A 144179-nucleotide genomic window follows, 5' to 3' on the forward strand; every position below is an offset into this window, starting at 1 on the left:
GTACAGGGAACTAGGATATGTGAATGTATTGCAGAGTTCCTAAATATTAATACAACATTAGGACTCAGGCAAGACGTAGGATTATGGTGCAAAAGAACTTGATACAGGAATACAGGCTTCAAAGTCAAGGATTATGACTTAGAGAATATGATGAGAACCTGTTTAGAATTTGAGAGATCACAATATAGTACCCTTTCCTCTATTTCTATTCAGTGTAAATCGACACAATAGATACAAAGGAATAAAGAAGATTTCTTTTATTACTGATAGAGTCTAGATTGGCTGTTGGGCTTTCAAAAAGTTAGAAACTCAGACTAGAATTAGTTTCTTTTCCATTTAATCACAGGAGTAATCATAGGCTTTCTGTAGAAGGGACTGATCCACAAATGACTTATAGCATTGTGGAGTAGAGGAGAAAAGATGCTTTCGCTGGTCTTCAGGCTTCCAAACTTATTATCTCAAAAGTTACTCTAACTGCTCTTGTGGAATAGAGCATGTAGCAATGGAGCTAGAGACTAGGCGTGTTCAGAAAAATCTCACATCATGGAAACCAGACAAGAGCCTGGGAAAAAACATCCTCCCTATACCTGGCAAGCATACTTATTGGTAGTGTGTGTGTGTGTGTGTGTGTGTGTGTGTGTGTGTGTGTGTGTATTAGTAGCTCTGTTGTGTCTGACTCTTTGTGACCCCATGGACTGTAGTTTGCCAGGCTCCTCTGTACATGGGATTCTTCAGGCAAGAATACTAGAGTGGGTTGCCATTCCCTTCTCCAAGGGTATCTTCCCAACCCAGGGATCAAACCCAGGTATCTTGCATTGCAGGCAGTTTCTTTACCAGGGAGCCACCAGGGAAGCGCTTATTGGTATTGTGATAGATATCAAGTCCCTGGCTGAGAAATAAAGAAAGAAGGAAGCTAAAAGTGTTGGAGTAGAGGTCAGAGAGAATCCATGATTTGGAACATCTTGAGGTTGAATATTGTTGAGCGAAAGTTCACCACCAGTAGTGAGGGCCATGATGTAACCTGGAGATTAAGGAATATTTGATTTACAGGGGGCTTGGCATGACTCTAGGTATGAATAGAAACAATATTGGCCATGAACACAAATAGACTGTGGCCATGGTGAGCGACTGAGTGCATGCATGCATACACGCGCGCGCGCACACACACACACACACACGGATAAGAAGGCACTATGACAATCAGATAACTAACAGGAGATTTTCCTTCTAACAAGAGAAGAAAAGAGGAAAACTATATTCTCCATAGCATAAAATAAAACAGGATACTAGAGAAATGAGGAATTCTATTTCTAGGTGTAAGATAAGACATATGTGATTTTGACTTTTAGCCTATGTAGTTTTATCACAAGCTGTTTATTTAGGAAATGATTTCCAGGGAAAGGTCAAGGATGACATGATAATTTTTTTATTACAAAATAAGCAGTATATTAGAGTGTTTTAGTTGAAAATGGCAATGTCCTAACTCAGCTTAGCTGTCTAATACAAGAAAAACTTTAAAGGAAAGTAGTTACCGCATCTGGGAAATTCAGGTGTGGTGTGGGTCTCACAGCTGAAAGGGACACACCGTGTCATTTCAGATCTCTCTCTGTAATCTTTTATTGTAGTGTATTCTCACTCATACTTCCTTCACACTCTGTATAGACCTGCTACAAAACTTTATGCAGCTTCTCTATGCTCTAAGTCCCAGGAAATGGCCAGAGAGAGCTAGGGGCCAGGTCACCATGGACCAGCCTATTTGGAACTTCTGTGTGAAATTGAAAATGTATCCTTGTGGGTAAGCAAATTATCAAAATACACTTCAAAATAAGGCCAGATCTATGAGATAAAGAGTGACAGGTCACAGTAAAGCATGCCTCTATCTCTGGGGAAAGAAGTCCCATGTCACAGCACATGGCTTTGGCAAGCAGCATTTGGGTTGAATTTGATCTTCCAATCACCCATCTGTTTGGGCACAAGTGCAGTTAGCCAGAGTCCCTGGGGCCAGGCTTACATTACCCCACCAAACAACCCAAAGAAACAGAAAACTCTCTCTCATTACACACACATAAAAAAATTTTTTTAAAGACTCTAATTGCCAGAATCAATATGGTCGTGAATGAGGATGCTTTGATTAGTCAGGCACCATTGGAAACACAGGACAAAGAGGGTGGGCATTCTGCCAAAAGCCCAGGTTGTTCTTACCACAAAAAGGAAAAAGGCCTGCTGAGTAAACCAAGACACCAAATGTTCCCTGACTCCCACATCAAACCTATCACACAGATACACGGACACACACAGACACACAAAAGGCATTTCTAGAATGCATATGCCATTCTGAGAAAATCCTTTCATTATATTCTAAACAAGTTTACAATTCTCTTAACTTACACACACAGGAACTCCTCCCTTGACTGAACATTATCCTCCAGCAATTTAACCACTGCTTCTTCCTTCCCTCTTTAACATGCAGATTTCTGCAAAAAGGCTCCGAAAATTGCTGCCTCCACTTTTTCTTTCCTGTCTTCTCTAGCTCAGATCATTCTAATGAAACAATTCTTTTTAAGGCTACATGTAACTTTCTTGTTGCTAAATCAAAGAAATGCTTTATTGTTTTCATCTAATGTGACATTTCAGCAGAATTTGACATCTTGAAGAAGCTTCTTCCCTGGAAAAAAAAGACTCTACATACTACCTTGAAATTCCTAGCATCTCTAATTCATGTTCAGTGCTCCTTGCAGGTTCATCTTCCTCATCCCAGCTCTCAAATATGGAAGTACTGCAACTTTTGGCCGTTGGCCCATTTCTCTTTTCTTACTTTATATTCCGTCCATAAGTAATCCCACTCATGGTTATGTCTTAAAATATAAGTGGAACAGAGATGGGTAAAACTCTGAATGCCCAACTGAGGAACTCCTTCTGAGCTACAGATCTTATACCAAACTGCTATGTTAAAATTTCTCTTGAAGGTCTTTGGAGGACCTTTAATTAAACATGCCCTAATTAAAAACATGTTGCCTTCCTCTTTGGGCGTCCCAGATGGCACTAGGGGTAAAGGACCTGCCTGCCAATGGAGAAGACATAAGATACATGGGTTCAATCCCTGGGTTGGAAAGATCCCCTGGAGGAGGAAATGGCAACCCACTCTGGTATTCATGCCTGGGGAATTCCATGGACAGAGGAACCCAGCAGCGTACAGTCCATAGGACTGCAAAGAATAAGACATGATTGAGTGACTCAGCATGCATGCATTCCCCTTCCTCCATCAAGCATGCACACGTGCACTGACCCAGTCTTCTAGGGACACCATCTCAATGTGTGACATCTACCAACACCATGCCTGCTGTCTCCTCTCCCTTACTGCTCATATTTAGTGTATTTCTACCTTCTGCAAACTTAATCCTTAAGTGTTTCTTGAAGATCATTGCATCTTAATGATCATTTTAAAAGCTAAATCTACTGTCACTTCACCCCTGGAATCTTCATGCACCAGTTAATAGGTTTCATACCATCTTCTCCTCTGTCTTCTAATCTCTTCTTTCCCAATACAACCAATGAAATTTTGTAAAACTGAAGTAATATTATTCACCAACCAAAATCTAACACACTATCTAAAGCAGAAAGTGCACTTTCACTTAACAGCATTCAAGCAATTTCTTTACCATCATAATCCTGTCACGCGAGTATATGTTCCTCGATTCTTTGTCTCATCACAACAAAGATTTGGAGTGACGGACATTAAAGCCCCCTCGGCGTGTCACAGCTCTCAGGTCTTGGATAGACCGTGTTATAGCTCTCAGGTCTTGAATGGACTGTGTTATAGCTCTTTAGACAAATCAGTGTTACAGCTCACTGTTACAGCTCTATTTTATTTAGAAGATAGCAGGAAAATCCATCTTTGAGGCATGAGGGCACGTGGATATAAAGACATGAGGAGAAGAGCACCCCAGCACGTGGGGGAGAGAGAGAGAGAGCTGGCTTTGGCTCTTCTATTTATATGTTTATTTCTCCCTGGGCCTGTCCTATGTAAATTGGGCCAGCCAGGAGTGTTGTTTATTTTACCTGAGGTCATCACTCTGGTCCTCGGACCTTCTTTTTTTCCATTTTCGCGGGCTTTTCCCTTCCTTGTCTGGTGGCCACCGTCATTTTGGACTCCTTTTCCCTGTTCTACCTACCTAACAATCCCATGTTCAAAATAAAACATGCTTATCCCCTTGCAAAGTAGACCTCACTAGCTCTCTACCAATTACTGTATCTAATTGTAGCACTATGACTGTAGTTAGTTTAACCTCATTGCTTAGACACGGATATGGTTCCTTATAATCCAGCAACAATGGCCTGAATGCTGAACTACCTATTTTGATGGATTCAGTATCACCGGTGGCATAATAATTCCATTAAACAAAAAACCTCAGTTGCTGGTTCAGAACTTAAAACGATATAGTGCTTATTAGTATAAACCAAAACTTACTCTTCTCAGTGGAATCAATTCCTTAGTCTGATGTAGCAGATGTGACATGTGGATCTACCTGGTCCATACCCCAAGACTGAAGCACTTGTTTTCACTATGTGTAGGCAGTATTGTCTCTCAAGAGCTTTCAGATCAATCCACGCCTGGGGTTTGTTTTGGATGAATAAAGCCACTTCCATTTCATCCAAGGTCTCACATTCCCCTCCCTTAAATAGAGCACCTCATATCAAGAGACTGGTTGATGCAAAGATACAAATTATTAGCCCCAGTGTCTCAATTTGGAACAATTATTTTAAAAATATCTGTATTCACTTGCCAGAGCTGCTGTCAACAAAATACTGCAAACCGGGTGCTTAAACAGAGAAGTTCATGGCCTCATAGTTCTGTAAGCCAGAAGTCTGAGATCAAGGTGGCTTATTTTTGAGGGTTGCGGAAGAAACACTTGTTCCAGGCCTCTCTCTTACCTTCCAGTTATTGACTGGAAGTCTTTCTTCTCAGCTTTTGCTGCATCATGCTAATCTCTGCCTTTATCCTCCCACTACATTCTATCTATCCTCTCCCTGTATGTGCCTGTGTCCAAATTTCCATTTTTTATAAGGACACGAGTCATATTGGATTAGGGGCCCACCTTATTCCACTCTGACCTCATCTTAACTAAGTATATCTGAAACAAACCTACTTCCAAATAAGGTCACCTTCTGAGGTACTGTACCCTAGGGTGGCAGTATGGATTTGGGGAGGGGCACAACTCAATCCACATGACTATCCCAGCTTCAGAAGTCCCATAGGAACAGCTGAAACATCTGTTGCCATTGATTCACACGTCAACTTTTATTTTTTCTAGAATCCTTTTCCTTCAGTCTCCTAGGGATGCTAGTTTCCTAAGCTCTACTCAGTATCTTTCATGAACTCAAAGAAAAGCTAAATTTCTACTTTTGGAGAATCTGACTTGAAATATTTTGCACAACAAGTGACCCGAACAGCAGACCATAAAATAAGATGTGGAGCTAGAACAGTTGCTGACTTACTAGCTTACAGTACCACATAACAGGTGATGGGTAGTAGGTGAAGATGGGTAGCTTTGACATATGCTAGTATCACAATTGTGAAATTTTCAGCAGAGGTGAACTGGGTTGGCACACAAATGGGTGGACCTGTGATTCCCACATATTAGAAATTTATAAAATATGGGGCAATAATAAGTAAGACACAACATTCAGAAAACAATGATCATGGCATCTGGTCCCATCACTTCATGGCAAATAGATGGGGAAACAGTGGAAACAGTGACAGACTTTATTTTGGGGGGCTCCAAAATCACTGCAGAGGTGACTGCAGCCATGAAATTAAGACACTTGTTTATTGAAAGAAAATTTATGACCAACCTTGATAGCATATTAAAAAGCAGAGACGTTACTTTGCCAACAAAGGTCTGTCTAGTTAAGGCTATGGTTTTTCCAGTAGCCATGTATGGCTCTGAGAGTTGGACTATAAAGAAATCTGAGTGCAAAAGAATTGATGCTTTGGAAATGTAGTATTGAAGACTTTTGAGAGTCCCTTGAACTCTCAAAGGAGGTCCAGTCAATCGATCCTAAAGGAAATCAGTCCTGAATATTCATTGGAGGGACTGATGCTGAAGCTGAAACTCCAATATTTTGGCCACTTGATGCCAAGAAGTGACTCATTTGAAAAGACCCTGATGCTGGGAAAGACTGAAAGTGGGAGGAGAAGGGGATGACAGGATGAGATGGTTGGATGGCATCACCAATGCAATGGATATGAGTTTGAGGAAACTCTGGGAGTTGGTGATGGACAGGGAAGCCTGGTGTGCTGCAGTCCATGGGGTCACAAAGAGTTGGATATGACTGAGCAACTGAACTGAACTGAATAAATATAAAGACTGTGAAGTGTAATGGTTGACTTAGAGCATTTGATGTTTTGGAAAATGACAAAAAGCAATGAAGGAGGTTAATCACTAATAAAAAAATAAGTGTGAGAGCTAAAGGATCTCTTTGGAATCGTACAGATAGACTTGCATCAACTGAATCTGGAAGGCAAACAAATATGACAACCAGGCCCAGGACTTAATTATAAGAGTAGCAGAGCTTCAGACAAGGGTGAACTCTAGATCTCATCAGTAGTTGCCAAGGTTGGCACCCTCATTGGAAAGAAGTAACTTTGTGAGAATTGGGATAGAAATATTTGGACTATATATTAAAAAATATTGAATCCCCAGATTTACCTAAAGCCTGTAGACAGACATTCAGTTATCCCACTCTTCCCTATTATAGCCACCTATTATCTAACTATTATACAAAGGTCTTTCCTTGCAAGACAACACACAGTCACCTGATTAACATACCCCCACCTCCCTCCTGGTTACCATACCAATAACAAGCTATATGAAAAGGTAATCGCTCCAGAGAAATGCTGGGATTTTAATGGCAAAAAAGAATTATATCTCAGAGTAACATATGCTGATAGTTGCCAGAAAGATATGTATGTGGCAAGTCACACAGGGAGTAGATCAAGGCAGACAGAACATACATCTGAAAAAGAGAAAAGTAAGCAATCTGGGAATATGATCTCATATTCTTTTTAATCTAATTAAATACATCAAATTTTACTAAATAAATACAGAGACATACTATATTCCTGATTAGAAAAAATTAATATCATAAAGATACATCCATTGATCTAAGAGTTGTTTATTAAATGCCAACTAAGTGTCAGGTACTCTACTGAGGAACTGGGATATCTCAGTGAGCAAAACAGATCAAAATCTGTAATTTCAGCTTTTCCCCATCACTTGATAAACAATAAATTCTAATATTAATTGTAGCAGGAATGGTCTCCTGAGAAGCTTAATAAGCTAATATAAATTTCAGATGGAAGCATCAAAGACCAAGTATAGGCAGTAAATTGAAACAAAAAAGAGTAGAAGGAAACACTGAGGAAGAGTGGAAGAAAGAACAAGGACACATCACAAACAAAATCACTGTAGTGTTCTCAATTAAAGCACTCCAGTCCTGGAATAGAGACATTTCAACAGATATAGAAACCAGACCAGCTATCCTGTGAGATTGTATCCCATGGCCTGAGCTTCCCCTGCTAGTTTCAGGGGATATAGTTCTAGGGCCCTGATGTTTTATAGAAATTAGTCATTGAGTTCACAAAGGAATTCTCTAAACTTTACTCAGATAAAAATAATGGTATTGAAAATATTGCTTTTGTAGTGAGATCCATCTTTTAGAAAAGATGAAATCAAATATGACTATCTAAAATGCATATGTTAATGTATGGCAAAACCAATACAGTATTGTAAAGTAAAATAAAGTAAAAATAAAAATTAAAAAAATAAAAATAAATAAAATAATATACATAGCTTATTTTGATAAAAATGAAGTTTTAAAATAATTTTGGTTATTAAGTACAGAAGTTAATGCGAATTTGTACAGCTCACTTAGACTTGAAATACCATAGTCTTTTTTTTCTGAAAAATAAGATGTTTACAATAACTGATCACTAGTCTATTATAGATGACCATGATTACCACTGTTCTTCCAGTATTATTTGTATCTTCATTTTCTAGCTTTAGTTTGGCTTAGAAACAGGAATTTTTTCTACATTAATAATTATCTGTGGCTTCCATGATGGCTCAGTGGGAAAGAATCTGCCTGTCAATGTGGGAGAAGAAATTTCAGTTTCTGAGCTGGGAAGATCCCCCCAGAGAAGGAAATGGCAATCCACTCCAGTATTCTTGCCTGGGAAATCCCATGCACAGAGAAGCTTGGTGGCCTAGAGTCCATGGGGTTGCAAAAGATTTAGACACAATATAGCAACTAAATAAACAACAAGAACAACAAAAACAACAATTACATCTCCTAGGTACATACATTACTGTTATTATTTTCATCACCCCACACCCCTGAGAATTGGGTGGTAGTTTAGTTACTAAGTTTTGTCCTACTCTTGCGACCCCAGGTCCATAGGCCACCAGGTTCCTCTGTCCATGGGATTTCCCAGGCAAGAATACTGAAGTGGGTTGCCATTTCCTTCTCCAGGGATCTTCCTGATCAAGGGAGCGAAATTGTGTCCTCTGCACTGCAAGCAGCCTTTTTCACTGCAGGTGGATTTTCTACCACTGTGTCCCCAGGGAAACCTTCTGAGAATTGGGAGCTACTTTGCAAATATTTATCTTTTATAATTTGTTTTTCCATTCTTAGGCTCCACCCATCAAAGTATCTTAGTAGGAAAACAGTGTTTTATTAATCCCAGATCTTAAAGTTTAAGACAGATGGACAAATATCCACTTATTATTAGTTTTAAAAACAGGAGACTTTATATACAGAGCTAGTTGGCTTCTACTTGCATAACAAAATTATCCTTAAAAAGGATAATTTTCTTTGCATCAAATCACTAGTTGAAATTAAAAACTATTGCAGGAAAAATATTGGAGTGGGTTTATTATCTTTTATTTATTTATATTTAGTAAAAGCTACAGTCTTTTAAGTTGTCCTCTTTGACCTGAAATGGCAATGTATAGCCAAATTTCCAGTTACCATCAAAACCTAAGGCAGGATGATTATGTGATTTAGGAGCTATGATTTAGTCTCTTTGGTAATTTTATTAATAAATTTTAATTTTATTTTCCAGAGATTCTTCTGGAATCTTCCTTCTTTCTCTAGTGATAAAGAAAATGAACATGTCTGTTAAACCTGGAAAATACAATAGATACCAATAGGCCAAGAGCTGAATCAGGCATAGGAAATATATCTACAGAAAGCCTCCAACCAGTTAATTGCAGCTTCTGGCTTGCCTAACAGCTGTATTGACAGTATTTTGGTCACCTGTTTTTCTGACAAATTGAAATACCCTGAGAGAATCATGAAAATAAGATATTCCTTCCTTTCTTATTAATCAAATCACAAGTACTTCAAAGCAAACTTGGGGGGCTTGTCATGAAATTGTCTACTCTTATGAAGTGTCCTATTAATTTTAAAAGATATAATTATCTTAGAAATGTAGCTAACCTCCAAATACACTTTAATATACTTCCTTAATCTGTACATAGCCCTTCTGCTACTCTGACCTCATTAAAAATCACCAAGAATGGTAATCAGTGTTATCAGGGTCCACCACGTTGTGCTCTAAAGGTAACATGCATTGGCAGGCTTATTATGAAATACTCTTAAGCAGAACTCAATGAAACCTTCTGTGAATTAGAACTGAACTTTGTAAAATCTATCTTTGGATAATAAGGAACAAAATATGTTCAAAAACACAGTACAAATACACCTGATATTGACTGACAATATGTCTAGTTTCAGTCTTCTCTAAGCCATATAATAATAATAATAATAGGTTGAAAATAATTCTATTGAAGAAATGAATGTACTAAATGAAAATTATATTGCTAATGAAATTCAGCATCAGATTTTAGTTCTAAGTGGTTAATTCTAAGCAGCATCAGCAGTTTAGCCTAACAAGAAAAAAACAGTCTTTTAATTATGAAAGCTTGGTCTGTTGAACATATGACTCATTGTTTCTTTTAAATTACAATGGCTCTCAATCAATTATTTTTAGCATGATTTGAGGCTGAAAAATAATTATAATGGCAAAAGAAATAATATGCATCTTGCTTGATATTTAAGAATTATAAAAGAACACTAATCCTATGTGATTGAGAAGATGAAATTCAAATGCGTATCTTTCAAACTGATGCATTTCATCAATGTCCCATGACTACTTATTAGTTTCATTTTACTGAAACACTAATAACACTAGCTCTTTGGGTATTACAAAGAAAGGAAATAAAAAATATTATTTCTATTATGCAATTATTATCTTTAATATGGGAAAATATAAACAACAATTCAAATAAATATACATTGTATTATGTACATATTTATATATATTAAATATAAGACTGAATAGAGACATAAAATTCATAAACAGCAATTTAATGCTTACTCAAAAACATAGGTACTAATATTATTGAGAAAATTAATTTTGCCTTGCAATCAAAAAATTCATGATTAAATAGAAAGTCATTCATTTCTGAACTATTTCCAGGAAAAATATAATAGAAAGGCAAAACTAAAATATCTGTTTCAATATAAGCTATTTTTACACCAAACTGAGGAGATAAATAGAAGTTACTTGTCCTAGTTCGTTTGCACAGTATAGCATACGTTTGATTAGCTTACTTATGTTATATGTATTATAGATTAAGGCAAAAATCTCTATTTCCGATGTATGTAGCCATTAGTATAAAGCAGGTGACAAATACAGTCAAATAAACTTTCTGCTAATTCTGCCATAGTCTAGGACAAAATTTTTGCACCAAGGAAAACAAGAAATAATCACTTGCTCAAAAACTAATTAAACCCCTAATGCATTTAATTTGTAATTGCTGTTCAGTTCAGTTCAATCACTCAGTTATGTCTCTTTGCAACCCTATGGACTGCAGAACACCAGGCTTCCTTGTCCATCACCAACTCCCAGAGCTTGCTGAAACTCATGTCCATCAAGTCAGTGATGCCATCCAACCATCTTATCCTCTGTCGTCTTCTTCTTCTCCTGCCTTCAATCTTTCCCAGCATCAGGGTCTTCTCCAATGAGTCAGTTATCGCATCAGGTGGCCATAAGTACTGCATTTTCAGCTTCAGCATCAGTCTTTTCAATGAATATTCAGGACTGATTTCCTTAGGATTGAATAGTTTGATCTCCTTGCAGTCCAAGGGACTCTTAAGAGTCTTCTCCAACACCACAGTTCAAAAGCATCAATTCTTCAGCACTCGGGTTTCTTTCTGATACAATTCTCACATCCATACATGACCACTGGAAAAAAACAGAACCTTGACTAGATGGACCTTTGTTGGCAAAGTAATGCCTCTGCTTTTTAATATGTTGTCTAGGTTGGTCATAACTTTCCTTCCAAGGAGTAAGCATCTTTTAATTTCATGGCTGCAATCACCATCTGCAGTGATTTTGGAGGCCCCCCCTGCAAAATAGTCTGCCTCTGTTTCTGTTTCCATTGTTTCCCCATCTATTTCCCATGAAGTGATGAGAACAGATGCCATGATCTTTGTTTTTTGAATGTTGAGTCTTAAGCCAACTTTCACTCTCCTCTTTCACTTTAATCAAGAGGCTCTTTAGTTCTTCTTCACTTTCTGCCATAAGGGTGGTATCATCTGCATATCTGAGGTTATTGAGATTTCTCTTGGCAAACTTAATTCCAGCTTGTGCTTCATCCAGCCTAGCATTTCTCATGATGTACTCTCATATGTTTAACAAGCAGGGTGACAATACACAGCCTTGTTGTACTCCTTTCCCAATTTGGAACCAGTCTGTTGTTCCATGTCCAGTTCTGACTGTTGCTTCTTGACCTGCATACAGTTTTCTCAGGAGACAGATCAGGTGGTCTGGTATTCCCATCTCTGTAGGAATTTTCCACAGTTTGTTGTGATCCACACATTCAAAGTCTTTGGCATAGTCAATAAAGCAGAAGTAGATGCTTTTCTGGAACTCTCTTGCTTTTTTGATGATCCAGCAGATGTTGGCAATTTGGTCTCTGGTTCCTCTGCCTTTTCTAAATCCAGCTTGAACATCTGGAAGCTCACAGTGGTTCGTGTCCTGTTGAAGCCTGGTGTGGAGAATATTGAGCATTACTTTGTTAGGATGTGAGATGAGTGCAATTGTGCAGTAGTTTGAACGTTTTTTGGCACTGGAATGAAAACTGATATTTTCCAGTCCTGTGGCCACTGCTGAGTTTTCCAACTTTGCCGGCATATTGATTAAAACACTTTAACAGCATCATCTTTTAGGATTTGAATTAGCTCAACTGGAATTCCATCACCTCCACTAGCTTTGTTCGTAGTGATGCTTCCTATGTCCCTAAGACATCCTGACCTCCAGGATGTCTGGCTCTAGGTGAGTGGTCACACCACTGTGGTTATCTGGGTCATGAAGATCTTTTTTGTATAGTTTTAGATATTTTTCATATAGTTCTCCTGTGTATTCTTGCCACCTCTTCTATTTTGGTGAACTACTATTCACCAATGGCTAAATATTCATAATTATTAAACTCTTTATAATGTTCATATTAGAGAAAGTGTTTGTCTCAGTCCGTTTGGGAAGCTATAACAAAGTCCCAAAGACTTGGTAGCTTAAACAATGAAAATTTATTTCTCAGAATTCTGAAGGCTGGGAAGCCCCAGACAGATTCAGTGTCTGGTGTGGACTCTCTTCCTTGCTATATCTTCACATGTCAGGAAGAAAGAAAGGAACCTCTCCTACCTCTTATGAAGGCATTAATTTCGTTCAATATACCTCCACTCTCAAGACCTAATTATCTCTCAAATGTCCCTCCATCTACTGCCATTGTATTTGGGGTTAAGATTTCAATAGATGCATTTTGAGGAGGCAAAAACATTCAAGTCCATAGCAATGTTTAATATAAAACAATAAGATATTTCAAATATTTACTTGGCTGGTTATGAACATTTTGGAGAACAAAACATAATTCATAAGCTCCCATCCACTTTAGTTTATTTCTCCCCCCCCCATTAATCCACAGGATTGCAAAATAATCACTGTTTTATGCAATAAGTGTAAGTGTTAGTCACTCACTCATGTCTGACTCTGCAACCCCACAGACTGCAACCCACCAGTCTCCTCTGTCCATGGAATTCTTCAGGCAAGAATATTGGACTGCATAGCCATTCCCTTCTCCAGGAGATCTTCCTGACCTTAAACCATGGTCTCCTACATTGCAGCAGATCTTTAGCATCTGAGCCACCAGGAAATCCTGTTACATTCAAGCGTCTGGGCAAAAACATTTGTGACTAGGTGTAGGAAAGCACTTCTAGAATATAGAACTTGGGACAAGATGGTGAATCTGTTGGCTTAGGGAGCATCACAAAAAAATCTTTTACACGTCAGATTGAGTGGGTTATAGTTTAAAATGTCCACTCCCGTAACTGTAGGATGAACCTGTGTCAATGTGTATAAGTATTTTGTACTTTGAAAAAAGTGTTGCTTGCATGTGAATTAAATTTTTGAACAAAGTAGAGTGCTCTGAAGTTCTGAAAGCTAAAGACTATTTTATTGAAATTATTTTTATATGTACCTTGAATTACATAAACAATGATGTTACTGCAGGAAGAAACAATGAACTAGTAGTATTAAATATAACTATTACTATTATATCAGTTCAGTTCAGTCGCTCAGTCGTGTCCAACTCTTTGCGACCCCATGAATCACAGCACGCCAGGCCTCCCTGTCCATCACCAACTCCCGGAGTTCACTCAGACTCACGACCATCGAGTCAGTGATGCCATCCAGCCATCTCATCCTCTGTCGTCCCCTTCTTCTCCTGCCCCCAATCCCTCCCAGCATCAAAGTCTTTTCCAATGAGTCAACTCTTCGCATGAGGTGGCCAAAGTACTGGAGTTTCAGCTTTAGCATCATTCCTTCCAAAGAAATCCCAGGGTTGATCTCCTTCAGAATGGACTGGTTGGATCTCCTTGTAGTCCAAGGGACTCTCAAGAGTCTTCTCCAACACCACACTTCAAAAGCATCAATTCTTCGGTGCTCAGCTATAGTAGTAGTAGTATATAGTATTATTAAGGGCTTCCCTGCTGGCTCAGATGGTAAAGAATCTGCCTGTAATCCAAGAGACCTGGGTTCAATCCCTGGCTTGGGAAGATCCCCTGGAGGAGGAAATGGCAACCTATTCCAGTACTCTTGGCTGGAGAATCCCCATGGGCAGAGGAGCCTGGCAGGCTATAGTCTAAGGGGTCTATGACTGAGTGACTAAGCACAGCACAGTATTATTATTATTTTTATTACATAGTATTATTATTAGTATTACACAGTATTATTAATATTGAAGTGAAGTGAAAGTTGCTCAGTCATGTCCAACTCTTTGTGACCCCTTGGACTATAGTCTTCCAGGCTCTTTGTCCATGGAATTTTCTAGGCAAGAATATTGAGTGGGTAGCCGTTTCCTTCTCCAGGCAATCATCCCAACCCAGGGATCAAACCCAGGTCCTGCATTACAGGTGGGTATCATATAGTATTAAATATAACTATTCTGTAATTTTTGCTTGGTTTATTGAAATTGATTGTTGTTCAGTTGCTCAGTTGTGTCCGACTCATTGTGACCCCATGGACTGCAGGATGCCAGGCTTCCCTGTCCAAAACCATCTCCCAGAGGTTGCTCAAACTCATGTCCATTGACTCAGTGATGTCATCCAACCATCTCATCCTCTTTTGCCTCCTTCTCTTCCTGCCTTCAATCCTTCCCAGCATCAGAGTCCTTTTCATTGAGTCAGCACTTTGCATCAAGTGGCCAAAGTATTGGAGCTTCAACTTCAGCATCAGTCCTTCCAATGAATATTCTTGGTTGATTTCCTTTATGATTGACTGGTTTGATCTCCTTGCTGTCCAGGGGACTCTCAAGAGTCTTCTCCAGTACTGCAGTTCTAAAGCATCAATTTTTCAGTGCTCAGCCTCCTCTATTGTACAACTTTCACATCTACACAGGACTACTGGGAAAACCATAGCTTTGACAATAGAGACCTTTGTCAGCAAAGTGATGTCTCTGCTTTTTAATATGCTGTCTAGGTTGGTCATAACTTTTCTTCCAAGGAGCAAGGATCTTTTAATTTCATGGCTGCCGTCACTGTCTACAGTGAATTGGTAGCCAAAGAAAATAAGTCTCTTAATGATTCCATTTTTTCCCCCATCTATTTGCCAGGAAGTGATGGGATTGGATGCCATGATCTTAGTGTTTGGAATGTTGAGTTTGAAGACAGCTTTTTCACTCTATTTCACCTTCATCAAAAAGCTCTTTAGTTCCTCTTCTCTTTCTTCCATAAGGGTGTTGTAATCTGCATATCTGAAAATATTGATATTTCACCCAGCAATCTTGATTCCAGCTTGTGCTTCATCCAGTCCAGCATTTTTCATAATATACTCTGCATATAAGTTAAATAAGCAGGGTGACAATACACAGCCTTGACATGCTCCTTCTCCAATTTTGAATCCATCCATTTTTCTATGTTCATTTCTAACTGTTGCTTCTTGACCTGAATGCAGGTTTCACAGGAGGCAGGTGAGGTGGTCTGGTAATTCCATCTCTTTAAGTATTTTCCACAGTTTGTTGTGATGCACACAGTCAAAGTCTTTAGTGTAGTCAATGAATTAATTGAATGAAGCAGAAGTAGATGTTTTAAGGAATTTGCTTATTTTTTCTACAATCCAACAGATGTTGGCAATTTGATCTCTGATTCCTCTGCCGTTTAACATCCAGCTTGTACATCTGGAAGTACTTAGTTCACATACTGTTGAAACCTAGGGTACTAGATTTTTAAAATATAATTCTTTCAGGTTGCTAAATGAATATAAACTGATACACTTGGAATATTTTACAACTACAATTAAAATAGAAAAAATCAAAACATATTGTGTCATAAAAGATTATTGGAACATTATCTCCCTCAAAAGGGCTTCTCTGGTGACTCAGCAGTAAAAAAAAAAAAAAAAAAAAAGGCCACCGTCAATGCAGGAAACACTGGTTCAGTCCTTGACTCTGGAAGATCCCCGGGAGGAGGAAATGGTCACTTATTCCGGTATTCTTGTCTGAGAAATGCTATGGAGAGAAGACCTTGGTGGGCTAAAATTCATGGGGTTGCAGAGTCAGACATTACTTGCCCTCTCTGAACTGAAACAACAACAAAATCTCCCTCAAAAGGTACAATTCCTGAAACATTGACAAATGATTATATTAATAATGATGTATTTTATGAATTCTCCTAAAAATTAATATATTTGTAATTTTTGAAGAATTTAGGGATCTTTTGACATGTAAATATTTCTGAAATACTAATGATGGATATAAACCATTACATGAATCTCTAACCTGCTGAAAATGAAATAGTAAGTAAAGATATCACATGGTATTGTTTTAAAAAGGTGGCTCAACACATCACATTATTAATTATACCAATATACTTATAATCTCTCTCTCTCTATATATATATATATATATACAACAAATAATTTATATATTTGTAAGCAACATAGGAAAGATAAATACTAAGTTTAAAAATAATACATAAAGATTGTTTAAAAAACAAGCTCAGGGTAAGTATCTAACAGGGTGGGAAGAGAGAGAGTATTGGGATTCGGATGAGATGCTTATTCTTTTTTTAAATGCAGCCTGAAATTTAATTGTCTACTTCTCATGAAATAAAATCTTGTTAGAGGTGATGATTTAGAGAAGTGACGCAAATTAATTAAAAAAAAAAAGCATTTTGCACTTCTAGTACAAATAAATGCTCATTAATACCTAGGCATTTTTTATGATCTAATGTAATTGTGTATTATTACTTATATAGGTAGAATAGATTGTAATTAGAGCATAGATAGATTTATATTCTCTCTGCAATTTATGAATGTCAAAATACTAATGATTCATTGAAGTATTGTTTTCAGAGGAGCTTTTCAGAGGGCCTAGAAGGCATGATTTGAGATTTCCTTTCATTTCTAGGAGGTGAGTAGGATCATGCCAATGATCTATTCTTGTGGATGCCTTTAGAATTTTAACATTTTACATAGATCTTCTATTTAATACCTCTGTGGATATTAAAAAGTTTGTAAAAAAAAAAAAACAGAAAGGTTAGAGACACACACTTGAATTCCTCCTTCTTGCAACAGCAATTGCAAGCACTCATAACTGAAAAATGGAGTTCAAGGGTCAAATTGTTTAAAAGGATTAGTAGAACTAACCAAGGAATAGAGGACTTAATAGGGCAGAATATACTGCTCTGACAAGTAAAGAAGGACTAAGGAAAGAAAATAATGGTCACTTTTACTAGAATGAATTAAATTATCTACCACTAAGGAATGATGCTAAAGCTGAAACTCCAGTACTTTGGCCACCTCATGCGAAGAGTTGACTCATTGGAAAAGAGTCTGATGCTGGGAGGGATTGGGGGCAGGAAGAGAAGGGGACGACAGAGGATGAGATGGCTGGGTGGCATCACCGACTCAATGGACATGAGTCTGAGTGAACTCCGGGGGATGGTCATGGACAGGGAGGCCTGGCGTGCTGCGATTTGGTCTCAGAGTCGGACAAGACTGAGTGACTGAACTGAACTGAACAGAACTGACCTTCAGAAGAGGAAATGTTTATTGCTACAGTTATGAATTTAAAAACCCAAACAAATGAACAAACCAAAAAAAGTTTAAATACACTGACTCGTATCCTAATGGACATGGCGTATCCGAAGATGACGTTATTCATTCATATCTAAGAGAAGCCCGGAAATGGCTGAGAGAAATGCTTTGCAGAGATCATGGATGGTTATCCCTTCCACATGCACCTCAAAGGTAGAGAAATAGCAAGTTTGTAACAGAGCACTCAAATCACAGGGTAAAAGATCAGGCAGGCTTCTTTGCGAAGTGCCTATTTCATTAGCAAGCTTGCTTCACACTGTCAGAGGTTTAGTTTGGGAGTAATAAGGAGACTGGACTACAAATGGGTAGATATGTGATTTCAGTGAAAGAAATTTCTCTAGTTACAACTCCAAACATACCTGTGCTTAGACAGGAAATTTTGAGGACTAAAATATAGATATATCTCATATTTATAAGAGAATTATTTTTTTAAAGAAAGAACATTTTATTCAAGACTAAAGGAAAAGCAGAGGAAATTGCAGCAGGAGCCCCAGTTTCTGTGGTTTTAAGGTTTTCTTGATAATGGAAGTTATAGTTGCCATAACTATTTTAATAGTAGAGACAAAAGATTGACTAGTCAAGTTAGTGACACTGCAAAAGGCAGAAGTCTTTCGAGTTGTTTTGTTTGGTCACATTTGCCTTTCTCTGTTCTAATAAATTATTTTTAAACCAGAAAACATTGAATGTATAATACTCATATTTCAACATAATATATCAAAATAATTTCTCATCATGAGTGAACTATATTATATTACTTTTGCTTCAAATTCCCTAACTCCTAATTAAGTTTTCCAAAGCAATAACAATGCAAGTGGCCTGATTCTAGATGAATAATATCAAGCTCAATAAGAATTATTAAACTCTGGTATCTGTAGAACAATCTGGCACCTGTTTTATATTGTACACATCAAGAGAACACTCAAAGGAAAATAAAGTCTAATATAGTTATTATTAAATGTTTATTGGTCACAGCTCAAAATCTCATTTATTGTATTGCAGCAAAGAAACACCTATTTCCCAGCACAAACATCTTTAAGTTTTGATAATTAAAACTTTGTATGTCAATATTTTTCCAGCTCAAGGTAGCAGGCATTATGGTGCTTATCTAGTAATGAAAGCTTACTTCTCAGCATTCAATTTTCCTACTTAAAACCTAAGCCACATTATTTTATATCTTTCCTTTCAAATTAACTAACTGAATGCTTTTAAAATGTTGCTTTGTCATTGACATAGCAAAATATAAAGTACATTTTAACATATACATAAAGTAGAATAAAACCCATTGATGGCTTAACATTATGAAAGAAAGCTATTTTAATATCTAAAATAGAAATTATATGTTTGGGTGTTTTCCTTCTTAGCCACGATAAATGCTCAATGAGAATGAGAGAAAAATAACTAGGGGAAACCAAAAGCATAATGAAATTCTCAAGACTATCTGTTTGTTTGATATTCCTTCATAATATTTTCTCAGCTTTACTGAAGCATAATTGAAAAAATAAAAATTTTAGATATTTAAAGTGTACATCATGATGATTTGAAACACACATACATTGTGAAAGAACTCCTTCATCTATAAAGTTATTTAAGACATCCAGTACCTCACATATTTACCTGTTTTGTTTTTTTTTTTTTTGAGAACATTTAAATTCTACCCTGTCTGCAGATTTACTTATACACTACAGTGTTGTCAACTATAGTCACCATATTATACATTAGTTCCTTAGACCTTATTTATCTTATAGCTAAAAACCTTTACACTCTTACCGATCTTATTCCCGACAACCCTCAGGTCCTGGCAATCACTTTTGTATTGTTTGTATGAATTTAACTGCTTCAGTTTTACATAGAAGTGATACCATGTGGTATTATTTGTCTTTCTCTGTCTTATTTCACTTAGTATAATATCCTTAGGGTCCAACCATGTTGTCACAGACATTGACATTTCCATTTTGTGGCTGAATAGTATTCTATGGCATTATACATACCATTTATTTATGCATGCTGCTGCTGCTACTGCTGCTAAATCACGTCAGTCGTATCTGACTCTGTGCAACCCCAAAGACAGCAGCCCACGATACTCCTCCATCCCTGGGATTCTCCAGGCAAGAACACAAGAGTGGGTTGCCATTTCCTTCTCCAATGCATGCAAGTGAAAAGTGAAAGTGAAAAGTGAAAATGAAAAGTGAAAGTGATGTCGCTCAATTGTGTCTGACTCTCAGCGACCCCAAAGACAGCAGCCCGTCAGGCTCCCCCGTCCCTGGGATTCTCCAGGCAAGAATACTGGAGTGGGTTGCCATTTCCTTCTCCAATGCATGAAAGTGAAAAGTGAAAGTGAAGTCGCTCAGTCCTGTCCAACTCTTAGCGACCCCATGGACTGTAGCCTACCAGGCTCCTCTGTTCACGGGGTTTTCCAGGCAAGAGAACTGGAGTGGGCTGCCATTGCTTTCTCCCCAGTAGAGTCTTAGGTTGTTTGCAAATCTTGGCTATTGTAAATAATGCTGCCATAAAAATGGAAGTGCAGAATAACTCATTCTTATCCTTTGAACAGGTATCATTTTAACAGGTGTGAGGTGATATCTCACTGTGGTTTCAGGTTGATGATTCGTACATAGAGCATCTTCTCAGGTACCTTTGGCCATCTATAATGATGTCTTTTTAGATCCTCTGCCCATTTTTAATTGAACTGTTTTCTTTTTTTTCTTTCTTTTCTGCTATTGAGTTCTATGAGTTTTTTATATATCAGGTATGTAATTTGCAAATCTTTTCTCTCATTTCATGAATTACCTTATCATTTGTTGATGATTTCCTTTGCCAAGCAGAAACTTTTTAGTTTGATGTAGTCTCACTCCTTTTTTTTTTTTTTGCAGGGCAGGCAGGCGGGGAGGGGTGGGCATTGTTCCTTTTAGTGTCAAATTCAAAAAACATTACCAAAACTGAGGACAAGGAGCTTACATATGCATAGTACAGGCATGCATTCTTTTACAGCTCTTTGCTTTACTGAGGTTTGCAGATATTTCAGTTTCTTACAAATTGAAGGTTTGTGGTAAGACTGGTTTGAGTAAGACCATTTTCCAAACAGCAAAATGTGTCTCTCTGTTACATTTTGGTAATTCCTGAAATATTTCAAAATTTTCTTTTTTTTTTTCTATTTTCTTTTTTTTTTAATTTATTTTTTTATTTTTTAAATTTTAAAATCTTTAATTCTTACATGCATTCCCAAACATGAACCCCCCTCCCACCTCCCTCCCCATAACATCTCTCTGGGTCATCCCCATGCACCAGCTCCAAGCATGCTGTATCCTGCATCAGACATAGACTGGCGATTCAATTCTTACATGATAGTATACATGTTAGAATGTCATTCTCCCAAATCATCCCACCCTCTCCCTCCCTCTGAGTCCAAAAGTCCATTATACACATCTGTGCCTCTTTCCCTGTCTTGCATACAGGGTCGTCATTGCCATCTTCCTAAATTCCATATATATGTGTTAGTATACTGTATTGGTGTTTTTCTTTCTGGCTTACTTCACTCTGTATAATCGGCTCCAGTTTCATCCATCTCATCAGAACTGATTCAAATGAATTCTTTTTAATGGCTGAGTAATACACCATTGTGTATATGTACCACAGCTTTCTTATCCATTCATCTGCTGATGGACATCTAGGTTGTTTCCATGTCCTGGCTATTATAAACAGTGCTGCGATGAACATTGGGGTACATGTGTCTCTTTCAATTCTGGTTTCCTCGGTGTGTATGCCCAGAAGTGGGATTGCTGGGTCATAAGGTAGTTCTATTTGCAATTTTTTAAGGAATCTCCACACTGTTCTCCATAGTGGCTGTACTAGTTTGCATTCCCACCAACAGTGTAGGAGGGTTCCCTTTTCTCCACACCCTCTCCAGCATTTATTGCTTGCAGATTTTTGGATCACAGCCATTCTGACTGGTGTGACGTGGAACCTCATTGTGGTTTTGATTTGCATTTCTCTAATAATGAGTGATGTTGAGCATCTTTTCATGTGTTTGTTAGCCATCCGTATGTCTTCTTTGGAGAAATGTCTATTTAGTTCTTTGGCCCATTTTTTGATTGGGTCATTTATTTTTCTGGAATAGAGCTGCAGAAGTTGTTTGTATATTTTTGAGATTAGTTGTTTGTCAGTTGCTTCATTTGCTATTATTTTCTCCCATTCAGAATATGTACTCTTTGATGTTAATATAGTAGCTTTTTTTTTTTTTTTTTGGTAGGGGAAGTGACACAAACCATGAATACAACATGGCAAGCATAATCAATACTTTTTGTTTATGCTGTGACTGCTTCATCAACTGGCTGTTTCCCTATCTCTCTCCTCTCCTTCTCCTCAGGTCTCCCTATTCCCTGAGACACAAGAACATTAAAATTGTGCTGATTAATACCACTGCAATAGGCTCTAAGTGTTCAATTATTTGGAAGAGTTGCAAGTCAAAAGCTAGAAATGGCTAGTCAGTAAGGAAGGCACTCCCAAAGCCTGTAGTCTAAACGTTAGGCCTTTTGCATTAATTAGACAATGTAAAATTGCAAAGGAGAAGTTCTTCAAGGAAATTAAAAGTGCTGCTCCAGTTAACACATGAATAATAAGAAAATGAAACATGCTTGTTGCTGATGTGGAAAAAGTTTCAGTGGTCTGAAGAGATCAAAACAGTTACATTACCTTAAGCCAAAGACTGATCCAGAGCAAGGGTCTAACTCTCTTTAGTTCTATGAAGACTAAGAAAGGTGAGGAAACCATAGACGAAAAGTCTGAAACTTGCTGAGGTTTTTGCATGACGTTTAAGGAAAGAAATCATCTTCACAACATGAAAGTGCAAGGTAAGCAGCCAGTGCCAATATAGAAACAGCAGCAAGTTATCCAGAAGATCTAGCTAAGACAATAAATGAAGGTGGCTACACTACATAACCGATTTTCAATGCACACGAAACAGCCGTCTATTCAAAGATGCTATCTAGGAGGTCTAGCTAGATAGAAGTTCATGTTGGCTTCAAAGCTTCAAAGAATAGGCTGAAGTTGATGACTATGTTGAAACCAATGCTTATTTGTTGTCGTTTAGTTGCTAAGTCATGTCCCACTCTTTGTGATCCCATGGAACTTCCGGGCTCCTCTGCCCTTGGGATTTCCCTGGTAAGAATACTGGAGTGGGTTACCACTTCCTTCTCCAAGTGATCTTCCCAACCCAGGGTCTGAACCCATGTCTTCTGCATTGGTAGGCAAAGTCTTTACTGCGGAGCCATAAGGGAAGCATGATGCTTATTACCATCTTGAAAATTCTAGGACCCTTTAGAACTATACCAAATCTACTCTACTAGTGCTCTATTAGTGAAACAACAAGGCCCAAATGACGGACTATCTGACAGGATACCTGAATATGACCTGGTTTACTGAATATTTTAGGTCCACTGGTCCACTGTTGTGACCTGCTTCTCAAAACAAGAAACAAAACAGGTTTCTTTCAAAATATTATTTTTTATTGACAATTATTATTGAAATTTTTAACCACACAGGTACTATAATTTTGAATATCACACCTAATTTTGAATATCATACCCAAATAATCTTTCACCTATGGTTCAAATGTTCAGGGAAGACAATTATAGTTATATTTTTCTATGTAATGTTTGTATACAGTTGGACACTTTAGTTTTAGATCACTGTTTCCATAACTAGATTTTCTTTTTTAGCTCACTCTATAACTGAGCATGAGATGCATGTGAACAGTTTAGCTTTAGTTACGTGTTTCAAGCTCTGTTCTCCCCAAAATTGTTTGTATAAACATTCCCCTCTGATTTCCCTCCATCAGTTCTTTTTATTTTTATAGTTACTATGTCTCTGTTGATGTTGTCTAAATATTGATTACTAGCAAACTTTGTTTTTATATTGAGTATGATTACAATAGTCTAACATTCTTATACACTGATGCCAATCACAAGGTTATCTCAGGATTAGTACTCATAAATTTCATTTTGGGGGCTTGAGAATCGTTCAGATTTTCTAGTTTCTAGTTACATTTGGGGCAGGTGGAAGTTATATATAGGCAATCTAGACTGTGTTATATTCCTCCAGAGAATACTGGATTTTTATTAAATCATGTATTTTATTCTATGAGGCAATTAATTTGATTGTCTTAGACTGTAGTCTCTCTATTTAGAGCAGCAAGTCAACTCTGAGTTTAATTATTTAATTCCTAGCTGTATTACTTGGAATCTAATCTATATAATTTGGTGGTCAGTAAGAGATTTGGTTAGAGCTTATTCTCAGAATATGGGATTTCCCTTCTATGACTCTTACTTCCGGGCCCCCCACACTATCGAATAACTTTGGATATTAAACACACAATTGGAGTATGGTTCTTTAGGTCACAAAGATAGCAAGTTATCAGAGATCTCCCCAGTCCCATGATGATGACCACAGCTAGCAACTATGAAAATTTACTCCAAGGTATTTCCTTTGTATAAGTACCTGCTTTGGGCTGCTTTCTAATATTTTCAGGGATTTGGATTTTATTGTTTTCAGTTGTTTTCCCTGAATTTATTGCTACCAATAAGAAAATCTATCCAATAGAAACTTACATAGCCATGCCAGAAACAAATTCTGCTGTCATTAAGCTTAATGCTAGTATTTGTATTGACTGTAATTCAGCCCTTACTTTAGGTTTAATCATTTTCGTTTTTGTTTTTGTTTGTATTTTGGCCTTGTTGGTTTTCTAGGTTTTGCAAACTCATCAATAACATAATATAGATACTTTATAATATTTCCGGTATAGAGATAAATTTGTCAGTTGATTTCACAAATGCCTTGTCTATTATTATACTAAGGAAGAGAAAGTATCTTTTAAAATCCATGTTAGCATGGCTATGCTTTTTCCCCCAATATAGCTTATTTATTTATAGCCCTTATTTTCCATCAGCATGTTTTTAATGCTCTATAGCAAAAACAAAACAAAAAAAAATCCATAGGAATACAGGAAACAAAGGTTAGTTCTCATTGTGTTTCATCAAAATTATAAGTATACTTGGTTGTTTGAGGAAAGAAAATTCAATTTTCAATTTCTTTGTTGAGAAAAATTACATTTTACAGTTACAGATATGCTCAGAGATGAAGAAACTATATTATATGGATAAAAAGGCAAAAAAGTTTGGATGAATTTCAAAAAATACTGGTTTTAATGTTTCCTTTAATACAAGGTAATATATATACATGGACTTTGAAGTTTGAATGCAATGAAAAACCTAGATTGGTTTAAAAGTTATCTGAAAGAAGCATGGATCAATGACACGTCTAATATTTTTGCTTGTCTCCATGAAGATTCATGTGTCTTTACATGGAAATATTTGCAGGCAATATAAAAGTTTTAAAACAGGAACCTCAAGGAAAGCCAAAGTTATTTGATAAAAGCACAGATCAATGATGAAGCTGAAAATTGTTCTCACTTCCCTGAGGAATTAATGAAATTTACATGAAGATATTTGAGGGCACCTTAAAAATAATAAAATAAGTCACAAGAAGAGTCACTGTCAAACTCACAACTTTGAACTTGAAGTTCAATACCCCAGTTCTTTGGGTTTTTTCCAACTTTATTTAGAAGAGTCAACATTTAAGGCAGTACTCATCATGAAAAGCATGAAATCTTCTAGGTTGAAATTATAAAAAGGGGTATCTAAATTGTTTGAATTTAGTTCATAATAAAGTTCAAATAGAAGAGTAGGCGATTGGTAGAAAAGCCTTTAATGAAGAAACAAAATGTATAGGCTCTTGGCTTACACTTATCTTACCCATTTTAAAAAACTAAATGTGCCATTTAACCTCTCTAAATCATCATTTTATTTTATAAATTAGGACCAACAATATCTGTTCTGACAAACACACAGTGTTTATGAGACTCTAATGAGGAAAGGTAATTCTAGTCAAAGCTATGGTTTTTCCGGTAGTCATGTATGGATGTAAGAAATGGACTATAAAGAAGGCTGAATGCCGAAGAATTGATGCTTTTGAACTGTGGTGTTAGAGAAGACTCTTGCAAGGAGATCTGACCAGTCCATCCTAATGAAAATTAGTCCTGAATATTCATGGGAAAGACTGATGCTGAAGCTGAAACTCCAATAGTTTGGCCACCTGATGCGAAGAAATGACTCACTGGAAAAGACTCCGATGCTGGGAATGATTGAAGGTGGGAGAAGAAGCAGATGACAGGCTGGGAATGATTGAAGGTGGGAGAAGAAGCGGATGACAGAGGATGAGATGGTTGGATGGCATCACTTACTCAATGGACATGAGTTTGAGTAAGCTCCGGGAGCTGGTGATAAACAGGGAAGCCTGGCATACTGCAGTCCATGGGGTCGCAAAGAGTCAGACACAACTGAGTGACTGAACTGAATTGAACTGAATGAGGAAATGCATGTAAATTACCTAAGTTGTAAAGAATTAAATGAATAAAGATACAAATTTGAAATATGTTTTGAGAACAGATAGCAGTTAAAATTAAGTTTCTTTGTAGTTTCAGATACTTAATGCAGTGTTTAGTATACATTACAGTTAATTATTCATTAATTGAGCAAAGAAACTTTATATTGAAGTTAACTAAATTATTCACTTAACATGAATTCTTTAAATAATTATATATATATTCATTTTAAGTTTATCTACAAATATTGTATTTGCTACTGTAAGAAAATGCTGTACTAAACTCAGTGAAAATGGAAATGAATTACTTAATTCCCTCAATGAGCTCACAGATTAGTGGAAATAAACATGTAAGACTTTGACCCATCCTATTAAATGTCATAAGTGCACACCATAAGTGCAATGGAAAAACAGATGAGAAAGTAATAATGTTTTGCAAAGTGTTGCTGCTGCTGCTGCTGCTAAGTCGCTTCAGTCGTGTCCGACTCTGTGTGACCCATAGACGGCAGCCCACCAGGCTCCCCCATCCCTGGGATTCTCCAGGCAAGAACACTGGAGTGGGTTGCCATTTCCTTCTCCAGTGCATGAAAGTGAAAAGTGAAAGTGAAGTCGCTCAGTCGTGTCCAACTCTTAGCGACTCCATGGACTGCAGCCCACCAGGCTCCTCCATCCATGGGATTTTCCAGGCAAGAGTACTGGAGTGGGGTGCCATTGCCTTCTCTGTTGCAAAGTGTTACAAAGTGATAAATAGAAAAGATACTATCTGAACTGGTACTTAAATGAAAAGCTAAGGGGAGGAAAGGTGACAAGAGCCAGATTTTCAAATTTATAGCAAACTGTAACATGGCACCATGAAATATTTTAGAAGTATTGCATTCATGGAGTAGCTTAATTCTCACAAAACAGGAAGTCAGATATAATTTTACCTAAAAAGTTAGTTTTAATTTTGGCCTTTTAACATTGGAGTAAACTAAGCCTTTCAGAGGTCAGGTGACTTTCTAACAGCATATGCCAGATAAATAGCAGAGCAGGGATTCAAGCTCAAACAGTCTCTGACTGCCACCCAAGTGCTTAACCTTTGATATATATTGTCACCTTTGAGCATGTTAACAGCTTAATAATTTGAAAAATGGGAGGAAGGATTTCACCCAACAAGAACAACATGAGCAAAGTGAAGTCACTCAGTCGTGTCCAACTCTTTGAGACCCCATCGACTGGGACCTACCAGGCTCCTCTGTCCATGAGACTCTCCGGGCAAGAATACTGGAGTGGGTTGCCATTTCCTTCTCCAGGGGATCTTCCCAACTAAGGGCTCGAACCCGGGTCTACCACATTGTAGACAGATGCTTTACTGTCTGAGCCACCAGGGAAGCAGAGCACAGGGAGGGACACCTATTTTAGTAACTATAGTGAACGGAGCACAGGGTGGAAGGGCAGGCATGTATTTAATACATTCCCACCATGTTCACACAAAGGAAGAGCTAATTAGACATATAAATGACCAAACTAGATAGCATATTCAAAAGCAGAGACATTACTTTGCCCACTAAGGTCCCTCTAGTCAAGACTATGGTTTTCCCAGTGGTCATGTATGGATGTGAGAGTTGGACTATGAAGAAGGCTTAGCGCCGAAGAATTGATGCCTTTGAACTGTGGTGTTGGAGAAGACTCTTGAGGGTCCCTTGGACTGCAAGGAGATCCAACCAGTCCATTCTGAAGGAGATCAGCCCTGGGATTTCTTTGGAAAGAATGATGCTAAAGCTGAAGCTCCAGTACTTTGGCCACCTCATGCGAAGAGTTGACTCATTGGAAAAGACTCTGATGCTGGGAGGGATTGGGGGCAGGAGGAGAAGGGGACAACAGAGGATGAGATGGCTGGATGGCATCATGGACTCGATGGATGTGAGTCTGAGTGAACTCCGGGAGATGGTGATGAACAGGGAGGCCTGGCGTGCTGCGATTCATGGGGTCGCAAAGAGTCGAACACGACTGAGCAACTGAGCTGAACTGAACCACTTCATTTTCCTGTGGTCAGTCAGAAAGTACTCATCTCAACCTCAGTTGCTTTGAGAAACATTTTCTTATTTTCAGTCTTGATGAGGACTTCTATAGATAGGTACTTTCGTAATTATTCATCAATTAAGCAGTAAAATAAAGTTTATGTTGAATTTCAAATTATTCACTTAACATGAATTCTTTAAACAATCATATACATATATTCATTTTAAGTTTATCTGCAAATATTGTATTTATTTCTGTAAGAAAACTCTGTACTAGAAATCACCTGAAAGAACTGAAACAACCTTTTCAGGAAAAGTGTTTACTTCTCTTTCCTCTCTGGTGAGAATGGGAGGAGTTAGGATTGATACTCTTATGATTAGGATAAGTTTAGGTCAATGTGAACCTCCTATGAACAAAGGAAAAGAAAATCCCTGGCACAAAGTGCAAACAATGGCATATTTCTCATAAGTGAAGAAAATTATAATAACATATAAATTATACATATACACTTTTTACAAGATGATTCTTTTAAAACAAATTGTGTCACTTAATTCTTATATTTAAATAAGAAAGCAAAAGATGATAAATCATATGTATAGTAACCAGTGTGCTTTCACGACCTATGCTTAACAGAGTTCTATATTAACAGATCAAAAAGAAGGGATTATAGAAACTCAGTAGTTTCCATGGTTTTAGAGTCAAGCTAATGATTTCAGGATCAAGTGAATAGGTATGAAATTTCACAGATTCTTGAAAAATACAATGGCAATGAGACATTGATTAAATATATGCATTGGGTTGGAAACTGAATTTCAGATTCAAGATAATAAACTATTGGTATTCCAGTAAATCTTCAAAGAATAGCTCTATCCTCTAAAGTGCAACTTCTAGGGATTATAATGATATTTTAAAAAATATGTATTACCTAATCATTGGAAACCTCCAAGGAATAACTTGAATCTTATAAAACTGAAACACACTCAAAGATAACAAACTGATGTATTCTTTCACTGTTTTCTGGGGAAATATTCAAGGTATTTGTAAATTAAATTTAATACAAAATGTTAATTAATTAATTCTATTCTTTTTAGAATATGAATGTGAAACAGTGTGAAGGTAGAGAAACAAGAGATTGTTTTTATTGTCAAATATGTCAGTATAATGAAACTCTTAGGTGCATATTTGTAATGTAAAAATGAATGCTAATACAAGATCAAAAGGATTGGGTACCTATACATAGAATTCAAGTTATTAATCCTAACAACACAAATAAGCTAAATCTTCAGAGGAAAAAAATTTAGACGTTAGGTATGATTTAAGAAGTAGAAATATTCTATTACTTGCCTGCCATAAATATAGTTCAGTTATGTGCCTTTAAAGGATTTAATAAGAATGATGTGTTACTTTACATTTATTTATTACTTCAAAATTGGTTAATGAGTTTAAAACACATAACCTTTGTAGATACTCACAATAGCTGCGTGCAGGCAGGCACAAATCCTTACTGCAATTAAACAGAAGGAGAAATCATGACTCGGAGAGTTTGAGACATGCAAGAAGTTGAGCAGAAATGCCGGATGGATTCTCCAATTCTTAGTCTAATTCCTTTTTCTCCAGACATTGTATTTTCTTTCAGGTACAGCTTGACTAATCACATCGTCTGTGGAAAATGAGAGAAGTCTATTGTTTTTCATGCGTCCCTATCAAACATGTAGAATCATATAAAAACCAGAATAGGATGTTATGGAAGTTTAGCAAAGTTATCTTAAATAACTGTTACTCCTGCCTGGGCTATTTGTTGCATAAAGGCTTCAGACATCCTTCCGTGGTGTTTCACTGTTCATGGTAAAGTCCTCAAGGTTAAAGTCAAAGGGAAACTATAAAGCTTCATTAATATTGGAAAGATTATGCCACATAGTTTCTAATGAGGCTCAGCAAAACCCCCAGTGTCCTCAGTGAATGAAAGAAACAACTATTTTCCTCAAGGACCAAACTATATGCATATAACACCTCCCAGTTATGTCTGTTCTTATTCCTGTTAGAAATCACTGTGTCTTTTTTCAACTCATGGTAAATGCAATCTAATACTTGTTGCCTTCTCTTCCTTTTATTCTTTTTTTTAGCACTTATCTTCTAACATACTATACATTTCATTGGTTATTATCCCTATACAAATATAAGCTCTCCAATAGTTAAGCTTTTCATCTATTACTTTTTTCCTTGTTGCATAGAACAGTGCCTGATGCATAGTATTAATAAATATTTATCTATTATGGTATTATATTATGTCTAACTACTATTTTATGGTTAATATTATAAATATTTATTCATAAACATTTGTTCTTAAATATTTATTAAATAAATGATTATTTATTTAATCAATTAACATTTTAAAGTCTCACCCAATAGCATGGATATTTATTTTTGTTTAATAACTTATTAACATCAAAACTATGTATTGATCACCTAGTATGTGCCTACTGGGTTTAATGAGCCATGACCTGTCTTCAAGGAGCTTATAATCTTAATAGGAAAATAATTAATTACTATATTTTTAACATATCAATGTCCATATAATAAAATGGCACATTTTATTTTCTCTGGGGGCTTCCAGAAGGCTTCATGGATGAAGTAAAATTTAAGCTAAGACTTCAAGGATTATAAATGTTAAAAGGATTGTTAATGGTAAAGGTTGAAGTTGTGGTTCAGGCATAGGGAACAACCTGTGTGAAGGTCTCAAAGCAGAAATAAGCTAGGTTTGATCAGGAATATAATAAGTTTTGTGTGACTCTAGCCTACTGACATGGAAACAAGTACAGAGAGCTATGTCTTGAACTGAGGACCAGTCTGTCCTATAGAACCTTAAATATCATGATAGGTATATTTGTTAAGGTGAAGGTGAAGGTGAAGTCGCTCAGTCGTATCCGACTCTTTGTGACCCCATGGACGGTATCCTACTAGGTTTCTCCGTCCATGGGATTCTCTAGGCAAGAATACTGGAGTGGATTGCCATTTCCTTCTCCAGGGGATCTTCCCAAACCAGGGATCGAACCCAGGTCTCCCGCATTGGAGGCAGACGCTTTAACCTCTGAGCCACCAGGGAAGCCCATATTTGTTAAAATGGAATTGTAATGAAATACATATTAGCTTTATATTAAGCACAATGGAAAACAATGGGGGAATATTAAGGAAGAAATGCATTAGATCAGATTTACAGTTTATAAGATTTTTCTTTGTAGTGAAATGGAAATGAAAAACGCAGTAGTACCAAAACAAGTAGATGCAAAGAAAGCTTTAGGCTATTTTAGCAGTCCCAGGATGCAGAGGGCTTGGCTATATTGTTGGTTATCAGCACAGGACTGAGCACATTAATTAATTCATTCAAAAAGTTGACTTTTGAGCACTTGCTTTTTTTCCATGCACTCTAGGCACTGAGCAGAGGTAAACAACACCCACATGGGTCTTATAGTTTATTAGGGAAAACAAACATTTTGAAACACTGGTTGTTAAGAGACTATAAACAGAAGGACCTCCTTTCACGTGGTCTGTGAGTGTTGGCTTCTCAGGGAAGGTGACATTTTATTGGCACTCAGAAAAAAATCAGGTGACTCTATCCAAGCAAATAACAGGGAACAAAAAGTACTGGGTAGTGATGTGTGCATAAAGAAAAATAAAATAACTCTGAATGTGAAATGTGAAAAAAAATGATTATTTTAATCTATAAAAATACACATATTTTTAACCAGAAAAATCCAGAAGCAAATATTTAAAAACTCAGACAATTATTTTTTATAAGTTACTGACAGTCTTTGGTTGGTCATAGTGCACATCTGAAATCTTTTATAACACATGCACATTGGTCTTATAACTTACATGTTTGTACACTATACATGCCAGATCATAAATACGTTTAGCACAGTGAGAGCATAGCCTCCACCATCTATGTGCTCACACTGTATTCTCAGCAATTGTTACACTGAAAAATATAATTGAATATATTGGCTACTAATTCTGAATGAATTTCAACAGCTGTTTGATCAGCACTTATTTAGTGTTCTGTAAGTTCTAGTCTTTCACCTTGGCAGCTCACGAAAGAAATTGCCACTCGGTTTAATTACTTTATTCCCAACATTTTCTTCAGGCATATCAACCAGAAAACACTCATAATCTTTCTGAGGAAAGGCATTGAACTGGTAGAGTTTGGGATGCTGTAACAGCATGTTCTATCCTTATCTGGAGGTTATGTTGAATTCTGTAAAGAATCCCTATACTTTGCAATTCTTTTGCCCAGTAGAGGGAACTGGATTGGGTGGGGGAAAGGAGGCAACACTGAATATATATGCATATTAATTGTTCTATGCTGATGTCAAAGAGGACAGTTCCACACTGAAAGGAATATTTGAGCAGAGTTTGATCTTAATTCTTTTTATAGATTCTCATTGATCTGGTTCTGAAGTAATTACTTGACAAGGTCATAGAAAATCATAAAGGAGAAGCTCAGCTAATGATGGTATAAAGACACTTCTGATAAGTGGTCAGAAATATGATCAAGCGAGATTTGGGCTACTTTAATCATGCTGCATGGGTCTCTGAATTACATTAATGATGGTCCTGTTTGTGAGTTATTAAGCCTCATTTTATACAGGCAAGTGGGTGCCAAGAAAGTAATGATGTATAAGTCAACATATTAAAAGTATAATTGTTAAATTTGATACTTCTATTTTATATTATTTGTAATTGACAACCAACTTTAAAACTCTCTAAAATTTATATTCTTATTGCTTTTAGAAACTGCCTTAATAATTTGCAATCTAAGAGACAAAACATATAAGCACCTCTTTTATTATAAGTTGATCAATCAAAATAGAATAAATATAATTTTATTAAACATGGAGCACTGTTATTTATGAGCATTCATAACCAGAAAAATCTCACTATATCGTTGGATATTATCTTAGTCAGGATAATAATTCCTACTTTATCTTAAAAACAGCCACAAAATCTTAGTTAATTAACATGATAAAAGTATTTCTTTTTACATCTTTGTTCAGTTTATTTAAGATGTGTCTACAGTGCTGCTTTTCTTCAAGAAGAATCCAGAGATCCAGGCTACCTGCACCAGGATGCTCCATCATCCTCTACGTCTGTCTCAGAATTTTTCACTGGATAATCTGTGTACAGTTATCCAGTGAGTAATGACAGCCTATGATACAAACTAAAGCATGTATGACGGCCAAGTATATGTGGTAAAACCCTTCTACCCACAGTTGTTTCACCAAGCCTCATCAGTTCAGTTCAGTAGCTCAGTCATGTCTGACTCCTTGTGACCTCATGAACTGCCACATTCAAGGCCTTCCTGTCCATCACTAACTCCCAGAGCCCACTCAAACCCATGTTCATTGAGTCAGTGATGGCATCCAACCATCTCATCCTCTGTCATCCCCTTCTTCTCCTGCCCTCAACCCTTCCCAGAATCAGGGTCTTTTCAAAAGAGTCAACTCTTCGCATCAGGTGGCCAAAGTATTGGAGTTTCAGCTTCAACATCAGTCCCACCAATGAACACCCAGGACTGAAAGCCTTCAGGATGGATGGGTTGGATCTCCTTGCAGTCCAAGGGACTCTCAAGAGTCTTTTCCAACACCATAGTTCAAAAGCATCAATTCTTTGGCACTCAGCTTTCTTTATAGTCCAACTCTCACATCCATACATGACTACTGGAAAAACCATAGCCTTGACTAGACGGACCTTTGTTGGCAAAGTAGTCTCTGCTTTTTAAGTGTTCTGTCTAGGTTGGTCATAACTTTCCTTCCAAGGAGTAAGCATCTTTTAATTCCATGGCTGCAGTCACCATCTGCAGTGATTTTGGAGCCCCCCAAAAATAAAGTCAGGCACTGTTTCCACTGTTTCCTCATCTAGTTGCCATGAACTAATGGGATCGGATGCCATGATTTTCGTTTTCTGAATGTTGAGCTTTAAGCCAACTTTTTCACTCTCCTCTTTCACTTTCATCAAGAGGCTCTTTAGTTCCACTTCACTTTCTGCCATAAGGGTGGTGTCATCTGCATATCTGAGGTTATTGATATTTCTCCCAGCAATCTTGATTCCAGCTTGTGCTTCCTCCAGCCCAGCATTTCTCATGATATACTCTTCATATAAATTAAATAAGCAGGGTAACAATATATGGTCTTGATGTACTCCTTTTCCTATTTGGAACCAGTCTGTTGTTCCATGTCCAGTTCTAACTGTTGCTTCCCGACCTGCATACAGATTTCACAAGAGGCAGGTCAGATGGTCTAGTATTCCCATCTCTTTCAGAATTTTCCAGTTTATTGTGATCTACACAGTCAAATGTTTTGCATAGTCAATAAAGCAGAAATAGATGTTTTTCTGGAACTCTCTTGCTTTTTTGATGATCTAGCAGATGTTGGCAATTTGATCTCTGGTTCCTCTGCCTTTTCTAAGACCAGCTTGAACATCTGGAATTTCACGGTTCACGTATTGCTGAAGCCTGGCTTGGAAAATTTTCAGCATTACTTTACTGCGTGTGAGATGAGTGCAATTGTGCAGTAGTTTGAGCATTCTTTTGCATTGCCTTTCTTTGGGATTGGAATGAAAACTGACCTTTTCCAGTCCTGTGGCCACTGCTGAGTTTTCCAAATTTGGTGACGTATTGAAGCAAGAAAGAAACCACAGAAGGACTGCAACTATGGTCAGTATTGTCTCTCACATACTCAAAATGAAGAAAGGAATTAGTGAGAAATTGCTCAAGCTCCATTACACATAACTATTTAGCTCACCTGGGTCTTCCCTTGCAGCTCAGATGGTAAAGAACCTGCTAGCAATGTAGGTGACCCAGGTTCGATTTCTGGGTTGGGAAAATGCCTTGGAGAAGGGAATGGCTACCCACTCCAGTATTCTTTCCTGGAAAATTCTATGGACAGAGACACCTGGAGGGCTACCGTCCATGGAGTCGAAAGAGTCAGACATAACTGAGCGACTAACACTTCCACTTTCTTTTAATTTCTTCACCTTTTAACCAGAAAAACTAGATTCAAGCTTATTCATTCACTCAAAGAATATCATAAATATGGCAAGAAAACACAATTCTAAGCAATCTGTGCTAGGTACTAGTGTTAGTTAGTGTTAGTCGCTCAGTCGTGCCCGACTCTTTGCGACCCCATGGATTGCAGTCCACCAGGCTCCTTTGTCCATGAGATTTTCCAGGCAATAGTCCTGTAGTGGATTGCCATTTCCTTCTCCAGGGGATCTTCCCAACCCAGGGATTGACCTGGGTCTCCTGCATTGCAGGCAGATTCTTTACTGACTGAGCTACAAGGGAAGCCCACATGCTAGGTAGGTACAATATGTGCTACGTACTAAGGGGATGCAACTGAATAATGTCAAAAAGGTCTCTTGTTGCCCTCATGACATTATATTTTAGTGGAGTGCTTGTGCTTAGTCGCTCAGTGTGTCCGACTCTTTGTGACCCCATGGATTGTAGCCCACCAGGCTCCTCTGTCCATGGGAAATCTTCTGGCAAGAATACTGAAGTGGGCTGCCATGCCCTTCTCCAGGGAATCTTCTCAACCCAGGGATCAAACCCAGATCTCCTGCACTGCAGGCGGATTCTTTATTGTCTGAGCCACCAGGGAAGCCCCCATAATTTAATGGAGAGAGACAGCAAATATGGAACAAATTAAAAGTTATGTAACTACAATCACTTTAGTGCTCTGAAGGTAATGAGTAGTGTAGGGTAATATTTTCAAGATTATTTAGGAGGTAATTTAGATGTAGGAATCTCCAACAGAATATTTTTCAACAGAAATGCAAAGTACAAACTGATGCTGTTGAAAGGAAACCATGGATAAGTATACCAAGCAGAGAGAACCATCAGCACAGAAACGTCTAAACAGGAAGATCTTGATGTGGGTAAGTTACTGAAAACAGGCCAATATGGCAGAAACATTAGGAGCAAGGATAAGGGAATTGAGAGATCTGGATGAGAAATCAGGGAAAAAAGAGATCACTTAAGAGTCTTGCAGACCATAGAGAAGTTTTTGTTTCTTTCTAAATAGAGTAGGATCTTAGAGTCCTGGATTTCAGGGACTTTGACCATACTGTATTTGAATAATGTTAGCTAATCTTTGCTTCGGATATCAAAGGAAAATAAGTGATCTTTCTACCTGAAATAGATTTTTTAAAAGTTTCTTTTGTCCTGATAATATTTTTAAAGAATATTTGTTTATCATACTATGTGTGTGTGCTCAGTCATGTCCAACTCTTTGTAACCCCATGGACTGTAGCCCTGCAGGCTCTTCTGTCCATTGAATTTTCCAGGCAAGAATACTGAAGTGGGTTGTCATTTCCTCTTCCCTGGGATCTTCCTGACCCAGGGATCGAACCCACGTCTCCTGTGTTGGCAGGCAGATTCTTTACCACTAGCAGCACCTGGGAAGCCCTTATCATAATACAGATAAATTTTAAATTGGCATTAATTTTTTGGTAATGGAATGGCCTCATTAAATGTTGGGGTTTTTTTAATAATACAATAAATAACACTATACAGCTATCAAGGAGAGGGCCATATTAAACTTTTAAACTATGCAATCCCACACTGCACATGTGAAAAGCCATTTTTTTATCTTAGTTGAGGAGGAATATCCTATCAGCCTCTTCCCAAAATTTAGGCTACATAATTACATATAAAATAAATATGTATATACTTTTATGGTGTTAAAGACCTTTCTAACTCTTATATTTTAAAATTTCACACTACATGTGGATTTTTCCCATTTTGTTAATATAACTGATCCACAACAGTGCACGAAGTTTAAGGTGTACAATGCATGGGTTTAAAACACTTTATACTTCAAAATGGTTATTAACAGTGTTAGCTAACATTTGCATCACCTCGCCTAATTACTATTTCATTTTGTTGTGACAACATTTAAGATGTACTTTCATAGGAACTTTGAAGTACAGAACACAATATTATGGACTATAAGAATGTGTTCATAATTCCAAGTTTATACCCTTTGATGAAGGAGAAGGCAATGGCAACCCACTCCAGTATTCTTGCCTGGAAAATCCCATGGACTGAGGAGCCTGGTGGGCTGCAGTCCATGGGGTCGCTAAGAGCTGGACAGGACTGAGCGACTTCACTTTCACTTTTCACTTTAATGCACTGGAGAAGGCAATGGCAACCCACTCCAGTGTTCTTGCCTGGAGAATCCCAGGGATGGGGGAGCCTGGTGGGCTGCCATCTATGGGGTCGCAGAGAGTTGGACACGACTGAAGCAACTTAGCAGCAGCAGCAGCAGCAGCAGTAGCAGCAGCAGTATACCCTTTGATAAATGTCCCTGGTGGCTCAGACAGTAAAGAATCCGCATGCAATGCGGGAGACCTGGGTTTGATCCCTGGGTGGGGAAGATCCCCTGGAGAAGGGCATGGCAACCCACTCCAGTGTTCTTGCCTGGAGAATTCCATGGAGAGAGAAGCCTGGTGGGCTACAATCCATGGGGTCACAAAGAGTCATACACGACTGAGAGACTTTCACACACACACCCTTTAATCATCACTTGCCCTTTTCCCCAATCCCCCAGCCACTGGTACCACCATTTTCCTCTCCATTTCTGTGGGTTTGGCTTTTTTAGATTCAACACATAAATGATATCATACAGCATTTATATCTCTCTGTCTGACTTCACTTAGCATAATGCCTTGAGGTCCATTCATGAGGTTGAAAAATGGCAAGATATTAGTAATACCTCTAACAGTATGAGCCCCACTCCCTGATTAGCCAGTAATCCTGTAGGAAGGTACAGTATGATCAAATGTCTAACTATATAAATAGAATGTCATTGTATCACCGAGCACTATTTTCTAGTGTATCCAGACTCTTTTATGTCACATTTACCTCACTGTGCTGTTGTTATGATGTGCTTAACAGGGAACGTGATTAGTAAAAGGAAGATAAACCTGGATGTTACAACACAACTTAGTTTGGCATATGTTTGAAGAAGTCAGATTTTACCTACCTTCCTTGGAACTGGGATATTTTCCTATGTATACATAGGGCCAGCAAGAGCCCTTTTTCTAGATGCAAACAGAGTAACTAAACAAGCCACTCAGTCCTTGAAGGTATATCCAGGTTTATGACAGTGATTGTGTTTACATTTTATGGTGCCTAGTACTGACAAATGTCATATCCCTGTATTAAACAGATGAATCCAAAAAAAAGAAAAATGGCAGGATGCCCTTCTTTATTATGGCCGTGTATGAGTTTGTGTGTTTATGTGACATTTTCTTTATCCATTCATTCATTAACAGACACTTAAGTTGTTCTGTACCTTGGCTATTGTGAGTAAAGCTGTCATGAACATAGGAGTGTAGATACCTGATTTTTTCTCATTTCCTTTGCATATTTATTCAGAAATGGAATTGTTGAATCATAAATTAGTTATATTTTTTATTTTTTTGAGGAAACTCCTATGTTCCACAGTGGCTACACCAATTTACATTTTCACCAATAGTGTATGAGGCTGCCCTTTTCTCCCTATCATCACCAAGAACTATTCTCTCTTGTATTTTTGACGATAGCCAGCCTAACAGTTGTGAGCTGATTTCTCATTATGGGTTTTATTTGTGCTTTCCTGATGATTAGTGATGATGAGCACATTCTCCTGTTCCTATTGGCTATTTGTATGTCTTCTTTGAAAAGATGTTTATTCAGTTCCACTGCCCATTTTTTAATCGAATTGTTTTCTTGGCTATTGAGTTTTATGAGTTCTCTATATACTTCAGATATTAACCCTTTATTAGATATGTGATTTGCAGCCCTACGCTAGTAGTCATGAGGAAATTAAAATATATACATCACCCAGTGTTAAACTTGAAAAATAATATGTTTCTTATTATATAAACCAATTAAATTTAAACTTCTATTTTTCTATTCATTGGAACTTAAAATTGTAACAAAAATTTACTCTTTCAGATACAAAATAATGTATTCTTTTGAATAGTTTTCAAACGTTAAATTTTAATGAGCTTTCTATATTTTGTTCTAATGTGTTATTTACCCTTGATTTAAATTTCAACTCACTTTATGTCTCTAATGAGATGCATATAAAAGGCGCCAACAATTCATACTGGAAATTCCCCAAATCCTTTACACTGCTTCCCAAAATCAGTAGCATCAACCTCCCAGAGACATAACGCTAATTTTTATTGATGGATACTATCAGGAAATTAGAAAACAATGCATTCTAATTTTCATTTTGAAAATCATAGAAAGGAAAATAATGAGCATGCTGGTATTATATTGTTATATTATGCAGAAAAATTCCAGGAATACATTACTGGAACATTTTGTACATACCAATCATTTTCAAGCTAAATGCAGAAAAAGAATAACAAATCATTTGTAGAGAAAAATGACCTTAATATTTTATCTTCCTAAGTTTCATGTTTATTTAATATATGGGTAACAATCAGAATATGTGATAGTTTCTAAATATAGAGATAATATTTAACATTTTCCATTATTATTACTACAAATGTTTTACTATCTTATTTTAAATATTTATATACATTGATAAATACTTGTATATATAGATACTTTTGATTTTTTTTTTCACTTTTGCTAGGTAATTCTATCAGATTTATTCAAAACAAATTTATCATCTTGAAATTTAATTTTAAAACATTCTTCATTGGTGATTGTATAATTTTCAATTTCCAGAAAATATTTCCACATATTTTAAAATATATTTACCTACCAATTGATTTTTTTGAATAAAAAATGAAAAGCTGTGAATGAAACAGATGACTTTAAATTTATTCTTAAAGTACCTCTGGTTTGGTTTCTTAGTGCATTTTGATGAAATGACTAAATGAAGGGCATAATCTTTCTTTCAATATTTCATAAAATATTTGAATTAATCCTGACACCTTTTTGTGCTATTTCTCTTCCAAATGTAATTTGTTGCTGGTCTTCATCAAGAAATATAATCTTTGAAAATGATTTGATTTGAATAGTAGGCATAAATGATTTAAATGCAAGTAGTCTTTCATTGAAACAACATTTAAATAAAAATTAGAGAAATATGACTTGTGGGATAATTATTGCCATATGAATGAAACTGAATAAAGAGCTAGAGAAGGAATCTCTTTGTCAGCCTGACTCATAATTTTAATACTGGGCATTAGCATTCATTGGACTTGAGTTGCTAAATAATCAGAGGTGAATTGAAAGGATTTACATTTTGGAAAACAATAACAGTAAAGTGGCAACACACAATAAAAACATGAAATGAATAACTAAATTGCAGAAAATAGTTTGGTGCCTCTTTAGGGGTTCATTCGAATGTTAGAAAATATGAGAATGCCTCTCCATGACTGCCTTCTTGTTTATTTGAATAGAACAGTGAACTGATTTCCCATAAATAAGAAATGAGGTATTTAGTACCTATTTAATTGGATAGCTGAATTAGCAACAATATAGCAGAGCACTATAGGGATTAAAAAAAAAAGTCACTAAAAATCATTTAAATGACATCAGATATTTATAAGTCAAAACAGATAAAACAGAAAATAAATCTGTTTTATAGTTTTAATTATAAGAACCTACTAATAATTACTGATCATATGAAAGTATGCAAACTGAGTTTATCACAAAAAAATTGAGAGTTTATCAGAACAATTGCATTGTATCAGTCTTGGTTATCCTATGGTAATAGCACCAGTATCTTCATAACTATAAACAGCAAGTAATTTCTCAACTAGTCTACATATCTATCACAGATTTTACAGATTGTAAGGTAATTTCTGGTTAGCATAATCACTCAGAAGTCAAGGCTGATGAAAGAGGCACTGTGGTTGTCAATTACTAAACTGGGGAAGTATGGCTGAAAGTTCTCACACTTGCAAATATTTGACTCGCATGTTAAAAAATAACTGGAACTAATTTCGTGTCCTCCTCCTATCCTTCCAAGTAGCCCGAATGTATAAATCTACCATGTCCTTGAGCTTAAAAGCTGAAATATTTTTTTTGAATCAGTATTAGCTATCATCACAACATACTCTAAACTAGGTAGTCTATAATATCAACTCACTCCTATATTATAATGTGATACAAAGGTAGAGATGCAATTCAGCATCCCGAAATTATCTACGAGGTCAAATAACCATACTGAGTGAGAATCTAGTAGTAGAATATAAAGGCAGACCAAAGAAAAAAGCTTGGATAAATGTACACATTAGTAAATATAGGTATACATATTTGAGAACTACTTAGAATATCAGTGTTTTACCAGTCTTTTTTAAACAGTTGATTTCAATACACAAGAATCTACATTTTCTTAAAAAAAAGTCATAAGCTGTTCTTCCTGGTGAGTTGAACTGGCAAAGCAGCAATTGTGGCATCTATGACTTATATGTGGAGAAGGGAATGGCAATCTACTCTGGTATTCTTGGCTGGAGAATCCCATGGACACAGGAGCCTGGTGGACTATAGCCCATGAGGTCACAAAGATTCAGACATGGCTGAGCAACTAACACAACAACAACCACATGGCATATATGTCCCATTTTAGAATGTGTTACAGAGTTAACTTCTGAGGAATGAGTCAAGGGGAAATTAACCCAACAATCCTCCTATCCTCCATTGGTCAACAGTTGCCCTGAATATGTTACCACCATACACATTCAAGTTTGCCCTCTCATGGGTGTCGAAAGAGGTTCCCAAAGACTGTCTATCAGAGAAATCCTGGTCAGAAGGTCAAACATAAAGCAATATTTTTGAAGTTATCTTCAGTCAAATTACACATGTTCCAAGCTGGTATTTTCAAAAGTGATTTGTGTAGAAGGTGATCTGAAATGGTCTGAGGCAGGATATGTGATGTTTACAGTTAAGGACCATTATTTGTGTTAGCTCCTGTATGCCAGATATTCAGCTCTTTCACTGATCCTTCAATTTCTCAAAAGTGAATTTCCTCTGTGCGTGAGTGATAAATTGCTTCAATTCTGGCCAACTCTTTGCAACCCTATGGACTGTAGTGCACCAGGCTCCTCTGTCCATGGGGACTTTCCAGGCAAAAATACTGGAGTGGGTTGTCATGCCCTCCTCCAGGGGATCTTCCCATCTCATGGATCAAACATGCATCTCTTATGTCTCCTGTATTGGCAGGCAGATTCTTTACCACTAGCACCATCTGGGAAGCCCAATCTATGTTTAAAATGTGGCGCCATATCACATTTATTTTGAATCGTCCATTTAGATGCCACTTCTCTTTTATATAGTGCTCTTTTCTAGACATTATTTTTTAAGCCTTTGCTTTAATTAATGCTCTTCTTGGAATTCCTGGACACCACCTTCCTTTTAGATGCTACTCTTTCAGTGCAATTGAAGAGGCTGAAGTAGAACAAGCTGGACTTTCCTTACCTTCTGTCTTTATTCTGCACAATACTAAGAGAAAATTGCATCAAATTTATCTGAGAGATTGAGGATAATTAAAACAAACAGACAAGGAAAAACAGTAGCTATATAGGGGTAGAAATATTACATCTATGTGCTAAGTATAGTAAAGTAAAGGAAGTGAAGTCGCTCAGTCATGTCCAACTCTTTATGACCCCATATACTGTAGCCTACCAGGCTTTTCCATCCATGGAATTTTCCAGGCAAGAGGATCTGCTCCAGAGGATTTTCCCAACCCAGGGTTCGAACCTGGGTCTCCTGAATTCCAGGCAGAAGCTTTACCATTTGAACTACCAGGGAAGCCCTGTGCTAAGTATACCACTTTCCAAATCTAGGGAAAAAAGCTCCACATACTTTTTAACAGGTCTGACTATCCAGGTGACTTCGTGGTAAAAAACCTGCCTGCCAAGCAGGGAACCTGGGCTTGATCCCTCGGTCAGGAAGAACCCCTGGAGAAGGACATGGCAACTCACTCCAGTATTCTTGCCTAGGAAATCCTATGGACAGAGGAGCCTGGTGGGCTACAGTCCATAGGGTCTCAAAAGAGTCCGACATAACTTAGTGACTAAACAACAACATTGCCAGGTTACCAAGGGTGCTAATCAGGCTTCCTTAACCTAAGACTGTTTTTCCAAAATTCTCTTTCTAATCACTGTTTCTCCAATTTCCACCTACCCCAGGAGATACTGATATTGCCCCAAGGTCCAATTTTGTGATACATACAATTTTCGTATGCTCAGTGCACAAATATACTTAGCAAATTTCCCTAAATTTTACTCATTCACCTTGAATAATATCCCAAAGACCTTCACTGGCAGACACTGGCACATAAACTATATTTAGGAGGTATGAATCTCCAAGTTTGAGGTCCTTGAAGATTCCTTAACTAGAAGAAGCGTGCAGATACACGCACACACTCACACAAGAGCATTGAGGTTTTTGTAAGAACATATAATCAAAATTCATAGAAGATAAATATTTTCCTTCTGCCTTATAATTTACAGGGTTCTTCTTTTATTGATGAGTTCTTTTTTCAATTATTAATTTTGCTTATTCTTTCCTTCATTGCCTGTTTTCAAATTATATACCTGTTGGTCTGCTCTAAAGGATCTAAAAGATTATCATTGTAGGTAAAATATAATAACCTCTTCTCAGCTCTACAAAGATAAATCTTATTTCCAGGAAACATTTTAACAAATTCTTACTGAGGTTACTTAGTCTGCTAAAATTAGTAAAGGAAATCATTTTTTTCTAGTTGTATCATATTTTTCAGTTAAATACTTTAATGACTATTAACAAATATATTATTGTTCATTGTTAATAATATATTACTACATTTAGAATGCATAAAAACTCAGCTTGAGAACTAAAATGCCCTGCATTGGAATGCTTGTTCACATTTCCAACATCATCTGGTTCTGGCTCTCCTAACTCAGTGCTCATCCAATTCAGTGAACTTTCTGAGTCTTCAGCTCTGGCTTGTGTCACCTCAGAGTATTTGAAATTGCTTGCTGTCCTGCCTTCAAAGTATTTGCTCTAGATATTTGTGTGTCTTCTCCCTCGAAGAGTTTTCATTAGCTCAAATGTTAGTCTTCAGGGAGCCCTGCCCTAGACACTAAGCTAAAACTGTTCTTCTCTATTCCCCTTCCTCAATAGCATTACTTTCTCTTATTTTCTTCATGCCACTTATTACTAATATATTGTTATTATTATCATTCAATGGTTTGACTTAAAACATGTTTTCTACCACTACAGTGTAATTTCCCTTAGCATAAGGGTTTTCTTCTTTCTGTCTGGCATTTGTAAGCACTGAATAAATATTTATTTAGTAATAAGTATTGTCATTACTATCATTATTGGTATACTACATAAAATAGTAAAGTTTGAAATTTTAGTACTCAAATCTTCTACTTAACTGAAATAGTAATATATAGAGTTAGATGAATTTGAGCACATAATTTTAAACATGTTAGTCACTCAGTTGTATCCAACTCTTTGTGATCCCGTGGACTGTAGTCCACCAGGCTTCCCTGTCCATGGGTTTTCCAGGCAAGAAACTGGAGTGGGTAGCCATTCCCTTCTCCAGGAGATCTTCCCAGGGATCAAACCCTTGTTTCCTACATTGCAGGTGGATTCTTTACCATTTGATCCACCAGGGAAACATAGTGAGATAATGAATTCTTAGGTAGGTTGATAAGAAGTCTGGGATCCCTGAGGAAGAGAAAGGGGTCTGGGCTTCTCAAGAATGAGAAAAGGACAAACTTTTTTCTTTAAGCCCAGAGCTAATGATTACACAACAAAACAACTCATCTTGCTTGAGGATATGATTTTCCTTAAACTCTATACCAATGATTATATAACAACAATGTATTCTTCTTGAGGACGTGTTTCTCCTTCTTGAGAATCTTCTGACTAATCCTGGCATCTTAAAATGTAAATGTGGGAGTGGATCTGGTAAGACCCTTACAACCTTGAAACATTCTTTTGATTTACTGTTAAGACCAACCTAGACAGCATATTAAAAAGCAGAGACATTATTTTGTCAACAAAGGTCCATCTAGTCAAGGCTCTGGTTTTTCCAGTAGTCATGTATGGATGTGAGAGTTGGACTATAGAGAAAGCTGAGTGCCAAAGAACTGATGCTTTTGAATTGTGGTGTTGGAGAAGACTGTTGAGAGTTCCTTGGACTGCAAGGAGATCCAACCAGTCCATCCTAAAGGAAATCAATCCTGAATATTCATTGGAAGGACTGATGTTGAAGCTGAAACGCCAATACTTTGGCCAACTGATGTGAAGAGTTGACTCATTTGAAAAGACCCTGATGTTGGGAAAGGTTGAGGGTAGGAGGAGAAGGGGATGAGGGGACAGAGGATGAGATGGCTGGATAGCATCACCAACTCGATGGACACAAGTCTGAGTAAACTCTGAAGTTGCCATGCTGCAATCCATGGGGTTGCAAAGAGCTGGACACAAAAGTATTTAGTTCCCTTGCTAAGACTAGTGAGTGGGGCACTCTCCATCCCCCTTCTGATGTCTATGTCAGAAGCTTTCTCTGCCCCTTTTCATACTTTAATAAAACTCTGCTACACAAAAGCTCTTGAATGATCAAGCCTGGTGCCTGGTCCTGAAGCTAAATCTTCAGAGATCACAAATTCAACATCACTCACAGTAAGCTATCAGAAGGATATATTAAAAAAAAACTAGACTTTAGTTGATCAAGATACTGTAGAATTATTGGTCAAACTTGCCCCATTAAACAAGTTACATGTAAATGTTGTGTACCACATCATTTATTCTACTGACATTAATGTTCTTGGTCCTTAGCAGGGCTCAGGGAGGGGTCTCTTGGAGGATATGCTTTATTTGTGATTCTTTTTAAATATGGTATTTTTAGGAATGCACAAATGACCCTTTATTTTATTAGAAAAAAAAAACGTGAATTAGGAACCTTATGAGAATTCTCTTGCCATAGATATAGATAATTCTAAATTCCTTAGGATTTTAACTACATGATAACATGTTTCTTTCCTCTCAAACTTATCTAAGCATAAGGATCCATAATTTATTATCCAGCATGTGACATAACTAACTGTAATGTTGCCAAATAACATATCACTCTCCCCTAGGGAAATGCACCTTTGAATCATAAAATAGAAAAAAGCAAACTAATTTGTGGGTCTCAAAAATTTTATGAAAATTGCAAAACTGATGCATTTGCTTTGCCTTTCCTATTTCTTTTTTCTGTTGCTTATGGTTTACTCTGAAATGTTCACTTTTCTCTGTTCACCTTGATGATCTATATCATTTCTTTGGCACATCACAGATTAGTTATACAACTGATTATTTTTCCTTTTTTTTTTTTTTTGCTAACTTGAAATGATTTCATTCTGTGATTTCTAAGTGGCTTAATCTCAGATACCTTGACCATTTACTAATTCTAAATATTAAAGACACGATATTTATTTTAGTTCTGGTAGAGTATTATACTTCTGGCAAAATTTTTATATGTGTGTGCATGTGTGTGGGAGGCTTAAAGTTCAAATAACTATTAAAGATGAGGGCCATTCATAACCTTTTTAAAGAAACTGCCATATGACCCAGCAATCCCACTGCTGGGCATACACACCGAGGAAACCAGAATTGAAAGAGACGCATGCACCCCAATGTTCATCGCAGCACTGTTTATAGTAGCCAGGACATGGAAACAACCTAGATGTCCATCAGCAGATGAATGGATAAGAAAGCTGTGGTACATATACACAATGGAGTATTACTCAGCTGTTAAAAAGAATACATTTGAATCAGTTCTAATGAGATGGATGAAACTGGAGCCGATTATACAGAGTGAAGTAAGCCAGAAAGAAAAACACCAATACAGTATACTAACACATATATATGGAATTTAGAAAGATGGCAATGATGACCCTGTATGCAAGACAGCAAAAAAGACACAGATGTGTATAGCAGACTTTTGGACTCAGAGGGAGAGGGAGAGGGTGGGATGATTTGGGAGAATGGCATTGAAACATGTATACTATCATTTAAGAATCGAATCACCAGTCTATGTCTGATGCAGGATACAGCATGCTCGGGACTGGTGCACGGGGATGACCCAGAGGGATGTTGTGGGGAGGGAGATGGGAGGGGGGTTCATGTTTGGGATCGCATGTACACACGTGGTGGATTCATGTCAATGTATGGCAAAACCAATACAGTATTGTAAAGTAAAATAAAGTAAAAATTAAAAATTAAAAAATAAATAAATAAATAATTTAAAAAATAAAAAAAAAAGAAACTATGAGTGCATGCTAAGTTACTTCAGTCATGTCTCTTTGCAACGCTATGGACTGTAGCCCACTAGGCTGTCCATGGGATTCTCCAGGCAAGAATACTGGAGTGGATTGCCCTGCCCTCCTCCAGGGAATCTTTCTGACTCAGAGATCCAACCCTTGTCTCCCGTGTCTCCTACATTGGCAGATGGATTCTTTACCAATAGCGCCATCTAGGAAGCCCCAAAGAAACTATACTGAGGTACAAATTACATACAATAAAATCCATCCATTTAAGTAAAATTCAGCATTTTTAGTAAATTTACAGAGTTGCAACCTTCAGCACTATCTAGTTTTAGAACTTTGTGGTCAATTTTGTCTTAGTCCATTTGGGATGCTATGATAATAATATACTGGGTGGCTTAATAACAACAAACATTTCTTTCTCAGAATTCTGGAGGCTAGGAAACCTAAGATCAATGTACAGACACAGGTGTCTTACAGGAGTTTATTTCTTAAATGGTCACCTTTTCATTCTCATCTCACAGGGTGGAAGGGGCTAGGGAGCCCTGTGGGGTTCTTTTATGAGAATAAAAATCTCATTCAGGAGGGCTCTACCCTCATGATCTAAGCATATCTTAGAGGCCCTAACTCCTAATACCACTTCCTGTAGATTAGAATTTCAATGTATGAATTTAGGGGAACACTAAAAACAGGAATTCCTATGTCTGTCACAACTCCAGGCTACTGATTTGTTTCTGCCTCTATATTACTGCCTTTTTTCCATGAATGCTTTTATTCAAATTAATCCTGGCTTCCTAGGTGTCACCTCTGCATCTGCAGAGCATAGTTGCCAGTTGAGATTGCCCTTAAACATATTGAGTCAATAATGTTTCCACCCATCACTAATGGGCCTATGTTAAGACCCATTTAATGTTAAGATTCATTTCATCCATAATCCCTCTCAGGAACTCCAAAAGGAATATCTGATACTTAAGCATTTGTATTTTGTTACTTTGGTAGAAAGCATAAACAAGTTATGCAGAATACTGTTATTTTCCACAATGCCAAAGCAAGATATTTTGAGTAAATTTCTCAGAGGAAGGCCTTGGCATGAAATGAGAAGCGCCAGAGCTGTCTATATATTGCTTCACTATCTATGAGATAAAAGAGTTTGAATTGAGAATTGATGAAAGAAACACCAGTGGTGGAGGGTGGGAACAACCAAATGGCAGCATCACAGGTCTGTTTCACCTGTCAGTAAACAGCAAATGAAAGAAATAGTGGAAGAAATATCCAGTGGAAGAAAGAGATAGTATCCAAGTTGTTTTTTACTTCTTCATTTTATGATATAAGGATAGTCCAAAGACAGGAGAGAAAAGGTAAAGAAAGACAGTGGGGCCAACATCTCTACAGAAGCAACAAATAAGCTCATTACTGTATCCAGGTTCATCTGAAGAAATAACAAATCTCAGGAAACAAATTTTATAGAGAAAATCGATCACATGCAAAAGCTATGGTACAGTGCTATTGATTAAATGTGCAATAAGGGATTGAAGTTCAGTTCAGTACAGTTCAGTCTCTCAGTCGTGTCTGACTCTTTGTGACCCCATGAATCACAGTCCGCCAGGCCTCCCTGTCCATCACCAACTCCTGGAGTTCACTCAAACTCATGTCCATCAAGTCAGTGATGCCATTCAGCCATCTCATCCTCTGTCATCCCCTTCTCTTCCTGCCCACAATCCCACCCAGCATCAAGGTCTTTTCCAATGAGTCAGCTTTTCACATGAGGTGGCCAAAGTATTGGATTTTCAGCTTCAGCATCAGTCCTTCCAATGAACACCCAGGACTGATCTCCTTTAGAATGGACTGCTTGGATCTCCTTGCAGTCCAAGAGATTCTCAAGAGTCTTCTCCCACACCACAGTTCAAAAGCATCAATTCTTCAGCACTCAGCTTTCTTACAGTCCAACTCTCACATCCACACATGACCACTGGAAGAACGATAGCCTTGGCTAGACGGACCTTTGTTGGCAATGTAGTCTCTCTGCTTTTTAATATGCTATCTAGGTTGGTCATAACTTTCCCTCCACAGAGAAAGTGTCTTTTAATTTCATGGCTGCAATCACTATCTGCAATGATTTTGGAGCCCCCCAAAATAAAGTCTGACACTGTTTCCCCATCTATTTCCCATGAAGTGATGTGACCAGATGCCATGATCTTCGTTTTCTGAATGTTGAGCTTTAAGCCAACTTGTTCACTCTCCTCTTTCACTTTCATCAAGATGCTTTTGAGTTCCTCTTCACTTTCTGCCATAAGGGTGGATTTATCTGCATATCTGAGGTTATTGATATTTCTCCCACAATCTTGATTCCAGCTTGTGCTTCTTCCAGCCCAGGGTTTCTCATGAGGTACTCTACATATAAGATAAATAAGCAGGGTGACAATATACAGCCTTGACGTACTCCTTTTCCTATTTGGAACCAGTCTGTTGTACCATGTCCATTTCTAACTGTTGCTTCCTGACCTGCATATAGGTTTCTCAAGAGGCAGGTCAGGTGGTCTGGTATTCCCATCTCTTTCCCCATGTCCAAGGAGCTGTGGCTACGTGGGCAAAAGTGGGCCATGAGGAGCTAATCCACGTTCAAGGTCAGGAGGGGCGGCCTTGAGGAGATACCCCTCATCCAAGGTAAGGAGCAGTGGCTGCACTTTGCTGGAGCAGCCGTGAAGAGAAACCCCAGGTCCAAGGTAAGAGAAACCCAAGTAAGATGGTAGTGTTGCGAGAGGGAACCAGAGGGCATCAGAGGGCATCAGAGGGCAGGCACACTGAAACCATAATCACAGAAAACTAGCCAATCTGATCACACGGATCACAGCCTTGTCTAACTCAATGAAACCAAGCCATGCCATGTGGGGCCCACATGGGGGCACCCAAGACAGATGGGTCATGGTGGAGAGGTCTGGTAGAATCTGGTCCACTGGAGAAGGGAATGGCAAACCACTTCAGTATTCTTGCCTTGAGAACCCCATGAACAGTATGAAAAGGGATTGAAGAAAAGTAGGGAAAACCTTGAGATTTCTCAAGAGGCTCTCAAAGGGAGAGGGGGAAAAATCAGGCTCCTTGACTTTCCCAATTAACCATTTTCTGAATCTACAAGCCTTGTGTTGATAAAATATTTATCCACATACAAGAACACAAATCAAGACATTTTCTTAGTTTCCTGCTACTGACCTCAATTTTCAATGCTGTGTTCAGTTTAGTTCAGTTCAGTCACTCAGTCATGTCTGACTCTTTGTGACCCTATGAACTGCAGCATGCCAGGCCTCCCCATTAATCATGACTCTTGGAGATTACCCAAACTCATGTCCATTGAGTCATGATGCCATCCAATCATCTCATCCTCTGTCATCCCTTTCTCCTTCTGCCCTCAATCTTTCCCAGCATCAGGGTCTTTTCAAATGAGTCAACTCTTTGCATCAGGTGGCCAAAGTATTGGAGTGTCAGCTTCAAAATCAGTCCTTCCAATGAACACCCAGGACTGATCTCCTTTAGGATGGACTTCTGGATCTCTTTGCAGTCCAGGGACTCTCAAGAGTCTTCTCCAACACCACAGTTCAAAAGCATCAATTTTTCTCTGCTCAGCTTTCTTGATAGTCTGACTCTCACATCCATACATGACTATTGGAAAAACCATAGTCTTGACTAGACGGACCTTTGTTGGCAAAGTAATGTCTCTGTTTTGAATATGCTGTCTAGGTTGGTCATAACTTTCCTTCCAAGGAGTAAGTGTCTTTTAATTTCATGGATGCAATCACCATCTGCAGTGATTTTGGAGCCCCCCAAAATAAAGTCTGTCACTGTTTCCACTGTTTCTCCATCTATTTCCCATGAAGTGATGGGACCAGATGCCATGATCTTCATTTTCTGAATGTTGAGCTTAAAGCCAACTTTTTCACTCTCCTTTTTCACTTTTATCAAGAGGCTTTTTAGTTCTTCACTTTCTGCCATAAGGATGGTGTCATTATGTATCATTATTTGAAAGCCAATATATTTCAGAAGAATGATTATCGGTCACATTTCCCACAATGAATTATAAGATTTTCTGTCTTTATAATAGATGGCTTGTGGGTAAAGAAAGAAAGGGAAGGAGAAGAAGAAGAGGAAGGGGAGGAAGACGATAAGGAGGAAAAGGAGGAGGGAATGACGGAGACAACCATTTCGGTTTTAAAATATATTCTTAAACCAAATGCAATGGTGATGTTGATATTCACACATCCATCCAATAGATCTATGCCAGTTAGCACTGTTTTAGATCCCAGAGAGTATGTTACAATGAAAAGCAATTATTTTTATATGTGAACAAATGTGTTTCTCCCCCATCATAAAGTGGCCTCTACATTCACTACCCATGACTGTGTTGGCCTTATGACTTGTTGAGCCAAGTAGAATAAAATCAAGGTGGTACTAGGTGGTTCCAGACTGTGGAAGCTTATGATTTGTTTTCCCTTTAAAGTCACCTGCCATTGAAACAAAAACAAAGCAGTCTTCTGTTGGAAAAAGATGCCAGACGGATACAGAGAGGCTTTGGAAAATAAGAGACAAGAGGGCAGATGAGAAGCCAAACCAGTTCCATGTCATTCTACTCTGCCCAGTCAAGGCACTGTCATGTGAGCGAAGCCAACTTGGACCCCCGAAGCCCACTCAAATTGCCTAAGTAAATACAAAGTAATTCCAGACAGGGTAGGAAAAGTTCAGAATAAACTTTCTCACTTCTTCCAAAAGTTAAGTACAATATCTAAACAAATTTGTTTACATTAAGTTAGATTAAAATGAAATAAATGGACTGAGAATTGTTCTATTGTACAAATGCAATAGGAAAACCACCAAAAGATGATAAATAGCTTGTAAAAGGCAGATGAAAAATTCAGGTTGGACAAGAACATTTTCTAAAGGAAATGCAAAGTGTGTCTTCTATAACAATTTCTTTTAAAAAAATAAAAGATTAAGGCTGAAAAAGATTAATTGAAAAGATAATTTTAAGTTACAGAAGGAATGGTAAAAGGACCGGTTTGGAGCAATGAGTCTATTTATTACAAAACTAGAGACAAAAGAATGAGAAGACTTATGGTTAAAGAACCCTATATAAAAATACTAACCTGATGAAGACAATGAAAATTCAGAGGTAGGAAAAGGAAAGTGCAAATCATCTCTTATTCCTAATTGTCTAACATGTGACTTACAAAATAACAACTACAACTATGTGACGATTTTTAATAAATTTTCTTATCATACTTAAAATGATGTTTTAGTCACTAGTATATCATGTTGAAGGCATAGTCATTGAAAATATAGGAATTTTTTTCAATTTCACAAGAATGTTTCTCCTTCTGTTAAATTAAAATAAAATAAAATTGTTTATCTTTAAATAAGTATTTTTATAAAGCTATGTGGAATATTTATGTAAAATATATGTTTGTACATATTTACTTATCAATGCATAGATGTCTGCAAGCATATTAACTAAATCTTAACACTCTTACTGAGTGGTGGGCTATGTTTTTTGTTTTTATTGCTTGAATTTCCTACTAATAGGCATAAAACAGCATAGCAAACATACCTATGATATTAATTCATAAAATGACAGCATTCACTGAATAAATATATACGTATAGTATGTAACGAATAACTCCTTCATATATTGTATATCTCTTAATCCTGAAATATGGTCAAGATTTTTTTAAATATTTGTTTTATATTAAGTATTTATACTGTGGAAAATCATTCATGATGTACCTGTGGCTGGAAGAGGTAATTTTTTTAAAAGAGGAAATGAAAGCAGAGTTTTGTGATTTTCCAAGAGTCTCAGAAAAATACAAGAAACATGTAAGAATAACTCATGCTGCTGCTGTTGTTGCTAAGTAGAATAACTCATATTTTAATCTTAAAAAATGATGTTTAATTTATCTGGAGTTGATATCAAAAAAATCTGAAAATTTCTATTGCTGAGGTTCTTGTCTGGAGCTCTGCTCATCTGGTCCTTAAACTCCGTCATTTCCTGCAATATCTTGCCAGTCCTTTCCCTTGTTTGACATAAGCTAAAAATAGTGGTTTCTATTACTTACTTAAAACAGAACTTAAATTATTGGTTGAGGCTTTCATATAACATTGCAAATAATACCAGCTTAGATGCTGCACTTGGTAGGAGGATTCTCTTCTACACCAGTTTTAATGTTAAGAAGATAGTCAAGTCATTTTATTAAATGGTATTATGCTTATTTAAAACAGATGATTGAAGAACATATAGAGAAATAGAATACACTTTTTTAGCAAATGTAATAACAGAACAGTAGTGTTACTAAAACAGTCAAATTGAAAGAAGCCATTAAACAGTCTATATTTCCCACAAAAATGAATTTTTGCCTCACATATCATCTATAATTTTTACAATATAGTCTGATCCAATTTTGTTTCCAATTTTAAGCAGGTGCTATCACTTACTTTTATATAAGGGCATAAAATTTTCTCTTACTCTTCTCTAGATTTAGTAATTCCAAAGGTAGATTTCCTCTAGTTATTCCTGGTATGTGTTAGTTGCTCAGTCATGTCCGACTCTTTGTGACTCCTTGGACTGTAGCCCAGCAGGCTCCTCTGTCCACGGAATTCTCTAGGCAACAAAACTGGAATGGGTTGCCATTCCCTTCTCCAGGAGATCTTCCCAACACAGGGTTCAAACCTGGGTTTCCTTCATTACAGGCAGATTCTTTACCATCTGAACCACCAGGGAAGCCTGGTTATTTCATATATGCTCTTAAAATAAGATACTTATGATTTTTTATATTTCTTGATCCATTTTCCATTGCAATTGCATGTCTGCTTATTTTGTTTAGGCTTTTTAAAAAGCCAGTATTACTAACTGCATTTAAAAAAAATACACACACAAAACCATGGAAATTAAAAAATATAAGAGAGAACTTGGTTTAGAATTTTGATTTATTTTGCTTTTAGATATACTGAAGGATGTACTGATTTGTTTCATCCTTACCCAAGCTAAAAAGTGTTGTAAAATACATATTTTTTTTTAAGAAAAATAGTGAGAATTCATAGATATTACTAAGAACTTTGTGCCTTATGAATAAATAAAGATTTTTTTCAAATTTATATTTCACTTGAAAATTAAGTAGCAGAAGGAACTTTGATGTAGATTTGAGAGATACTAAAAATAACTCATAAAAAATAAAAGTGATTCATAAATCTAAAAATTCTCATGCATTAAAAAATCTATTGATTTTTTTCAACACAATCATAACCCATAATAAAGATATATCATATTAAAGATCATGTCATCTCTAAATGTTTGCATATACTATTAACTCTCTCTAGAAAATCCTCCTTAAACACCACAATATAACTATATTTTTCCCTGTTTATATCATTTTTATTTTTGTTTTCAGATTAAATTATCATTTCTTTGAAACTTCGATTTTGTTTTTTAAGTTGCTCAGTCATGTCTGACTCTTTGCGACCCCATTCTCCAGCCCAGAATACTGGAGTGGGTAGCCTTTCCCTTCTCCAGAGGATCTTCCCAGCCCAGGGATCAAACCCAGGTCTCCCATATTGCAGGAAGATTTGTTTTAAATAAATTATCATATTTTTTATAGACTAGCTTTATGACTGGAGAAGGCAATGGCATCCCACTCCAGTACTCTTGCCTGGAAAAATCCCATGGACGGAGGAGCCTGGTAGGCTGCAGTCCATGGGGTCGCTGAGAGTCGGACACGTCCGAGTGACTTCACTTTGACTTTTCACTTTCCTGCATTGGAGAAGAAAATGACAACCCACTCCAGTATTCTTGCCTAGAGAATCCCAGGGATGTGGGAGCCTGGTGGGCTGCCGTCTATGGGGTCGCACAGAGTTGTACACACGACTGAAGTGATTTAGCAGCAGCAGCAGCAGCAGCAGCTTTATGATGTTTGCCTTCCCAATAGAAAATCCACTCCGAGAAGGAAGGATATGCCTATTTTGTTCACTATTACAGCACCAGTCTCTGGCCCAAGAATTGTATATTGTAAGTCATCAGAGAAGTTTCTCTAATACATTGAATTAAATCATTTTAACATAAATAAGAGCAAAAATTAAATTATTTTCAGTAATATGAAGTTGAGGATGATGTTTTTTTAACTTCTTCTTTCCTTTGAGAAAATTATTAAATTCTCACTGAATCATATGTACCACAGCCAAAATAAATATACATTTTGAAACATCATTTGTACAAGTAAAAGCTTTTACTTTTTAGTTGAAATGTCTTATTTTTAAAAATTTTGAAGGGATTGAGAATAAAAATTTAAGGTAGTAATATATTCCTGAATTTTATTATATCATGAAAACTGTGACACTGAAGTCTTGTAAGGAATAAGAGAGGACGTTTTTCTGAATTCATTTATCATTCTAACAATTATTTTCTATCTGCATCTGAAGTAAAACTAAAGAAGGCCATGCTATTTGAGAACCAATTGGTAAGAAGATACTTTAACCATAATTAGATACAATTAAAAGCAATAAATTTTGTCCTGTTTTATTTCAATTTTAATAGTTGATAATGCCAGTGGGTGAAATTTTTAAAGATTAAAGTTCGCTTTATTTTCCTTTCAACGTAGAAACAAGTATTTGTGTGTGTGTGTTAGTCATCCTGGCATTTAACTATTCTTGGCAGTAAATATTACTTGACTATACATAGAAGAATGAATGAATGAGTGAGATTAATATGGGAATAGTGGAAGCATTGCCTATCATATTTTAAAGAAAAAAAGGCAGATCCTTCTATACTTACCTGTCACCTGATGTTTCAACATAAGGAAACGTGGTAGTTGATACACAAAACCAGCCCAATCAATGAACCAGCTAAGATTCACATCCCCCTATAGTCTCTCCCTTTAAATCAAGGCTGATGTTAGGGGTTGAATTATGCCCCCCTCTCCAATTCAAAAGTTAATATTCTAACACCCAGTATCTCACAATGTGTCTTTATATGGAGATAAGATATTCACAGAGATAACTGACTTAAAATGTGGTCATTAGGGTGAGTTTTAATCCTCTAAGACTAGTGTCCTTTTAAAACAGGGACATTTGAAGGAAGACAAAAGGAGGGAGAATGTCATGTGAAGATGAAAACAGAGATATACAAGCCAAGGGACTCCAAATATTGCCAAAAACCACCAGAAGCACAAAACAGATTTCTTCCCACAGCCATCAAAGGGAGGCAACCTAGCCCAGCTTAATCAACCCACTGAGTCATGAGATCTTATTAAAAAATTGTTTTAGTTCATTAAATTTTTGAAAGGTTTAGCTATGTAGAAATAGATAAGTGGGATAATATAGTTCTTCAGTTATTTTGAGTGTTAGAGATTCTCATCAAACCAGCAGCATGGACATCACCAGGAAATTTTTTAAAATATAAGTTCTCAGTTCTGAGTCAAAAACTCCAGGGTAAGATTCTACAGTTGGTATTTAAACAGTCCAAGGTGATTCTGATGCACACACCAATTTGAAAAGCATTTTAAATGCTTTCTCATTAAATCCTCTACACTTTTAGCTTCATGGAGACAAAATACAGGCAAAAAGATAGATTTTAACAAGCCTACAAACATTTGTCTCAGCTACCATTATCTGACCTGCCTCTTGAGAAACCTATATGCAGGTCAGGAAGCAACAGTTAGAACTGGGCATGGAACAACAAAGTGGTTCCAAATAGGAAAAGGAGTACATCAAAGCTGTATATTGTCACCCTGCTTATTTAACTTCTATGCAGAGTACATCACGAGAAATGCTGCACTGGAAGAAGCACAAGCTGGAATCAAGCTTGCCGGGAGAAATATCAATAACCTCAGATATGCAGGTGACACCACCCTTATAGCAGAAAGTAAAGAGGAACTCAAAAGCCTCCTGTTGAAAGTGAAAAAGGAGAGTGAAAAAGTTGGCTTAAAGCTCAACGTTCAGAAAATGAAGATCATGGCATCTGGTCCCATCACTTCATGGGAAATAGATGGGGAAACAGTGGAAACAGTGGCTGACTTTATTTTGGGGGGCTCCAAAATCACTGCAGATGGTGATTGCAGCCATGAAATTAAAAGACGCTTACTCCTTGGAAGGAAAGTTATGACCAACCTAGACAGCATACTCAAAACAGAGACATTACTTTGCCAACAAAGGTCCACTAGTCAAGGTTATGGTTTCTCCAGTAGTCATGTATGGATGTGAGAGTTGGACTGTGAAGAAAGCTGAGCGCCGAAGAATTGATGCTTTTGAACTGTGGTGTTGGAGAAGACTCCTGAGAGTCCCTTGGACTGCAAGGAGATCCAACCAGTCCATCCTATAGGAGATCTGTCCTGGGTGTTCATTGGAAGGGATGATGCTAAAGCTGAAACTCCAGTACTTTGGCCACCTCATGTGAAGAGCTGACTCATTGGAAAAAACTCTGATGCTGGGAGGGATTGTGGGAAGGAGGAGCAGGGGATGACGGAGGATGAGATAGCTGGATGACATCACTGACTAATGGACATGAGTCTGAGTGAACTCTGGGAGTTGGTGATGGACAGGGAGGCCTGGTGTGCTGCAATTCATGGGGTCGCTGAGTCGGACATGACTGAGCCACTGAAGTGAACTGAACTGAACTGAGCCAATATCTGCCTTTCGGCTTCTTTTCCTGCAAAATCTTGCCATTAGCCAAATGCTCCAGGCTTGGGCTTCCTTCAGCCCATTTCCTACAAGTTCTGCTCTGCACAGGTCCATTCAAAATCTATGGCCTCCCCTGAATTGTTTCTCATTTTTCTTTTCCGTTGTTCCTGTTAACCTATAGAGGTTACATATAAATCTCAGCTAAATTTCACCTCCTCCCAAGCCCCTTTGGTGAGTTTCTTGACTAAACCAACCTTACTGTTAATAGGACTTCAGTGTAATATGTATCTGTTTTGTATCACATATCACAGTTAAAACTATACATATTCTTGTGCAATCATTTAGCATTATGTCTTACCCCACAAAAGAGTGTAAGTTAAATATAGTTATTAGTGTAATAGTGAGCAAAATGAAGATCAGGAAACTGATTTTTCAATAGAATAGCAATAATATTTGTGTAAACTCTTGCTAGCACTCTTTGTACAGGCATATATATTTAGCCAAGTATCTCATTTAATACAGTTTTGGAGTAATAAAATTAATCTGAAAGTTTTAAAGTAAAGTTTATTTTTGTTTTTATTTTATACTTACCACACTTTTTCTAAAAGCAATGAAAACTGTCCAAACATGGAATGTTTTCTGAACCTTAAAGGTGAAATTTTTCTGATTACCTTGTAACAATATTTTATAAGAAGAGTGCTTTAATTTTTTTTTTCCAATAAGCTTCTCCCTATGTTTTCCTCTAAGAGTCTTGTAGTAGCTAGTCTTACATTTAGGTCTTTAATCCATTTTGAGGCTATTTTTGTGTATGATGTAAGAGAATGTTCTAGACACATTCTTTACATGTGGCTGTCTAGATTTCCCAGAACCACATACTGAAGAGTCTATCTTTTTTCCATAATGTATTCTTGTTTTCTTTGTTATAGATTAATTAAACCCAGTATGTGGGGTTTTTTTTGGGGGGGAGAGGGGGTTCTTTTTTTTTTTTGTTCCATTAATCTATATTTCTGTCTTTGTGCCAATACCAAATGGTTTTGATTACTGTGGCTTTAGAGTATAGTCTGAAGTTAGGGGTCTGATTCCTCTACTCTGTTTTTCTTTCTCCAGATTTTGCTACTTGGGGCCTTTTCTGTTTCCATACAAATTTTAAGATTTCTGTTGTAGATCTGCAAAAAAATGCCATTGACAATTTGATAAGCATTGCATTCAATCTGTAGCTTGCCATAAATCATAGCAGTATCTTTCTGAATATATCTTCTGGAGTAATAAAAATAAAAACAAACAAATGAGATCAATTAAAATTAAAATCTTTTGAACAGCAAAGGAAACTGTAAACTAAGACAGTTTACAACCTTCAGAATGGAAGAAAATATTTGTGAGTGATGCAACTGACAAGGAATTAATCTCTAAAACACAAACAGTTCATACAGCTCAATATAAAAAACAAAAAAACAAATATACAATCAAAAAATGGGCAGAAGATCCAAATAGACATTTCTTCAAAGAAGATGTACAGATGCTAAACAGCACTTGAAAGTATGCTCAATATAACTAATTGTTAGAGAAATGCAAATAAAAACTACTGACAAAATGTTTTCACCTTATACCAGTCAAAATGGCTGTCATCAAAAAGTCTGCAAACAATAAATACTGGAGACAGTATGGAGAATAGGATATCTGTCTATGCTTTTGGTGGGAATGTAAGTTGATACAGTCACTATAGAGAACAGTATGGAGTTTCCTAAAGAAACTAAAAATAGAACTACCATATAATCCAGCAATCTCACTTCTGAGCATATATTCAGAGTAAACTATAAATAAAAGAGATACATGCAGTCCAAGGTTTGCTGCAACAATATTTACAATAGCCATGACATGGAAGCAACCAAATATCCACTGACAGATAAACAGAGGAAGAAATGGTACCGATACACAAAAGAATATTACATAGCCATAAAAGAGAATGGACCCCACATCCAAGAATGGACCCCATGTCCAAGGAGAGGTGGCTGTGCAGGTTAAGGAGGGCCAAGAGGAGCTACTCTACATTCAAGGTCAGGAGGGGCGGTTGTGAGGAGATACCCCTTATCCAAGGTAAGGAGCAGCAGCTGCACTTTGCTGGAGCAGCCGTAAAGAGATACCCCACATCCAAGGTAGGAGAAACCCAAGTAAGACGGTAGGTGTTGCGAGAGGCATCAGAGGTCAGACACACAAAGCATAATCACAGAAAACTAGTCAATCTAATCACACTAGAACCACAGCCTTGTCTAACTCAATGAAATTAAGCCATGCCGTATGGGGCCACCCAGACGAGAGGGTCATGGTGGAGAGGTCTGACAGAATGTGATCCATTGGAGAGGGAATGGCAAACCACTTCAGTTTTCTTGCCTTGAGAACCCCATGAACAGTATGAAAAGGCAAAATGATAGGATAATGAAAGAGGAACTCCCCAGGTTGGTAGGTGCCCAATATGCTACTGGAGATCAGAGGAGAAATAACTCCAGAGAGAATGAAGGGATGGAGCCAAAGCAAAAACAATACCCAGTTGTGGATGTGACTGGTGATAGAACCAAGGTCTGATGCTGTAAAGAACAATATTGCATAGGAACCTGGAATGTTAGATCCATGAATCAAGGCAAATTGGAAGTAGTCAAACAGGAGATGGCAAGAATGAATGTCGACATTCTAGGAATCAGCGAACTAAAATGGACTGGAATGGGTGAATTTAACTCAGATGACCATTATGTCTACTACTGTGGGCAGGAATCCCTTAGAGGAAATGGAGTAGTCATCATGGTCAACAAAAGAGTCTGAAATGCAGTACTTGGATGCAGTCTCAAAAATGACAGAATGATCTCTATTCATTTCCAACAAAACCATTCAATATCACAGTAATCCAAGTCTATGCCCCAATCAGTAATGCTGAAAAAGCTGAAGTTGAATGGTTCTATGAAGACCTACAAGACCTTTTAGAACTAACACCCAAAAAAGATGTCCTTTTCATTATAGGGGACTGGAATGCAAAAGTAGGAAGTCAAGAAACACCTGAGGTAACAGGCAAATTTGGCCTTGGAATATGGAATGAAGCAGGGCACAGGATAATAGACTTTTGCCAAGAGAACACACTGATCATAGCAAACACCCTTATGTTCCAACAACATAAGAGGAGATTGTACACAAGGACATCACCAGATGGTGAACACCAAAATCAGATTGATTATATTCTTTGCAGCCAAATATGGAGAAGCTCTATACAGTCAACAAAAACAAGACCAGGAGCTGACTGTGGCTCAGATCATGAACTCCTTATTTCCAAATTCAGACTTAAATTGAAGAAAGTAGGGAAAACCGCTAGACCATTCAGGTATGACCTAAATCAAATCCCTTATGATTATACAGTGGAAGTGAGAAATAAATTTAAGGGCCTAGATCTGATAGATAGAGTGCTGATGAACTATGGACAAGGGTTCGTGACATTGTACAGGAGACAGGGATCAAGACCTTCCCCATGGAAAAATGAAAACAAGCAAAATGACTGTCTGAGGAGGCCTTACAAATAGCTGTGAAAAGAAGAGAAGCAAAAACCAAAGGAGAAAAGGAAAGATATAAGCATCTGAATGCAGAGTTCCAAAGAATAGCAAGGAAAGAAAAGAAAGCCTTCCTCAATGATCAATGCAAAGAAATAGAGAAAAACAACAGAATGGGAAAGAGTAGGGATCTCTTCAAGAAAATTAGAGATACCAAGGTAATATTTCAGGCAAAGATGGGCTTGAAAAAGGACAGAAATGGTATGGACCTAAGAGAAGTAGAATATATTAAGAAGAGGTAGCAAGAATACTGAGAAGAACTGTACAAAAAAGATCTTCATGACTCAGATAATGACGATAGTGTGATCATTCACCTAGAGCCAGACATCCTGGAGGTGAAGTGAAGTGGGCCTTAGAAAGCATCACTATGAACAAAGCTAGTGGAGGTGAGCTATTTCAAATCCTGAAAGATGATGCTGTGAAAGTGCTGCATCAATATGCTAGTAAATTTGGAAAACTCAGCAGTGGCCACAGGACTGGAAAAGGTCAGTTTTCATTTCAGTCCCAAAGAAAGGCTATGTCAAAGAATGCTCAAACTGCTGCATGATTGCACTCATCTCACACGCTAGTAAAGTAATGCTCCAAATTCTCCAGGCCAGGCTTCAGCAATATGTGAACCGTGACCTTCCAGATGTTCAAGCTGGTTTTAGAAAAGACAGAGGAAGCACAATGAAATGGCCAACATCTATTGGATCATCGAAAAAGCAAGAGAGTTCCAGAAAAACATCTATTTCTGCTTTATTGACTATGTCAAAGCCATTGACTGTGTGGATTCCAATAAACTGTGGAAAATTCTGAAAGAGATGGGAATACCAGACCACCTGACCTGCCTCTTGAGAAACCTATATGCAGGTCAGGAAGCAACAGTTAGAACTGGACATGGAACAACAAAGTGGTTCCAAATAGGAAAAGGAGTACATCAAGGCTATATATTGTCACCCTGCTTATTTAACTTATCTGCAGAGTACATCATGAGAAACGCTGGGCTGGAGGTAGACAAGCTGGATTCAAGATTGCTGGGAAAAATACCAATAACCTCAGATATGCAGATGACACCACCCTTATGGCAGAAAGTGAAGAGCAAGTAAAAAGCCTCTTGATAAAAGTGAAAGGGGAGAGTGAACAAGTTGGCTTAAAGCTCAACATTCAGAAAACTAAGATCATGGCACCTGGTCCCATCACTTCATTGGAAATAGACGGTGAACAGTGGAATCAGTCTCAGACTTTATTTTTCTGGGCTCCCAAATCACTGCAGATGGTGATTTGAGCCATGGAATTAAAAGATGCTTATGCCTTGGAAGGAAAGTTATGACCAACCTAGATAGCATATTCAAAAGCAGACATTACATTGCCAACAAAGGTCTGTCTAGTCAAGGATATGCTTTTTCCAGTGGTCATATGTGGATGTTAGAGTTGGACTGTGAAGAAAGCTGAGCGCTGAAGAATTGGTGCTTTTGAACTGTGGTGTTGGAGAAGACTCTTGAGAGTCCCCTGGACTGCAAGGAGATCCAACTAGTCCATTCTAAAGGAGATCAGGGAACTCTGTTCAATGTTAGGTGGCAGCTTGTTTGGAGAGAAGCTTGGCAAAGAATGGGTATATGTATTTGTATGTCTGAGTCCCTTTGCTGTCCACCTGAAACTATCAAAAACATTGTTAACTGGCTATATCTCACTATAAAATAAAAAGTTTAAAATAAATAAATTTTAACTTCCTAATACAGAGAGAGTGATTTAGCTTTCTTAAAATATACACATATGCACATACATGACTTCCTATGTAGTTTTAATAGAAACTTTTCATAAATCAGACATGTTTGAATAAGTTAAATACTGAGCCACTTATTGACTACAATTTTTTATTCTTGGTGGTAAAGCTATTTTCCCTAAAGTAAATGACTATTTTTAAAATTATTATTTAGTTTGCTTAATTTTCTCTATCACTATTTATTCATCTAATTGAACAGAGTTCCCTGTGCTATACAGTCAGATATTTGTTGGCTATTCATTTTAAATATAGCAGTATGTACAAAAGAGAAAGTCAAGATGTAATGGTATTATAAGAATATTATTTATAGAATGAGTAAATATCATCAAAAAGACTAAAGAAATTAAAAATGTTTGCCTCTAGAAAGCAGGAGTCTGGAGTCTGTGTTGAGTAGAGAACTCTGTTTATTTCTGTGGTAATTCTTGTGCTACCATTTGACTTTTTAAAATGATATCCACCTACTACTTAATAAAAATTTCAGAAATTCATAAAAGGAAAAAAATAAAAAATAAAAAAATAAAGGAGATCAGTTCTGGGTGTTCTTGGAAGTAATGATGCTAAATCTGAAACTTCAATACTTTGGCCACCTCATGCAAAGAGTTGACTCATTGGAAAAGACTTTGATGCTGGGAGGGACTGACGGCAAGAGCAGAAGGGGACGACAGAGGATGAGATGGCTGGATGGCATCACCAACTTGATGGACATGAGTCTGAGTGAACTCCGGGAGTTGGTGATGGACAGGGAGGCTGGGCGTGCTGCAATTCATAGGGTCACAAAGAGTGGACACAACTGACCAACTCAACTGAACTGAACTGAAAAGAGAATAAAATAATGCCATTTGCAGTGACATGGATGGACCTAGAGATTATAATACGGTGAAATAAATCAGAGGAAGAAAAATATATGCTATCACCTATGTGTAAATAGATGGGGAAACAATGGAAACAGTGGCTGACTTTATTTATCTGGGCTCCAAAATTACTGCAGATGGTGATTGCAGGCATGGAATTAAAAGATGCTTACTCCTTGGAAGGAAAGTTTTGACCAACCTAAATAGTATATTCAAAAGCAAAGACAGTCCGTCTAGCCAAGGCTATGGTTTTTCCAGTGGTCATATGGATGTGAGATTTGGACTATAAAGAAAGCTGAGTGCCGACGAATTGATGCTTTTGAACTGTGGTGTTGGAGAAGACTCTTGAGAGTCTCTTGGACTGCAAGGAGATCCAACCAGTCCATCATAAAGGAGATCAGTCCTGGGTGTTCATTGGTAGGACTGATGTTGAAGCTTAAACTCCAGTACTTTGGCTACCTAATGCAAAGAGCTGACTCATTGGAAAAGACCCTGATGCTGGGAAAGATTGAGGGCAGGAGAAGGGAACGACAGAGGATGAGAGGGTTGGATGGCATCACCGACTCTATGGACATGAGTTTGGGTGGACTCCAGGAGTTGGTGGACAGGGTGGCCTGGCATGCTGCAATTCATGGAGTCGCAAAGAATCAGACACGACTGAAGGACTGAACTGAACTGATGTGTAATCTAAAAAGTGATACAAATGAATTATTTACAAACAGACTTACAGTTTTAGAAAACAAATATGACTATCAAAGGAAAAGGTGGGGGGTGGAAATTAAGAGGTTTGGATTAACATATACACACAACTGTATATAAATTGGATAATCAACAAGGACCTAATGTACAGCACAGAGAACTCTACTCAATAATCTACATGGGAAAAGAATCTGAGAAAGAACATATATATATATATATATATATATATATATATATATACACACACACACATACATACACACACACAACTGAATCACTTTGCTGCACACCTGAAATTAACACAATATTTTAAATCAACTGTATTTCAATATAAAATAAAAATTTAAATATATGTATATGGAAGACAAGGAAATAAAAATTGTAGAGATTTACCCATATTGACCCATATAGATATATCTCTTCTCATTCTTTTTAGTTGCTGCTTTGCACTACACCATAAATTTATTAAATCAATTTTGTATTAATGGATTAAAAATATTTGAGAAGGATTTTTATTTAATAATAACTGTTCACATGCTTCATAAATAAGGTTTTAATTATATCAAGATATAATAATACAATATTTATTTTCATACACATATTTATGTGTATGAAAGCATATATTTATTTTCAGGGTTTGCTTTCAACTTTTTAACAATCTCCTGGAGGAGGGCATGGCAACCCACTCCAGTATTCTTGCCTGGAGAATGCCATGGACAAAAGAGCCTGGCATGGTCATTTGGAGACTACAGTCCATGGGGTTGCAAAGAATCAGACATAAATGAGTGACTAAGCACACACACACACACACACACACATACACACACACACACACACACACACACACACATACTATAAACTAGGCCTCCCTGGTGGCTCAGCAGTAAAGAATCTGCCTGTCAATGTAGAAGATGTGGGTGGGGCGGTTCAATCCCTGGGTTGAGAAGATCCCCTGGAGAGGGAAATGGCAGCCCACTCCAGTATTTTTGCATCGAAAATCTCAGAGACAGAGGAGCCTGGTGGGCTATAGTCCATGGGATCACAAATAGTTGGACACTATTTAGCAACTCAATCAGTCAGTTCAGTCGCTCAGTCGTGTCTGACTCTTTGCAACCCCATGAATTGCAGCACGCCAGGCCTACCTGTCCATCACCAACTGGAGTTTACCCAAACTCATGTCCAGCAAGTCGATGATGTCATCCAGCCATCTCATCCTCTGATGGTCCCTTCTCCTCCTGCCAGCAATGCCTCCCAGCGTCAGGGTCTTTTCCAATGAGTCAACACTTTGCATGAGGTGGCCAAAGTACTAGAGTTTCAGCTTCAACATCAGTCCTTCCAATGAACACCCAGGACTGATCTCCCCTTAGGATGGACTGGTTAGATCTTCTTGCAGTCCAAGAGTATTCTCCAGAGTCTTCTCCAACACCACAGTTCAAAAGCATCAATTCTATGGCACTCAGTCTTCTTCACAGTCCAACTCTCACATCCATACTGGAAAAAACATAGCCTTGAGTAAACAACAATAAAAATACTATGGACAACAAGAAATCTGAATGGACACCTGTCATTATACCCCAGTAAGTCCAAGAGGAGTAGCATGGACTTTCTCCTTCCCCGGTTGCAGCTTCAGGATGGTCTGCAGTGATCTAGGAGGAGCCAAAGTGACCTGCTGGAATGGAGTCTTCAGAAGGATGAGCTCAGAACAGTGACAATATTTGTTCACACTTGTTACTGGTAGCCCTTTAGCCTGGTTCTGTGAACTTTAGTACACATTTCCTGCTATGAAAAAAGGTTAATTCATCAGCCACACACTCCTTAGGAGGCTGGAAGATGAAGGCTTTAGTTTTGCAGCCTCTCCTGGAAAAACTAGAGACAGTATGTGGGCATATAACAGTCATTCCTAAAATCGGTTTACAATATAGATATTCATGAAATATTTGTTTAATGAATGAATACAAAATATTCTAAGACATATATTGAAATTCCAGACATTGTGGGGAGAAATGTTTCTAGTAAGAAATGTATATCTGCTTGGAAATTAATTTTTTATATTAATAAATGCATTTTTAAGGAAAGTTTTAAAAATACTAACCTATTTTTTCTAATCACATGTTTTTTCTTACTATTCTGCACTTTAGTTTACTCAACATCATTTGGTCTCTATTGACCATATGGATAAATATAAGACAGCAGTGTCTTCCTCATAAGAAAATATGCAGACATAGAAGATGAAGGGAGGAAAGGGTATATGTTGAAAACACTATTACACAAAGCATCACTGTTTGGTACTATAGTAAAAGCACAATTTCTTCAGATGAGCCACTCTGCTCACATGTTTTGATAGTTTAAAAAGACTCAACCACATGTGTGTTCCCTTTAAAACAGGTTTAGTTTGAGCATTTGGGGAAGAATTTGGGGAAGAAGAATCTGATTTAGAAAGACACTTCACTGATTTTTTTTTTTTTGCTTCCTACAGTCATATGTGTAATATCTTTTATTTACTGGAAAAACATTGCTTTGAGACTTGTTTTAAAATAATGAAAGGTAACTTACAGTTATGTACACACTATAGCAGTGTGAAATGTAGTTAGAAGAAGAAAGCAAAAGAAAACAATTTTAAGAAAAGAAGAAAAAGTCTACAATGTTTGATATATAAGTTACATAATACACGGTGATCTGTAGTTTATAACCATGGGTCACAAAGTGAATAAAGAGCTACCTAACATCCAACGTGACAAAGAGAATTAAACTATAAGAAAAAAATTCCCATAATTTTGCTAGAAAATAGTAACCAGTCTTGATACTTAGATGAAGGTAATGTTATTTTTATCATAAGATTCTATGCTGTAAGAAGTTTTGCTGTAAGATGTTGTCCATTACTAGCTGTGAATTTTTCTTTAATGAATAAATAAATGAACTAACAATAACTGTTGAGAAAGAAATTAACTCCATTAATTTCTAATTAAATATCATGTCTAAATGGATATGTTCATCTTTGATATTTAGTAAACACATTATTTAGTGATACTTTGATTGTTAAACTGAAATAAAGTATTTACTTTCATCAAATTATAATACTCATAAAAATCTTGTATTGCTTTAAATTCATGTTTCAAAATAGGTGTGCAATAGGTTGAAGTTCTATGATAATCTACTGTATATGATGTTCCAGGAAAGGCTGTTTAATCAAATGTGCCCTTAAGTCACTGGCCTCAATAAACTAGAAACATTTCTAATTTCCCAGAATGTTATTATTAGAGTCATAAGGAATACAAAGAAGAGTCATCAGTCCTCAGTTATTTTCTGGATATGATACTTCAGGGATAAAGGCCTAATTACTAAGTTGAGTTCATTATTATACTATGGTTGAAATAGTCAAAGACATCAGCATAATCCATATCAAGTTCTTAATGTACTTCCATTCATCTACTTGATTTTATTTTTCCTCTCTGATATATTTCCCAGTTTTTTGCTGATGTTTTTTACTCATTTCCTAAAAGTGGTCTTGTTTGAATTATACTGCCCTCCATAATACATAATATTATCATTATCTTCATTAGCTTCTGCACAACAAAGGAAACTATAAGCAAGGTGAAAAAATAGCCTTCAGAATGGGAGAAAATAATAGCAAATGAAGCAACTGACAAACAACTAATCTCAAAACTATACAAGCAACTCCTGCAGCTCAATTCCAGAAAAATAAACGACCCAATCAAAAAATGGGCCAAAGAACTAAATAGACATTTCTCCAAAGAAGACATACAGATGGCTAACAAACACATGAGAAGATGCTCAACATCACTCATTATCAGAGAAATGAAAATCAAGACCACAATAAGATACCATTTCACATCAGTCAGAATGGCTGTGATCCAAAAGTCTACAAGCAATAAATGCTGGAGAGGGTGTGGTGAAAAGGGAACCCTCTTACACTGTTGGTGGGAATGCAAACTAGTACAGCCACTATGGAGAACAGTGTGGAGATTCCTTAAAAAACTGGAAATTGAACTGTCTTATGACCCAGCAATCCCACTGCTGGGCATACACACCAAGGAAACCAGAATTAAAAGAGACATGTTTACCCCAATGTTCATCACAGCACTGTTTATAATAGCCAGGACATGGAAGCAACCTAGATGTCCATCAGCAGAGGAATGGATAAGAAAGCTGTGGTACATATACACAATGGAGTATTACTCCGCCATTAAAAAGAATCCATTTGAATCAGTTCTAATGAGGTGGATGAAACTGGAGCCGATTATACAGAGTGAAGTAAGCCAGAAAAAAAACAAAAACAACAACAAAAAAAAACACCAATACAGTATACTAACACATATATATGGAATTTAGAAAGATGGTAATGATAACCCTGTATGCGAGACAGCAAAAGAGACACAGATGTATAGAACAGACTTTTGGACTCTGAGGGAGAGGGAGATGATGGGATGATTTGGGAGAATGGCATTGAAACATGTATACTATCATGTAAGAAACGAATCGCCAGTCTCGGTTTGATGCAGGATACAGCATGCTTGGGGCTGGTGCACTGGGATGACCCAGAGAGATGGTATGGTGAGGGAGGTGGGAGGAGGGTTCAGGATTGGGAACTCATGTACACCGTTGGTGGATTCATGTCAGTGTATGGCAAAACCAATACAGTATTGTAAAGTAAAATTAAAAAAAAAAAATCTCTCAGTCAACTTGCTTGTGTATATGAAGTTTGGCTATTAAAAGTCTATTCATTAAGTAAGTTAAAACTGTACCTAGGAACAACTGCTTATTTCACAGAATGTAAGTTCTTTGTCTATCCAGGATGAAGAAATTCATAAAGAACAAGAAAAACCTTGCCCATGTAGCATTTTGTCTTCTGTCATTATGTCTTTAATTTTTAGATGTTAGTCTGCAAGCTAATACATTTATATACAATTTACAAAGGCTGATATCTTAAAGTTAATTTAAATTCCTCAAGAAGTGACCTCTTCTATATTTATTTATTCACTCAAGATTTATTGACAGCAATCACCTGTCAAAACCATGTTAAGTGCTCTGATAACTAAAAATAGGTTTTGAATTTAAAATAAAAGTTACTTCAGGGAACTTTTAAACAGTGAAATCATAATTTTATATCATTGCATTCTTGAGTCTAATACTGCAAATACTTTTATGTTTCTTTCTAACTGTTCTTTATTTTAAATTTTTCAGTTTTCTTAGCTTCATAAATTCAGATGAAGGGTATTCATATTCTATCAATAATACCAACAAAATAATGAAGAAAACTGGTATACTGGGGTGACCACTGAATTTATTCTTGTGTGCGTGTGTGTGATCCAATGGACCATAGCCCTCCAGGCTCCCCTGTCCATGGGACTCTCCAGGCAAGAATACCAGAGAGGGTTACCTAGCCTTCCTCCAGGGGACCTTCCTGACCCAGGGGTCAAACCCACACCTCTTATGTCTCCTGCATTGGGAAGCAGGTCCTTTACTACTGGGGCCACCTGGGAAGCCCTTAAAGGAGTGATATTTGATAATGAAAAGAACACTATCAATAATTTTGCCAAAAGTAGGCATGAATGGAATTTGCCTCTCCTACCGTCTTGCTGGGGCTTCTCCTTTGCCCTTGGGCATGGGGTATCTCTTCACAGCTGCTCCGGTGCCATGCAGCTGCCACTCTTACAGTCTTCCTGAGGTTTCTCTCCTTCGACATGAGATATCTCCTCGTGGCTGTTCCAGTGAAGCCAGCCACTGCTCCTGACCTTGGATGTGGAGCATCTCCTCATGGCCGCTCCAGCACTGCACAGCTGCCAGAGGGCTCAAACAAACCTTGTGCACACCAGGACCCAGGGACCCCACAGAGACTCAGACACAACTGTGTTTGAGCGTCTCCTGTTGAGTACAGGTCAGCAGTGGACTGCCACGGGGACAAGGGCTCTGGGTGCAGCAGACGTGGGTATGGCATAAGCCCTCTTGGAGGAGGTAGCCATTAACCCCACCATAGAGCTGCCAGAACTTACACAGGACTGGGAAATAGACTTTTGGAGGGCACAAACAGAAGCTTGTGTGCACCCAGACCCAGGAGAAAGGAGCAATGACCCACAAACGGAATGACCCAGACCTGCCCAGGAGTGTCCAGGAGTCTCCAGTGGAGGCATGGGTCAGCAATGGCCTGCTGTAGGATTGGGGGCAGTGACTGTAGCAGTATATCCATGGGATCTTTTGAAAGAGACTTTCATTATCTTCATTACCTCCACCATAGTTTGGCCCCAGGTAAATAGCAGAGAGGGAACACAGCTCCAGCCATCAATAGAAAATTGTATTAAAGATTTACTGAGCATGGCCCTGCCCCAAAGAACAAGACCCAGTTTCCCCCTCAGTCAGTCTCTCCCATCAGGAAGCTTCCATAAGCCTCTTATCCTTCTCCATCAGAGGGCAGACAGATTGAAAACTACAATCACAGAAAACTAACCAATCTGATCACATGGACCACAGCCTTGTCTAACTCAATGAAACTATGAGCCAAGCTGTGTAGAGCCATCCAACATGGGCGGGTCATGGTGGAGAGTTCTGACAAGATGTGGTCCACTGGAGAAGGGAATGGCAAACCACTTCAGTATTCTTGCCTTGAGAACCCCATGAACAGTATGAAGGGGCAAAAAGATAGGACACTGAGTGATGAACTTCTCAGGCTGGTAGGTGCCCAATATGCTACTGGAGATCAGTGGAGAAATAACTCCAGAAAGAATGAAGGGATGGAGCCAAAGCAAAAACAACATCCAGTTGTGGATGTGACTGGGGGTGGAAAAAAGTTTTGATGCTGTAAAGAGCAATATTGCATAGCAACCAGGAATATTAGGTTGATGAATCAAGGCAAACTGGAAGTGGTCAAAAAGGAGATGCCAAGAGTGAATGTTGACATTTTAGGAATAAGCAAATTAAAATAGACTAGAATGGGTGGATTTAACTCAGTTGACCATTATATCTACTATTGTGGGCAAGAATTCCTTAGAAAAAATGGAATAGCTATCACAGTCAACAAAAGAGTCTGAAATGCAGTACTTGGATGCAGTCTCAAAAACGACAGAATGAACTCTGTTCATTTCCATGGCAAACCATTCAATATCACAGTAATCCAAGTCTATACCCTGCCCAGTAACGCTGAAGAAGCTGAAGTTGAATGGTTCTTTGAAGACCTACAAGATCTTCTAGAATTAACACTCCAGGATGTACTTTTCATTTGGTGGACTGGAATGAGAAAGTAGAAAGTCAAGAAACACCTGGAGTAACAGACAAATTTGGCCTTGGTGTACAGAACGTAGCAGGTCAAAGGCTAATAAAATTTGCCAAGAGAACACACTCTTCCAACAACACAAGAGAAGACTCAACACATGGACATCACCAGATGGTCGACACTGAAATCAGAATCGATTATAATCTTTGCAGCCAAAGATGGAGAAGCTTTATACAGTCAGCAAAAACAAGACCGGGAGCTGATTGTGGTTTGGATCATGAACTCCTTATTGCCAAATTCAGGCTGAAATTGAAGAAAGTGGAGAAAACCACTACACCATTCAGGTATGACCTAAATCAAATTCCTAATGATTATTCTGTGGAAGTGAGAAATAGGTTCAACAGATTAGATCTGATAGAGTTCCTGATTAACTCTGGATGGACATTTGTGACATTCTAAAGGAGACAGGGATCAAGACCATCCTCAAGAAAAAGAAATGCAAAATGGCAAAATGGCTGTCTGAGGAGGTCCTACCAATAGCTGAGAAAACAAGAGAAGCAAAAAGCAAAGGAGAAAAGGAAAGATATTCCCATGTGAATGCAGAGTTTCAAAGAATAGCAAGGAGAGATAAGAAAACCTTCCTCAGTGACCAGTGCAAAGAAATAGAGGGAAAAAATAGAATGGGAAAGACTAGAGATATCTTCAAGAAAATTAGAGATACCAAGGGAACATTTCATGCAAAGATGGGCTCTATAAAGGACAGAAATTGTATGGACCTAACAGAAGCAGAAGATATTATGATATGTGGCAAGAATACACAGAATTATATAAAAAAGATCTTCATGACACAGATAATCACGAAGGTATGATCACTCTCCTAGAGCCAGACATCCTGGAATGCAAAGTCAAGTGGGCCTTAGGAAGCATCACTACAAACAAAGCTAGTGGAGGTGATGGAATTCCAGTTAAGCTATTTCAAATCCTAAAACATGATGCTGTGAAAGTGCTGTAATCAATATGCAAGCAAATTTGGAAAACTCAGCAGTGGTACAGGACTGGAAAAGATCAGTTTTCATTCCCATCCCAAAGAAAATCAATGCCAAAGAATGCTCAAACTATTGCTCAATTGCATTCATCTCTCATGCTAGTAAAGTAATGCTCAAAATTCTTCAAGCCAGGCTTCAACATATGTGAACCATGAACTTCCAGATGTTCAAGCTAGATTTGGAAAAGGCAGAGGAACCAGATGTCAAATTGCCGACATCTGTTGGATGATTGAAAAAGAAAGAGAGTTTCAGAAAAACATCTATTTATGCTTTATCGACTATGCCAAAGTCTTTGATTGTGTGGATCACCACAAACTGTGGAAAATTCTTCAAGAGATGGGAATACCAGACCACCTGATTTCCCTCTTGAGAAATCTGTATGCAGGTCAGGAAGCAACAGTTAGAACTGGACATGGAACAATGGACTGGTTCCAAATAGGAAAAGAAGTACATCAAGGCTGTGTATTATCACCTGCTTATTTAACTTATATGTAGAGTACATCATGAGAAATGCTGGGCCGGAAGAAGCACAAGCTGGACTCAAGATAGCTGGGAAAAATATCAATAACCTCAGATATGCAGATGACACCACCCTTATGGCAGAAAGTGAAGAAGAACTAAAGAGCCTCTTGATCAAAGTGAAAGGGGAGAGTGAAAAAGTTGGCTTAAAGCTCTACATTCAGAAAACAAAGATCATGTCATCTGGTCCCATCACTTCATGGGAAATAGATGGGGAAACAGTGGAAACAGTGACAGACTTTATTTGGGGGTGCTCCAAAATCACTGCAGATGGTGATTGCAGCCGTGAAATTAAAAGATGCTTACTCTTTGGAAGGAAAGTTATGACCAACCTAGGCAGCAATATTAAAAAGCAGAGACATTACTTTGCCAACAAATTTCCATCTAGTCAAGGCTATGGTTTTTCCAGTGGTCACGTATGGATGTGAGAGTTGGATCAGCAAGAAAGCTGAGCGCCAAAGAATTGATGCTTTTGAACTGTGATATTGGAGAAACTCTGAGAGTCCCTTGGACTGCAAGGAGATCCAACTAGTCCATCCAGAGGAAATCAGTCCTGAATATTCCTTGGAAGGACTGATGTTGAAACTGAAACTGCAATATTTTGGCCACCTGATGCGAAGAAAGGCAGGAGGAGAAGAGGACAACAGACGATGAGATGGCTAGATGGCATCACCGACTCAATGGACATGAGTTGGAGTAAACTCTGGGAGTTGGTGATGGACAGGGAGGCCTGGTGTGCTGTCTTCCATGGCATTGCAAAGTGTCGGGCATGTCTGATCAACTGAACTGAACTGAACTGAGGCCTGAATAGGTCTGCTAAGGCAAATCTCTACTTTTATCCTGGTAAGTATTTTCAGAGTTGGAATAGAGATTTTTCAATCAGCTTTGTCTGATTCTCACCAACGTAATACATTCTGCCAACAAGAGAGACATATTATAAACAACAGCAAAGACAAAATTATGTAGCTGTTCCTTTTGAAGTAAGTCAAGTGAGGAGAGACACAGAGTAAAAGCCATTTTAGAGCACCTAGAAGGAATGCAGTCATGTCTGTTCCTGGAGGATTCCATGTGCCCCTGCCCACTTCTTATCTTTGCTGTCTATAAAATCAAAAGTGTGGATTTATCTGACTCATGGACCTCTTTCAGTCATCAACAATTCATCAGAAAATGAAGGTTGCTCCTTTTTCTTTTGCATAGATTATTTGGAAATCTCTAGCTGCTGGAATTTCTGTAAAATGTTCAAATTTCTCGGTATTAATTCAGTGAAAATATTTATATTTTTTCCCCTCACCTAGCATGAAATGGCTTCTTCCACATCCTATCCAACATCACAGTAAAATCTCCATTTTATTTTCTGAAGTTATAATATGTTTTCTCCTTGATACTAACCAGTAGATTAATTGATAATATTCATTTGATGTAATCTATGTTTATTTACTATTTTGTTTCTCTAAGATGTAAGCTATGTGAAGGCCAGCATTTTACCCATCATTACTTTGTCCCTATTAACTAGGAGAATGCCTGGAATAATAGGTGCTCAATCAGTATGTGTAGGTTTAATAAAATCTTTGTTTCTAAAATGAAACAATATGGAAATATTCATCATCTCAGCTGGTTTTTAAACTTTTTGTAAAATAAAGATTTTGATCAGAATATAGGTAGAGAGTGGGAGGTAAAAAAGCTTTTACCAAGCAAACGTGTTACAGCTAGAAAATATGGGAGCATTAAAACTGGCCAGTAATGTATTTTTTAAAGAAAAAAAGTGAAATAAAACAGACACATGGGAATTAGAGAATTTTAATAACTATTAAACAATTTTAATAAACCATGCTTGCTGTTTGTGAAAATCTGAAAATAGTACATATATGACATTGATTTTTTAATGAGAACAAAGGAAATTAAATGCAAGTCTTAATTTACATACATGACAAACATTATTACATTTAAAGTTTAATGATAGATTCTTATTCAGTCGCTAAGTCATGTCCCCCATAGAGTACAGTATGCCAGTCTCTTGTGTCCTTCACTATCTTCTAGAGTTTGCTCACATTCACGCCTATTGTGTCCATGATGCCATCCAACCATCTCATTCTGTCATTCCACTCTCCTTCTGCCCTTAACCTTTCGCAGTATCAGGGTCGTTCCCAATGAGTCAGCTCTTTGCATCAGGTGGCCAAATGATTGGAGCTTCAGCTTAAGCATCAATCCTTCCAATGAATATTCACAGTCAATCTCCTTCCTGTCCAAGGGACTCTCAAGAGTTTTCTCCAGCATCACAATTTAAAAACATCAGTTCTTTGGTGCTCAGCCTTCTTTACGGGCCAACTCTCACATCCATACATGACTACTGAAAAAAACACAGCTTTGACTATGAGGACCTTTGTTGGGAAAGCGATGTCTCTGCTTTTTAATATGTTGTCTAGGTTTGTCATAGCTTTCCTTCCAAGGAGCAAGTGTCCCTTAATTTCATGGCTATAGTTACCATCCACAGTGATTCTGGAGCCCAAGGAAATAAAATCTATCACTGTTTCTACTGTTTTCCCCATCTATTTGCCATGAAGTGATGGGACTGGATGACAAGATCTTCATTTTTTTGAATGTTGAGTTTTAAGCCAACTTTTTCACTCTCCTCTTTCACCCTCATCAAGAGGCTCTTTAGTTCCTCTTCACTTTCTGCCATTGAGGTGGTATCATCTCTATCATCTGTTGATATTTCTATATCAGGCTGTTGATATTTCTCCTAGCAATCTTGATTCCAGATTGTGATTTATCCAGTCTGGCCTTTCACATGATGTAGTCTGCATATAAGTTAAATAAGCAAGGTGACAATATACAGCCTTGACGTACTCCTGTCTTAATTTTGAACCAGTCCATTGGTTCAATTTCTGGTTCTAACTGTTGCTTCTTGACCTGCTTACAGGTTTCTCAGGAGACAGGTCAGTGGTCTGGTAGTCCCATCTCTTTAAGATTTTTCCACTGTTTTGTTGTGATCCACACAAAGATTTTAACACAGTCAATGAAGCAGAAATACATTTTCTTTGGAAATCTCTTGCTTTCTTTATTTTTCAACAGATCCCAAGTATGCTATATATGTATGTCTCAAATAATTTATTTTAGAAATATAGAGATTACTTTCACCATCACTAATTTTAAACATACAACATGTCTTCCAGTCATGCATGTCATAGATTACATATGAAATACAAGTGAATTCTAGGAAGTCAGAGCAAAAGAACATGGAGATGAATACTGCTTATTAATGTGAACACTGAATGATGGCAGGGATTCTCAACATACATTGATATTGTACATTTATGCCTCAGTATTAGAATTATGAATTTCTTTTAATAATATATAATCTTCTCTCATTTTTTCATGCCTTATTATTTGTACAGTATGATTCTCACATAATATCATGCCATTTCTTAATTTATTTTGACAGAATTAACTAAATTGATGATTCCTCACACAAGCCATCATGAGCAAAGCAATCTATGGTTCAAATAAAATATTGTCTAATATTGATATTTAATTTCTTCATGGTGAGTTTAAAGTTGATATGTATAACTTTGTCTATCTTCCAAAAATGGTTTTATTTATTGATCACAAGGGGAAAATAAAAAGAAATTATAAAAGAATACATAACACCATATACAAAAATAAACTCAAAATTGATTAAAGACCTAAATGTAATACCAGATACTATAAAACTCCTAGAGGAAAACATAAATGGAACACTCTTTGACATAAATCATAGCAATATTTTTGGATCCATCTCCTAAAAACAAAGGAAATGAAAGCAAAAATAAACAAAGGAACCTAATTAAACTTAAAAGGTTTTCCACTGCAAAGGAGACCATCGACAAAATGAAAAAACAACTTACTGAATGGGAGAAAATATTTGCAAATGATATGACTGATAAGAGGTAAATATCCAGCATATATAAACAGCTAATATAACTCAGGAGCAAACAAACAAACACACTGCTGAAAAGATGGGCAGAACTGAATAGACATTTTTCTAAATAGGAAGTGCAGATGGCCAATAGGCAATAAAAAGTTACTCAACATTGCTAATCACGAGGGAAATGCAAATAAAAACCACAATGAGATATCACCTCACACCTGCCAGAATGACTGCTATCAAAAAGAACACAAATAACAAATGCCAGTGAAATTATGGAGAAAGGGGAACCCTTGTACACTGTTGGTGGGAAGGTAAATTGGTGAAGCCACTGTGGAAAAGAGTACGGAGTTTTCTCAAAAACTAAAACAGAACTACCATATTACTTAGCAATTTCACTCCTGTGTATAAATATGAAGAAAAAACAAAAACTCTAATTCTGAAAGGCCATATGCACCCTAGGGTTCAAGTTTACAATTGCCCAGCATATGGAATCAACTAAGTGTCCATCAACAGATAGATGAAGATGTAGTATATATATGCTATTCAACCATAAAAAAGAAAGAAATTTTATATTTGCAGCCACGTGGATGGACTTAGAGGGCATTACTCTAAGTGAAATTATTCAGACAGAGAAAGACAAATACTGCATGATATCACTGATATCTGGAATCTAAACATACAAAAAACAAGTGAATGTAATAAAACAAAGCTGACTCACAAAGACATAGAGAAGATACAGAGAAAAACAAAGATATACAGAAAAAACTAGTGGTTACCTCCCAGTGGGCAGAGGGAATGGGAGATGGGCAATGTAGAGGTAAAGAAGTAAGAGATGCAAACTATTTAAGATGAGCTTAAAAGATACATTGTACAACATGGAGAAAATAGTAAATAGTTTATAATACTTATAAATGGAGTGTAATATTTAAATATGTTAATCAGTATATTATATATCTTTAATTTACATAATATTGTATATCTACTTCCGTAAAAAATAAATCATTTTTAAAAGCTGAATCTGCATTGAAAAAAGATGTAAAGGAATAGCACACGTGAAGTTTACATTTTGTTAGCAACATTACGCGTTTTTGTTATTGTTATATTGTGAATATTAAAGCTAAAGTTGAAACTCTATATAAAAGTGAATGATTTTAAATGTATCAGAGAAATATTTCTGAAGACTATTCCTGAGGAAAGATTTCCCTTCCTCATGCAAAATAACCCTCCTAATTGTTTACAAATGTAAATCCTTTATTGAATACTTTTTCATAACTAGCTTTCGCATTTGTAAAGTTGGAGTTTAGGCAGAAGGAGAAAAGGATAACAGAAGATGAGATGGTTGGATGGCATCACCGATTGATTGAATGGACATGAACTTGGGCAAACTCTGAGAGATGGTGAGACAGGGAAGTCTAGTGACTGCAGTCCATGGGGTCACAAAGAGTCAGACGTGACTTGGTAACTGAACAATCACTACAAAGTGGGACTAGCAATGTCTCTTGGCTCTGGAGATTGGTTTGGGATTGTATACGGGATAACTCAAGGATCTTTCAGTCTTTTGCTGGGAAAATTAGAATGCCAATGCTTTCTTTTCTTTTGACTTAGTGGAATATAAATGTGAAAATTGGAAATGTTCAAGTAACACAAGTATTTGAAATCATGGGGGGGAAGGGCATAGAGCTCCAGAACAGACAAGCATTAAGTAGTCTCTGCTTGTCTTCTAACCTACTCCCATTTCTGCCAGTTCAGTTCAGTCGCTCAGTCGTGTCCGACTCTTTGCGACCCCATGAATCGCAGCACGCCAGGCCTCCCTGTCCATCACCATCTCCCGGAGTTCACTCAGACTCATGTCCATCAAGTCCGTGATGCCATCCAGCCATCTCATCCTCGGTCGTCCCCTTCTCCTCCTGCCCCCAATCCCTGCTGCCAGTTAGGTTGCTAGAAACGATGTGTTTTTGTAAAGTGTCCATGATCCTGTGATGTTACCTCTGCTATCCTAATTACAATTCTGCTTTCTCTTTTTGAACTTAACCCCACTCCCTTCCCTGATACTTCTCTTCTTCACAAGCATACTGTGTAGCTGGCATTGTTATTATGTAGAATATTAGTCTTTTCTGAGACTAATCTGCCTGGCATGTAAGTTTCATGCTATGTTCTCAATAAAATCTAAAATCGTGTGTATTGGAGACCTAAATGAACATCCAACTCCCCCATGACCATTTTCACTAAATTCATAAATCTTTATTATTTTTAACTCTTAGAAAAACAACATTGACTAGCTTCTAATTATGTGATAATCTGGGGCAGAAAAGTAGTCCTCGCCTACAAGCAGGTCTTCCTTTGTTCTACCATCACTTGCTGTTTGGAATCAAAGTCTGCCCAATAGCATGGCTATGCATCCTCTTGAGAGACAAAGGAGACTATTAAGTGATTGAAAAGTGAGATTATGCTTTAGATTTGAGTTTCTTGTATATTGTAACTGTAGCTCAAGAAAAAAAAAGTCACTGCTGGAGTTCCCAGTTCAAGGTAAGCATCTTCCCTACAGAGTTAGAAGTGCTCTGGGTAATGTCAGATCCCCCTCCAATCCTCAAGCCTACTGTCTCCAACTCTGAACTAAAAACACAGATTGCAAATAACACAGAGATGACAGAAAAGTGAGAGTTCCATGGGGTTACCATGGGGCCCTGCTCTGTTTACATCTGGAATGAAATTCCCATCACTAGAGGCACTCCGAATCGAGGTGAAATAATTATTTCTAGGATATTACTATTAAAATATACAAGTGGTTCAACTCTAATTAACACATTGTCACAGTTTATCAAATTAAAAAAAAAAAAGGTGCTCTCAGGGTTCTGCAAATAAAAGAATGTCAACTTTCCTTGAGGAAATTGCAAATATCCCAAACATGGGGCTGCATGGACAGGGAAGGTCTACAAAGGAGTCCATGGTGAAGGCTGACCTCCTGAGGGTTGTGACTGAAGCTTAAGGAACCAAGATACCTGCGGTAGGCAGACAGCAGTGAATCTAAAAGCAATTCCCTGCAGTTTCACCTGGGGTTGTTTCTGATACAGTGATACTTAGAATGTGCCAGGATATGTAAAATGATTCCTTCTGTATTTTCAGAGGGTTGAGGGAGGAGATTAGATCTGCAGACTTTACTATGCTGTGAAATTGCTACATTAATTTTGAAATTTTCTGACAGCATAGATGCCTAAATATTGAAATAAGCTTTCAGAAAACATTATAAAATAGTCTTTCCCCCAAAAGTTTCCTTTTATTAAAAAAACCAGAAACAATGACTCTATTTATAGGTCTTTCTGAAGGCAAGAGATAAGATTAATGAACTTTCAAGATTTTTTCTCTTTAAAATGATTTCATTAGATTTTGTAAACTTGAAGATATACATATATATTCTATCTTTTAATATATGTACATATATAATATCAAATCAGCTATGAATATATGATGAAACAGAAAACACAATGGCAACCCACTCCAGTACTCTTGCCTAGAGAATCCCAGGGACAGAGAAGCCTAGTGGGCTGCCATTTATGGGGTCGCACAGAGTCGAACACGACTGAGGCGACTTAGCAGCAGCAGCAGTATATGATAAGATTTCTTGGCAATAACCTAAATCTGAGGTTAAAGTTGAAGCATAGTTCAGACATTTCTCAGGGGAGTCAGTAGCCTTTCCTTTCTCCAGCAGATCTTCCCAACCCAGGGATCCAACCAGATCTCCCACATTGCAGGCAGATTCTTTACCAGCTGAGTCACAGGGAAGCCCAGTAAAATCAAAACCATCATAAACATATATCCTAGTTGAAATTTTGTTTCAATATGCGATGCAGTAATATACCCAGACTATTTGAATGTGTTTAAGAGCAGTGTGGTTTCATGAGGGATGGATTTATGTTTTTCATTTTAACCTACCTGAACTAGAAAATCTCTGGTAATTAGAGTAATTACTGAGCTTGGGCCTTTGAGGTCATTCTTCACAGGTGACAGTCGAAAAAACATTACATTATATCATATTTCCCTAATTACACTGGATGTCAATTATACAACACTATTAAAGCATAATTTTCATACATGAGGTTCTTTAGTTTATCTATTTATTTCCTATCTTTGCTTTCTCTTTCTTGGTTAGAGATACAATAATGATGCTGGGGCTATGGCTCAAATCATATTTTCCTTTTTTCATTTTCTTTTGATCCTGAATCAATTACAGTATGACTAAATAACTAAATGACTAAATAAAATAAATCAACAAAGTATATATATACTAATATTATTATCACAAACCTTTAATTATGTGAGACAACATCTGAATTATTTAATGCTGGGATAAGAATGTTAACCATTGTACTGCTGCTGCTGCTGCTAAGTTGCTTCAGTCGTGTCCGACTCTGTGCGACCCCATAGACGGCAGCCCACCAGGCTCCCTTGTCCCTGGGATTCTCCAGGCAAGAACGCTGGAGTAGGTTGCCATTTCCTTCTACAACCATTGTACTAGGGAGGGAGAATATGTGTTTTGAGGAAATAAATATACTTCCTATATCTCTCAAATTTCTAAGTGTTGAACTTTTTCTTGATTCTATTTTTCCCCTGTGTGTGAACAATTATGTAAAAATATGGGTTAATTCTAGATTCAAGTATAACATATAGCATTTAGGGCTTCCCGGTCATAATCCCATAATCAAATGTTTCCATTGCAATAGCAAAGATTTAAGACACAATCCAAGTCTACATGAAGAAATTATAACTAAGTAGCCACTAGTATGGGGAGAAGGCAATGGCACCCCACTCCAGTACTCTTGCCTGGAAAATCCCATGGGCGGAGGAGCCTGGTAGGCTGCAGTCCATGGGACTGCAAAGAGTTGGACACGACTGAGTGACTTCACTTTCACTTTTCACTTTAATGCATTGGAGAAGGAAATGGCAACCCACTCCAGTGTTCTTACCTGGAGAATCCCAGGGATGGGGGAGCCTGGTGGGCTACTGTCTATGGGGTCACACAGAATCGGACACGACTGAAGCGACTTAGCAGCAGCAGCAGCCTCTAGTATGTGGTCTTAAACTCCAGTTACCCACCTGACAAGTTGCTAATTAACACTTTAAGATCTGAACAACTAATTCTTTTGGATGAAAACAAAAAATTAGCATCAACTCTACACTGAACCAAGGTCATTATTTTGAGGAAATGACAATGAGAGTTTATACAAATCATTTATAAAAGTGACAGTGTTCGCAGTGACTTAGTGAATGACAAAATAAACAAGTTTCATAAATACAGATGCCTTTTTTCTTTCTTTCTTTTTTTTTTAGTGTCAGTTAAATGGATATTACCATGTCAGCAAAAAACAGTTTTTTGTTTTTTTGTTTTTTTGTTTTTCTTATAAAGAATACAACCAAGTAAAAGTCTGGGCAAACATAGTAACTGAGTATCTCCCATTTTATTTGTGCTGAATTATCTTATTACTGTGAAAAGTATACTAATACAATAAGGATTTAAGCAGTGATTTCATAGACAACTCTGTCAGTTTTACACTTGAAGACCAGTCTCCACAGTAACTGGCACTTCAACATGTACCTGTTAAAAATAGCTACAGTGGAGTTGTCTTAGTTTATTCCATCTGCCACAATAAAAATACCATAGATTCAAACAACAAATTCTGGTATCTAGGAAGTCCAAGATCAAAATGCGGGCAGTTTGGTGGAAGCCTACTTCCTGGTTCATAGATGGCCGTCTTTTCATGAGTTCTCATTTGGCAGAAAAGGTGAGGGAGCTCTCTGAGTTCTCTTTCATAAGAGTACTAAGCCATTCACAGGGTTTTTATGACTTAATTACCCCTTCAAGTCTTTACCTCCTAACACAGTCATGTTGGGGTTTAGGTTTCAACATATGGATTTTGGGGGAACACAAAATTCCACCTATAACAAGAGTTGCTGCTTGTTACTATCTATGTATTCGTCACAGTTTACCTTACATCTTATTGTCAGACGGGCTTCCCCAGTGGCTCAGTGGTAAAGAATCTGCCTGCAATGCAGGAAACTCAGGAGACACAGGTTCAATCTCTGAGTCAGGAAGATCCTCTAGACGAGTGCATGGCAACCCACTTTGGTATTCTTGACTGGAGAATCCCATCAACAGAAAAGCCTGGGAGGGCTACAGTCCATATAATGTTGTAAAGAGTGGGACACGCCTGAAGGGACTTAGCATGCACACACTATTGACAGATAAGAACTGTGTTTTCCCTTAAGAATATTTGACATTGATTTTTAAAAAGATTTTGTTAACTTGCAAAGTATTTAACCAACATACTATACCATTACCAGGATTATCTGATATTCAGTTATTCAAAGTGAAACTGGTATATGAATCTCAGTTCCTACCTATGACAATCTGACTAAACTGTAAAATACAATGAGCTTCATTTCACAACACAAAGAAGTCATCCTAGCAGTCTAAAAATCAGTGTAGTCGTAAGATATCAGAGTTTTTATCTCTGCTCACCAGTGAGATCAAGCTCATATGTCTTGTAGATAAATTTAATTGACGAGTTTGATATGTTGTGATTAAGTGATGTGCACTCTTAAGACTAAATGAAGTTTAGTGCTAAAATTATTTAATAAGTAGAGAAGAAGATTAAGAAAAAGGTAAGAAATTAAGTCACATTATGTTCTAAAACTTTTTTCAACATCATAGGTTTGATATATAAATAGAGAAAGTTAGGGACAAGTTGGAAGGTCATTTAATTAATAGATCTCAGGAATGCTCAGATATTTCTTAATTGAAATGTTGAACAACTTGACATGATCACAGGTTTTATCTGAAATTGTCCCATATCTTTTATATGGATAAAAATGAAATAATATCACGACATCAATAAATTCTTGCAATATTTAGAGCATTGAAGAATGCTACATAATTTACAAAAGAAGAGGAAGACAGAGTATATGAACATACATAGTATAACAGTTTCATAACATATTGTAAAAAAGCTCAGATACCAAAGTTTTATTGAATTATAACCTATTTGTAGAAAAATTACATATGTGGGCCATTCATTACCTTAGAACATCTCTACTAGCCTAGTTTTCCCTCTATGTGCTCATATTTGGAAAGCAATCTATAGGAAAGTAATAATGGCTTTTTATCCAGTCCTAGATATAGTATTTTTTAATATATTTTGATTAATAGTTTTATTTCATATTCAAAACCATTTTGCTTCTCTGGTTAACATATAATAAAAGCTAATATAATTGTTAAAGATTACCAATGCAGTATTATGAAAAATAATTATGTATGACAAATCCATGCTTTCATGTTTTTGCTAAATCCTACTCTCAAAATAAATTTCACAAAATAATAAATTATACATGAAGTATCAATATATTATAAAACTCAAATTTAAAAATGCTATATCCAATTTTCTAGGTGGAGTTATCTCTTTTATAAGTGAAATAGGAAGGAGAGTCAGTAACAAGGTGAAAAGAAGGACAAATATTACATCAAAATGTCAATAAAATGAAAATAATTGAAAGCCCTAATATTATATTTGCCCATTAAGACTACTCCTGTCCATTTAAACTTAGGCTATAATTATTTTGATCACACTATATAGGAAGAGATTCTGGCAAAGGATATTGCTGACAGGTTTCAGAATACTTTAGCTAAAACTGTAACCACAATAAAAGTGATGCCACATGCATGCTAAGTCATTTCAGTCGTGTCTGACTCTTTGCGACCCCATGGACTTAGTCCACCAGGTTCTTCTGTCCATGAGATTCTCCAGACAAGAATCCTGGAGTAGGTTTCCATGCCCTTCTCAGGAGGTTTTAAATCCAAGACAAAATCAGTTTGCAATGCAGAGAGTTCCCACTGCCAGTCAGGAATTCTGGGTAAAAGTGCTTTAAATAATGGATGTAGTCAAAACAAATTTAGATACACTGATTACTTTAGCTTTCAGGGTAAGGAATTTTAATAGAAAATGTTCTTTTTAAGCACTGGAAAAAAAAAAAAAACTTTAAAGTGTAAATAAGCCTTGGGGAGTTATTTCAACTAATGACATAGCCTGAAAAGAACTGAAGCAGCAAAATTCCATGTCTGAAGTTTAGATTGATTGTCACTATAGTATAGAATTTTATGGCCTCTCTGGAACAAAGGAAATATCACCTTTTAATGTGAAGTCATAATTTAATTTTCTTAGCAAATTTTCTTTGCTGACTTTTAATGAACCCAGGAAAATGCTTAATGTTTATATATGTCTTCAAATGTATGTGGACTTCCACTTCCCTGGTGGCTCAGAGAGTAAAGCGTCTGTCTACAATGCAGGAGACCCGGGTTTGATCCCTGGGTTGGGAAGATCCCCTGGAGAAGGAAATGGCAATCCACTCCAGGACTATTGCCTGGAAAATCCCATGCACAGAGGAGCCTGGTAGGCTACAGTCCATGGGGTCGCAAAGAGTTGGACATGACTGAGAGACTTCACTTTCACTTTCAAATGTATGTATCCATAATCTGAGCTAATAAAAATGGGTTTCAGGATTAGATATAAATTAAGTGGGGTTAGTTTACCCTTTCACTTTATGTAAAGTATTTAGATAAGTAATAATTAAGGTTTGTTATGCTGCTGCTAAGTCGCTTCAGTTGTGTCTGACTCTGTGCGACCGACGGCAGCCCACCAGGCTCCCCCATCCCTGGAATTCTCCAGGCAAGAACACTGGAGTGGGTTGCCATTTTCTTCTCCAATGCATGAAAGTGAAAAGTGAAAGTGAAATCGCTCAGCTGTGTCCAACTCTTTGCAACCCCATGGACTGCAGCCTTCCAGTAAAATGTTTCTTCATGTGTTCTGTCCATTTTTGGATTGGTGGTATTTTTTATGGTATTTAATTTTTTTTTAATTGGAGGATAATTGCTTTACATTAAAGAGTTGTTTTCTGCCGTACAAAAACGTGAATCAGCCATAAACATACATATGCCCCCCTTCTTCTTAAGCTTCCCACCAGCTCCCCGCACTGCCTTATCTAAACTGTCTAGATCATCACAGAGCACCAGGCTGAGCTCCCATGTTATAAAGAAACTTGCCTTTAGCTATCTATTTTACACATGGTAATGTACATATTTCAAATATACTCTTTCAATTTTTTCCAACCTCTCCTTCCTCTGCTGTATCCACAAGTCTGCTCTCTATGTCTTTATCTCTCTTCCTGCCCTACAAATAGGTTCATCAGTTCCATTTTTCTAGATTTCATATATATAAAATTTGAGAGTTTTTATATAATCTAGATACTGGTGCTTTGTCACATACCCCCTAGATTGTAGCTTGTCTTTTCATTCTCTTAACAGAGTGCTTTGCAGAAAAAAGTTTAATATTAATGTAATCTAATTTATCAAGTTTTCCTCCTGTGGACCATGTCTAAGTGCTCTTTGCCTAAGCCCTAGTTCTGAATATTTTCCCCATGTTTATCCTATAAGTTTTAACTTTGCATTTGATGTGTAAGCCTGTGATCCTTTTTAGTTACTTTTCACACATTAGACTAGGTTGAGTTTCCTCATTTTACCTGTAGACGTCCAATTCTTTTCTAGCACCACTTGTTGAAAAGGCTATCTTATGCCCACTGAATTCCCTTTGTCAAAAATCCCTTGGGTATATTTTTTGGGCCTTTTATGGGTTCTCTGTTGTTTCATTGGCCTATGTGTTTATCTGTCCAATACTAGAAACAGTATCTATATCAATATTATAGTCTTTGCTCCCCAGTTATTTTTATTCTTTTTTAAAAATTGTTTTAGTTATTGAAGATCCTTTCAGTTCAGTTCAGTTCAGTTGTTCAGTCATGTCTGACTCTCTGTGACCCTTTCTATGTAAATATAGAGTAATCTTGTCTGGATCTACAAAAATATTTTGGTGATTTTGGTAGGAAACTTGCCAAGCCTATGTCTTTTTAATATTCATCCTACTTCTGACACCAGATATGTGATTTTCTGTACAAAGCAGTTGTCTTCTTGATGGAAATTAACTGGTGTCCTACACTTTAAATCTAATTTATCAAGTTTTCCTGTTATGGATCATGTCTAAATGCTCTTTGCCTAAGTCCTAGTTCTGAATATTTTCCCCACATTTTTCCTATAAGTTTTAACTCTGTGTTTCATATGTAAGTCTGTGGTCCATTTTTAGTTATTTTTCACACATTTGCACAGAATTAATACAGATGCCACAGGTTAAGAGTTCAGTCTCACAAGCCTGAATCCCACTTCAGATGCCAATTACAAGTTCAGGTTTCTGGTACTTCTGACTATAAATCAGATGTTTCCATGATCCTCTTCTTGGTTTTGATAAGTTGCTAGGACTCACAGAACTTAGGAAAGCACTTCATTTACTATTATTAATGGTTTATTATGAAGGATATCATTCAGGATCAGCCATATTAAAAAGATGAATAGGGCAAATATGTGGAAAGGTAAGCAGAGTGTCTATGCACTCTCTAAATGCACCACCCTCCCTGCCCACCCATAAGGTCACCAAACCAGAAGTCCTCTTAAACACCACCCCCCCTTTTTTTGTAAGATTTTAATGAAAATTCCATTACATAGGCAAGATTGAGTAAATCTTTGACCATTGGTGATTAAACTTAATCTCTAGTCCCACCACTCTTCCAAGGTCAGAAGTATAGGGATAAAATCTCCAACCCTCTAATTACATGGTTGGCTTCTGAGACAACCAGGCCCCATCCTCCAAAAGTCACTTCATTAACAGAAAGTTAGGTGTGGTTGAAAGGGGGCTTATTATGAATAACAGAAGATGCTCCTCAAACCCCTACCACTTAGGGGATTCCAGGGATTTAAAAGCTCCATACCAGGAACTAGGGACAGATATTTATTTCTTATTATATCACACTTGCAAATCAATTGAGGAGAGCTGACATTTTGTATTGGGATGTTCAGTCTGGCAATCCATGAACATGGTGTGTATGTTGATGATTTTTTTCATCAGTGTTTTATCATTTTCAGCACAAAAATCTTACAAATTTTTGTTAGACTTATACCTAACAAAAATGACAATGACAATGTTACATTTTAAGTTTTGAAATCAATGTGCTCATTGATAGTAAATAGAAATACATAAGATTTTTGAACTTCTATTTTGCAAAGTTGCTGAACTTGCTTGTAAGTTCTAGGAGTTTTTAAATAGATTTCTTGGTGTCTCCTACTTGAACAATCATGTCATCTGCAATAGGGATAGTTTTGTTCTTTCCTTTCTTATCTTTATGACTTTTAGTTTCTCTTTCTTGCATTATTTCATTGGCAAAATCTTCCAGTCTAATATATATGTGTGTATGTATTTCCTCTCTCTACCATCTTTAAAGCTCAAGGTACACCTTTTAAAAAGCATACTTAAATATACAGAAAAACCATCATTCAAAATGACACATGTACCCCAATGTTCATTGCAGCACTATTTACAATAGCTAGGATATAGAAGCAACCCAATATTCATCAACAGATGAATGGATAAAGACGTTGTGGCACATATTACTTAGTCATAAAAAAGACCAAATTAGAGTCAGTTCTAGTGAGATGGATGAACCTAGAGCCTTTAATACAGGGTGAAGTAAGTCAGAAAGAGAAAAACATATATTGTATCTTAACACATATATATGAAATCTAGAAAAATGTCACCGATAAACCTATTTGCAGGGCAGCAATGAAGACACCCCTTCAAGGGTCAATGCCTTATCATTGCGAAGGGGCTTGTGTACCTCACTGAAGCTATGAGCCATGCAGCGCAGGGCCACCTAAGATGGACGGGTCATAGCAGAGAGTTCTGACAAAACGTGACTAAAATGTGATGGGGAGGCCTGGCGTGATGTAGTTCATGGGGTCGCAAAGAGTCAGACATGACTGGGTGATTGAACAACAACCACAACAGTGGAGACACAGACATAAGAGAACAGACTTGTGGACAAATGGGGGGTGGGGACAAATTGAGAGAATAGCACTGACACAAATATGTTACCATGTGTGAAATAGGAAGCTGGTGGGAACTTGCTGTATAACACAGGGAGCTCGAACTGGTGCTCTGGGACAACCTAGAGGGTTGGGATGGGGTCAGGATAGGAGGGAGACTCAAGAGGGGGTGGATATATACACTTATGGCTGACTCCCATTGTATGGCAGAAACCAATACAACATTGTAAAGCAATTATCCTCCAATTAAAAAAAAAGTATGATGTGAATGCAAGTCACAAAAGCCATAACAGTAATCTTATATCTAATGGGATATCATATGAATATTTTATAAATTGTGTGGCTTAAAATAGAGTGAATGAAAAAGGAAAGCCTTAGAAATTCTGTCTGTTTCAAAGAAGATTTAGCCCTAACAAGACTATTTTTTATATCTTTAGGCACAAAGTGCCTAGCATGGGTTAGAGCTGATCATGTCCAGGATGTTGAGCTATGTCAGCTTTTATCAAAATCAGATGACCATTACTCAGGGGAGTCCATGACCATTTTCCATGGAATATCAGACATGGATACTTTTCAGAAATTCAGTTCCAGATGCTCAGTTTTTGTATTTATTCTTTCTAAATAGACCTTGCTAAAAGCTTACAGTATTACTTGTACTTTCTCATTTGCCCTGATGCAGTCTTTCTACCACTCTTTCTAAAAGAAAAGCAAACCCCTTACTCATCCTAAATTGAGCACTGTGCTAAGGTATGAAAATCCTCAAGATACTAAAAATCATTACAAATGCTGAAGATACTAGAATTGTAAAAATTAAAGGCAGGGTAACAAATTCTATTATAATTCAAGAAAAAATTTTGACAAAATTGGTTAAAATTTCATTAAGGTGACAAATGGTAAATTTTTGCTATGCCATTTTGACCATAAAACTGTTATAAAATTAATTGAATAATATCATTGCAATAAATTTCTAATCAATATTACTTAATTTGATATGTGAAAATAGTTAAAACGTTCATCAAAAAATAAAGATAAGACTAAAATTAATGGTAAAGCCAAATTACTCTACCAAAAGTATTATGCATCCGGAGATGATGTGTAACCTAATTAAAAGAAAAAAAAGCATTCCAACACAATGTTAATTGGTTCATGCTTAGAATTTATCTATTATGTTTCTATTTGTGCTAATGATTCAGCAGGTGGTTCAAACCAATCTTCTGTTATTTAAGAACTAGACAAATGGGACAAAATACTCTGAAGTATCCTCTTGAAGACTTAGTTTGGAGGCTTTGGAGAGCAACTAAGGCTGTGAGGATTTAAGACTCTGAGTTTCAGGGAAGAAGAAAAGTCCAGAGAGATAAGCTTAGCTTTAGGGGTGACTTTCAACCAGAAACACTTATCTGTTGCCATAGTGAAAGGAAAGCTGTATAAGAATCTCTTAGAAGCTAAGCAAAGTTTTAATATCCTCCCTGGATTGATGGAACAAAATTTAGATTCTGGAGTCTGACAAGGAAAAGGTCCATTATTAACAGTACACTCTTGAATCATCTCCTCTTGAACTCCTAGTTCTCTTTTTAATTTTTTAATACAGTGCTGTCAACACAAAAGAGAGCAGCAAAAAGGGCAAGCCAGGACACCATGTGCTAAGAGAAATGGGAAAAGTAAATACATGGGTACATCTAAATTAATATGTACTCTATAAAGAAATAACAATATGATGAATGTTAAGAGAAAGATTTAAAGTACCCGCCAACAATAGTACAAAACACTTGCCAACACTTGTGACCATATGTTGGATCACAAACCAAATCTCAACAAATGCCAAAGTTGCAAATTACAGTAAAAATGTACCTCATACATTTTTAAACTGAGTAAATTGTGTGCTTATTTTCAAATTCCTTACATTAAATGTTTCAGATACAAAGTGAGTATAAAATCATTTCATTCTATTCAGTAAACATAAATATTATAACATGGAAAACAAAAAAGGAAGGAAATTTATTTTTATTCCTAATAAAGAAATATTATGAATAAAGGTTTCTCTTATAATATTTTCCTTATGCTTCAGTCAGTTTATAAACAAGCATGTAATATCTTCTTGATGCTGGAGAAATTAATTAGGATATAATAAATCCATATCAAGGGAAAAATCTGAAAATTATCCTTAAAAATATTTATGGTAGCTATTAGTAATTTGAAGCACCAGTTCTCCTGCTTTTTATCTTATTAGAAAACAGACCACACTCCAGAAAAAAAAATAACAATTAGCAAGCAAACTTATTCTCTATGATAATTAGATATTTTATATATATTTAGAATTTGTAGTACAAATTTTGGGAGGGATATTATCCAAATCCAAAGAGTATTAGCTTGTCCAAATTAGAAGTTGGCCTTGTTTCCCATCAAAGACTTGGGGAAAACCAGTCAAGCAGAATGCCAAAATTAAATTAGGGCAGTCAAATTCCAAAAACAGGATTTATGAAATTTGAGATTAGTGTTTACAAAGAGTCTCAGGGTACTTGAGTATTAAAGTCTTAATTTCTAAAATGTAGTTAAACATATTCACATATTATATTAAGGAGGGAATGCAAGAAATTAAAATGACCACTTCATCGATGTTAATTGCTAAATAGAGATGTAACTAACATAATGGGTTAGATCTGCTTGGGGAAGAAGAATATACATCATGTAAATGTGAACCCTTCAAGCTACCTCTCTCACTTTTCTCATTTATATGACAATCATTCATGATTCTGGAAAAATGTTTATTTGGATGAATTGTGCTAATTGGTCATGCAGCAATTCAACAGTTTTGATCACCCCCCTTCATACACATACATCTCAGTTATTATTAAAATCTTTTAGTCTTTGTAATTATTCTACTAACTAGATTTTTCTGATTGCTCCTTTGCCTCTCACAGCTCCCTGTGCCTTCTGGAAGAGAATGTTTGGCCTAGAACTGAGCTGTAGGGAGTCTAAATGCACATGGATAACAACATTTAAGATGACTTCTATAATATAGAAATGTATAACAGAAGACCAGCTCTGTCATACATCTATAAATCACTTTACAGTAATTAAGAATATCCTCATGACAAAACTGAGGTAGTGGCTACAACCTTAATTTACAAAACCTGAAACTTGTAGTGAGTAGGTCAATTGCTCAACATTACATAGTTACTGTGGAAAATGACATTTAAATATTCTTATCCATTTCCACAACTCAGCCACCTAATCTTCTCATAAAACCACATAGGAAGCATATATTCTATTATGTGACCTCCTCTCTCTGGCTGTAGCAACTACTGAATGGATGGATAGATATCTACACACACACACATATGTATATGTATGTGTGTATGTGTGTGCTCAGTCTGTATATATGTATGTATAGGTTTGCAAGCAAGTGACTTCTAAGGTAAACTGCAAAAAAATACCTGCTGAATCAGGGTAGTCTTTACTATAACGACTATCAGAAATAATCAAGTCCTTTCTTTTATGCAGTTTGATTTTTTTAAAACATCCAATTCAGAGATTACAGCAGGAAAATTACACACACACACACATATACACATATATGTGTGTATGTGGTACTTCAGTCATATCTGACTCTTTGAAACTTCATCAATGGTAGTCCCCCAGGTTCCTCTGTCCATGGGATTTTCCAGGCAAGAATACTGGAGTGGGTTGCCATTTCCTTCTCCAGGGGATCTTCCCAACCCAGGGATTGAACCCATGTCTCCTGCATGTCTTGCATTGCAGGTACATTCTCTACTGTGCATATTTGGCAGACATTAAGGTAGTTTAAAATGGTGGCTTTTCATTTTCTGTGTAAATTAGGAAGTACTATAATATGGAAAGAATAAAGACAGGTGATTGGGTCAGATATTTGAAAAGAGTAAATACTGTAAAATAGTCACTTAGAGAAGCACAGAATAAGCCCATTTTGAGAAATCTTGTGGAATTTCTGAGCAGTTTAGTGGGTCCTGTTAAGTATAATGAGGATAATCTTTTAGTTCCCTGATTAAGTGATGATCTTTAATAATCCTCATCAGGCCATACACAAGTATAGGCAAAGTAGAACTAAGGAGTCCTCTAGAATTAAGGTCTTAGCCATACAGGAATGACAAATGGACTAATGAATACCAGAATGTGACAAATAGATTGACCAAATAATGAACGTATGGACAAGGGGTCCCTAACCTTTTTGGCAACAGGGACCAGTTTCATGCCAATTTTTTCCCATGGACTGAGGAGGGAGGAGATGGTTTGGGATGATTCAAGTGCATTACACTATTGTGCACTTTATTTCTATTATTATTACATCAGCTTCACCTCAGATCATCAGGCATTAGATCCTGAAATTTGGGGACCCCTTCTATGGTCAACTTAATATAAGCTTAATTCTATAGAACATTGTCACAGGACTTAAAAAGTCAGACATTGTTTCTCTCTGGAAAAATTGCATTTGACTTCTTTCTGCCTGAAATGAGTAAGTAATTAGGGCAATGAATTACACAAACAATACAAATGTCTTCAATCTTCCTTTGCTCACATGGTTGTGTAATACCAAGGTATTATTCCCACTGGTTCCAGCACTTCCTATAAAAATGAGATTCTCCATTTTCAGTGTTTCTAGGCCCCAGAATTGCTCTGAGTCCATCCACTGCTTGGTCACACAGTAGCTCTCTTCCTGTCTTTCAGCTAATTCTGTGTCAGCTATTTGCCTGAGCCAAGAGCAACCTGAGTGTTCACATCCATTTTGTAGTTTCCCTCAGGGTATAAAATGTGGCTCCATGGTGATATGCTGTCAAATGTTGTGGAGTTTTTATTTCCTTTGAACCCTAAGGTGTATTTTCCCTATATTTTATAGCAACTTGAAAAGTGAAGAAGCACAAAAATTTGTACAAGCAAGAATTTAGTCACTGAGATTTAAAGAGCTGATATTTCCCAGAGATTTTCTCAGCAAAGAAATTCATATACCTTAGTTAACTTTGTTAAAAATCATTGACAATAATCACAGTCAGTTAACTTATTTGAATGACAGACAAAAACATAACATATTTATGTCAAATGATAGTAAACTCCATGTGAGAGTTTGTTTAAGGGTATTCACCGACAGAACTAAGGACAAAAATTGTCTAATAGTTAGGAAAACACACCATGGTTAACAGAAGATGTTTGCAAGAAATCAGAAACAGGAATTGTTGAGGTTCTGGAGCAAATAGTCTACTGGGACCTGGGAACATCTGAAGTTAGAGCTGGTACATTTTAAAGTGGTTACAACTTAGAGGATGTGAATGTGCGAGTTGATAGTAGATACTGAAAAAGGAAAGTTCACTGATGATACGGAGGTCAAAAAGCTGAGAAACCAAGGTTTAAATGAGCCATCCTTGTTTTAAACTTATCTAGACTGATGGCATTTCTTAAGAAGAAAATTATCAAAGCCAAAATCCTCATTAAGTGAATGAATAACATAGACATATTCTGAAATTTAAACTCGGGCTTTCTACTTTTTTACCGAGTAACAAGAATAATTAATTATATAAACAATTCTAATAGCCTCCTAAATGGTCTGAGTGCAGACTTTTACCTCATTCCAACATATTCCCCAAGCTGGCATCAATTATGTGCTTTCTTACAAGATGACTTCCTGCTTTCAAAACATGAAACACAATAGCTTTCACTATCTAGTTCCACTTTGATTTTCCATTATTGTAGTCTCCCTGTCATATCTCTATTAAACATTCATTACTTGTTCTCTTTTCTCAGTGGACCACATAATATTTTATGTATTTTACTGCAACTATTTTTTTTTGTTCTCCCAGTATTCGTGGAACATCCCTCTACATGCATCCATCCACTCATTCAAAAATTAATATTGATTGTGACATTCAAGTTCTCAACAATAAATACAAGTATATTAACAAGATAAACACTCCCCAAGAAGTACATAAATAAATAAATTAACATAAAATCAATAACTATGATACACCTAGTTTTTCTTTTTTTTTTTTTAAAGAAACATTACACATGCTATTTCTACTTTTTTTGTTTGTTTGTTTGTTTGTTTTAGGTAGTGACCTAATATAATTTTGGTAGAAATTAGGAACAATTTCTTACACAAGGCGATTTGGCTAAAATATGAAGTTAAAGATATTTAGAGTGAAAATCCAAGTTGTGAAAAGCCAAAGAAGCTCTGAATGGGAAGGAAAATCTAAAAAGTCTCTGAAGATCTGACTGCAACAGGTAAGCTCAGAGATGGGCTGGGTTAAGATAAGGGAGCTGGATTTTATTGAAAATAAAATAGGAAGTATGTAAAGTGCTGAAACTCCGGTACTTTGGCCACTTAATGTGAAGAGTTGACTCATTGGAAAAGACTCTGATGCTGGGGGGGTTTGGGGGCAGGAGGAGAAGGGGACAACAGAGGATGAGATGGCTGGATGGCATCACCGACTTGATGGACGTGAGTCTGAGTGAATTCCAGTAGTTGGTGATGGACAGGGAGGCCTGGCGTGCTGCAATTCATGGGGTTGCAAAGAGTCGGACATTACTGAGTAACTGAACTGAACTAAACTGAAAGTGTTTTAAAAGTGACATGATCCAATTTTAACTCTTCTGCTCACTTTCCCTAGAGAGTGCAGAATGGATTGAGAGATATATAGAAGGCTTAAGGCCAGCGGTAGCAATGAAACATGGAATCTTCACTGTGGAGAGAACAGCCACACAGTATGAAGAGCTCATCAACGGTGCTTGCTGTTGTCTTAAGTGGAGTAGGTTAGGAACAAGACAGAATCAAAGATATGCAGGTTGTGACTTGAGCAGCTAAATAACTAGTAGTGCTAGTCAGTGAGAAAAATAAGATTGTTGCAGCCATAGTAAATCAAAGGCTTAGCTTTGGAGCTGCTAAATCTGAGATGTCTGTGAGATAGCCAAGAAAATGTCTCATGTGAGCAATTGAGGGTCTGGAGTTCAGAGGGAACTCTGGATATAGATATAGACATGGAATATGAATATGGATATAAATCTAAATATAGCTAAGGACATAGAACCAGATAGCAATGCACATATGTATACATGCATATTCATGCATGCTTGGTCGCTTCAGTCATGTCCGACTCTTTGCAACCCTATGGACTATAGCCTGTCAGATTCCTATGTCTGTGGGATTCTCCAAGCAAGAATACTGGAGTGGGTTGCCATGCCCTCTTCCAGGGGATCTTCCTGACCCAGGGATCAAACCTGCATCTCCCATGACTCCTGAATTGCAGGCGAATTCTTTACTGCTGTGTCACGGGGAAAGCCCAATAGTTTACCTTTTGTAGAGTTTATTGTATACATATTTGTTATCTCATGTGGTAACAGACTTCTTTGGGGAAAGTTGAATGTGTTATTCTGTGCTAAGTCTTATATGTTGCTTAAATCTTGTGTCTGTTTGCTATGCTATACATGATTGAAGAAAGTTTCCAGAACTTTTTAGTCTTCAACTCTTCTGCTATACATCTTTTATGCTATATTTGTTGAACATTGCTTTCTTTACATTAATTTATTTAGTGTAGCAACAAATGTGGACAATCTGGACACACTATTTTTTCTTCCCAATAGTAAGATTTCTGGTGAAATCTGAAAAAGAATAATTTTTAATCTTTACTGCTTTAAAACAAACAAACAAAACAACAAAAAACATTGTTCCATTCATGTTTTAGAGTTACAGAAGAGGAACAGGAGGCTTAACTAAATTGTGCAAGTCAAAAAACCCTAGGTAGAATAACGGGCCTCTGATATGAGGAGCTAAGGCCTAGGGTACAGTGAGATAAAGATATATATTTTGGAGTAAAGAGATTAGCAGTAAAACAGAAGCTGTAAATGGTTTCTTTCTGAGTTATATGCTCATGTTTCCATTTCCTACCTAAAAGGTCTATCCCAAGGCCAAGAAAAGTCTTATAACCTTTCTGGGTTTTTTGGTCAACATTCATCCTCCTTGATTTCCACCCTCATCCATCATCATTCAATTAATTTCTCTTATTTTCTCATTCCTGTTTATTCCCTTGATAGGCTGTTTTAATATAAAATAGTTTATTTTCAAGTATTCTTCAATTTGCTTTCATCAGGTTTGTAACTATGTGACATGTAGAATTTGATCATCCCTTTGTAATCAAGTAAATCTTCATCTTTAAATTACACAGAATATCATTATCTAGGCAAACGTTTATGAGGGAAAATGAATGAAAAGAACAAGAGAAGTGAAAAGAGAAAAAATTAAAAACGGTTCACGTTTTTAAGACCAAAAATTTAACACACTGTGACCATGAATCTATTTATCTAAAAATCATTAGAAATGCAATGATTTAGCATAGATGATAAGCAATTTAGAACAACCCCTCCCACTTTAAATAAGTAACATTAAAATAAAAGCATGCAAATATCTCTGTGCTCACACCGAGCACAGGAATTACTTGAATTAGTTCAGCCATGTTCATGTATCCTACTTTCCAAATTAAGGCATAGCATATTCTCTGAATTTTTCCATAAATAGAATAATAAGCACCAAAAAGCATGTGCATTAAAGTAAAGGATGTGGGTAGCTTTCTTTTCTGGTTAACATCACCTATGGATGTGTCATACACTATGCATTCAAAAGGATTTAAAAAGAAACTGGTTATTTGAAAAGGAAATGAAACTACTGTTACTAAGACATGGGCTTCTCCTGAGTGTTCATTGGAAGGAATGATGCTAAAGCTGAAACTTCAGTACTTTGGCCACCTCATGGGAAGAGTTGACTCATTGGAAAAGACTCTGATGCTGGGAGGGATTGGGGGCAGGAGGAGAAGGGGACAACAGAGGATGAGATGGCTGGATGGCATCACCAACTTGATGGACGTGAGTTTAAGTGAACTCTGGGAGTTGGTGATGGACAGGGAGGCCTGGAGTGCTGCGATTCATGGGGTCACAAAGAGTCAGACACAACTGAGCAACTGAACTGAACTGAATACCATATACAAAAATAAATTAAAACTGGGTTAAATACCTAAATACAATACTGAATATTATAAAACTACTAGAGGAAAACATAGGCAGGGCACTCTTTAACATAAATTGCAGCACCAATTTTTTTGTATCAGTCTCTTAAAGAAATAAAAGTAAATAGTGAATGGGAGAAGATATTTGCAAATAACATGACCAAGAAAGGATTAGTATCAACATATATAAATAACTCATGCAACTCAAACCAACTAAAAAATGAATAGAAGAACCGAGTAGACATTTTCCCCCCAAGAAAATGCAGGTGTCCAATAGGTACACAAAAAGATGCTCAACATTGCTAATTATGAGGCAAATGCACATTGAAACCACAATGAGGTGTCATCTTATACCTGTCAGAGTGGCTACCATCAAAAAGAAAACAAAAAACAAATGTTTGAGAGACTGTGGGATAAAGGGAGCCCTGATACACAATTGGGAGCAATGTAAACTGATACAGCCATAGCAATGTAAACTGGTGCAGTCACTGTGGAAAATGGAGGTTTCTCAAAGAACTAAACATAGAACTACCATGCTGCCGCTGCTGCTAAGTCACTTCAGTCGTGTCCGACTCTGTGTGACCCCATAGACAACAGCCCACCAGGCTCCCCCGTCCCTGGGATTCTCCAGGCAAGAACACTGGAGTGGGTTGCCATTTCCTTCTCCAACGCATGAAAGTGAAAAGTGAAAGGGAAGTTGAGCAGTCGTGTCCGACTCTTCACAATCCCATAGACTGCAGCCTACCAGGCTCCTCCATCCATGGGATTTTCCAGGCAAGAGTACTGGAGTGGGGCTGCTGTCGCATCCTCTGAGAACTACCATAAGACACACCAATTGTATTTCTGGCTATATAGTCAAAACTACACAAAATCACTAATTAAAAAGGTTACACATACCCCAATGTTCATAATAGCTTTATTTTCAATTGCCCATATATGGAAGCAACCTAAGTGTCCATCAACAGATGAATAAAGAAGTGGTAAAAATATACAATGAAATACTACTCAGTCATAAAAAAGAATGAAAATTTTCCATTTGCAGCAACATGGATGCACCTAGAGGGCATTATGCTAAGTGAAATAAGTCAGACAGAGAAAGACAAATACTGTATGATATCACTTATACGTAGAATCTGAAAAAATATAACAAACTAGTGAATGTAATAAAAAGAAGCAGACATAGATATAGAGAACAAACCAGTGGTTACGAGCAGCAGGGAGGAGCAACAAGGGGTGGGGGAGTGGAATGTACAAACTACCATAGGTAAAATAGGCTCAAAGATACATTGTAAAACACAGGGAATATAGCCAATATTTTGTGAGCCTGCTCTATCACTCAGTACTAAAATAAAAAGAAAAGAAAGGAAAAGAGAAAATATTTGCAAGAATGCCATGGTGGATGGACTAATGTCCATCAATCTCCTGGAAAGTAGAATTATTCATAGTTGTTATATTCTAGTAGAACAGACTCCAGTGACGGAAAAGTATCCATTGTAGTGCGCAAATAGGTAGGCTGAATTTTCTACATAGAGATAGCCTTTGTAGCATTTATTTTTAAAAAATTTGCATCTTCAAAAAGTGACAGCAACAATGCTTGAATATGTGTGTATGTTACCGTTTTCTCCTAATTCATAGAGATAGACATAAAATACCACCCTATTGAGTTACTAGATGTGAAAATAGCTAAGACTCATGGAAAACCACAGTAATTTTAAAATTTAATGTTACACAGGTTTTATAAAATAATATATATGTGTGATAGCCATTCCCAGTGACAGGTTTTCGACAAAGTTTAACTATCAAACAGATTTTATATCAGTGAAATGACTATGAAGATACAATTAATCAAATGAATATAAAACCTGGTATTAGTTTTACTTTTTCAGTTTTTTTTACATTAAATTTGTCTTTATTCTGCAGACTTGTTATGCTTCACATATTATAATGAGATTATTTTCAGCCGAACATTGCTGGAAATAATATCTTCCAACAATGAGGAAACATATATGTGGTTCACTATGGTGTTTCAGAATACATTAGAAAATATTCTTTGTCCTTAAATTTGCATTTACTTTGAATTATGCTGTGCGAGTTAAAAATCAAGATTTGAACTCTTATTTTTTACCTTAACGGCTTTTATCAGATGGCATACTTCAGAGGAGTATCTAAGAGGTGTCCTTCAAGAGTCTGTCACCTCTCAGATGTCACCTTATACAGTTTTGCCATTATACCCAGAGCAATGTCTCTCTTTCATTGGTAATTTGCATTTGGCCTTCTATCAGGCATTGATTTTCACTTCTGTTCCTGATACAGCACCAAGACTTGGAATGTCTAAGTTGTTTGATATTTCATTTGGGAGTTCTATTCTTTCATTGCCACTGAAATCTATTTTTCAGAGGACTAGAGTTAATTCTTCAGAGTGAGTCTAAGTTCTTTGATGCTTTCGTTTAGAAATAGAAGGTACTGTGACAGTTAATGTCGCTTATGGAATGGGAAAGGGTCACCCAATCTTCCTGATTAATGAAACATCAACATCCTATTTCACAGAAGCTTCAAAAATTATATTCACATAAAACCAGAAAGCTACAGAATAAAGGGGCAAAGCCTAAGTCCTGAAAATTCATTTTTCTTTTTAAGAATAGTTTTATTAATTTGTAAGAGTTAGTAGAAAGTCTAATATTACATTGAAAATGAGCTTGAGACAATGAGTATTTGTCCATATTTAATCTGTATATTACTACATATATTATGAAAGCAAGCTCAGTAAATTTCCATAGAGGTATCAGTGGTCTTCACACACAATGTATCACACAGGAGATTGAGAAATGCTACAGCATGTCTCCATAACTTTTGCCATAAGACATATATACTAATTTCTAAGGTAAAATCAAAGAACCACTCATTTTGTGACTCAGACTTTAAAGCAAGTCTTTTTCATTTCTATTATAGATCATTTAATTTATTCTGCTTTAAGTGTACAGATGTCCACTTAAAACGTATATTCCATAAAGGTTTAGACTAGATTTATAGGAAGAAACTTGGAAGCAAAAATAGATACTAGGAAGAACTATTATTCTTACAGGCTGCTAAGAGGAAGATTTAGAAAACAGACAGGATTAGAATGTTTTGAAATAGATGTGTTAAAATGATGTTTATATGTGTACTTCTAAAATCACAAAGCTATTCCCACCTGCTTGATAGAAATGTTTTAAAATTTTTGTAAAGCACAAATAAACTAAAACAAAAAAAACCTGAATAAAATGACATCCAATTCTGATTCCCATTAGAGTCCTTAACGATGCTCATTACAACCCTAACTGCATTTTAATGCTGAAATATAATGCCCCTATTCATCATCAGAATGGAATATGGATGCTGACAATTGACAAAACTTAATAATAGAAGAGTTCACAAAATTCAAAACTATCTGTATATTTTCAACTTGAAAGGAGATGTGCAATGGATGTTGATCAGCTCCAAGAAAAGTGAAATGACACTTCTGAAAGAGGAAATAAAAATAAAGTGCTCTAAAAACGTTGTTACATCACTTACTTCAGTAAATAGTCATAAAGACAGAGTAAAAACCTTTCCAACAAAAATTTTGAAAGGAATACGGGGAATTTTTATTAGATTACTTTTCATTGTAAGGAGGTTATTATAAAGCAAGTTTTAATAGTCCTAACTTCTTGATCATTTTCTAGTCTCTTTTAGAAGTCAGCTTTGTCTGTAGTTTTGAGTCTCTGTGTGTACAGGTGTCTGGTTCTTTTCTTTTGTGAAAAAAAAATAGCTGATTTGTATTTTTTTAATAGGATCTTGACTTTTGAGACAGGATTCAGACGTGTGGTCAGTATTAGTCTTAGGTCCAGAGAAATCAGAAGATTAGTAAAGTTCAGCTATTCCATAGGGATAATTTATTCGTATTCTCTGTTCTAACAACTGAATTGTTTTGAGATTCTACAACGAGGTTGAAAGATATCACATTATGATTCTTTCACAATTAAGAAGTGAAAGTCTTAAAATTTTGCTGCGCAGTTATAATTGATACATGTTCTTTATAGATAATTTTGTAAATACAGAAGTTATTAAAAACAAAATAAACATCATTGGTAGTCTCAAGTGCAGTGATGATCCTTGCTGGAATCAAGGGACATCTTCCCATTATTTTTTGTTTTTATAGTGTTGATCTTTCTCATCTGTCCTGCAGTATTTTTGCCTCAACCTTCCAGTGTGAGCCTGTTATTTTCCATCAATCCACAGAATTTATAAGTTATTAGATAAGATCCTACTGAAACTAATATTAACATTAAAAATATAAAAATCAACCTAAATTTGTTTTTCTCAAGACAATGTGACTGATGTCATAGAACCTATAGAAATGTCTGCTCTTTGAAGTTTTACCGATTTCCCCTATGAAAACATTTTGGCCTTATCCCTTTTTGTGGGGAAATTTCATTATTCTCTTTTCTATTTTTTTTCCCTATGCAGATTTGACTGCACAATCTTTTTATGGGATAGTTTTGATAAACTCTATTTCTGTAAGGAATTATTAATTTCATCTAGGTTTTCAACACTACTTACATAAATCTGCAAATAAGCCTCTTATCATTTTCAAAATATACTATCTATTTAAATAGTCATTTTCCCTTTACCATCTCTTTATTCTGTCTCTCAGCCTCTGTCTTTCTTTCTTTTCCTGATCAAATTAAATAGTAAATTGTTTTAAAAAAAGATGAGGATTTTATTACATAGATTTGGGTTTTTTTTCTTTCTTTAACATTAATTTCTCATTTTTGCTTAATTATTTCCTTTCTTGTGCACTCTTTCAATATACTTTGCTGTTCTATTTCTGGTTTTCTGAGCTGAGAATTTAACTCACTAATTTTAATCTTTGATTTTTAATAGCAAAAACATATAGAGGTATAAACACCCCTCTGTTCATTGTTTAGAATCCTATCAATTCTATTGTTTTCATATAATTTATTAATTTATATATCAGTTGTGTTTTTTCTTTTATCTAAGACTTTTTCATAGAATCCATTTACATTTTAACTTGATTTTTTCCAATTGTTACTTATTATAATTGATAATATAAAATAGGTAGACTCAAACCCACAAAGTGTAAAGCAAGATCTGATATAAAAATTATGCATCTGTTGAATATTTTCTTTGCTTTTTTACCTTGGTCTGTGAAGATACTATAGGTATAAACATCCATTCTGTACCGTTCTCTTAAGCAATAAATTCACTTACGATGCAAAGCAGTATAATATATCAGTTGGAGGTACAAGACACTTCCTTTGAAGTGGTGATTTTAAATTGGTTTAAACTTATTGATTAAATTTTACTCAGCTATAGAAACATATCATCATAGTTTCCTTAGATGAAATATATGTCTACCTTATGCCTATAATAACAGATTTTTCCATCAAGCATCAGTTACAAAAAAGATGGTTGGATCACTGAAAAATACATAGAAGATATTTTAACATATAAATTGTTATCAATAAAATGATATTAAAGGCAGTATTTTTTAAAATTTCACCTGAAAATTAAAGTAGCAGATCCTGAAGTAATAGCCAAGAAGGTAAATAATTCTGTCAATCACAGGAAAAATATGAAATATAAATTCCTTGTGAGAAAATAGAGCATTTTAATTTTTCTTCTGTATGCTCTCATCTTTCATAGACACAAAAACGCTAACCTCTTAAAAATATAACTAAGTAAAAGAACTTGAGGAATTATATATAACTATGTCCAATAAAGGTAAGTGAAGTAAGCAACAATATTGTAAATAGTTATGTATAATTCCCCCAATTCTTTTACCTGGTAATATTTTTTAAAGGTTAGCATTTTTGTGTCTAGCAAAGAAGGTAAACCTATACATAAAAACTAAGTTAGCATTTTGCATTAATATCATCATTATTTGAGAAAAGTCCATTAAAGTTCACATCATTAAAGTTTATCTCAAGGTAACACTTTTTTTTTTTCAGAACAGATTGTTCTTCCAATTTTGCCCTTATTCTTGGTAAACTTATTTCAATAAACATGTTTCTACTTCTTTATTGTCTTTGCCTAATTACCTTCAGATTTTAAGAGAGATCTGTAATATAGAACTTGATAATATACTCCAGATGTCTTCCATCTGATGATATTGTTCTGAATGTATAACAGACTTAACAGAGTTGTTGCATCTCAAAGAGCAGTTTCATAAAGTCCAGTACTACTCCCTCTGGTATTATACAATAGCCATAGGCTGGAAGGAATGTAAAGTATTGATAATAATATATTATCCACATGCAAACAAATATTTATACCTATTATTTGTTTCTACGAATGGCATCACTGACTCTATGGACGCGAGTCTGAGTGAACTCCAGGAGTTGGTGATGGACAGGGAGGCGTGGCGTGCTGCAATTCATGGGGTCGCAAAGAGTCCGACATGACTGAGTGACTGAAATGAGCTGAACTGAACTGATGGTCATGTAAAACTCTTATCTGAGAAACGTGAAAGTAAATTAATCATCTGATAACAAATGAACATTAAATAGATCATAAACATGTTAAATTAATTAAACATGGAGGCTGTTAGACTGAGGTGGCTCTAATGCTGTGACAGCCCCATGAAAAAATGAAAATCTGTGAGTGATTCAAAGTTATGAGGTTGAAACCTAAGGACCACTAGTCACAAGGAGCCAACTGGGATTTAAGCTAAAGCCAATCAATTCTTTACTTACTTTGCTTTAGTCTTTTCTCCATAAAAGTCTCTCCTGAGCTTTTATTAGTGGAGGATTCCGGGACACTTCAACATGGTGCTACCTGATTACATTAGATATTTCTCAAACTCTTAAAATGTTCAATATGCCTCAGTTTATGTTTAAAAACTTCAATCTGTAGATTCTCCATATCTACCATTAATGGTCACATGCTGCATCCTTGACTGACTATAACATTGATGTCCAAATCACCAGCTTCTAAACATGGCAGTAGTTTGTTAACATCTTGAGACATTTTCAACTTTTAAGACTTATCCCTTCAATATTAATTTTCTCTTAATTGTCTTAACCTCATTATGTGAGATTTTCAGTAAATCATCTTCATCACCTCTTTCAGCCACACTGGTTTCCTTGCTCGCTCTTTAACACCCAAGTACAAACCCATATCAAGGTGTTTGCATTTGCTGTTTCTCCTAGGGGAAATTTTCTTCCCCAGCATAACTGACCAGTGCCCAAGTTTTACTCAATATTCTGCTTAAACTTTGCCTCTCCTCCAGACACCTCCATTCAGATCACCCTAAGACAGCACTCCTCGCTCCTTATCCTTTCACTTTATTTATTTTTCTTCAGTGCATTTATTATTAATTGGCATTAGTTCCCAGTATATATTAGTAGTCAACCCTGGGAGAATGTAAGCTCTTGGAAGCCAAGGATTTTGTCAATTTTGTTATCATGTCCCCATGGTCTAACACCTTTCTTCATAAAACATTAATATACTCAATATACTTTCTGAATAAACAACTGAGTTATTCATTACTTATTTATTTGAATGACGTTTTTGGTATCAAATACAATAAAATAGTTTGAAGAAAATTGGGTATCGTCAGAGTAAGTAAAAAGATCAAATTGGATTGAAGGATTAAACATAGATATGAGGAATGATAAGATGATATAGGTTTTCTTGGAAGTAGAAAAGTGTTAATATAAAAGGTATTTACTTTGGTATATAGTAGTAAAGCTTTTATACCAAAAAGACAACTCTGGCTTAAAATTTTCAACTTTCAATTAAGTAAAAATAAGCAAAATCAAAGGTTAAACTATAGCAAAAAATCATTCACAAAAATGCATGGAAGCCTTCACAGTACTTCTACACAATGTATATCTAACATCGCTTTCAGATGATAAAACTTATTCTTGGTATTATACATTTTAAATGGTTTATTATTAAATCAGAGAATGAGGGGTAAATAGCCACTGTCTTCTAAAGTAGTACTTCTATCAACTCCGCAAAGATATTTGCAATGTTTCCTTAAGATCATTAGGACTCCTTTTGGTAAACATCTCATGTTGTTGTTTAGTCATTAAGTTATGTCAGACTCTTTGAGACTCTATGGACTATAGCCCCCCAGGCTCTTCTGTCCATGGGATTTCCCAGGCAAAAATACAGGAGTGGGTTGCTATTTCGTACTCCAGGGGATCTTCCAGACCCATGGATCAGCCCCGTCTCCTGCACACGTCTCCTGCATTACAGGTGGATTCTTTACCACTAAGCCACCAGGGAAGCACGAACATCTCATATACATCGTTGAATCTCTAAGTAACGACCCTGCTGGCCTTAAGGCTTTTAGAAATTAAAGAAATAAATGCCAAGTCAATATAAAATATATGAAATGCATTTTTGTCCAATTGAGCTTTCATTTTTAATAACATTTTAAATCACATTTGGTATCCAGCAATTTTAGTGAAGCTCTATATTCTTATGCAGATTATGTAAAAATGCTACTTGCATAACATTCTGGGAAGGAGATTTAGAAAGTGTTATCTTCTAAAGATCATTTAAATATAAGACTATGGAGCAATTATCCATGGATGTTTAAAACATCAGATGGTGGAAAAAAATCACCTCATCCTGTTCAATGGGAGCAATCTGGAGGCATGCAGTGTGTACTCTAATTGTTTTATTATATTTAGTTGAGGAGAAAATGCTTGTCAGAATTTGATTACTTGCTCAAGCCTATATTGGCGGTTATCAAGGAAGAAAAAATAAACCTTGGCAAATGCTGTCTGTTAGTCACGGAAGTGCTTACATTCAGTTTCTATATGATGTTTGACACAATTTAAATTTAGAATCTTGGAGATTGTTGACATACATTTTAAGATTCAAAGATTACATGAAAGAAGACTCAAAAGAAATTCATGTTGCCTCCACTAAACAGCTGAACATCAAACTTGCGAAAGAAAGGGGAAAAAAGGAATTTTTATTCTCAAGCTGCTATATCTTTGAAAAACTTACAAACACCAAATGGAAATAGTTTCTGCAATATTTTACTCTTTGCAGACAAATCAAATACATCAGTATAGTCAGAAAGGAAGAAAAAGAAAGGAAAGACAGAAGGAAGGGAGGATGGAACGAAGGAAAGAAAGAAGAAATCCTACTTTCTGAAAGTGTGTCCCCTTTTGAGGATACATGTTCATATTGCAGCTTTGGATTCTGCTGTCTGTCTCAACTCCCCTAAAAGAATCTAGAATCATGGTGAAAATGCATTCTTAAGTCATTCAGCACTACTTGGATGCCTATCTAGTGCCTAGCATCCTTCTTAGGCCTGCAGGTACAGCAAAAAACTCTTACAAAGCTTATATCCTAATGTGTTTGGGTACTTCATCTTACTCTTTCCTCTTATTTTCCCCACTTTATGATTTCTCTTATTTCCATTTCATCCCATTGTTTCTTTTTACATCATTGTTCCTAACCGAGAAACCACTTTGGACTTAATATCTTTATTTTGTCATCAGCAATCTTGATGAAAATTATGACTAGATCAACTTTTTATAATGCTTCTGTTTCATAGGGAAAAGTTCAGAAATGCATTTGATTATTGTGAATGGTGTTATTACTTTCTTATTTTTTTAGCTCTGGAAAATTATAATTTTTGAATTTATTTTTAATATATTTTTAAATTTATAATGAATTTAAATTAATTAAATTCTGAGGCTCTTAACACTTACAGCAGTCTTATGTTCTCCATACTAAAAAAAATAAAGCCTTAAGAACAGCAGTGTGTTTGGAAGGGGAAGCTAGGGGATTTGCCTTTGACTGCATTTGCCTCCTATCAAGTAAATGTGCATGGATAAATGTACTAGAAATATTTTATATAAATGTAACATTTATTACAGAATTTATAGGCAAGCACCACTCTAATGCAGAAAGTGAATAGGAACTAAAGAGTCTCTTGATAAGGGTGAAAGAGGAGTACAAAAAGACTGGCTTAAAACTCAGCTTTTAAAAACTAAGATCATGGCATCCAGTCCCATTCCTTCATGACAAATAGATGGGGAAAAAAGTGGAAGTATTGACAGATGTTATTTTCCTGGACTCTGAAATCACTGCAGATGGTAACTGCAGCCATGAAATTAAAAGACTCTTGCTCCTTAGAAGAAGGGCTATGACAAACCTAGACAACATATTAAAAAGCAAAGACATCCCACTTTGCTGACAAAAATCCATGTAATCTAATTTATGAGTTTTTCAGCAGTCATGTATGGATGTGAGAGTTGGACCATAAAGAAGGCTGAGCACTGAAGAACTGATGCTTTTGAATTGCAGTGCTGAAGACTCTTGGGAATCCCCTGGACTGTGTGGAGATCAACCAGTCAATCCAGAAGGAAATCAACCCTGAATATTCATTGGAAGGACTGATGCTGAAGCTGAATCTCCAGTACTTTGGCCACCTGATACAAAGAGCTGACTCGTTGGAAAAGACCTTGATGCTAGGAAAGATTTACAGCAGGAGGTATAGGGGGCAAGAGAGGTTGATACAGTTAGATAGCATCACTGACTCAGGACATGAATCTGAGCAAACTTCAGGAGATCGTGCAGGACAGGAATGCTGCAGTCCGTGGAGCTGCAGAGTTGGACATGACTTAGTGAATGAACAACAATAAACCTAGCATAATTTGCTGATGGATTACTGAGAGAAAGGTAGGAGAGGATGATTTTAAGTTAAGATGATGGAAGTCTTAAAGGCTGGAGTTGCCGTTAACTGTGTTGGGGAAGACAGCATCAAGATTGGAGAGAAGGAGCGAGAGATTACATTTTTTGACTTGGATTTTAACTATATTAAGTTTGACTTACCTATTTGGAATTCCAAATAGAATTGTCAAGCAGGTACTTACATATACAAATCAGAAATTAATGGGATATACTCAGGTTTTAGATAAAAAGTAAGGTCTCATTAACACCTAGGTGACATTTAAAGTTACGAAAGAAGATCACTGCAAAGAGAAAGGGAGAGCAATGGTAGTCAGACCATTCGACTATTTAGAGGGTGGGGAACTGAAGAGAAACTAGCAGAAGGAGAAGGAGACAAGCGCTTACTCTGATAGGAGGAAAACCAGGAGGTTGTGACATTCTAAAACACCAAGTGAAGAGCTGTTTAAAGAAGGAAAGTGTGATTCACTGTGTCAAATACTGCTAAATCAAGTAAGATGAGAACTGAGAACTGATCACTGGAGTTTGAAATGTGGAGCTTTTGGATAACCTCGCCAAGAATATTTATATATGTCTATGAATAAAAGCTTGATTCAAGTGAGTTCAAAAAAGAAGAAAAAAAGCCCAGCAATTATTAGACAAGTAATGCAGAATTTTGCACTATGGGATTTGGGGAGAAACAGGTTAGTCATTTGCACACAATATGTTTTCTCTCTGTAAATAAAAATCAATGAGTTGGTTCCCAGGCATAATATTCCATAATATTTTAAAATATTTCTAGGAGTAATGTGCTATATTTTACCACAGAACTCATTATCTTTTAATACAATTTTTTTTTTCTAAAACAAGTATGACTATTTCATTTGGGATTTATGTTAAGTACAGCATTCAAAGCCAGGTAGACTCTAGTCTCAAAAGAAAAGAAAAAAAATAAAAATAAAAAACCTTGTTAAAACTTCAGGCTAATCAAATACATGAATCTTGGGAAGGGAAAAACATACTTAACATTTCTATGCTATATTTTTCTCATTTACAAAAACCTGCTGACAAAATTAGTTGCTCAAAACTAGTATGTAAATATCGGTTATTTGGCACCCATACAATCCTTTAAGAATTCTAAATGATACAAAAATACCTATTTTTCCCTCACCTGCTACTTTTTAATTCCTGTGAGTCTTTTTAATGCTTATTTTGAAGGAAGAATCGCCTATTCAAAACTTTTAAAAATCAATTACATAACTGGGATTTTCAATTTCTAAGTCAACCCTGCAATTGTAAAGGAGTTGAATTTGGAAATAAGCTTGACATTCAGACCTCATCATATTGGTTCCACTGCTGCTTACGACAGGGATATAATCCTCACAAAAACACTATTTGATCCCAGAAGGGGGAAAAAAGATAATGGATTGCCCCTCCACATGAAACCGTAAAACAGAGTTCTGGGTTGCTGCCATTCAAATGAATAGAAACCGGCAGCAATTCTAACACCTTTCCAGTTTCAATTTTGAAACATCTGCAGGCATCATTCTGGAAATGGTAAACATTTTAATGGTCAGACCCTGTCCACTTATGCATTACTATTTCCAGCATTATCCCCTATTTCTATCTGGAAAGAGAAACTAAAAGGTGACAGATTGCTGTGAATGAAACGAACAGCGATGCCATTTGCATTCATTTCTGCCGCAGCATACCCGCTACTTTCCCATTCCTTTGTTGTCCTTCAGAGATCTCTCTTATTGCTTTGGAAAATTCAAGAGCCAGACACTACATTTTGATCATGCAGCTGGAACTCCAAGCATCAGAACATGAATTGATTTAGGAGCGTCAAACAACTTTATAATTATAGTCCATCTTTTCCTTTTAAATATAAATCCATTCTGATTGAATGAAGATGGAAGCAGTTCAGTCTCTGAAAATGTAATTTTTATAAACATAAAAACTTTTAAGTGCCCACTGCACACTCACTAAAATTTAGAAACTAAATAGCACGCTTTTTATATACTCTATATAATTTGAAATTGGATTAACTGAAACCCTTGCATTTTGTTTGGATCCCTTGTATTTTGTTTGGATCCCTGTATTAAAAAGATAGAATGATTCAGTCAGTAACCACCACTAGAAGTGTCATATTTGGAAGAAAATTCAACGTATGTACTGAATGCATAAATATGATAATGCAGCCTAAATGCAGATGTACTTATTGTGTCTGTTTTTGTAAAAGAGCTTAAAAAGAGCCTTTTTTTACTATTTCAAAATATATCTTCGAGCATATATTAAATTTTATCCCAGATCATACAGTTTTAGGCACTTTGCTGAAAGATCTCATCTCATTTGGTTGACCAATTATGAACCACTTCTACAAAAAAAAAAAGCCAAATATGACACTAATTATAATGTCAGATTGGTAAATTATAGTTCAAAGTGTTCACTGAGGGAAATTCTTTTACCATCTTAGGAAAAGAGTTACTCTGAAGGCTATCTTTATTCTAACTAGCATTCACATAAGGAAGGAATAAACATGCACAGAGCCTTAGTTGGGAGCTTATTTGTAACTATAATGAAAATATAAAATATAACTTTTAGTGATACATTTCCTTTTTTTCTGCTTTTTGTCTTCTTAAAGAAATATGTGTTTCCTATCAAACACAAATTTGTCTGAAGGAAAATGTTAGAAAACTAATAGCAGTAATATATGAATCAGCTGTAGAATCTGTAATTCACAAGTTGAAAGACCTAAATAAATAACGTTGTATTATACTGTATATCATGATTAGTTAAGTTGCTAACTAGATTTTAATATTACTATTTACTTGTTGATGTATTTATGGAATCCAAAATTGGGGCATCAGGGTATGAGTAGATGTCATTTAACTCAAAGGTAAAATACTGCTCCTCAGATATGTTGAATCTTTATTTGCATTTTGAAATGCCACAATATAGTAAACTTCAGCACAAAGACAACTCAGAGTTGTTCCAACTGAAATTTTTAATTTTGGTAACTAACACAGAAATTTAATTTCAGATCAGAAGGTTTTCTTTTTCATAAGATAAACTTGCCTAACATTCTGCTTCCAAAACATCACAAATTCTGATTGATGAAAGATGTTTATTTTTTAAGAAACTTTTTCTTTGAATTTATTTAAAGTTGTTGCTGGCATTTAACTTGAACAGAAAATGTTGAAAAACTATAGAGAGGAAAGGAATTTATCTTTTTCCAAAAACAACAACAAAACAAAGACAAAAAAGAAGAAAAACCTCTCATGAAGCACTAAACTGTCAATTTCAGAAGATAGGCAATTTTTTCTTTTTATAAAAACCTCAGGAAATTAACAATCAAATAAGTAAGAAAAAGGAAAAGCAAAAGTAGCTTCTTTTGTGGAAGCTTTCAGTTATTTGAGTGTCTGACTGGTGGAATGCAATAGTGTCTGTCATTCACTCAGTATATGTGTGGGAAAAGTATGAAGCAAGGTCAATAAACCCTATCCCAAATAAATACATGGTAAGGCTTCTACCCTAGAAAAAAACAGATTGTCCATCCAATTCACATATGACTTTAGGGTATGTACAAAAATCTGTTTGTTTCATTCAATCCATGAGCTTCCCAGGTGGTGCTAGGGGTAAGGGGTTCAGTTCAGTTCAGTCGCTTAGTCGTGTCTGACTCTTTGCGACCCTATGAATCGCAGCACGCCAGGCCTCCCTGTCCATCACCAACTCCTGGAGTTCACTCAGACTCATGCCCATCGAGTCAGTGATGCCATCCAGCCCTCTCATCCTCTGTTGTCCCCTTCTCTTCCTGCCCCCTATCCCTCCCAGCATCAGACTCTTTTCCAATGAGTCAACTCTTTGCATGAGGTGGCCAAAGTACTGGAGCTTCAGCTTCAGCGTCATTCCTTCCAAAGAAATCCCAGGGTTGATCTCCTTCAGAATGGACTGGTTGGATCTCCTTGCAGTCCAAGGGACCCTCAAGAGTCTTCTCCAACACCACAGTTCAAAAGCATCAATTCTTCAGAGCTTTGCCTTCTTCACAATCCAACTCTCACATCCATACATGACCACAGGAAAAAGCATAGCCTTGACTAGACGGACCTTAGTGGGCAAAGTAATGTCTCTGCTTTTGAATATGATATCTAGGTAAAAGAATCAGCCCGCAAATGCAGAAGACAAAACATAAGAGACACTGGTTCAATCCCTGGGTTGGGAAGATCCTCTAGAGTTGGAAATGGCAACTCACGCCAGTATTCTTGACTGGTAAATTCCATGGGCAGAGGAGCCTTGCAGGTTACAGTCCATGGGGCCACAAAGAGTTGGACACAACTGAGCACAACACAACACCACCACAATTTAATCCATGCTTTAACTTAGAATGTCAATTTAGTATCCAAACTATATATATTTTTTTTCATTTTATAAAATTAAAAACATTCCACTTCTCCAAAGCTGAGTTTAAATAGTTTTTAAAAGATCCAGCCCACACAAACCTAATTTCACTTTAAATATTTTAATGTTCCTGCAAAAAATAAGTAATTCCATCCCTCTCTACCTAAAATATCCCTAGGTATTCAGACTTTCACTTAATTTGTTAAACACTATCTTTATCTAAGTAGTTAAATAAAATATTTTCTAGAGGAATCAATAATCCCCAAATCTGCTATATGATGTTTTGAAAAATATGTTTTACAGGCATACCTCCTTTCATCGTGCTGCACTTTATTTTACATTGCAGATATTGCAGCTTTTACAAAGTGAAGGTTTGTGGCAACTCTAGTTTTCAGATGATGGTTAGCAATATTTAATAATAATGTATTTTCAAATTAAGGTATGTACATCTCTTTTCTAGAAACAATACTATTGCATGCTTAATAGACTATTATAGTGTTCAGATCAGTTCACTGCAGTCACTCAGTCATATGCAACTCCTTGCAACCCCATGGACTGCAGCACACCAGGCTTCCCTGTCCATCACCAGTTCGCAGAGCTTACTCAAATTCATGTCCATTGAGTCAGTGATGCCATCCAACCCTCTCATCCCCTGTCATCCCCTTCTCCTCCTGCCTTCAATCTCTCCTAGCATCAGGGTCTTTTCAAATGAGTCAGTTCTTCGCATCAGTGGCCAAAGTATAAGAGTTTCAGCTTCAACATCAGTCCTTCCAATGAATATTTAGAACTTATTTCCTTTAGGATGGACTGGTTGGATCTCCTTGCAGTCCAAGGGACTCTAAAGTCTTCTCCAACACCACAGTCCAACAGCATCAATTCTTTGGTGCTCAGCTTTCTTTGTAGTCCAAGTCTCACAGCAATACATGAGTACTGGACAAACCGTAGCTCTGACTAGACAGACCTTTGTTGGCAAAGTAATCAGTCTGCTTTTGAATATGCTCTCTAGGTTGGTCATAGCTTTCCTTCCAAGGAGTAAACGTCTTTTAATTTTATGGCTTCAATCACCATTTGCAGTGATTTTGGAGCCCAAGAAAGTAATGTTTCCACTGTTTCCCCATCTATTTGCCATGAGGTGATGGAACTGGATGCCATGATCTTAGTTTTCTCAATGTTGAGCTTTAAGCCAACTTTTCACTCCCCTCTTTCACTTTCATCAAGAGGCTCTTTAGTTCTTCTTCACTTTCTGCCATAAGGGTGGTATCATCTGCACATCAGAGGTTATTGATATTTCTCCTGGCAATCCTGATTCCAACTTGTGCTTCATCCATCCCAGCATTTTATGTGATGTACTCTGCATATAAGTTAAATGACCAGAGTGACAATACACATCCTTGATGTACTCCTTTCCCAATTCGGAACCAGTCTGTTGTTCCATGTCCAGTTCTAACTGTTGCTTCTTGACCTGCATACAGATTTCTCAGGAGGCAGGTCAGGTGGTCTGGTATCCCCATCTCTTTAAGTGTTTTCAACAGTTTGCTGTGATGCACAGAGTCAAAGTATTTAGCATAGTCAAAAAAGCAGAAGTAGATGATTTTCGGGAATTTTCTTGCTTTTTCAATAATCCAATGGATGTTGGCAATTTGATCTCTGGTTCCTGTCTCTTTTCTAAATCCAGCTTGAACATCTGGAAGTTCACGCTTTACAAACTGTTGAAGCCTGGCTTGAAGAATTTTGAGCATTCCTTTGCTAGTGTGTTATGACTGCAATAGTGCAGTAGTTTGAACGGTCTTTGGCATTGCCTTTCTTTGGGATTGGAATGAAAACTGAACTTTTCCAGTCCTGTGGCCACTGCTGAGGTTTCCAAATTTGCTGGCATATTGAGTGCAGTACTTTCACAGCATCATCATCTTTTAGGATTTGAAACAGCTCAACGAGAATTCCATCACCTCGACTAGCTTTGTTCGCAGTAATGCTTCCTAAGGCCCACTTGACTTTGCATTCCAGAATGTCTCGCTCTTGGTGGGTGATCCATGGCATTTTGGTTATCTAGGTCACAAAGATCTTTTTTGTATAGCTCTTCTGTGTATTCTTGCCACCTCTTCTTAATATCTTCTGTTTCTGTTAAGTCCATACCATTTCTGTTCTTTATTGTGGCAATATTTGCATGAAATGTTCCCTTGGTATCTCTCATTTTCTTGAAGAGATCTCTGCTACTGCTGCTAAGTCACTTCAGTTGTGTCCAACTCTGTGCGACCCCATAGACATCAGCCAACCAAGCTCCCCCATCCCTGGGATTCTCCAGGCAAGAACACTGGAGTGGGTTGCTAGTTCTTTCTCCAATGCATGAAAGTGAAAAGTGAAAGTGAAGTCGCTCAGTCATGTCTGACTCTCAGTGACCCCATGGACTGCAGCCCACCAGGCTCCTCCGCCCATGTGATTTTCCAGGCAAGAACACTGGAGTGGGGTACCATTGTCTTCTCTGGAAAAGATCTCTAGTCTTTCCCAATATCATGTTTTATCTAGTTATTTGCATTGATCACCAAGGAAGGCTTTCTTATCTTCCCTTGCTCTTCTTTGGAACTCTGCATTCAGATGGATATATCTCCTTTTCTCCTTTGCCTTTTGCTTCTCTTCTCTTCTCAGGTATTTGTAAGGACTTCTCAGACAACCATTTTGCCTTTTTGTATTTCTTTTTCTTGGTGACGGTCTTGATCACTGCCTCCTTTGCAATGTCATGAAATTCTGTCCAAGTTCCTCAGGCACTCTATCAAATTAATCCCTTGGATCTATTTGTCACTTCCACTCTATTAATCATAAGGGATTTGATTTAGGTCATACCTGAATGGTCTAGTGGCTTTCCCTACTCTCTTCAATTTAAGTCTGAATTTGTTAATAAGGAGTTCATGATCCAAGCCACAGTCAGCTCCTGGTCTTGTTTTTGCTGGCTGTATAGAGCTTCTCCATATTTTCCTGCTAAGGATATAATCAATCTGATTTTGATACTGACCATTTTGTGATGTCCATGTGTAGAATCTTCTCTTGTATTGTTGGAAAGTGGTATTTGCTATGAGCACTGTGTTCCTTTGGCAAAACTCTGTTATCCTTTGCCATGCTTCATTTTGTACTCCAAGGCCAAATATGCCTGTTACTCCAGGTAACTCTTGACTTCCTACTTTTGCATTCCAGTCCCCTATAATGAAAAAGAAAATATTTTTTGGCTGTCTGTTCTAGAAGGTTTTGTAGCTCTTCATAGAACCGTTCAGCTTCTTCAGAATTCCTGGTTGGGGCATAAACTTTGATTACTGTGATATTGAATGGTTTGCCTTGGAAATGAACAAGGATCACACTGTCAATTTTGAGGTTGCCTCCATGTACTGCATTTAACACTTTTGTTGACTATGATGGCTACTCATTTCTTCTAACCAATTCTTGCCCACAGTAGTAGATATAATGGTCATCTGCATTAAATTCACCCATTCCAGTCTGTCTTAGTTCATTGATTCCTAAAATATTGATGTTCCCTCTTGCCATCTCCTGTTTGACCACTTCCAATTTGCCTGGATTCTTGGACCTAACATTCGAGGTTGCTATGCAATATTGCTCTTCATAGCATCAGACTTTACTTCCATTACCAGTCATGTTCACACCTGGGGGTTGTATTTGCTTTGGCTCTGTCTCTTCATTCTTTCTGCAGTTATTCCTCCACTGATCTCCAGTAGCATATTGGGCACCTACTGACCTGAGGAGTTCCTCTTTCAGTATCCTATCTTTTTGCCTTTCATACTGTTCATGGGGTTCTCAAGGCAAGAATACCGAAGTGGTTTGCCACTCCCTTCACCAGTGGACCATATTTTGTCAGAACTCTCCTCATGACCCATCTGCTTAGGTGGCCTTATATGGCATGTCTCATCATTTCATTGAGTTAGGCAAGGTTGGGATTCATGTGATCAGTTTGGTTAGTTTTCAGTAATTGTGGTTTTCATTATGTCTGCCCTCTGATGCATAAGGATGAGAGGATTAAGGAAGCTTCCTGATGAGAAACATGACAGAGGGGGAATCTGGGTCTTGTTCTAATGGGTGGAGCCATGCCCAGTAATATTTAATCCAATTTTCTGTTGATGGTCTTTCTGTTCCCTCCCCTTGTTTGATTTGAAGGGAAACTATGGTGGAGGTAATGAAGATAATTCTTCAGTATTCTTGCCTTGAGGACCCCATGAACAGTATGAAAAGGCAAAATGATAGGATACTGAAAGAGGTACTCCTCAGGTCAGTAGGTGCAAAATATGCTACTGGAGGTCAGTGGAGAAATAACTCCAGAAAGAATGAAGGATTGGAGCCAAAGCAAAAATAATACCCAGCTGTGGATGTTACTGGTGATAGAAGCAAGGTCCAATGCTGTAAAGAGCAATATTGCATAGGAAGCTGGAATGTCAGGTCCATGAATCAAGGCAAATTGGAAGTGGTCAAACGAGATGGCAAGAGTGAATGTCGACATTCTAGGAATCAGTGAACTAAAATGGACTGGAATGGGGGAATTTAACTCAGATGACCATTATGTCTACTACTGCAGGCAAGAATACCTTAGAAGAAATGGAGTAGCCATCAAGGTCAACAAAAGAGTCTGAAATGCAGTACGTGGATGCAGTCTGAAAAACGACAGAATGATCTCTGTTCATTTCCAAGGCAAACCATTCAATATCACAGTAATCCAAGTCTATGCCCCAACCAGTAACACTGAAGAAGCTGAAGTTAAACAGTTCTGTGAAGACCTACAAGACCTTTTAGAACTAACACCCAAAAAAGATGTCCTTTTCATTACAGGGGACTGGAATGCAAAAGTAGGAAGTCAAGAAACACCTGGGTAACAGGCAAATTTGGCCTTGGAATACAGAATGAAGCAGGGCAAAGACTAATAGAGTTTTGCCAAAAAAATGCACTGGTCATAGCAAACACCCTCTTCCAACAACACAAGAGAAGACTCTACACATGGACATCACCAGATGGTCAACACCAAAATCAGATTGATTATATTCTCTACAGCAAAAGATGGAGAAGCTCTATACAGTCAACAAAAACAAGACCAGAAGCTGACTGTGGCTCAGATCATGAACTCCTTATTACCAAATTCAGACTGGAATTGAAGAAAACAGGGAAAACCACTAGACCATTCAGGTATGACCTCAATCAAATCTCTTATGATTATACAGTGGAAGTGAGAAATAGATTTAAGGGCCTAGATATGATAGATAGAGTGCATGATGAACTATGGAATGAGGTTCATGACATTGTACAGGAGACAGGGATCAAGACCATCCCATGGAAAAGAAATGCAAAAAAGCAAAATGGCTCTCTGGGGAGGCCTTACAAGTAGCTGTGAAAAGAAGAGAGGCGAAAAGCCAAGGAGAAAAGGAAAGACATAAGCATCTGAATGCAGAGTTCCAAAGAATAGTAAGAAGAGATAAGAAAGCCTTCTTCAGTGATCAATCCAAAGAAATAGAGGAAAACAACAGAATGGGAAAGAGATCTCTTCAAGAAAATTAGAGCTACCAAGGGAACATTTCATGCAAAGATGGGCTCGATAAAGGACAGAAATGGTATGGACCTAATAGAAGCAGAAGATATTAAGAAGAGATGGCAAGAATACACAGAAGAACTGTACAAAAAGGATCTTCACGACCCGGATATTCACGATGGTGTGATCACTAATCTAGAGCCAGACATCCTGGAATGTGAAGTCAAGTGGGCCTTAGAAAGCATCCCTATGAACAAAGCTAGTGGAGGTGATGGAATTCCAGTTGAGCTGTTTCAAATCCTGAAAGATGATGCTGTGAAAGTGCTGCACTCAATATGCCAGCAAATTGGGAAAACTCAGCAGTGGCCACAGGACTGGAAAAGGTCAGTTTTCATTCCAATCCCAAAGAAAGACAATGCCAAAGAATGCTCAAACTACAGGACAATTGCACTCATATCACACACCAGTAAAGTAACGCTCAAAATTCTTCAAGCCAGGCTTCAGCAATACATGAACAGTAAACTTCCTGATGTTTAGAAAAGGCAGAGTAACCAGAGATCAAATTGCCAACAAATGCTGGATCATGGAAAAAGCAAGAGAGTTCCAGAAAAACATCTATTTCTGCTGTATTGACTATGCCAAAGCCTTTGACTGTGTGGATCACAATAAACTGTGGAAAATTCTGAAAGAGATGGGAATACCAGACCACCGAACCTGCCTCTTGAGAAATCTGTATGCAGGTCAGGAAGCAACAGTTAGAACTGGACATGAAACAACAGACTGGTTCCAAATAGGAAAAGGAGTACGTCAAGGCTGTATATTGTCCCATGCTTATTTAACTTCTATGCAGAGTACATCATGACAAACGCTGGGCTGGAAGAAACACAAGCTGGAATCCAGATTGCCGGGAGAAATATCAATAACCTCAGATATGCAGATGACACCACCCTTAGGCAGAAAGTGAAGAGGAACTAAAAAGCCTCTTGATTAAAGTGAAAGAGGAGAGTGAAAAAGTTGGCCTAAAGCTCAACATTCAGAAAACGAAGATCATGGCATCTGGTCCCATCACTTCATGGGAAATAGATGGGGAAACAGTGTCAGACTTTTATTTTTTGGGGCTCCGTAATCACTGCAGATGTGGTTGCAGCCATGAAATTAAAAGACGCTTACTCCTTGGAAGAAAAGTGATGAACAACCTAGATAGCATATTCAAAAACAGAGACATTTCTTTGCCAACTAAGGTCCGCCTAGTCAAGGCTATGGTTTTTCCACTAGTCGTGTATGGATGTGAGAGTTGGACTGTGAAGAAGGCTGAGCACCGAAGAATTGATGCCTTTGAACTGTGGTGTTGGAAAAGACTCTTGAGAGTCCCTTGGACTGCAATGAGATCCAACCAGTCCATTCTAAAGGTGATCAACCCGGGGATTTCTTTTGAAGGAATGATGCTAAAGCTGAAACTCCAGTACTTTGGCCAACTCATGCAAAGAGTTGACTCATTGGAGAAGACTTTGATGCTGGGAGGGATTGGGGGCAGGAGGAGAAGGGGACGACAGGATGAGATGGCTGGATGGCATCACTGACTCGATGGACGCAAGTCTGAGTGAACTCCTGGAGTTGGTGATGGACAGGGAGGCCTGGCGTGCTGCGATTCACGGGGTCACAAAGAGTCGGACACAACTGAGCGACTGAACTGAACTGAACTGAATGAAGATAATGATGATCTCCTTCAAAAGGTCCCATGCATGCACATGCCTCCATCAGAGACTCCTGGACACTCATGGTCAATCTGGGTCAATCTCTTGTGGGGTCACTGCTCCTTTCTCCTGGGCCCTCATGCACACAAGGTTTTATTTGTGCCCTCCAAGAGTCTGTTTTCCCAGTCCTGTGTAAGTTCTGATGGCTCTATTTTGGGATGAAGGATAACCTTCTCCAAGAGAACTTATGCCATACCCAGGGGCTTCCCTGGTGGCTCCGATGGTAAAGTGTCTGCTTGTAATGAGGGAGACTTGGGTTCGATCCCTGGGTCGAGACGATCCCCTGGAGAAGAAAATCGCAATCGACTCCAGTATTCTTGCTTGGAAAATCCCATGGAAGGAGGAGCCTGGCAGGCTACAGTCCATGGGGTTGCAAAGAGGCGGACATGACTGAGCGACTGAACTGAACTGAAGAGAACTTATGTCATACCCAGGTCTGCTGCACCCAGAGCCCCTGCCTTGCAGCAGGCCACTGCTGATCCACACCTTCGCAGGAGACAGTCAAACACAGTACTGGGTCAGTCTCTGTGCGGTCTCGAGGCCCTGGTGCACGCAAGATTTGTGCCCTCTGAGCGTCTCTGGTGGATATTTGGTTTGATTCTAAACATCATTTCACCCCTCCTACTGTCTTGCTGGGGCTTCTCCTTTACTCATGGATGTGGGGTATCTTTTTTTGGTGGAATCCAACATTCTCCTGTTGATGGCTATTCAACAGCGAGTTGTAATTTTGGAGTTCTTGCAGAAGATGAGAGCACATCCTTCTACTCTTCCTTCTACATTTGGAAATTATAGAGTAAACATAACTTTTAGATGCACTGAAAAGCCAAAAAGAATCATGTGATTCATTTTTTTGTGTGTGTGATAGTCATTTAATTGCAATGGTCTGGAGTTGTATCTCCAAGGTATGCCTCTATTTTACTTACATATAATGAAGCAAAAAAATCCTCAAGATAAATAAAATGATGTTATTGATGTTATAAGTTTCTCCCTTAACTGAGAAGCTCATAAATGAGGTGTGGAACAAAAGAAAGTCCCAACTGTTTCTCAAGGTTTATAGAGCAGTGACTATTTCCCTTGGCTGCCTCAGAATCACAGACATTTGTTGAAATCACCAATGACCACAGTGCACTCCAGAAAAACTAAATAAAAATCACTGCATATGTAGTAAAAGATCTCCAGGTAATTCTAATGCCCAGCCAGACTGAAAAAGCAGTACATCCAAGGAAAAGGAGTGGAGTGGATTTATTTTGCTAGTCTAGACATCACTTGTATAAATGTAATTTGTTTAGGAACAAATCATAAAAGAACTTGAGTAATCAGTCAAGAAAATGAAGGTAAATGAAGTTTTCTTGTTAGTGATATATGTCCTATATTTTGGAATTTCTAAATTAATTATATAAAAATGCAAACAAACTTTGTTCTCAAAAAAGCCAAAGGCAGAATTCAACATTAATATTTGTATTAGTGTAGGTCTATACATGTTCATGAGTATATGAATCCATATTCATAGGCTATATATTGTCACCCTGCTTATTTAACTTATACGCAGAGTACATCATGAGAAATGCTTGGCTGAAAGAAGCACAAGCTGGAATCAAGCTTGGCGGGAGAAATATCAATAACTTCAGGTATGTAGATGATACCACCCTTATGACAGAAAGTGAAGAGGAACTAAAAAGCCTCTTGATGAAAGTGAAAGAGGAGAGTGAAAAAGTTGGCTTAAAGCTCAACATTCATAAAACTAAGATCATGGCATCTGGTCCTATCACTTCATGGGAAATAGCTGGGGAAACAGTGGAACCAGTGGCTGATTTATTTTGGGGGGCTCCAAAATTACTGCAGATAGTGATTGCAGCCATGAAATTAAAAGACACTCCTTGGAAGAAAAGTTATGAGCAACCTAGATATCATATTGAAAAGCAGAGACATTACTTTGCCAGGAAAGGTCCATCTAGTCAAGGCTATGGTTTTTCCAGTAGTCATGTATGGATGTGAGAGTTGGACTGTGAAGAAAGCTGAGTGCTGAAGAATTAATGCTTTTGAACTGTGGTGTTGGAGAAGACTCTTGAGAGTCCCTTGGACTGCAAGGAGATCAACCATTCCATTCTAAAGGAGATCAGTCTTGGGTGTTCTTTGGAAGGACTGATGCTGAAGCTGAAACTCCAGTATTTTGGCCACCTCATGCAAAGAGTTGACTCATTGGAAAAGACTCTGATGCTGGGAGGGATTGGGGGCAGGAGGAGAAAGGGATGACAGAGGATGAGATGGCTGGATGACATCACCGACTCGATGGACATGAGTTTGGGTGAACTCCGGGAGTTGGTGATGGACAGGGAGGTCTGACGTGCTGCTATTCATGGGGTCGCAAAGAGTCAGACATGACTGAGTGACTGAACTGAACTGAACTGACTGATATGAATCCATATCTAGATATTGATATATCAATGTATATATATGGAATACACACATATATGAAACATATGTAAACAAATAATGAGATATAGAAGAATATATATGAAATATTTTTGAAATAAACTACAACATTGGTTTTTATTTTTACATTGTTTCTTTCTACAATTATACATGGAAGGTTTGTAATAATAACCCTTGGAAGTTGATCTGCATATTCAGCATTCCTCTAATCTGGGACATTCAGTCAGGTTCATGCCAATATTTAGGTCTTTAAAGTTCCACTGCAAAGTTGAAAATATGGATCATGATTTACAGTACAATATAATATATTCTGTACCACACATATCACTCAAAATCAAATTTTCCTATAATACTTTTTGTAGTGATGGGCAATATATTTCGATAGGGATGCCCAAATATCAAAACTGGGTAGTTTAATGGAGAAGGAAATGGCAACCCACTCCACTGTTCTTGCCTGGGGAATCCCAGGGACAGTGAGGCCTGATGGGCTGCTGTCTATGGGGTTGCACAGAGTCGGACACGCAGAAACTAATTTTCTCAAAGTTTTAGAGCCTAGAAATTCAAGGTCAAGGTGTCCGCAGCTTTGGTTTCCTATGAGGCTCCTCTCCTTAGTTTGCAGAAAGCCACTTTCTTGCTGTGTCCTCATGGGGCTGTCCCTCTGCTTTTGGTTATGTGTTCTAGTCTCCTCTTATAAGGACACCAGCCAAAGTGGAAAATTAAACTCTTTGCCAGTGACCTCAATTTTAACTTATTCTTTAAAAATTCCCAGTCTAAATACAGATAAATACAGTAGTTCCACATACTGAGGAACTAAAGCTTATGATACAATATATGAATTCTGAGAAGACACAATTCAGTCCATAAGAGATGGATTAAAAAAATAGATAATCAGATAGATAACCAGAAAGGCCAGTGAAGGGGGTGGGGATGGAATCAGGATAAACAAAGCAATTGATATATAAGACAGACAACACTCACTCAATATTTCTTAAAATAATTTCATAAGTAAAGTGAAGTTGTGGAAGACCCCAGATCAGTTCAGAGATCAATGAACAAACAGTTCAGCTGTAGAGAAGAGTAAGGGTAGAGAAATAATGAAACATATACCTTAAAATGATGACTGAGATAAAATAATGGAACCTAGGGATACTACCAGTAGGGGGGTTATTTTGTACAAATAATTGTAGACTACATGGAGAAGGCAATGGCAACCCACTCCAGTACTCTTGCCTGGAAAATCCCATGGATGGAGGAGCCTGGTAGGCTGCAGTCCATGGGGTTGCTAAGAGTCGGACACAACTGAGTGACTTCACTTTCACTTTTCACTTTCATGCATTGGAGAAGGAAATGGCAACCCACTCCAGTGTTCTTGCCTTGAGAATCCCAGGGAAAAGGGAGCCTGGTGGACTGCCGTCTATGGCGTCGCACAGAGTACTTAGCAACAGCAGCAGCAGCAGCATGAGATGTGATGGAGTTCTAGATGTGATACCTCAAAATATGGCACCTTGGTATATTGAATACGTTAAGTTGAAGGAGTCTGAGAAAATGGCAGAAGCAGAAGTATCACTTTGACCTCCCTCCACCTTACCCTGGGGAACTTCCTTGGTGGCTCAGATGGTAAAGTGTCTGCCTACAATGCGGGAGACCCAGGTTCAACCCCTGGGTCAGGAAGATCTCCTGGAGAAGGAAATGGCAACCCACTCCAGCATTCTTGCCTGGAAAATAGAAGAGCCTGGTAGGCTACACTCTCCATGGGGTCGCAAAGAGTCAGACTGACTGAGCGACTTCACTCTCACCTTACCCTTCTTTCCAGAAAATAGGAGATAAACCTCTCAGATGAAAGAAAATAAATCCTCTGTAGGGGAGGAGGCAGAGAAAGGGAATTTAGGACCAAGACAGCTATATAAACAAACAGCTAAACTAACCTGTTACTTCCTAATTGGTATTTCATTGTTTATTTTCAATAGCCTAAATTCCTTTGTCTTGTCAATAATTCACAGATTTATTTATTTATTTTTGTCTAAAAGGTATACAAGTTCCATCTCTGGCCACAACTTAGAGCCTCATATCTTTGCGAGAGTCCCATACATAAATAAATTTTACAATTTAACTTTAAATGTGTAATTTATAGTGGGAATGCAGCTTAGCCAACACCCTGGAGGGTAGAGAAAAAATTATTTTTCCTCCTCTACCTGTGTCTTGCTACCATCAGAAAGAGAACTACTGAATATTTCAGAATAAGAGGGTGGTATGCTCAATTTAGAAGAGGTTTTATGTAATTTGTTGGCTCTGCGCATAAGCAGAGATCAATTTGTTGGAATAAACTAATAAGAACCTTAATAATGCATAATTTTCACTTAAAATCTTGGTATCATAAAACTAATTTAGGAAATAAATTTTATATGCACTTACTTTATCTAAAACAGGAATCCCTGTTTAAATAAAAGGTAGAATGGCTCCACTATTTTCAAAAATTGCATTGTATAATACCATCACTATGATTTTTTGTTGGTTTTGTTTTTAGATACACTCATTATGCTTTGAGAAAATAGTTCCTTACAAGTGAGCTAAATCATCTTTCTTATTTTCTTTAAATAGGTTAGTCCTAATGTTACTATTTCCATGACTTTAATGATTTGTTCCTATATTAAGGCAAGTAGTAGTATAATTAATTTAATAAACAAAAAGGGGTGTGGAGGGGGTTGAAGAAAGTGGAATCAATTTTTTTAGATGCTCACTTTAAAGTTTAGGGAGCTCTTATCTTTTGGGGTCAGATCCCCTTGAGGTATCTCTCTAAACCCTGTTGATTAACTCATAGGTACCTATTTGGTTACTGTATATCTGTAACCTCATACCAAAGACATTACACCCATTCATTCCAAATTCCTGGTTCTCAAGTATCTGAAAAAATGAACATGTATCCTTTAATTATTCTCTTCTCAGTTCAAGCTTCTTTGATTCCTCCAACCATTTATCTCATATAAGCATTTCCAGACATCTTCAAACCTCAGTCATTTAGAACATTTATTAGATGATTTCTAACCTGTCAGTATGTACAGCAAATGCAGGTTTCTTTTCTGCCTACTGCACAGAAGAAAACACGGAGAGATAAATGCAAATTGGATTTAGGCATGACCAAGTACGCATTATCAGTGCGCTCATGTCTTAATGAAGTTGAGAAATCAATTCAATTTTTAGCTTTTCTCTGAGAAGGATTGCCCAACATGATGCAAAATGATGAATGTTGACCTCTTAAAATCACTAAGGTATAACATGCAACAAAAAATTATTAATACAGCCATGTGATTAAGTAGGTCTCTATCAATGAATTACAGTGAAGGGTTTACTCTAGACTTTACCGGCAGGAGTGAAAAATGAAGTCATTAGTGAAAACCAAATGCAAATATCATCAGATTCTGGAACATTTCTCCTTATACATTAAAAAAGACATTTCCAATTTGAAGAGATGTACACACTTTAATGTTATAATGCATCTGTATGGCAAGTAAAGCTTTTTTTTTTTTTCTTAAAAACAGTCCAGTTTTTGAAACCCTGAAATTAATTTTTTAAGCATTTGAAACATATATGTCAATTTTGTAAAGCAAGTGAAAATATCCTAAAATGAAATTTTAAAGTAAGAGGTATACTAATACGAAAATTTATAATTATGTTTTTCTCTATATGTAATTGATTAATTGTAACAGGTCAACAAATATTCTAGATACTAAGTATTCCTCCCTTTTGTCAGATGCTAATACTTTTAAATGGAAAAGATTTGGATATTAAAAATTGAATTTATAGTCTTAAGATATTTAAATACTTGTGTCACACACACACACACACACACACACACACACAATCTTGAAAACCAAATAGGATAAGTGAGTTGTTTTCTTCTAAAATATGATTCAACTTCATCACTAGTAAAGTGCAGAGAAATAACAATATTGAATATTTGTCTAGTGGGTAAAAGTATGTAAAGAGTTAGAACCAGAATGGTAGGCTATGGAAAGTCTTTAGTCAACTTTATTCCATAATAAATGATTTGTCATAAGAAAATACTGAGAAGAGAAATTATGTGACTGACATTTTGAGACTTAACTGTGGACAACAACAACAACAAAATGGTATTTTTGTATGTTTCAGACCCAGGAAGACTTGTCAAGAGAGAGTTGTAATTATCCAGAAGAAAAATTTATTGTCCTTTATAATTCCCTGGTTATACAGTTTTCCAGATAGTGATTAGATTCTTCTCCAAAATCACGTTTTTCCTATCCTGTTGTTTTTCAAGGTACATTTCTTAAATAACACAGTGTTCCTACTGTGAAATGATTAATAGTAATTCATGCCCAGTATCAAAATCTTTACTAAAAGCTATGATTGGTCAAGCCTTGCAATTTCTATTTAAATTTAATTCTCTTTAAAAAATCAGGATGTTCTGATATGATTTCTACTCACACACTCTCACTGTGATGGGCACTGTGCTTGTCTAACTGCCAGATAATTGAATATTCGTATAGAATTATTCTAATGAATGAAATGAAATGTAATTTTTTTACATTTTATTTTTTGTCTTCTTGTTTTCTTTTTTAAAATTTAAATTTAAAAAAGAAAAAAAAATGAAGAAAATCAATTCATTAATCCAGATAGAAAAGAAAGGAAAAAAAGAAAGAAAGAAAAATAGAGTACTCTATACTAGAAATGGGGGCTTCCTTGGTAGCTCAGTTGGTAAAGAATCCACCTTCAATGCAGGAAACCTCGGTTTAATTGCTGGGTCAGGAAGATCTGCTGAGAGGATAGCTACCCTCCAGTATTCTTGGATTCCTGGGCTCAGTTAGTAAGAATCACCTGCAATGTGATCTCTGAGTTGGGAAAATCCTGGAGAAGTGAATGGCTACTCTCTCCAGAATTCTGGCTTGGAGAATTCCATGGACTGTATAGTCCATGGGGTCCCAAAGAGTTAGACACAACTGAACAACTGTTACTTCACACTTCATACCAGAAACAATAAAACAGAATAACAGATCATAAGAATAAAAATATAATCATTGATTTTATTGAATTTAATAATTAGAGAGGGAGTAGAAGTAGAAAATAGATAATTTACAAAATTCTAATAGCTGCTATAATCAAAGGCAAGCATAGGAAAGGCATTTAAGAATAAGGATTGAGAAAGTGACAAATCAAGGACTATTTTTGAGGGAGCTCACATATGATATATGTGTGCTCAGATCATTCAGTCATGTCTAACTCTTTGTGAGTCTATGGACTGTAGCCCAGCAGTCTCCTCTGTCCATGGGATTTTCCTCGCAAGAACACTGGAATGGTTTGCTATTTCTTCCTCCAGGGGATCTTTCCGACCCTAGGATTGAGGCTGCATCTCCTGCACTGAGGATTCTTTACCATTCAGCCAAGGGGAAAGCCCAACATACATGATGAGACTTTTGCAACTAAAGGCATTTATGTGACTTTTTTTCAATCTAATTCTTTATAATAGTGAAAAATGCAGACTTTCTTTAGGGATTTGGGGAGGAAATTGCCTCCTTTACCTTACACTATCATCATGGGTTTTCTCAATTGCATTGTCCTCGAGTACCAAATAAATTAGCAACAGACAGGGTTAGAGATAGTGATTGTGTATGAAGCTATGGAATGTTGCTCTGCATTCTTAAAATTCTGTTTGTGAAAAAGTATATTGTTGCTACTTTATTACTTGAACCAGTTGCTTCAGAACTGAACTTTTGCTTTCATTTAAACATAAATTTGAGTAATTTTTTTTAAGTTTTTATTCAGAAGAACAAGGGAAGAATGTGATCTAAGACTCTATGTGGGTTTAATCAGCCTCTATGTTAAAAAATAAAATGAAGTATCATTTATATTTTAAAATATTTTGTTAGCCCCAATAAATTCTAAGGCCTTCATTTTTAAGTTTGGTTTTGTAGTGAGTTCAAGGGATTTGGGGGCTGATCAAGGTAAAAGGTAAGACAAGAGGTGGCAAGAACACATAAGGAGCTATATTTTTGATGGTACTCTGATAGGCTCCATGAGAAAGGAAATCCATGACAGCCTGTGGCCTTCCAGAGGGAACAGTTTGGGCCAACCACAGGAAGGGGAAAATGTCAGGGGAACTCTGGCGGCAAGAATGCAGAATCACAGAGGGAGCTTATAGTGTCCTGAGGATGGTTGCTTAACAGCACAAGGGAAACCAGGGCAAGTGTCTGAGTCGTCTAACTCTGTAGAGCAACAGTGGCATTGCTCTTCCATGGTCTCAAGGTTCATCTTATCTCTGGCTAGCAGATCTCGGGTGTAGTTAGTGGAGTATGCAAAGCAGGAAGGCTTTAAATCTCTAAACACTGGCTTACTTCAGCTATATCTAAAGCAACAGGATGGGTAAAACTTTGAGTTTGGGTGCTGAGCTAATGGTCCCAGCCTGTCTTGAAAAAATGAACAATATAAGACCAATATACAGTTTCCATCTTTAACTCATTTATATAACATGCATATAGAACACTAGCAATGATTTAGCATTACTTTTTTCATGTCTAATAGAGGAGCTTAGTTTATTAAACTAAGTAGAGAAATTACCTAATAGGGAAACACTATTTCTTGACAATAACATATTCATTTTGTGACTTAAATTTTTTTAAACCATCCTACATTGCAAGAATTGTACTCTTTATTGAGCTATTGCAGTCTTACAAGTGAACATTTTCCTTTTTATTTCCTTTTTATCTCACAGAGTTGAAAAGATCTGCCTACAGTAAATACAAAATACATAAACATATATGGATGATTTATTTAAATGATTTTTGGAAGATCATTTTCCCATTATTTCTTCATATGTAGAATAAAGTGGGTAGATATATGGTCTCTAAGGATCTTTCCAAAGTTAGGTACTATGATTAATATTTTAATATTTTCTTCACTGATATAAGAACCTTGTTACATTTACCATATTAATTTAATAAACATCTTAATTCATAGGTAATAAAGTATTAATTCTCAATTTGGTTCAAGCTGATTTAATCAAAGGAAATAACAGAAACATTTCTATAAAATGCCAGGTAAAAGCTGGATGAACATTGTACACTTAACTGTGGACACTGCTACTATTTGAAATAGGATACAGAGACAAAATCACTGGTTTTATTGAGTATCTTCTGCTTGTCAAGCATTTTTCTATATTATCGTCTTAACAACACCTTCTTTAGAAGATTGCACCTACCTATATTCTGGGATTAGGAAGTAAAATCTAATTAATCAATTTACTCAAGGGTATTCAGGTTATACAGAGAAGGCAATGGTACCCCACTCCAGTACTCTTGCCTGAAAAATCCCATGGATAGAGGAGCCTGGTGGGTTGCAGTCCATGGGGTCGCTAAGAGTCAGACAGGACTGAGCTACTTCACTTTCACTTTTCACTTTAATACATTGGAGAAGGAAATGGCAGCCCACTCCAGTGTTCTTGCCTGGAGAATCCCAGGGACGGCAGAGCCTGGTGGGCTGCCGTCTACGGGGTCACACAGAGTCAGACACAACTGAAGCGACTTGGCAGCAGCAGCATTCAGGTTATAAATGGCATGGTCTGGATTCAAGTATTTCTTCTTTTTTGATACATTATTATGGATTCTCAATTCCAGATATTCAATTAATAAGATTTGCTACTTTATCCTGAAGTTGAAATAGTCTTAACATTAAATGTTAAGTGGTTTCTGTCTAAATATAGCCTCTGTGTGTGCCCTCTGCATGTCTGACTCTGCAACCCCATGGACTGTAGCCCACAAAGATCCTTTGTCCATGGAATTCTCCAGGCAAGAATTTTGGAGTAGGTTGCCATTTCCTCCTCTACGGAATATTCACTACCCAGATATCAAAGCAGGTCTCTTGTGTCTTCTGCATTGGCAGGCGAATTCTTTACCACTGTGCCACCTGGGAAGCCCAAATAAAGCCTCGAATGCTTTCTAAATTCTTTATAAACCCAAAATACATGTATAATATTATTCAACCCATTTTTTAAGCCATACATTATAACAGAAGAAATGTGATTTAGGGCTCTATTACATTAAAGCTTAAGCAAAGAGACTGTATTGGAAATTTCAAAAAATAAAATAAAGAATATTTTCAAATATACTCCAGATTACTCGAGTCCATTAAAAAAGCAGAGGATAATTAATTTATATTAATTTATTTTTAATTAGGAATATAGGCAAATGATGTTATCCCTGTCCATACTTTTTATATCTCTTAACTATAAAACACCAGAAAAAACATGCATATACACATGCAGACTAACAAAAATGTACATGGACCTAGTCTCATGACTTTGATATCACTTTCATTTCAGTTCAGTCACTCAGTCATGTCCGACTCTTTGAGACCCCATGGACTGCAGGATACCAGGCTTCCCTGTCCATCATCAACTCCCGGAGCTTGCTCAAACTCATGTCCATTCAAGTCAGTGATGCCATCCAATCATCTCATCCTCCGTCATCCCCTTCTTCTCCCGCCTTCAATCTTTCCCAGCATCAGGGTCTTCTCTTCACATCAGGTAGCCAAAGTATTGGAGTTTCAGCTTCAGCAGCAGTCCTTCCAATGAATATTCAGGATTGATTTCCTTTAGGACTGACTGGCTTAATCTCCTTTCAGTCCAAGAGGCTATCAAGTCTTCTCCAACACACAGTTCAAAAGCATCAATTCTTAGGTGCTCAGCTTTCTTTATAATCTAACTCACATCTATACATGACAATTGGAAAAACCATAACTTTGACTAGACAGACCTTTGTTAGTAAAGTAATGTCTCTGCTTTGCAATGTGCTTTTTAGGTTGGTCATAGCTTTTCTTCCAAGGAGCAAGCACTTATTAATTTCATGGTTGTGGTCACCATCTGCAGTGATTTTTCAGCCCCACTAAAATAAAGTCTCTCACTGTTTTCATTGTTTCCCCATCTATTTGCCATGAAGCAATGGGACTGGATACCATGATCTTAATTTTCTGAATGCTGAGCTTTAAGCCAACTTTTTCACTCTCCTCTTTCACTTTCATCAGGAGGCTCTTTAGTTCTTCACTTTCTTCCATTAGTGTGATGTCATCTGCATATCTGAGGTTATTGATATTTCTGCTGGCAATCTTGATTCCAGCTTGTGACTCTTCCAGCCCAGTGTTTCTCATGATGTACATTGTATATAAGTTAAATAAGCAGGGTGACAATATATAGCCTAGATGTACTCCTTTTCCTATTTGGAACCAGTCTGTTGTTCCATGTCCAGTTCTAATTGTTGCTTCCTGACCTGCATACAGGTTTTTCAAGAGGCAGGTCAGGTGGTCTTATAGTCCCATCTCTTTAAGAATTTTCCATAGTTTATTGTGATTCACACAGTCAAAGGCTTTGGCATAGTCAATAAAGCAGAAATAGATGTTTTTCTGGAACTGTCTTGCTTTTTCAATGATCCAGCAGATGTTGGCAATTTGATCTCTGGTTCCTCTGCATTTTCTAAAGCCAGCTTGAAAATCTGGAAGTTCACAGTTCACATATTGCTTGAAACTGAAATTTATATTTTATAAAGTTTTCATGTTTCATGAAATAATATTCTCCCTTTCACTTTTTTTAACCACTTACACTTGTGAAAATATCTTCAGTTCAGTTGCTCAGTCATGTCAACTCTTTGCGACCCCATGGACTGCAGCACACCAGGCTTCCCTGTCTATCACCAATTCCCAGAGCTTGCTCAAACTTATTTTCATTGAGTCAGTGATGCCATCCAATCATCTCATCCTCTGTCATCCTCTTGTCCTCCTGATTTCAATGTTTCCCAGCATCAGGGTCTTTTCCAGTGAGTCAGTTCTTCCCATCATGTGCCAAAGTAATGGAGTTTCAGCTTTAGCAGCAGTCCTACTAATGAATATTCAGGACTGATTTCCTTTAGGATTGACTGGCTTAATCTCCTTGCAGTCCAAGAGGCTCTCTTCTCCAATACACAGTTCAAAAGCATCAATTATTCAGTGGTCAGCTTTCTTTATAGTCCAATTCTCACATCCATACATGACTACTAGAAAAGCCATAGCTTTGACTAGACGGACTTTTGTTGGCAAAGTAATGTCTCTGCTTTTAAAGAAAGAATCTTAGCCAGAAGTATATATTGAAAATAGGCAGTCAGGAAGATTTGACCTGTGGGTCATAGGTATTCCCTCTTTTATCAGGGAATGTCATTTTCAGTCACTTCAATATCCACAAGCAAAAACACTTATAATTCTCCTTGGGTGATTTTCAATTATGAAACACAACTATTGATATCATACTTATAGTCATAGCCTCTGCTTGAAAACTGAGATTGAATAAAACCAAATTATGTTAAATGAAAACACAGAATTATAAACACCTGACATCAGAAAGCAATCATGTGTGCAAATACATCAATGCAGTCTTGGTGGTCAAAAACTGGAATGTACATTATCATTAATTTAATTCAATGCAAAATGTAAATTTATCTTCCAACCCACAAAATTATTTTTACAAATGGTCTAGCATTAATTGCACTAGTCTTAGCAATGCTGGCATTGCACCACTTTAGGAATGAAAAAGGGAAAATCAACAAATGACTCCTATAAACATATCTAGTAATTCCTTTCAAGAAACAAACTGAGGCATTAAGTAAATCTGCCCTTTTCTCTTGTGAGATCTTGATTATGAATGGCTTGGGATTTTAATCCTGCCTCCTGTGTATGACTTTTGATGTTCATAGACTCATGTTTTCTGAGGGAAAAAAAAAATCAAATATATGAAATTCAGAGAAAAAATAAGAAATGACAGATGAACCTAGGGAATGTAATATACAAACAACAGGAGGAGAATTAGAAGTAAATAAAAGTCAGAGAATAATTATTCTATTAAAAGGAAAATAACATTCCTAAAATGAATACTGATCTGAATATGTATGTGGATGTCATTTTGCTGGGTGCAACTGATAACAAAAAGGCACAAAATTTTGAGAAATTAAAAAACTAAAAGACTATCATAAAGCCTCCCACTCAGAAAAACAAGCAACTTAATAAATTAGATTTCTCTTCACCAACACTAGAACCAAAAAACAGCAAATAATATTTATAGCTAGTGAAATATAAGGGCAACTGCTACATACATCAATAAATGTCATTCATTAGACAAAGTGAAAGAAGTTGATTTTTTTATACAAGGAAAATATCACTTACTCTACTATCTGAAGAAAATACTGAAAAGGAATCTAATAAACCAATAAAGAAAGCAGAAACAGAACTTCAAAAAAGGGAAAAATGCAGAGGAAATAAAACAGTGGTGAGCAATAAAAAATTAAGTCCAAATTAATAGAGTATGAACTGTAAGTCCAGAATAAGTATTCTTGGAAAAGCAAATTCTTGCTACTAAAGAAAGAATAAAAGCTGTTAACTAAATGATACTATAACTAAAGAAAATGTAGGAAACTTTGAAAGGGTAAAGTCTGTTTTAAGGAAATGAGATTTTTCTAAAGATTCCTTATAATTTTAGTAAGGAAAGGCAGTAGGGAACATAGTATCCTAGTATTCATACCTAGTATAAATGGATAAATAAATATTTATTTATATTATATATATACTATGTATACAATTTATACTATATGCATATATAGTATATACATATGCAAGGAAAGAGAAATATAAGTATCCATTAATGAAATGGAAAAGTATAATCTCGTAAATTAATAAGATAAAGAAAGTCAACGTAAAGTAACTTGATCAAAACATAAAATAAGGGTAAGAAGAAAAAAGTAAAATTTAAATAATAAAAACAGAAGAAAACTGTATGTATCCATTTTTTTTTTCTAAATATGAATTGATTGATTGATCCCATGAAGACAGATTTCAGCTTTGCTAACTGGAATAAGAAATACAGCCCAGTCAGTAATAAAGAAAAATAGAAAACAAAGTAATGAGTACAATATGCATAATACAAATATTAGAAAGGTAAACTTTAAGAATACAAGTACAAAATAGAGTAAACAAGAGCCTATTTTAAAAAAATGTACAAAGTCATAAACAATAGAGGCTATTTAAATAAAAATATTTAAAAATATTTTGAGAGATGACATTTAATTTGAGAGAGAGAAATTTATTTTAAGGAATTATCTTGTGCAACTGGCTGTTGGGTATGGGAGAGGATCACCAGGGCTGGCTGGCAAGCTGGAGACCTAGGAAAGAGTTGATGTCTAGTCCTAAGGCAGTCTGGAGTCAGAGTTCTTTCTTCCTTGCGGAATTTAGTCTTTTTTCTTAAAGCCTTCAACAGATTGGTAAGACCTTCTAGAGGTTAATCTATTTTACTCAAAACCTACATATTTAAATGGCAATAACATCAACATTTACAGCAATATCTAGACCACATACGACCAAAAACTGGGTAACATGTCAAGTTGACACATAAAATTAACCATCACAGTCAAATGTTCAATTGATGTTTATAAATGTATATAAATGCTTATATATGAGACATAAGGTTTTCTTTATTTACATGTATATTATTTTGAGTGTGTTAATTATATTACTTTATATATATATTTGTGTATATGTATATATATATTCTGTACTTACAACTTATTAATCTGTTTCTCTTGAAAACACTTAGACATTGCTACAAATAAAAATCTTGAAAAAAATTTTAAATCAAATACTTTATGATAGAAATCTCCATAGTATTTTAGATAATTCAGAAAAGGTAAACAAAATATCTTAATAGCTTGGAAACTTAGGAAAAAGGAGAAAAAAAAATCAAATATCGAATTATTCAGGAAGCAATGAAAATTGCCAATTCATATGAAATGGAATACAGCAGACATGTAGTTAGAAGAAAATGTAAGAATTAAAGTATATTCATTGGTAAAGAAGACAAAAGTAGTTTTACAAGTTATAAAGTTTAGAAAGAAATTCAAAGGTAACTAAGCTAAAAATATAGAAATATAAAAGCTAAAAATAAATAGAATGTATAGAAATAAATGTGCAAAGTATTCACAGATTAAAAATCTTGTTTTTGAGAAATACTAGTTAAAGTCTGGCTTGCATTTTTTCTCATAATAGTTTTGCTTTCTGTTGAACAGCGACATAGCTTGCTGATCACTTGACTCTTTTTTCACTTCTGTACTCCACATGTTTTCATTCTACTAAGTTTTTTTTCTGATTTTAGGTACTAGAGGAAAATTTAGGGGCCCATGTGAAGTTGTCAAAAGGTTATAATTTTGTTGTTGCTGTTGCAAAAGGAATGATTCCATCTGATTACTATTTGGATTAATGTGAACATCAGTGATTAACCAAAGTGTGCCATGTGACACATGGTTTAAACTCTATGAAATTTTCATAGTAATTCTTTCTATATATATTTGGAACTGGAAACTCAGGAAAGGATATAAATTGCTGTCAATACTAATGAAGGTGTGTAAACTAGGAGCTCTGCAGTGGCTGTATGCCCTCAGAAGCACTAAAACCCCCAGAAGTAAAGAGGAAAATGGCATAAGGGAAAAAGGAACAGAAAAAAAAAAAAAATTAAATGGCATTCCAGTTCCTATATATTCAGTCTTTACTTGGATTCTATTGGATATTTTAATTCACTTCTTGAAAAGTTTTATTTTGCTTAAGCAAAGTTGCAATGAATTTCTATAATTTGCAACTTAGAGACCCTGAGTTTAAACCATAGCATCCAGTCTATATTCTTTAATGTATAGACTACATCAGATTTAAGTACTTAGAATATGTAGACAGTCAGAGAAATGTATTTGTTCTCAGAAAATGCATGTAGGAGTGGAATAATAAGAATCAAAAATATTATAATGCAGGATATAGAGGACATATTTTCAAAAATTAAAGAAGAGAAGTAATTCATTCAGTTAAAGGGATTACGAAATACTACTGAGCTGTCACTTAAACAGCGTGTTTGAGCATAAGTGGCATTTAACCAAGTGCAAAATATAAGGAGAAAATCATGCTAGACAGCAGAAACCTGCATAAAGTCCCAGAGGAGTAGGAGAGAAGGTCATTTTCAAGCATCTATAAATAACCAAAAGTGTAAGGAGAAGAGGGAGGCATAATGGAAAAGGAATATAAATAAGACAGGCAACAAATTACACTCAACCTTTTCCTGAGTGTGATGGGAAGCCACAGAAAGATTTAAAGCTGGGTGAAATGATAAATTTTCAATTTTAGAAGAACACTCTGGAAGAACTTTGGAAGGTATAGAGTGGCCAAGAAAGGAAGGGAAGAGATATGTGGAAACTATTCAAAACATGTTTGAAATGAGGTAAGTAGTTGAGTTAGGCAGAGGAAAATGGTAAAATGTTGGAGAGGAAGGACCCAGGAAATAACTAAGAGTGGTCTTCCATGAGCACAGGTTGAGGACACAGTCAGAAGCTCTTTTCTCACTTATCACTCAGATAAAAATGTGAATCTCAGTCACACTATGTGAGGACAAATTAGACAAGATATAGAAAACCTTGCAAAATTTAATACATATATATATATATATACATATTTTTTATCATTAGTCTTATTATGCTCAGATGTATTATTAGAAACTAAACAACCCTTCCGGTCCCTCCAGTTATAGCTGATGGCTTTTACATATGAAAATGACCATTGTACACTCATCCTAACTTTCATCTTCAGATCATTTTTCGTTTCTACTGTCTCTTCCACTTGTCTCATCTCCTTTCTTTTTTCATTGTCTCTTTGTATTTCCTCAACTCCTTTCTTTCTCTTGTTTCACAGAGAGCACTTTTTCAAAATATTAATATAAGCAAGGAATAGGGATTGACACTGAGTTCAAGTATATCATGTATTATGGGCCTGGAACTGGTGATGACGAAGAATTGGTCACTGTCCTCACTAAGCGTATAGTCTACCGGGTAAGATTGTCAACTGAAGAAATGTTAAGGTACGTGGAGGGGGGGGGGATGGGGGGCGGGTCTGGGTGTTTGTAGAGAGAGTGAGAGTGAAAGGCTTTGAGGTTCTGTGGAGTTATAGAGCAGGAACCTAATATACAGCTAAAAATATCAGTCTTCACAGGAGAAATAATGTTAAGGAGGAGAACTAGCATGTGAAGAAAGGTTATTTGGGTACTGCTGGGCATCATATGAATAAGAATTGTTCCTAGTGGCCTCGTGGTTGAGAACCTGCCTTGCAATACAGGGGACATAGGTTTGATCCTGGTTCAGGAAGGTCTCACATGCCTCGGAGCAGCTAAGCTCCTGTGCCACGACTACTGAGCCTGAGCTCTAGAGCCTGCAAGCCGCAACTACTGAGCCCAGTGCTGCAACTACTGAAGATCATGTGACTAGAGAAGCCAGTACAATGAGAATCTCGCACACCACAACAGAGGTATAGCTCCTGCTCACCGCAACTAGAAAAAACCCACATGCAGTAACAAAGGCCCACCACACCCAAAAAATAAAATAGTAAAAAATAATTAACTCCCTTAAAAAAAAAAAAAAAAAGAATTATTCCGGAATAAGGGAAGGACCTCCTTGAATTCCCTGATGCAGAGGATAGCACTATAACTTTCAGAAATAAGGATATTCAGTTGGCCTGGAAAACAGGCGGTGAAGATAGAAATATCAAAGAGTCAATACTGTCAAGAATGTCAGGATGAATATCATGTGACTACATGAAAAATGCTGCCTTAAGAATCACATAGTGATACCAAGATGTACTTTAAAGCAAAACTCCATCTAAGAAAGAACATCTGAATCAGAATATTTCTAAGTATTATCACATCAGGGAATAGAGGGACTATGAAACTGACTTGAAGATAAAGGAGAAAACTGATATTTTATAGAAGTAAATAAATATTTCTGTAAAATCATACCATCCTCGATTAGATTTTTAAATGTAATGTACATTTGGGAAACTGATTAAATGATTTGAAATTGCTTGCACAAGGAAATAAATATACTTGGAAAACAGACATAATTGTAGCATAATTTAATGCCATAAAAACCTCTAAGATACTATTATCTCCTCATTTGCAGAGGGTCCCCCACTCAGTAATAAAGACAGAAAGAACAATCAATAAGCAGAAGCTGCACCAAGGACTGCAAAGCAGAAAGAAACACATCATCTCTACATGGCATGACCTCCATTATCAGCAGACCTGTCACTCACACCCACTGGGGAAGCTCCTGGTAGCATTCAAAGAAGTTCAGGATTAGAGGGCCAAGTGGAAGAGTTGCATTACATGTAAGTAAATTGCCTATCAGCCTGCCACAGTAGCAACTTTTCAAGAAACGATGCAAAGGTCAAAAGGAAAGTAATAAAAAGCTCCTGATCAACAATGCTATAAGACATAGACAGTGCCTATTTTAAGTTATAATACTTTGATGTTTTTCAAGGACTCAAAAACTATATTAGAAAATTCACAAACTTCTTCTTTCAGAAATAGGCAGTTGGAATCACTAAAATCCATTCTAGTGAAGGAGAAAAATCTGTTGACCAACCAAAATTCAAGATTGTGTGGACCCATTTAAATTATTCATTTATGTATTCATTTTCTTTCAATCATTATATCTGTACTCATTATGAAACAGCTGTTTTGAGTTATTCAAACTACTAGATTATGTCAATTAGAGTTCAATCAGAACAGAATAATACTATGCTACTAATGGTTAAAAGAAAACATAAAATGGTGTTAAGATGTATGAACTTATTTTAGAATTAAAAGATTCACATTTTCTTCTGTATTTAAACCATCCAGATTTCAATATTATTTTGTATCTTTAATTCTTCTCGTAGTTCTTTCATTTGATATAAACTTAACTGACAATTGCACTTTTAATATGAATAAGTACGTGCATCTAAAAAAATCTGTGTTTTATAATTTCACATTGTTACTGTAATTATATTTCTGTAATCTTTAGATTGCTGCTATTGTTCTAAGTGGAGTTTTTTTTCCCTTTCTCTGTCATCTCTCCTTCCTTTCTAAAGATTCTATACCAGATTATTCCAATGTGCACAGGTGGGGCAAACCAGTTCTCCAACACCTGCTGGGTGTCCTACAATTCAACTCTGTTCTGACACTATCAACCCAGGGATAGCATCAGATTCCAAGGGTGAGGACTCAGTCCTATAAGACTGCCCTCCACTTATCAGTTGCAAGTTCAGTTGTCACTTGTGCCTTGACAAGAGGGATTTAAGCACCAGGTTTTCACAACCTCCTCCTTGAGTTCTATTAACTTGCTTTTCAATTCAGTCGCTCAATCGTGTCTGACTCTTTGCGACCCCATGAATCGCAGCACGCCAGGACTCCCTGTCCATCACCAACTCCTGAAGTTCACTCAGACTCACGTCCATCGAGTCAGTGATGCTATCCAGCCATCTCATCCTCTGCCGTCCCCTTCTCCTCCTGCCCCCAATCCCTCCCAGCATCAGAGTCTTTTCCAATGAGTCAACTCTTCGCATGAGGTGGCCAGTGTGGCTCAAAACTCAGAAATGTAATTTTCTCACTAGATTACTGGTTTGTATAGGATATTAAAAGATACAAACCTGCAGTCAGATGAAGAGATCCATAGGGTGAGTTCCCAAACAAAGGAACTTCTGTCCCTGTGGAATTTTAGCCCAGCATGGTAGCACATGGAAGTGTTCTGGTTCACAAAACTGAAAGTTCTTCAAACTCTATCCTTTAGGATTTATAAGGAGACTATATTACATAGGTACCATTGACTAAATCATTGGATATTGGTGGTCAATTCAGCCTCCAGGGGGTAGTAATGAAAGCTCTGACCTTTTAATCACAAGTCTGATTCCCCTGGCAACCAGCCATCCTTAGGTGTTTTCCAAGTCACCTGATTAATATATACTCGGGTGCAGCTGAGAAAGATTTTTATGAATATTTAGTCACTTTTGTCACTTTTTTCACTTAAATTCCAAGGGTTTTAGGGATCTTGTCCCAAAAATAGTGACAAAGACCAAATATAAATCACAATATAACACCATTCCTATGTTCTACTTTTCCTTCCTTAAACAATTATGTGTAAAACAATAGGGCCATTTGTATATGTCAAGGATGACCACAATACTCTCTCATCTAAGTTTGTCTTCTGAAAATGTAATCTTCAGCCATTGGTGGGGATCCTATGTTCTCCATCACATATCTTAGTAGGCAACTGACCTTGGAGGAAAAGACTTGTAACAGAGAGAAAAGATATCTCTGCATTACTTTCAGGAAAATTCCCCTTTGGAAGCACTGAGTTTGCCTACCTCGAAACAACCATGCTCTGAAAAACCTCAAAATCACCTGAGGAGAAGCTACAGGAAAAACCCCCAATGCCCCATGAAATAAAAAACAAAACAAAAGCAACTCAAATAACCCCCAATCTTCTTCCAGCTCCCAGAGCTCAAGCTGTAACAGCCATCTGTTTGAAACCTTGTGATGGTCCCAAGTCAGAAACCCCAAGACAAGCAGAAACCATGGGAGTAAATGAAATTATTGCTGTTTTAAGCTATCTGAGGTGATTCATTTTGCAGCAGTAGAGAGGCAGAGGAAACACTAAGTTTATGTTGATGTCTATAGATGCTAAGGTCACAAAAGGAGTGCACTCTTCTCTTGTTTTCACAGTCTAGTAGAAAGAAAATATTTAAAATAAGAATACATTGCAAACAGTACAACCACAGAGTTAAATGTATTATGTTTAGGAATTTCAGAGGACTGTTGGGAGGCTATGGCCTCTGAGCATTCCTGAACATTCTTGACAGGGTACAGCAGGAATACCTGTTCCAGGGTTGTGTTTATGGCACCAACATGATGTGATTGCTGCTTACTCCGTCATGAGTGATAAAGTTCTCTGTCTCTATATCAGTAGTGTCATAGTGTCCTGTCTTCTGCCAGTACCCATCAAACGGTGACAGTCAGGCTCATTAGTTTGTAAGCAGATTAAAGAACAATTTGTCAGTAATCACAGTTGAACTTTTCATATCTTCTGGGACCCATGTAGGGTAGCACACTCTATTTTCATGATTGTATAGGCTATCTGTTTGACTAAGGAGAAATTAAAACTTAACTGCCTTAAAATACAATTCCCTACATGATATTGTCAATGAGACTGAAAAACCATGACTGGAATTAGAAACAGTCTAGGACAAAACTTATTGCATAGGAACCTCGAGTGTTAGGTCCATGAATCAAGCAATATTGGAAGTAGTCAAACGTAGTCAAACAGGAGATGGCAAGAGAGAACGTCGACATTCTAGGTATCAGCGAATGAAAATGGACTGGAATGGGGGAATTTAACTCAGATGACCATTATATCTAAAACTGCGGGCAGGAATCCCTTAGAAGAAATAGAGTAGCCATCACGGTCAACAAAAGAGTCTGAAATGCAGTACTTGGATGCAGTCTCAAAAATGACAGAATGATCTCTGTTCGTTTCCAAGGAAAACCATTCAATATCACAGTAATCCAAGTCTGTGCTCCAACCAGCAATGCTTAAGAAGCTGAAGTTGAACAGTTCTATGAAGACCTACAAGACCTTCTAGAACTAACACCCAAAACAGATGTCCTTTTCATTATAGGAGACTGGAATGCAAAAGTAGAAAGTCAAGAACACCTGGAGTAACAAGCAAATTTGGCCTTGGAATATGGAATGAAGCAGGGCAAATGCTAATAGAATTTTGCCAAGAAAACGCACTGGTCATAACAAACACTCTCTTCCAACACAAGAGAAGACTCTACACATGGACATCACCAGATGGTCAACACCAAAATCAGATTGATGATCTTATTTGCAGCCAAAGATAGACAAGCTCTATATAGTCAGCAAAAACAAGACTGGGAGCTGATTGTGGCTCAACTAGGGAAAACCACTAGACCATTCAGGTATGACCTAAATCAAATCCCTGATGATTATACAGTGGAAATGAGAAATAGATTTAAGGGACTAGATCTGATAGATAGAGTGCCTGATGAATTATGGATGGAAGTTCGTGACATTGTACAGGAGACAGGGATTAAGACCATCCCCATGGAAAAGAAGTGCAAAAAAGCAAAATGGCTGTCTGGGGAGGCCTTACAAATAGCTGTGAAAACAAGAGAAGTGAAAGCAAGGGAGGAAAAGAAAGGTATAAGCATCTGAATGCAGAATTCCAAAGAATAGTAAGAAGAGATAAGAAAGCCTTCCTCAACGATCAATGCAAAGAAACAGGAAAACCACAGAATGGGAAAGACTAGAGATCTCTTCAAGAAAATTAGAGATACCAAGGGAACATTTCATGCAAAGATGGGCTCAAAAAAGAACAGAAAAGGTATGGACCTAACAGAAGCAGAAGATATTAAGAGCTGGCAAGAATACACAGAAGAACTGTATAAAAAAGATCTTCATGATCAAGATAATCATGATGGTATAATCACTCACCTAGAGCCAGACATCCTGGAATGTGAAGTCAAGTGGGCCTTAGAAAGCATCACTACGAACAAAGCTAGTGGAGGTGATGGAATTCCAGTTGAGCTGTTTCAAATCCTGAAAGATGATGCTGTGAAAGTGCTGCACTCAATATGCCAGCAAATTGGGAAAACTCAGCAGTGGCCACAGGACTGGTAAACATCAGTTTTCATTCCAATCCCAAAAAAAGGCAATGCCAAACAATGCTCAAACTACCACACAATTGCACTAATCTCACACGCTGGTAAAGTAATGCTTAAAATTCTCCAAGCCAGGCTTCAACAATACAGGAACCGTGAACTTTCTGATGTTCAAGCTGGTTTTAGAAAAGACAGAGG

This window comes from Capra hircus, chromosome 17 (genome assembly GCF_001704415.2).
Source record: "Capra hircus breed San Clemente chromosome 17, ASM170441v1, whole genome shotgun sequence".
Taxonomy (NCBI): domain Eukaryota; kingdom Metazoa; phylum Chordata; class Mammalia; order Artiodactyla; family Bovidae; genus Capra; species Capra hircus.